The sequence below is a fragment of the Chelonia mydas genome, chromosome 1 (assembly GCF_015237465.2).
Source record: "Chelonia mydas isolate rCheMyd1 chromosome 1, rCheMyd1.pri.v2, whole genome shotgun sequence".
Taxonomy (NCBI): Eukaryota; Metazoa; Chordata; order Testudines; family Cheloniidae; genus Chelonia; species Chelonia mydas.
Genome location: NC_057849.1, coordinates 8029648 through 8171854, shown reverse-complemented (window position 1 = coordinate 8171854; position 142207 = coordinate 8029648). Strand labels below are relative to the sequence as shown.

The 142207-nt window shown below is 49.2% G+C and overlaps 3 protein-coding genes and 1 pseudogene across 6 annotated transcripts; 2 read left to right on the top strand and 2 right to left on the bottom strand.

Moving 5' to 3' along the window:
• Positions 1 to 6134: 6134 nt before the first annotated feature.
• CHRNA10 (cholinergic receptor nicotinic alpha 10 subunit) lies at positions 6135 to 9300 on the bottom strand. The gene is made up of 2 exons (XM_037889823.2): positions 8653 to 9300; positions 6135 to 6984 (listed from the first exon to the last, which is right to left on the bottom strand). Exons 1-2 carry the CDS (start codon positions 9158 to 9160, stop codon positions 6359 to 6361), a joined length of 1134 nt encoding a protein of 377 aa, XP_037745751.2. The 5' UTR covers positions 9161 to 9300; the 3' UTR covers positions 6135 to 6358.
• Positions 9301 to 28915: 19615 nt separating this feature from the next.
• LOC102937525 lies at positions 28916 to 29828 on the top strand (annotated as a pseudogene).
• A 4726-nt stretch (positions 29829 to 34554) lies between these two features.
• On the bottom strand, positions 34555 to 94365 carry NUP98 (nucleoporin 98 and 96 precursor). Of its 3 annotated transcripts, none has more exons than XM_037909839.2 (33): positions 94167 to 94365; positions 84100 to 84203; positions 83108 to 83209; positions 82804 to 82983; positions 81040 to 81179; positions 79724 to 79831; positions 78727 to 78904; positions 76735 to 76901; positions 76368 to 76511; positions 74933 to 75017; positions 71791 to 71883; positions 70995 to 71135; positions 69726 to 69859; positions 68122 to 68309; positions 66794 to 66910; positions 65080 to 65384; positions 64472 to 64585; positions 63255 to 63393; positions 62744 to 62921; positions 62046 to 62210; positions 55382 to 55558; positions 54366 to 54522; positions 53094 to 53517; positions 52107 to 52336; positions 51515 to 51784; positions 50271 to 50428; positions 49376 to 49519; positions 47189 to 47331; positions 46069 to 46290; positions 43323 to 43564; positions 39756 to 39910; positions 39040 to 39151; positions 34555 to 36277 (listed from the first exon to the last, which is right to left on the bottom strand). In XM_037909839.2, the coding sequence occupies exons 2-33, from the start codon at positions 84173 to 84175 to the stop codon at positions 36060 to 36062; spliced, it is 5406 nt and encodes a 1801-aa protein (XP_037765767.1). In that variant the 5' UTR covers positions 84176 to 84203; positions 94167 to 94365; the 3' UTR covers positions 34555 to 36059. The 3 variants fall into 3 exon arrangements, with proteins under 3 accessions (XP_037765767.1, XP_037765718.1, XP_037765840.1); XM_037909790.2 differs by having other exon boundaries at positions 74882 to 75017; positions 94167 to 94334; XM_037909912.2 differs by having other exon boundaries at positions 75008 to 75017; positions 94167 to 94330.
• Positions 94366 to 99160: 4795 nt separating this feature from the next.
• On the top strand, positions 99161 to 139144 carry PGAP2 (post-GPI attachment to proteins 2). Of its 2 annotated transcripts, none has more exons than XM_037909671.2 (6): positions 99161 to 99230; positions 107154 to 107328; positions 107677 to 107929; positions 117775 to 117869; positions 136979 to 137087; positions 137592 to 139144. In XM_037909671.2, the coding sequence occupies exons 2-6, from the start codon at positions 107164 to 107166 to the stop codon at positions 137720 to 137722; spliced, it is 753 nt and encodes a 250-aa protein (XP_037765599.1). In that variant the 5' UTR covers positions 99161 to 99230; positions 107154 to 107163; the 3' UTR covers positions 137723 to 139144. The 2 variants fall into 2 exon arrangements, with proteins under 2 accessions (XP_037765599.1, XP_037765485.1); XM_037909557.2 differs by having other exon boundaries at positions 117775 to 117881.
• The last annotated feature ends 3063 nt before the right edge of the window (positions 139145 to 142207 follow it).

Sequence of the window (142207 nt, the reverse complement as noted above, 5' to 3'; positions counted from 1 at the left end):
CAGATAAATCTGTAAGGCCATCACTTTGTCCTCCTGCAGATCCCCTCTAGCTAGCCTCCGCCATGATGCCCTGCCCATCGAGCGGTGCTAGGTGGGTGGCAAGCTGTGATGGCAGAACTTCCATGCAACGCCTGGTCCTTTCACCATCGCCTCGTCCTCCCCGTCTCCACCTTTTTTGACCATCTGTTGCATCCTGTCAAAAGCAAGATGGTTTGGACATTTCCCCTCCTCACACTGGCCCGCACAATGGGGGCCTGGTCACAGATCGGGGCCTCTAGGCACTATTACGATGGAAATAATAAATTGCAAGGCATGGGAGGGCAATGCAGGGAGAAGTGAGATTTATGCTCAGTAGGAGAAAACTGCATCCACGTCTGAGACTGTGGAAGAGTCTCCTGGGGAAAGAGTAAGCCCTTTTCCTGAGGACATTTAAAATCAAACTGGACGTGCCCTGGAGAATACGCAGAGCAATCCTCCATGGGGCGTGGAATGGATGGAAGCTAACAGCCTTTCCGTCTCTAACGTCGATACCTCTGTGGCACTGATCATAAGAATGGCCAGACTGGGTCAAACCAATGGTCCATCCAGCCCAGTATCCTGTCTTCTGACAGTAGCCAATGCCAGGTGCCCCAGAGGGAATGAACAGAACAGGTCATCATCAAGTGAACCATCCCCTGTCACCCATTCCCAGCTTCTGGCAAACAGAGGCTAGGGACACCATCCCTGTCCGTCCTGGCTAGTAGACATTGATGGATCTATCTGGACTAGAGGTGACTGGAGCAAGAAGACTCAAATACATCCGATTAAGGCCCAAGCTTTACCAACACAGCTATGTCGATTAGGGGTGGGATTTTTTTTGCTGACATAGCTGAGCCAAAGCCCTAGTGTAGGTGCACTTATGCCAGTCTAAAAGGGCTTATGCCTGGGCTGTAACCATACAAGATTACGCATTCTGGGTGTTGGTGTGAAGTTGTCTTGTGAAAATCTGGCCCTTAGTGTTCATGGGGCTCATTGCTGACAGGTCCTGTAGCACATATGCACCAGGCAGATACAATAAGAAGGTGCTTAGGACTTAATCTTATTCAGGTAGGAACATCTGGGACACAGGGTGAGCTGCATCCTTAGAAAACCAGTTTTTAGCTGACTGGGGGGACGGGGGGCAGGAAAGGTGGCAGCAGAGGAAAGGAGGAGAACCAAAAAAGACCAGCTGACCAGGAGGAGTTTAAAATAATGAAACCCACAGGAATGGGCACCAGTCAGGAAGACAAAGGTTACAGAAGCTGGATAAAGGGCACCAGCCGGGGGAGAGGGCAATTAGAATGCAACAGTCTGCATGAGGCCAGATGGATCCCCAAGGACTCCCATTGGAAGGGGGGGGGGGATACTGGCAGGTTGGATGTTTAATGCCGTGTATGGTCTCTACGCACCTGTGCGTTACATGATTAAGTGTAAAAAAGAGCATAAAGGTGTTAGACTGGGGGGGGGGAGGGGGGCAGTACAGCTCCACAACTGCTGGAGTTCTGGGAGAAGGGGGTGGTGTTTAAGTAACTGGGACATCTTGGGGGCTCAGTGCTGGTCCTGGGGCAGGTGGGCTGAGGAGCCCACTTCGGAGAAGGGTAGCAGTCAGTGCCCGGCAAATGTGCCTGAGAGGCCAAGGGGAACCAGTGCTGGAGCCTGCTGAGACTGAAAACTCAACACCCCCCAATCCCACCCGGGGCTCCAGAGCAGTGAGGTTGGGTTCCTTCACAGCCTGCCTAGTGGGTGGCCAGGGCAGGGCACTCACTAGGGTCTGACGCACCCTGGGCAGCCTTCTATACCTGGGGGTGGGGGCATTGCTGCTTTAGTTATGCAGGCATGTTAAACTGACACCACGGCCGTGTGGACAAGGCCCAAGCCCTAGCTCTGGTCACCACGGTTGCCCCTGCTCCGGAAAGCCTGACCCCAAAGGCTCAGCCAAGTGGGTGTGGAGCATTACCGCTGAGCTGTGTTGGGGGAGATCTCTGCTTAGGCTCCCCTTTGCGCTCCTTCACTGGGCTACGCCTGCCGCCCCTGCTAGCGCCCCTGCGTGGGGCAGAGAAAGCATCTAGATGAATCTGCACAGCACAGCAGGCCACGGGCAGCCATGGGAGGCTTCCCTATGGTAGAACAGCTCTCAGGGCTGCTCTGACCTGCACTGGGGGCTGCTCCCGTCCTTTCCTCCTGGGTGCCACCTTCTGCGCCAGGCCTCCCAAGAGGCACAGGATCTGGCCCACCCTACACAGGCGTAGGTGGCCAGGTGTGGCGCAAGGCAGTGGAGAATCGGGCCCACTTGCGCCCCGGCTGTCGTGAGAGTCGGGGTGCTCGGCTCTCCTGACCTACCCATGCTATGCAGGGGCTAGGTAATGGGTGGGGGAGGAACATACCTGTGGCTCTGTGCTATTATAACCTCCCCTCGTGCACGAGGTGCTTCGGGCGTCCTCCTGTGTGCTGGGATCACCGTACAGCCAGGCAGCAAAGCAGAACACCACAGGGGTACAAGTAAGAGGAAGCCAGACAGTCCTGCTGCTAAATTATTTAGGTGTAAACCTGCAGAGCAGGATACAAAGCAAAGCATCCAAGACAGGCACCCCGGGGCCAGGACACACTGGGAATGTCACTCAAGGTTTCCAGGGGGGCGGAGTATGAGACGGAGATGCACATGCAGGCACTACGTGGAGAGGGGAATCGGGAGTGGATCAGGACTGGGTTCTGCTGGTGCAATTCGCCATCAACGCTGCATCCCAGAGAGCGGGCGTGCCAGGGCGTTGGGACACGGGCCCGTTTAAATCACGTCAATTGGTTTAGTCAGTGTTTTCTTCCATCATCGCATCAGTGTGATGGTAGGGCTAGGCTGGTGACTAATTATAGCCTGTGAATGTGCAGGGTATTTTCATTGTTCAGACTGAGGAAACTCAAACACCTACGGCCACGCATTAGCGATCTAGAGAATATTGGTTCCAAAATGTCACCTTCAGAGGAAAGATGCCCTAGGAGCCGGCCTCTCAGTCCAGCGAGCCAACCCAACCCCGTTCCCACAGTGCTCACCACCTGATTCTCCAAGAGCTGCGGAAACCCCCAGGCATAGACCATGAGCGGGCAGATTCAGAGGGACGTGTGGCCCAATGGTCTTCCATCCGGTAACACATGCAGATGCAGAAGGCAGGCCTTAGCACGCTGTGACTGAAGCAGGGCTGGCTGGCTGAACGGCTCACAGGAGGGGTGCACACTTAGTTCCTATTGCTCAAATTGTCAGAGGGAATTTGTCTAGTGGTTACAGCCTGAGGAGGGAATCAAGACACCCAACTTCTACGCCTGGCTCACTGAGCGACCTGGGGCAAGCATGGAATGCAGCTCCATAGTCCAGGGGTCCCTAAACCTCCAACTGTTGTTTCACCTTACCGTGCCTCAGTTGACCCCCCCCCCCGTAACATGGGGACGATAACACCAACCGCAGAGTGGGCTGTGAAGTTTAATCCATTTGCTTCTGCAAAACGTGTTGAGACCTTTCAAAGTCTTTAGGCTCCCATGGATTCCAATGGAAGTTAGAAGATGCTGGGCCTGGGGTACTGCACTGCGGGGGGCATATGAAAACGTAGATAGCCTGTTGGCTAGACGGGGCTAGAGGAGGAGCAAATGTCATTAACAGGGTACTAGCTGGAAGGGCCAATGCCCCAGGACCAGAGCCAGGGGCTCCCTCTGACTCCTGGGCAGCACCGCGGGCTCTCAGCAGTCAATAAAGGCGGCAAAATCATGTTATTTTCCATTTGGTCGCATGAGCTCTATTAATTAATTGAGAGGGAAAGGCTAAGCGGATTAAGCCTCCAAGCAATTGCAGAAATCCCCTCCTGCCTCGAGGGTCCCCTCCCGCGCTGCTCCCCAGAACCCCATGGCTCCGGACCAGCGACTCTTGGTCCCTGGCCCAGCTCAGGCCAGGGGGAGAACAAACAGGGAAGATTGTTACGAAGGGGTCCAGGCGTCAGAGATCCCAGTGTAACTCACGGTGCGTGTTGCTGGAATGGGAATGCTGATTGGCCTTTGGGGAGTTACAGACACATCGATGCTACTGTGACCATCTGTACCCCTACATTCCCCTCTTCGATAAACCTTGGACAAAGTAGGTCTGGTGGGGTATTTGAAAGCTCATGATTGGCTCATTGTTATTGTGTGGCAACCAAGGTTGTATGTAAAGTGAGAAGATTCCACTGTCTGATATTACTGAGGCCTGACCGAGACAAAAGGCTGGCCAATGCCTCAGGCAGGTGTCAACAAGATCAAATGGATGTGTCACCTGATTAAGCGACCACGCTTCGGCAGGAGAGTGTGTGTGAGCAAAAGTCTGTGTTTGGACAAAAACAACATGAGGTTCCCGTCCCCACAGACTTTCTCTTGCACAAGAATCACCTACAGCTGAGGTTGGGGAGACAAAGGACTACAAGAGAAAGAGTGCAGATATCCCAACTAATCTCTCCCTTTCCCTCTGCCCCGGCATCAACAACGCCTGGAGAACAAAGGAGCAACATGTTTCAGAGTAACAGCCGCGTTAGTCTGTATTCGCAAAAAGAAAACGAGAACTTGTGGCACCTTAGAGACTAACCAATTTAAGGAGACAACGTAAGGAGAGTGGTCACTTTAGATAAGCTATTACCAGCAGGAGAGTGGGGTGGGAGGAGGTATTTTTTCATGCTTTGTGTGTATATAATAAGATCTTCTACACTTTCCACAGTATGCATCCGATGAAGTGAGCTGTAGCTCACGAAAGCTTATGCTCAAATAAATTGGTTAGTCTCTAAGGTGCCACAAGTCCTCCTTTTCTTAAAGGAGCGACATGACTCAGTGGAGACCCTGTTTAAAGATTCAGCCAGCAAGACTGTAGGAACAAGGGGTGAGGGAGACTTAGCTGTGAATTCACTGAAAAGATAAAATAGCAACTAACAAGTTATTTCTTTGTAACCAATTCTGACTTTTATGCCTCATTACTTGTAATCACTTAAAATCTCTCTTCCTGTAGTTAATACGTTTGTTTTATTGTTTTCTGTAGACCAGTGTGCTTGGATCAAAGCGTTTGGGGAACTCCCTTTGCGATTACAGGATTTGTGTATATCGTTTTCCATTAATAAGATGATGGACTGGGATTGTCCAGGCAGGTGTGAGGCAGTAAAAGAAGCACATTTCTGGGGAACGTCTGGGACTGGGAGTTGGCTGGTGTAATTCATGAGTGGCTGGGCAGAGCACTCATACTGTGTAACTTACATGCTGGAGGCTGGGTGTGAGCAGACCAGGAGCGGTGGCTCTCCCAGCAGAGCAGTGTAAAAGGCACCCCAGGTTGGAGAACTGCAATAGGAATGGGCCATCCAGCCACAGAATCAGTGACCACATTTGCAGCAGAGAAATAGATAATTAAGCTGACGGGGGTTTTACATGGAACATTCGGCCCAGAGAAGAGTCCGGCGCATGTCTGCCTCTGTCTGAGCATTGCCTGGCACAGGCTCAAAGAAGGTGGAATGAGCTGGGCTGAAGGTCACTCTCCACCTGGAGTCAATGGGTTGGAAGCAGCCACCACTCAGATCCTTTCCTGCATTGCCAGTGGCATTAGCTCTCTCCGCCCAGCTGCACAGACTGACTGCATATGCGACGGTGTCAGGGTCCCTGCAGCAAAGCCCTCGAGTGCACAGGTGCTGCCTGGGGCCACGACACACGGTCCCGGATGGATTTTCTAGCCCAAGAACAATGCACAAGAGATGTTCCAGAGATTTTATTTTGGCCTCTTTATTCCAGGCCACGCTCCCCCACAGAGCTCTTGCCGAGGTGACTGAACATGTTAGAACAATACCCGCTGCCCTGGGGGGCAGGCTACAGCCTGCCACTCCCTTCCAGAGCTGGGGTGGAATCCAGAAGTCCTGGCTCCCAGCCCCTCCCGCACCCTGCTCTGATCCACTAGACCCCAGTCTCTGCCCAGAACTGGGAATAGAACCCAAAAGTCCCAGCTCTCAGTTTTCCGCCCCTGCTCTAACCACTACCCCAAACCTCTTTTCCCCAGAGCCAAGGAACAGTCCCAAGAGTCCTGACTCCCAACCCTCCCTCCCCACCTTTCAAACCAGCTGTGTGGCTGCAGCAGTAACAGGTGCCATCCTCATGGGGGAAGACGGGTTCTAGGATTGCCAAAGAATAGATCGCTATGGAATTAGGAGAATATGCTATTAGTGAGACCTCACGTGCAATGCTTTCCACAGCAGCCCCGGGATGGACCATCCCAGGCCGCCCACGCATGTGCACCCGCAGCTCCGACAGGGCAAGAGGAAAGGTCCTAGCTAACTAGTGGGCATTGCGTGCCGAGGGCTCTTCAGATGGCTTTGCCCATGATGAGCATGCTCATGAAGAAGACCATAACAAAGAAGACCCACATGAAGATGCGATCCATGACCTTGGCCACTTTCTTCCACTCGCCGCTCCGTTTCTGAGCTGCCTTTTGGTCCCGGAAGCAGTTGGCAATGTACTCGACGTTCCTCAGCAGGCTGTTGTGGTGGCAAAGGCACGGGCTCTTCACACAGACTTGGTGCTGCTGCCCCTCCCGGCTGCACTCTAGGTTCTTGCATGTCCCGGTCTCTTTCCAGTCCTGCTGGCCAGAAAGACTGCTGAGCCCCTGCTGCAGCAATTCCTGCTGCAAAGACTCTTCCCGGCACGTCGCATCCGAGTTCTCCTCCCTTGTCTGGGCTTTCTGCTCCTCCTTGGCGGCCCTGCCGCTCACCACCTGGACCGTGGGCCGGTGGCCCAGTTGCCGCTTGGGACTTTTGCAGCTCTCCCCCACCTCGTAGACAAAAAATAGCTGGGCCATGTACTGCAGGATGAACTTCTTGGCCCACCTGGGCACGGGCTTGGCTCCTGGGCCGCAGTGGTGAATGTTCATGATGAATATGGTCAGCGCGGTGGAGGCTGTGATCATGGTCATGGTGGCAATGTAATACTTCCCTAGAAGACAAGGAGGGATGCGCTGTGACTGACCTGGGAAGTGGGGGACTCGTGGCTGCAGGCCCAGACACTGGTGCTCACCTAGGGAAATGGGAGGCGGGGACCTTCAACACCAAAACACAAGCCCCTACCACATAAGCTAAAGAACAACAACTCTAGCTATAAGGAAGAAGCAGGTTGTTATAGTCCCAGGAATGGCCTCTGTCCTCCAGCTGAGTCCCTTCCACCAGCAGTAGACAAGAGGCTGGTGTAGGACCCTCTAGGCCATCAGAGAACCCCTTGCACTGGATGGTCCTTTAACGGCTGGGTACATCAGCTTTAGATCCAGAATCTGGTGTCAGTATGGTGCAAAGCAACCATGCCGCACCTCAGGATCTGGCCTGCAGCCTTCACACTTGGCTTGTTTTTTTTTTTTCTTTTTTTGTGTTTAGTTTTTTAAAAGGTGTTTCTGAAATCTACAGAATACAGCCAAGCTTTAGCAAAGATATGCAGCCCAGCTAAACCAACCTCTACTGAAGCCAGCCCAACTTAATGGAGGCTGCCTATCTGTCTCAAATATGAACCTTTCCTTAAATCTGCAGTTGTCTGGGTCATCCCAATTCAGGATGCACATTCTGGCTGCAAGAGTTTAGTACCTTAAACCCACATTAAACATTTTGCAGATCAGGATTTAAAAAAAAACAAAAACAAAACCCCAATATCCTATAGAAAAGTCACTGCAGAATTTGTACGTCACAAGCATTTCAAAATGGTAAATTCAGCCTGAACTGCAATAACCTTAGCAAAAGCTTTATGCTATCTATCTATATAAATATATGTGAGAGAGAGAGAGAGCGCGCGCGCGAGCGCACTCTCCCAAAATATCAGACCATATTGAAAAATGCTATTTTAGATTAAAGAAATTGTCCACTTTCAAGTAGGCTCAAACAAACGAGCCTCAAACTTGGGTTGAGTCTTTGATCTCAATGAGATCTATCAAACAAGCTAGGTTTGAAGCTTCTAATTTCATTTGGTTTTATTGTAGGTATTCTGAGCACAAGATTTCTAAATGAAGCACGGCGGTGAAAGGGGGACCACCCCTTCTCCACTTGCTCAAATAAAACCCCGAAAAAAAACTAACCTGAACAGATTTGGCTCAGACGTTCAAAATAAAAAAATGTATCTTTGGGGTGAGACCAAGCATGGAAAAGTTACTCTGGAAAGGTATGTGTTTGGTTAGATTCATAGACTGCAAGGCCAGAAGGGACCATTGAGATGATCCGGTCTGATCTGCGGAACAAAGGCCAGAGATCTTACTCAATTTCTGTATCTAGCCCGTAATTTGATGGGGCTACAGCCCATGTGCTAGAGAGACATCTAGTTTTGTCTTTAAGATAGCAAATGATGGAGAGTGCCCCAGGTCCCTAGGTAAGGCAAGAAAGGGGAGCTAGAATGGAAGTTGGAATTCCACCATGGCTGTAGTGTGCCGCTTGCGGACAGTTTTTGCGAAGAGGCTGAGGACCGGAATGGACCATGCCCCTAGAGCTGATCCCTGCATCTTGGGGCTGAAGCACATGAATGGTGACATGGTTTAAAGCATACCCATTCTGCATCGCATGCTGCATCTGCAGAGTGGATAGAGGGCTTCCACAGTTGCCCAGCCAGCTGCAGGAAGAGGCAGATACTCACCAATCAGTGGCACGTTCTCGGAGGGCGGCATGCTCTCTGCCACCAGCAACTGGAAGACGGTGAGTGCCAGCAGGACTGTCACTCCCAAGGAGACCTTCTCCCCAGAGTCGGCTGGGAGGTAGAAACCCAGCGGAGCCAGGAAGGAGATCATGATGCAGGGGAGGAGCAGGTTGAAGATGTAGAAGGAGGCGCGTCGCTTGAGAATCAGCGTGTAGGTGATGTCGGGGTAGGGCTCCGAGCAGCAACCGTAGATGACGACGTTCCTCTTGGCTGGCATGCCTAGCACCTCCCACTCCACGTTCTCCACGAAGTCAGTCAGGTCGGCTGTGTCCAGCCCATTCACGAGGTCGATCTGGTTGCCGTTGTATGTCCACGAGCCAAAGGTCAGTCGGCACTGCTGCCCATCGAAGGGGAAGTGGGAGACGTCCACCTTGCAGGAACTCTTGGTGATGGCGGGGGAGTCCCACATCACCCGCCCGTCGTAGCGGATCACCACGTTGGTCTCCATGGAGCCCGTGAACTGGTTGTCTGCGCTGGAGGGACAGGGAACACAGGCAGGGGCGGGGAGGGGTCCTTACATACATGAGACAAGACTGCACGCTAGCCTAATCCCTCCCCCGCTCTGCTGGGCTTGTTTCTGTAGGGCTGCTCACGAATGAGAGACATAGCTCGCTGGGTTGGTCCAGTAGGGTCCCTCGTGAGCACTCGGTGGCCAACACAGGTGTGTTTTCATAGGGTCGCTTGGTCACTCACTGGCTTGTTGTTATTATAGGGTCACTCACTGTGGGCCTTGATTTTGTTTTTAAACAAATGAGTCATGAAACTTTTGCTCTGAGAAGCCCCCCGCCATCCTCCCCAATAAAAATCACCTGGACTCTGCAAACAGATGCAAGAAAAAGCCAAGTCCAGTTCTGGGCTTCCCAATCATCAGTGCCCAGTCTTTAAACAGCCACACGCCCCCTTCTGACAGCTTCCCTCCTGTCCTCCCCCTCGGGGGCTACAGCGCAGGCTTGGACGCCATGTGCTGCTCTGAGCGGCAGGAGCGGGCTTTACCTGCCTGCGTGCGCAGCCGCTCAGCCGTACCCGGGCACTGTCGGGCCCCAGCAACCCAATCCCTCTGGCCCGGCTGCTCCCAGCGCCGCACCGGGGAAGGTGCGGGATGAGAGCAAAGCCGATGAGGCCAGCGAGCCGCAGAACGTGCCAGGAAGATCTTTGCCCACTACATCTGGGCAGCCTTTGAGGGGGCCACTGCCCAAGGCAGCGGCTGTTACGCTCACTGTGCCGCGGGGGGGTGCCCGTAACAAGGGTGCAATTACACGGTCTCCACATGGGCCCAAGACGCCTACACTCTGCCGCCAGTTAACCTGCCCACGGGAGCCCCTCTTCCGGATGGAGCCTGAGGGTGACGGGCTCACTAGGGGCTGCGGCCTGCAAAAAGGCACTTCAGTAACCTCCCCTCCAGCTAACAGAGCCACCGCTGGCTCAGGGGGCAGGGGCTTGTGTGTATGGAGCTGGAGGGTCCCTGGTTCTATCCCCCCGCCAGGCCGCAGGAGCCCCGTCTCCAGAAGTGGAGTTCAATACCAGGCTGACCTACTTGTTATACAGGACTATGTCCGGTCTCCATACGTAACTACTAGGTATGCGGACGGTGTCGATCCCATCGTAATCGTCCTTATCCCAGCTCAGGTAGGCGTCCACCCACACCTGCCTGATCCACAGATAGGCAGTCAGGACCTGGTTCCTCTCGTCCTGGAACAAGGAGAGATGAGGAGAGGTGCGTGTGAAATGCAGCCACCTCTGGAGAGGGGGGAAAAGATAGGAGCAGCCGCTGGTTTTACACTAACCCCCAGTGTATAGGGCATTTGCCATACGCTTTACCAGCATGAAGCCACCCTCAGAAGGGACTCAGACCCTGGCCTTGCCAATGGTGACTTTGGACTGGATGGGACCAGATCCCACTGCAGTCATGTTACTAATTCATGTTAGCCCTCACTTTGGGGTTAGGACACTGTCACTGGGCTAATGGTGAGGGTCTTTGCGTCCCTGTGTTGGAGCAGAACCAAGGGCTAGATCCTGGGCCAAGGGGTGCACTTGGAAGCTAGCTGCAAAACACCCAGTGACTTTCGGAGTAACCTTCCCAGCCCCCATCAGGGTTGTTTGTCCCGCAACCCGCAGAGCAAGGGTTCCGTCTCCCAGTGGGCGGCATGTCTCGCGTGGCTTGTGCAGTGAAGGAATGGGCTGCATTTCCCAGACGTACCATGTCGATGATCTGGGACAGGGTGATCTGCAGGGTGACGTTCAGCGCCCGGTCCGTGTCCTCCACCGGTCGCAGAGCGTTGGAGTAGTTGGCAAACAAGTCGTGGAGCAGCTTGTAGGCGAATTTTCCCTGAGCCCCCGAGCAGCCTAAATAAATAGATAAGAGACACACAGCAAAGCTGGAGGGGAACTGGGAAGCAAAGGGCAGCGGGGTGCCATAGAACCCAGCCCTGAAAAGCTGTGCACGCAAACCCCTGAGCTAACTGCACAGCTGAGGAACACGCAGAGCTACTGCCAACGAGAGTATATCTGTGGGGCAGAGCAGGGGTCACGATGAGCCTAAGAGCATTGTTGTGCCAGGGGCAAGGGGCTCGTGGGTAACCAGTAGTGAGTTTCAGCTGGTCTGACCAGTTCAGTGCCCCCCAATTCGCTTATAGCTATCTGTATACAACAGTCGTCATGTAAGGAGTCACTGGAAAACCAATACCGCACTGGTCATTACTATTCTGGCGTGGTCTACGTACGGTAAACACCTAGAGGACTGTACAAATGTGAAGGAAATATGGGACTATGATATATTTGAACCAGACAGGTCTGGGGAGTGGGGAAACAGGTTTTTCCAGACAAAGGAAAAGCTGATGGCTCCCTCCAGGTGCAATCAGACCATTGGCAATCACAAGCGAGGCCAGTCGTTGGCTAACAGGGGCTGCAGGGACAGATGAGTTTGCATTGTAGAAAGCACTAGCAGGGAAGAAACTGGCCTGGAATCTTCTCCATCAGATGCCCCGGCACCGTTCCTCACGGCAGGGGTAAGGAACTTTGAGACAGGAACATTTCAGAAGTTCACGGGACTATAGAAGAGGGGCACAGAATTCCAAGGGCTCTTTCACCTAAGACGACAAAGGAACTGAGCACTTTGGACTTCATTGAAGATCCTGACCAAGGGGTTGCCAGCCACCTCGCTGGAAGGTGTGATAGATTCTTACCTCGAAGCCAGACTGTAGTTTTGTGAGGTCTTAGTCACTAGAAAGTGTAGTGATTATTAACTCCAGTCAAAACAATGAGCCACCATTGTCTCTTTGAAGGAGCAATGCACCTTAAATTGAGCCTCTGAGCAATCCAGGAGAGGGCTGGACATTTCAGGGCAGACAGTTTGGGGGAGATTCAGGCCTGTGGTGGTGTTGGGACCACATGGCTAGTAGTGACCAAGGCTGGTGGACACCAGAGCGTGGCTGGGTGGACAAGCAGGCTGCTGCAGTCCGAGTTGCTGAACCGGGGCTGTTCGTCACACAGCGCGGGCTTGTATCCTGGCAGGGAGCGGCGAGCCGGGGCGTTACTGCAGGAGAGCATGTTAAGGTACTCAGGGTCACAGGGCAGGCGGTGACCCAACCTTCCACTGGTCTGGCTTGCAGCCCACTACATGACAATCCCGGAGACGAGAGGAGCGAAAGAGTGTGCCAACCCCGCAGAAAGTAGAACGGAGTGATCTGGTCAATGACCATCGTGTTGATCTAGCTTCTATCCATAGGCGCCAGCTCCGTGGGCGCGCCGGGGCTGGAGCACCCACAGGGGGGAAAAAAATATAAGTGCTCAGCACCCACGCCAGCCCCAATCAGCTCCTCCCCCTCCCTCCCAGCGCCTCCTGCCTGCTGACCTGTTCAGCAGCAGGCAGGAGGCGCTGGGGCAGGAAGAGGCGGGGGGGTGGGGCCTGGGGCCGAGCACCCCCCGGGAACTGGGGAAGTGGGCACCTTTGCTTCGATCCCTAGTAAAATAATGGAAATCTTATCAAGAGGAGAAATCACCAACCGGACAGAAGAGAACAGGCCCTGGAGCAATCAACACTGAGGGTTAATCTTGCCAGACACACGCATGCTTTAGAGAAAACAACTGGATTTAAGGAGCATGGTAGAGAGAATGAGCGATATTCTTCGGCTGGCATAACAAGGTTGAAGTCCTTGGAGCTGCAGGGACCTACCCCAGCCCAATGTATCTGAGTTACAGCAAAGCGCTCGACACAAAGTACTTTCAAATTCCGAATTCCTTTTCATTGATTTTTTTAACAGATGAGAACACCATCAGGGGCACTAAAAACCAGCTAAGGGACCCGAGATGCTACACGGCAATGTATCATGTTGTGGGGAGGTGGCCAGTGGGAATGGCTGGCACCCGGACTGGCTGTAGGTTTGATCGTATTTAATGAGCTGCACGCTAAAGACAGACGCAAAGCCTGGTAAGTTGGTAGGAATTGCCAGCAGCAACGAGGACAGAGAAGTGAAACAGGAATATTTGAAAGAAGGGCAGAAACTGGGAGGTTCTGCTCAAAGGCCTGCAGCTCACAGGTCAACCCCATAAAAGGCACCGGCTGGGAAGCAGGGGGTCAGAGTGACCCCCAGGGGAAAGAGTTTCTGCTGTTCCAGCATGTGACCTTTCCATACTGACTGTTGTTCTCAGGCTCCTGGCCTTGCTTGGTTAAAGTCCAGGAGCCGCATTATGAAACACCTGTGAACCCAGGTATTCACAGCCCTGGACTGGGAGCATGCCTCCCTGTAGCCAGTGTGACTACAGAGCCCAGACCAGCCAACCCAAAGGAACTGCCAGGCCCTAATGCATTGTGCATTGGAACGGGCTCATTTATCTAATGAACTCATGGCTCAGTCCCGCCTGGCCTGTCCTCAACACATCGGTCCGAGAGCCCCATCACCCCTGTGAGGCAGGGAAGTTCTAGGATTCCCCTTTTACAGATGGGAAACTGAGGCAGAGAGCGAGGCCGAGTGACTCACCCAGGAAGTCTGTGGCAGAGCAGGGAATTGAGCCCGGGTCTCCCAAGTCCTAGGCCACCTGGCTGCAAACCCCATCACCTCCTCCACTGCCCGTGTTCTCATCCCGCCCAGCAGCATGGGAAGGGAGTTGGAGCAGGGCACTTTACCCAGATGAAGCCTGTGTGACAACCCCCTTCTCCCCTTTGCTGACTCAGAGCTGCCAGGGCCTTGGGGAGGCAGCCATTTGGATCCCTGACTGGGGGGGCGAAGGGGGAAGAGAATAATGCTCCCCCCACAGAAGAGCTAGATCCCTTCTTCCGGGCAGGTGGGGCCGTGTCAGCAGAAGAGATGCACAGCAGGTTCACAGCAGTGACCTGGGAATGCCGGGGCCAGTGACCACGAATGGCCCGTGGCATTCAGGCCCAGCAAGGCAGCCTGGAGCAGAAGCGAGCCCAGCCTCCCAGCCAGCAGGGCCCCAACCCTGCATGCCGAGAATGAGAGAGGATCGCCGGCCCAAGCACCCGCTCTGTGCGAGCGGGCGCCGTCCTGGCTCTCAGGCAGCCACAGCCCACAGAACCTTGCTTCTGTCCTGAGCCTCCCACTGGGCACATCGGGGAGACCAGAGCCAGCGCCAGCTGCTCTAACCAGCGAGTAGGGCTGAGGCCGGGTCGGGCTCTCGGACCGCTCAGCTTAGACCTAAACCCAACTTTCATTCCAGGGCAAGGCCGGCTCCACTGCCGAAGGCCCACGGCTCGTCCTGGGAGCTCGGCTGCTTTTTCCTCCGTTACGCTTCTGTACAGCACGTTTCACCTGTAGATCTCAAGGCCCTCTGCAAAGGCAGGCAAAGCTCACCAGCCCCCTAGATAAGGGATACAGAGGCCTCCTTTCCCATCGCTAGCAGCCCAATAGGGCCCCCAACTGACTCTGAATGGCAGGTCAGCTGCCACTTCAAAACAGACATATGCCCTGCCCCCAGTCCATTATCTTCCAATTAAACCCAGTGTTTCCAAAGGAATGCGTCACCCCCGCGCCACCCAGAAACAATCCCGAGTGTGCCGTAGCCTTAAAAACAAGGAGGAGTCCGGTGGCACCTTAAAGACTAACAGATTTATTTGGAAACATCCAATCAGCATAGAAGTGGGTTTTTTACTCATGAAAGTTTATGCCCAAATAAATCTGTTAGTCTTTAAAGTGCCATGGGACACCTCCTTGTTTTTGTGGATACAACTAACACGGCTACCCCTCCGATACCTGTAGCCTTCGTTTTCAATGTGGATTTTAGAACACAACCACCAGTCTCCCTACAGTCCTTGGAAGTGGCCACATGGACATAGATTGCCTGCTATTCCGTGGCTTGATCTCATGTTTTTTTGATGCAGGCCTAGCTATGCCTCTCACACGGAGCAGACGAACGCACATTCCAAGATGCCTTCAGCTTGGGCATTAATTTGGGACTTCTCGTTATTCATCACCATTCCCAAGCTCTGTATTTGTCCCATCGGTTAAATAAAGACTCCGAAGATTAAATCCCAAGGCCCCAAACAGACCAAACAAACGCCCCCCACCCCATGCAAAGCATTGCTTCTATGCACTGTGCATCAGTCCAACAACCGAAGAACAGTTACCCACTTCTCCCCTGCCCTGCTGCCTCCCCCCACAATTTAGCTTATCCCCCCCACCACTAAACCCACCTAGAAAAGTTAGGAAACTAAATGCTGTTTGCTGCCATCACATTGTTCCCTCTGCTTATGTGGTCTACCCCCCACCCCTCTGTGTGTCTGGGAAGGGACTACCTCCTACTCTGTACAGAGCCTAGCACAATGGGGCCCCATTCTTGGCTGGTCCCTAGGCACAACCATCATAAACATGATTAACAATAATAATTCGCAGCTCTACTCCACGCTGCATGACATGAGCTCTTTATTCTTGTCAACAGCACTGGACCATACCGTGGCAGAGGGGGGCGATGCAGACAGTGCTGGGCGGACGATACATCAGCATGGCTTCCCACACACATCGTCCCCTTTCCATTGGGAGCAATCCCATGGCCCGAGAATGCATTTGCTGCAGAGATGAGGGCTGGGACGGGCTAGTCCTTTGCATTCGGCCTTTGAGTAGAAACGGTCTCTCAACCCAGCAGAGATGCAGCCTCATTTAGCAAAGACACTGTTGGGTCTTTTTCGATTTACGCAAAAATACGAAGAAAGCGCACAGCTGGGTCCCCAGTAATCATGTTTGCTAACGCTCCCCACCACGTCTGGCCCAGGAATAGCAGAAGGTCCTTAAAAGTGGGGGCCCCCCCCCAGCGGTGCCTGAACCCTGGCTCCTAATCCCCAAGACCCGCCCCTTCTCCCCAAAGCCCCACCCCCTGCTTGCTCCTCTCCTCCCCAAGGCCCCCACCCTCTCACCAGCTCTTCCCCCCAGGCCCCTGCCCCCTGCTTGCTCCTCTCTGCCCCCTCCCTCCTGTCGCTACCCCTTATGGCAGGTAAAAAGTGAAAGGTCATGGCCCTCTGCGCCCCCCTGATCTGGCCTCATTACACACACAGCATTGCTCTGATTGGTCTCTGGTGGCCTCTAAGCTATAGAGCAGGGTGAGCACCACACTGAGAAGGCTCACCCTCTGTTTAAAAGGATACTACCATATTTCTACGCACTTTAGAAACACCTTACATGAAGTGCCACATACAGGAGCTATTTGTCCTTCATTCCTGAAAACTACACCCGGGGGGGGAGGCCGGTCGTGGGGGGTGAATCCTCTGGCCCAGGAGATCTGAGCTGAGTTCCCAGTTCTGCCACAGACTGAGTGCGAGACCTTGGGCAAGGCTTCGGACCTCTGCGCTCCCCACCTACACCATGGGAATAGTAGTACTCCCTCTCCCCTGCCCCTTTGATTGGGAGCGCTACAGGGCAGGGGCCGTGTCTCGGTCCATGCATGCATAGGTGCCGACTTCCCCACTTCCACGTGAGTGCTCGACCCCCACTCTGCCCCTGGCCTTGCCCCCACTCCTTCCATGCAGCCCTGCCCCTGCCCCGCCTCTTCTCACCCCTTCCCCAAAGTCCCAGCCCCAACTCTGCCCCCTCCCTGCCCCTATTCCAACCCCTTCCCCAAATCCCCGCCCCTGCTCTTCAGATTGCATGCGGCCCGTGCCCCTCCCACAATGGGGTACGTCTCCTCTAGCAGGCAGAGGGAGAGGAACGCCGGCAGAAGCATTGTGCCAATCCCACTGTCAGTGGCATGGGGGGGCCTTTAAAGAAAGGAGCCCCCCCCCCCCCTTCAGCATATTGCTGGCCACGAAGAGATCTTAGCAGGGGTGACGCTGCATGGCAGAGGAGCCTGATCCCAGCTAAGTCCATGGGAGGGAAGCTGAATGACAGTATCCAGGGCAAGGTGGTAGGGTCTCACCCCAATTCTCGGTGCCTCGTCCTTCTGCCTCCTGGCTTCAGCTCCCGCATGGAGGATGCTGTGCAGAGCTCCGGCCTTGCTTGTGTTTGAAAGTTTAATGACCAGGATCCCATTTCGCTAACAGGTGCGACTGTTGACATCTCGCAAGGTTCGCTTACAGATCAAGATGCACCCTTTCCAGTTACTAACAGGGTCCCTTTCCAGAAGGGCAGGTGCTTTTCATGCAGCTGATTGAATCGCAATATAGTTGATTGCAATGGCGGGCTTTACAGCTTCACTTTCAAAGATAAGATTCCTCCGGCATCCATTCAGCAGGGTGAATACAGAGCCCAGAACTGCCAGGCCTGAATGCATTGTGCATGGGGCCAATGCATTAGGGCATGCATTTAATTAGATCATTTATGTAATGAAATTATGGCTCAGCCCCGCCTGACCTGTCATCTCTTCACTGTTCTCACCACATCGGTCTGAGAGCCCAACACCCCTGTGAGGCAGGGAAGTTCTATGATTGCCTTTTATAGATGGGAAACTGAGGCAGAGAGCGAGGGCAAGTGACTCGCCAGGTTCACGCAAAGAGTCTGTGGCAGAGCAGGGAATTGAGCCCGGGTCTCCCAAGTCCTGGGGTGCCTGGAGGAGAAAGGCTGCAAACCCCATCACCTCCCTCACGGCCCATGCATTCATCCCGCTCAGCAGCATGGGAAGGGAGCTGGAGCAGAGCAGTTTACCCCGACTCAAGACCATTTGAGGGGCTGCAGTTCCTGGCAAAACCAAGAGTGTAAAACTCACCAAATACTACACTGAAGTGGTACAGGAGAATAAAACCAACCTCACCAGGGAAAGTGCAGAGCGTGGTTTGCTCAGAGGAGCGTAAGCTAGCTGTCGTTAGGATAGGGACTCACACAAAGATAAATTTCCAAAACAGGTTGCAAGTTGCATGGAAATTATTTACTTACGGAGCAGATGCCTCAGACTAGCCTCCCGGCTACTGAGCAGCTGCACTGTGCCAGCTTCCCAGCTGCTGCTATTAAATGCTTGCAAGCAGGACAGAGCCAGCAGCTGGGCTGGGATTTCCTAAAATGAGGATTTTCTTCTAAGAGTGTTTACGAACAAACAAGTTTACGAATTCTCACCTGGTGACACAAAGATCCCCAAGAAGCCCAGAGAGAGCAGGCAGGAATGGAGACCCCTCCTTGGATCCATCCTTGCGTTTCCGCTGCTATCCAAAGCGTGCCTTGGAGAAGAGCCCTTGGAACAGCGGAGCACACAGGTGCAGGGCTCAGGATGACACGTCAGAGGCTGGCTTCATTCAGGACACCACAGGGAAAACCCGATCTGCCAAATTATATTCCAAACAGGAACAAGCGAGCAGCTCAGCTGCGAGAGCCGTGAATGCAGAATCCTTGCAGGTGCTGGCAGCCGGCTGCAAGCTCGGGGGGGTCTGGCTGTAATGCCATCCTCTCTCCTCTTCAAGAATCATGGAGGTATTCTCATGGCCTGGTGTGGGGTTTTTACAAAGAGCTGTGGTTAGTTCGCCTAATGGGTGACGTCAGTGCAGGAGGAAGCTCATTGCCTCTTGATGGAAATTTGGGGAAGCCAAGATGGGGGGAAGCCAACAGGTGCCGAGGAGCACACGGTTTGGACAGAGACATCCCTTAGGGATGAATTTATAAAGAGGGAACTCTATCCTAATAAAGAGGATAGGAAAGAAGCCGGTAAAATACAGGTGAAGAACAGTCACACGTGAAAGAGTTCCAGTTAACGATAACACAGGAAGCGAAGCAGCTGAAAGTTCTCAGAATGAACAAGTCTAAGTACGAAGACAGGTGAACTCAAGCACCAGGCCTTGGAGGAGGATGTTGATATAATAGGAATTGTGGAAACAAGGAGAGTTAATGGGACACAGAAATAGCAGGGTACAAAATATAGATGCAAAGCAGGATCTGAATGAGCTCTCCCCTGAGATCTAGTGATGGGGGGGGGGAGGGAGACTTCAGGAGCAGACTGTTTGCATACACACCTCTACTCTGCCTCGGTATTCAGCAGAGGGAACTGCTTTGCCAAAGTGATCTGTTTTGGCCGGGATTGGGTTGCAGATCACAGGGGTGATGAAATGCTAGCCTTACTGTATGAGAGAAGGGCAGCAGAACTGTGCTTAGCCTGCCCTGATTGAGGGGGTCACCCTCCACAGACCCTCACTCGCTAAGCAGGGGGAGGAGTGCCAAATCCCAAAGACTGGGGGAGGTGGGTAGTACTTCCAACAGAGTGATGTGGACTTTGCCCAAAGAGTCCTAGATACTGTGTGACCTTCCCCACTCCAGTGTTTGAAAGCAGAGCTCTTTTGGACTCAATTGAGAGTTTCTGTTCAGCTATTACCAGGGCTGAATCCCTGATAAATTGGTCTAGGGGCCACACCTAAGGCCTGCTATAGAGACAGTGGTGAAATGAAAGAATGCAGAGGCTGTACTGGCCATGAGGTTCCCTGCTACCTGACGAAATCACCAGGGACCTGAGTTAAGCGGTGGAACCTCAGAAGTGTCCGAGAGTGACCAACAGCCGTGCGCGACCAGTGGCGAACAGCCAGTTGCAGAGGTGCAGAGCAACCAGCAAGACATTGCTCGAAGCACCCTCCCCCCCTTTCTGGGGTGGGAAGTGATCCCCCGCAAACACACCTCTGAACGCTCGGTCTTCACTAACAAAGGACAACTAGCTGTGTGCAGGGTGCAGTGGACGGAGATTGGAGTGGCGGGTTAAAGGGTCATTCGTTCATTGGACTTTCACACAAGGTAGGAAATTGAGACACAGGACACACCCAAGGCACTGTGGGGTGGGTGTTTGCTCATGTGCTTTTGGAATGTGGGTGTGGTGGTGTCCCAAATTAATGCTGGCTTCCCTTTAATAAAAGTTATTTTGTTATGCACTAACTCAATGCTTACGAGTGAGGAAATACTGCTTCTTAGAAGCCCTGGGGGCAGTGTTAAGGATGGGTGGCCAGTGACCCAGCCGTTGGGAGAGGCTAGCCCCCTCCCCTTCTGCCCCCCCCCTTGTCCCTTTCTCTCCCCCCCGCCCTCCCCAGGGAACCACAGAGAGAGGGCCTGGCCTGGGGGCAGAGTGTGGGCAGGGCCATGCTAGGCTGTTCAGAGAGGCACAGCCTCCCCCTGCCTGCGATATCCACTGCTCGTGGTGTTAAATTTTCCCAGATTACGGGGCAGGGGCTAGAGCCAGTTCTGTTTTGTATTGTTAAGAGAAAGCCCTAGATTCTGAACCTGGCCCTTGTTGCTGCCGACTTCACCTGGCAGACGGGTTACATGTAGGAATGACAGAGCAGGTCGTGCTGGTGGGGGAGTGGCAGTGTGTGTGAAAGAGTCAAACAGAGTAAAAATATTAAAAAGAGTCAAACTGTACCATAGAATCTCTATGGATAGAAATGCCAGGCTTGACTAGGAAGTGTATAGCAGTAGGAATATACTACCGACCACCAGAGCAGGACGGTGAAGGGAGAGAAGCTACAAAGGCAGAAAACGCAATAATGACGAGGAATTTCAGCTATTCCCATTTTGACTGGGGACATTATCTCAGCATAGGATGCAGAGATAACAATTCTCAATACCATTAATGGCTGCTTCTTGGAGCAGCTAGTCCTGGGACGCAGACAGGGAGAGGCAATTCTTGATTTAGTCCGAGGTCGAGCACAGGATCTGGTCCAGGAGGGGGACTATAGCCGAACCATTCAGTAAGAGCGACCATAATGCAATTAAATGTAACATCCTTGTAGGGGGCAAAACACCAAAGAAACCCACCACAGCATTTTACTTCAAACTGGGTAAATGGCAATTAAAAGGAACAGGCACAAGGGTGAAATGCCTCAAACACCATAATAGAGGCTCAAACTAAACACATACCCCAGTTAAAAACAAACAAAAAAAAAACAGTGACAGGATCAAAAAAATAAATACCCCCTGGCTAAACTGCAGAGCGAAAGAGGTGGTTAAAGGCAAAAAGGCATCCTTTACAAATTGGAAGTCAAATCCTACTGACGAAAACAGAAAGGAGCATAAACTCTGGCAAGTTAAGTATAATTGGGCCGGCCAAAGAAGAATTTAAAGAGCAACTAGCTAAAGACACAAAAACTAACAACAAATTTATTTTTTTTAAGGCTATCACAAGCAGGAAGCCGGCCAAACAATCAGTGGGGCCAGTGGACAATCGAGACACTAAAGGAGCACTCAAGGAAGACAAGGCCATTTCAGAGCCTCTAAATGAATTCTCTAATCTACATCCGTCTTTACTGCAGAGGAAGTGAGGGAGAATCCCACACCTGAGCCACTCTTTTTAGGTGACAAATCTGAGGAACGCTCCCAGATGGAGGTTTGGGAACAAATTGAGAAATTAAACAGTAATAAGTCACCAGGACCAGGTGGGATTCACCCAAAGGTTCTGAAGGAACTCAGATGTGAAATTGAAGAACTATGAACTGTGGTATGTGACCTATCGCTTAAATCAGCCTCTGTACCAGATGACTGGAGGGTAGCTGGTGCTGAACCAGAGAATTTGCCGGACCATGGGAGGTCAATGCAGAATGACAGTGGGTCTTCATAGGAAGTAGGGATGCGGGGGGTGCTGCAGCACTCCCAGACTTTGCACAAAGCGTGGCCCCTCACCCGGGGTCCCGGCCGTCAGCCCCAGGTCCTCCCCCTCCCTCCTGGAGCTTGAACGCCACGAATCAGCTGTTCGCAATGCTCTGTAAGTGCTGAGAGGGGGGAGTAGGAGGAGGAGGTGGTAAGCACGGGGCTGCCAGCGCACAAGAGGAGAGGGGAGCTTGGCACCAGGGGATGCACCACACCCACTAATTTTTCCCCGTGGGTGCTCCAGCCCGAGCGCCCATGGAATTGGCTCTTTTGCCGGACCATGGAGTGCCGGATTAGAGAGGTTCGACCTGTACTTACATTTCGGTGTATCGTCTATAGAGCAGTAGAAACGAGTCGTCGTATGAAACTTTAGTTTGTACTGATTTTGCTAGTGCATTTTATGTAGTCTGTTCTAAAACTAGGCAAATATCTAAATGAGTTGATGTACCCCCTGGAAGTCCCCTGCGAACCTCCAGGGATATGCATACTCCTGGTTGAGAGCCACCGACATAACATGTGCGGGTTACCTGATTAAATTAATAGACAGCATGGTTAATAATGAAGTACTTCTTCACACAACACAGTTAAACTGTGGAACTCATTGGCAGGGGATGTTGTGAAGGCCAAAACTATCACTGGGTTCAAAAAAGAATGATATAAACTCATGGAGAATAGCTCTAAATTAGGTGTCCCTAAATTTCCAACTGCCAGAAGCTGGGACTGGGCGCCGGGGATTGATCACTGGATGATTGCCATTCCCTCTGAAGCATTTGGCTCTGGCAGGAGGCAGGATACTGGGCTAGATGGACCACTGATCTGACCCAGTATGGCCGTTCCTATGTTTTGTGCTATAATCGGCGAAAAAGAAAGACAGGAACTCTTCAGCATAGAACAGCGGGTGGTGCTATAATACCTTTGCCTGATTTTGCAAACAGCCCATGCTGAATAGCAGAGTTTGGTTATTTAGCAAGGAAATAAAAACTCTTAACACCCTCCCAAGATCAATATCTGAACTGTCCACTCTCACGCTCCCGCACTGCTGCAGAGCATCATCATGGGCTGTTAAGGAGGAAGCTACGCTGGTGGCTAAGGCAGCGGCGAAGGCTTCAGAAGATCTTGGTTCTAATCCCAACTCAACCACAGATTTCGCACAACATTGGTCAAGTCACAATCTCCGAGCCTGTGTGTGAAGTAGGGATAACACCTTCCTTTCCAGTCTTCTCTTTGAGATACGGACTGTCTCTTATTATGTGCTTAAGAACAAAAGAATGGCCATACTAGGTCAGACAAAAAGCCCAGCTAGCCCAGTATCCTGTCTTTGGACAGTGGCCAATGCCAGGTGCCCCAGAGAGAATGAACAGAACAAGTAAATCATCAAGTGATCCGTCCTGTCGCCCATTCCCAGCTTCTGGCAAACAGAGGCTAGGGACACCATCCCTGTCCATCCTGGCTAATAGCCACTGATGGACCTTATCCTCCATGGATTTATCTAGTTCTTCTTTGAACCCTGTTATAGTCTTGGCCTTCACAACATCCTCTGGCAAGGAGTTCCACAGGTTGACTGTGCATTGTGTGAAGAAATACTTCCTCTTGTTTGTTTTAAACCTGCTGCCTGTTAATTTCACCGGATGACACCTAGTTCTTGTGTTATGAGAAGGAGTAAATAACACTTCCTGATTTACTTTCTCCACAACCAGTCATGATTTTATAGACCTCTATCATATCCCCCCCCCCCCCCATAGTCATCTTTTTTCCCAACCTGAAAAGTCCCAGTCATTAATCTCTCCTCATATGGAAGGTGTTCCATACCCCCATATTGTGCCATGTCCAAAGGAGTCTGATCCCATCTGTGGCCTCTAGGTGCTACCATAATATAACAAGAAATATCAGTTAACCACGAGCAGGCACTTCACTGGTACCAGCTGTGTGCCTTGGGATCCTTCAAAGCCAGAAGGCACCGTGTATCAGAAACAATTACTTCTCATCTTTCAAAACCAGGCATGTCTCCAGACATTCCCCTACCTGAAGGCATGATACCTCTGCCCTCTGCTGTTCATGGGACATTTATTTATCCCTGTTTCTTACCACCACCTTTAGGAGGAGTCTTTAACAGAGCAAATGTAACCACCCCCCCGTCCCCCGAGTTTTACAATACTTTAAAAGGACAGACTGTGAAGCTGACTTCAAAGGTTGGCACTTCAAAGGTTGGCACAAGCCCACCACCTAGCATCACAGCTCAAATGGTGGATAAGCTGCTAATAAGGCTGGCTTCTAAAAAACCCTGGGGAATAAATGCTGGATTTCCCAACGGAGATAAATGGTCATAGCAGTGAGAGATTGCTAGATTCCAAGTCCAGAAGGAACCACTGTGATCATCCCACTTGACCACCTGTATAGCACAGGCCACAGACCTGCCCCAGAATAATTCCTAGAGCAGTTTTCAGAAAAAACATCCAATCATGATTTGAAAATGGTCAGTGATGGAGAATCCACCAAGAGCCTCAGAAAATTGTTCTAATGGCTAATTCACGGCTTATTTCCAACCTGAATTTCAACAGCTTCAACTTCCAGCCATCGGATCATGTCAGACCTTTCTCTGCTAGACTGAAGAGCCCGTTAAATATTTGTTCCCCATGCAGGTACTTATACACTGTGATGAAGTCACCCTTTAACCTTCCCTTTGTTAAGATAAATAGATTGTCTCAAGGAGCTCAATCTCTATAAGGCAGGTTCTCTAACCTTTAATCATTCTCATGGCTCTTCTCTGAACCCTCTCCAATTTGTCAGTTGTGGGCACCAGAACTGAACACAGGATTCCAGCAGCAGTCTTACCAGGGTCAAATACAGAGGGGAAAATGACCTCTCTGCTCCTACTTGAGAGTCCCCTGGTGATGCATCCCAGGATCACATTAGCTCTTTCGGCCCCAGCCTCACACTGGGAGCTCACGTTTAGCTGATTATCCACAACCAGCCCCACATCTTTTTTCAGTCGCAGCTTCCCAGGATAGTCCCCCATTATATATAAATGGCCTGCATGCTTTGTTCCCAGATGTAGACATTTACATTTAGCCATATTAAAATGCATATTGTTTGCTTGCACCTGGTTTACTAATAGATATAGATTGCTCTGAATCAGCAGCCTGTTCTCTTCATTGTTTAGCACTCTCTCAATTTTTGCATCATCTGCAAACTTTATCAGTGATGATTTTACACCTTCTTTCAGCTCATTGATAAAGATGTTAATGGCTTAGGGCCAAGAACTGATCCCTGCAGGACTCCACTAGAAACAGACCTGTTCAGGGATGATTTCCTGTTTACAATTACAGTGAGACCTATCAGTCAGTCAGCTTTTAATCCATTTAACATGTGCCATGCTCATTTTGTATCCATCTAGTTTTTTTTTAAAATCAGAAATGGCATGCAGTACCAAGTGAAAGGCTTTACAGAAGTCCAAGTATACAACATCAACACTAACACTTGAATCAAACTTGTAATCTCATCAAAAAAGGGTATCCGGTTAGGTTGACAGGATCTGTTTATCATAAAGCCATGTTTATTTGTATTAGCTACATTATCCTCCTTTAAATCTTGATCAGTCAAGTCCCTTATCAGCTGCTCCATTACCTTGCCCGGGACAGATGTCAGGCTGACAGACATAATTACCCACGTCATTCCATTCACCCTTTTAAAAAACTGACCCAACCTTAGCATTATTTCAGTCTTCTGAAACTTCCCCAGTGCTCCAAGACTTATTGAAAATCAGAGCAAGTGGGCCAGCAAGCTCCTCAGCCAGCTCTTTTAAAACTCTTGGGTGCAAGTCAAAGACTCATGGATTTAAAAAATGTCTAGGGATCAGGGGCTATTATCCGACCAGCATCTCTTCTGGGGTGGTCCGATATTGGAGCCCCACTGTGCTAGGTGCTGTACACCCACACAGCCCCACATAGCTTAGACTTAAGATGGAATAAAGCGATAGACAAATAGCATTGCCCTGTCAGCTGAGGCCCAGAGAGATGAAGTGACTTGCCCTCAGAGATACAGAGGGTGTGTGGCAGAGCCAGAAATTGAAGCCACATCTCCAGGATCCCATGCCACTGCCTCCGCCACAAGGTGACCTCTCTTCTCTGCACCACATTTGCAGTAGCCGGTGTACATAACCTCAGTGCCAAAATGGTGCTCTGCCCTGTACATGTCAGCGTCTGCCTCTAAAAGTTAACTGTCCAAGAGAAACAGACTGGGGAAGCTAAGGGGAAGGAGCAATTTGGAGTGAACTTCTTCTGCTGTCCACCAGCAGCAGAGAGAAGCAGCAATCCCTAATGGGCTAAAAACAGAGGATGGAGGCTTAGAGAACAGTCAAAGGGACACTGTGTGACATTAGGCACTTCCACCTTCTCACCGGATGTAGCAGAGAGCCCCTGCACTTTGCAGGCCTAGGAAGTTAGAGCTGTTGGAAGAGGCTCTTCGTGAGGTTGCGAGTGGGCTCATGATGCTCCAGCTCAAATAGATCCTCCTCCCGGAACACAGGTGCAGCTCCCGGCCTCACCCAGGGGGCCATTTCAAAGTGTCCCTAGCAGCTGCCTTGACATCTCCTTGGCTTCATTTATATGCTAATCCCAGGCAGCAGCAGATGAGCACGAGGGATGATCAGTTTTAAGGCAGGATACGGTTTTATTTACAGGTGGTGAATTATTAATCCCTGAGCCTGAAGTCCCTGCCACTTTTCTCCTTTGCGCCACTACACAGGAGCCAGAGCAGCAGATGGATTTGCATGAAGTCAATTAAGATAATGAAAAAAAAAAGGCTAAGTCACTAAGTGACCTAACTTTCTTGTTGCCTTTGGAACAGTTACAGGTGTCACATTTAATTATCCATTACATAAACCAAGCTCTGCTCTCCTGGGGAGCGAATGGGATACAAGCACAGCGCTGCAAGGTTTCCTCTTTCCAAAGGAAAGAAACTCAAAGGACCTTCCCTTTCAAGTAGTTAATGCTTCTAATAGATGGCCCTGAGACCACAGTCCTGGCTAGTCACATAAATAGGACAAGGGTGGGTACGAGCTGTGCAAAACTTCCCCAGACTGCCCTACCAGCAGATGGCGGCACCCCTTTGGGAGACTGTAGTTCATCTTCCGTGGTCCATGCAAGCTTGGCCACTACTGAGATTGTTGGTTCTGGCAATAGTGACCTTGATTTTCTGCACCCATCACCTGCCCTACAGGTATTAAGGAAACAGCAGCAGTCTTCCTCACCTCCAACCTCCCTCCAGTTGGAAGGAGTTTGGGTTTTGAACTAGGTTCACACTCTTCTCAGATTGATCACTTACCCATGGCTGCAGATGCTCTCATCCGGATCCAGCTGCTGAGAAAGTTCTGTCCTTGCACTCGCGACTGCTAGCGTCCGATGGTTCCATAGTTCCAGCAGAACCTAGCAGGGGCGGGAAGTCACTGTCATGGAGTGACTAGGTAGCTGGAATGCAGAGACAGAATTTGGCTCACAGCCCTCAAGCGAGATAGGGATTGAGGCACAGCAAGGCTAAATGATTTACCCAATGTCACACAGCTGCGGCAAAGCTGAGATATTAACCCTGGTCTCAAGTCCCAAGCTCGCCCCTTAAACACCAGACCATCCTTCCTCTCTAGGAAGGGAAGCTACTCTGTACATCTCTCCGAGCGTCTGGAGAGAAACAGTCAGCTAGATTCTCATGGGTCACTGAAGAGTCACCACCAAAGCTTGGAAACATGTCACTGCATCGGTTACACTCAGGCCATCTGCCTGAGGATGCAAAGAGCCTGAAACAAGAGTTCTGAGAGGTGCACAAATTGACTCATGCATCTCAATAGAGTGTTAACTCCAAGGCCCACTGCACATGGGGCTCCCTGCCAACATCATCGCAGCAGATGTGCAGCACGTTCAAGCCCCTCCAAGCAAACCTTTGTGGCTAGGATAAGTACTGGATGGGGACCCTGGCTGCTATCCCTGCCTCTCTGGGAAGCAGAAAAGACCCCTGATGTTGCCCTCTGCCTTGGAGTGGCAGGGACACAGTGACATGCAGGCTTCAGTCACAGGAGCAGGTTTAGAGAGCCTTACGTCATCTGCCTAGGCCCCAGATTGCCTTAATCCTGCCCCGTCTTTGAGCAGTCTCCAGGACAAGGATGGACGGCAGCATTATAGACAAACCCTAAAGCTATATGGGGGTGGAGTAGGGGGATAATCCAGAGCTTTTTGCGGTGCATCAGGTAATGCACAGAATGCAAGCTTCAGCAACAGGGTGCACACAGGACAGTGCGCCCTCCGTCAATGCACATAGGGTACGTATGGCAGCAGTGTGCGGAGAACTGAAAGTGAGGCATCCTTGGAGGGCACCCCATGCACCTTTGCTTTGTTGCTGAGCAGCGTACATTCTGGGATTTCCTTGCAGTGCATTGCGGGACGCTTAGCAGAAGCCAGGCTAGTTCCAATTTCTTTTAAAAGAAAAATCCCATGATTCATTTGTCTCCACCTCATACTCCCTGGCTGGGTGTGTTAGCGCCATTTCTGAACTATCATTGGCCAGCATGGATCCCACAGTGCTCCCTGCGGCTATGCTGACAACTTCAAAGACACAGAAGCCGCTCGGGTGTATTTCAGCCCCGAATTTGGATAAAATTTGGCTTGCGACTTCACCCGCCACACCCTCCAGCGGGCGTAGCAGCAGCAGCTCCTCCAGCAGCAAGTAGGCCGGCCAATTTTCCAGGTTTAAGCCAGTCCGGTTTTTTTCCTAAGATTTGTCTCCTGTCCAGTACTGAGACAAAACCAGGCATGGTTTTGTCTGGTATTACAAAGGACTCTATTTTGAAGAGCGCACCACTCTGTCCTCATTAGTGCAAACTTAATTATTTTCTGTGCAAAATGAACAGTTGCCTCCTCCCCACAGAAACTTAAGGTTATTATTCAACAAACTATTATGTAACAAGTGAACCTTCAACTGAAGAGAAAATGCAACAACTTTTCATAAAACACATTTTAAAAAAACGTTATTTATCCGCAAAGAAGCCTTTCATGAAAACAGCAAAGTGCAACAGGGCAGTACAGGCATGACAAGGAGTGTCAGTGCTTAAAGTCACAGGTCAGTATAGATCTCTGTTCTGCCCCTGGAATTCTGCAGGGGCCAGTCCTGGTTCTGGCACTACTCAATATTTTCATTAACGACTTAGAGACCAGCAACCAATCAGCGAAGCCGGAGGGCGGGGAGGGAAGCTGCGCTCACAGCGTGGGCAGGGCAGAGGCGGTGAGCTCCCCAGTCAGAGAGCACCATGGCCGGCTATCCGTACAGGCAGGGTTACCCTGGATCAGCAGGGCCAGCCCCAGGTGCCCCGCAGGGTGGTGACTATTCCAGAGGCCAGTATGGAGGTGGGTTGCCTCCTGGTGGTCCCTATGGCAGCTCAGCACCTAGAGGCCCCTCTGGACCACCATCTGGTGGAGGGGCTTATGGGCATCCCACCTCAGGGGGAGCATTATCTGGAGCTCCTGGGGGACCTTATGCAGGAGGCCCAGCCCCAGGAGGGCCTTATGGGCAACTATCTACCAATCCCTATGGTGCCCTTCAGCCAGGACCCTATGGAGCCCCCGGAGCTCCTGCTGGTAACATGCCACCCGGCGTGGACCCGGCAGCTTTTTCTTGGTACCAGACAATGGATGCCGATTGCGGTGGCTACATCTCCATCAAAGAACTCAAGCAGGCCCTGGTCAACTCCAACTGGCCGGCATTTAATGATGAGACCTGCCTTATGATGATTAACATGTTCGATAAAACGAAGTCAGGACGGATCGATATCTTTGCGTTCTCAACCTTGTGGTGCTTCATCCAACAGTGGAAGAACCTCTTTCAGCAGTATGATGGAGACCGGTCAGGTTCCACCAACCTCAGTGAGCTGCAGCAGATGGATATAACTTGAGCCCCCAGTTCATCCTGTTGCTGCTGTCCCGTTACTCTCAGAGGGCTTCCAACTCCACCATCCAGCTGGATAGCTTCATTCAGCTCTGCACCCACCTCCAGAGTACGACCAAAGCTTTCCAGAAGAATACTGGCAGGGTAGGCAGCGTGCGGCTCAGCTATGAAGACTTCCTCACTCTGGCCGTGACTCGCATGTTGTGACACGTTGGGATGTTTCTTTGCCTGAGGGTAGCGAGGGAAGGTCGATAGGCTGGAAATGAGTCACCAGGAGTGATCAATCAGCCCCTCTCGCCTGGATATGTATGTTCTCCAACAGGAGGGATAAACCCATTCCATTTCCTCTCCCAGCTTTGTAACCAACATGAATAATGGAGCAGAGAATTTGCTTATAGAATAGGAGGATGACACCAAGATGGGAGGGGTTGCAAGTGCTTTGAAGGACAGGATTAGAATGCAAAACAAATTGGAGAATTGGTCTGAAATGAACAAGATGAAATTTAGTAAGGACAAGTGCAAACTATTACACTTAGGAAGGAAAAATCAAACGGGGAATAACTGGCTAAGCAGCAGTACTGCTGAAGAGGATTGGGAGGTTATAGTGGATCACAAATTGAGTAAAAAGAAAAGGAAACCTGTCACAAATTGAGTATGAGTCAACAACCTGAAGTAGCAAAAATGGTGAACATTATGGGTGCATTAACAGAGTGTTGTATGTAAGATGCAGGAGGCAATTGTCCTGGTCTACTCAGGACCGGTGAGGCCTCAGCCGCTGTATTGTGTCCAGTTTGGGTGCCTCGCTTTAGGAAAGATGTGGACAAATTGGAGAGAGTCCAGAGAAAAGCAACAACGGTCAGGTTTTCTACACGATGAGGAAACCTGTTAAAAATGAGGAAAACGTTAAAAAACTGAACATGTTTAGTCTTGAGAAAAGAAGATGAGAAGGGACCTGATAATCGTCAAATATGTTAAGGGCTGTTATGAAGTGTAACATGATCAGTTGTTCTCCATGTTCACTGAAAGTAGGACAAGTAGTAACAGGCTTAATCTGCAGCAAGGGAGATTTGGTTAGTTTCATCTTCTAAATATTAACTAGGAGAATAGTTAAACACGGGAACAGGCTTCCACAGGAGGTTATGGAATCCCCGTCACTGGAGATTTTTAAGACCAGGCTGGACAAACACCTGCCAGGGCTGGTCTAGGTTTACTTGGCCCTGCCTCAATGTAGGGGGCTGGACTAGATGACCTCTCAAGGTACCTTGCAGCCCTACATCTCTGATTCTTCTAGTTCATGGGACTTCTAGTGGTGAGTGCCAAGGCTTGAAGTTACTATGGGTGATAGAGGGCTCAAAAGGGCTAGGGACACAGGCACCACTGTCCTCAGGACCCTGAGAGCACTGTTGCAAGGGGTAGGGTGGGGAGCATCTGCTGTTGTTCCCAGTACAGGTTTACAATGGCACAAATGATGCCCTGGCACCCGGACCGTGGCCCCAGGATCCTGCTCTGCCTGCGCTCCGCCCCAAGGCCCTGCTCTCATTTGGCCTCTTCCCCCCTCGCCCCGCCGAGGCCTAGCCCGCTCCCCTCTGCCCCCTCCCCCTCTTGCAAGTGGAGCCTTGGGGAAGAAGCAGAGGGGGCAGGGCCTCAGTGCGGTGTGCAGACAGAGCAGGTGGTGGGGCCACAGTCCAGGGCCCACAAGAGATTAACCCGGCCCTGGTTGTTCTGAGTAGCCTGTACTGTCCAGGGGCTGCAGTACATGGCTGGGTGCTGGTTTGCAGTACTGCATTGCCCACTGCCCTCATTAGTAACACACTGCAATGTGGCACTAGACTTTGCATTGCCTCCAGGAGTTGGCTCTGCATTTCCCCTGTTCCACACTGTGGCCATTGTCAGGGAAAGCATGGTCATGGCCAAACTCTCATTTGCCACTTCAACAATCTCACTGGAAAGCTCCCTGTCTGATCCCCACTGCCTCCACCTCTCTGCATTTTTGGGGTGGATGGTTTGGGACTAATGATGTTCGTGAACAATTAATTCATCAGGAGCTTGCCGATTTTCTCCCCCTTAGTTTTCCTAGCCACTCAGCTGTTGAGGAAGGTCTAAGCCAGTGCATGTTCTGTAGCTAAAGGGGACATTAAAACACTGAAAAATGTTCATATTAGAGCGAGGCTGGGACAGGAATTTCTTTTTTAAGATGCATTTCTGGCTCTACTTCCTTGAGATACTTCTCAGTCTAGGGGGAACCTGGGAGATGGTTAAATGGTGCATGCATTGTTGGCTTTTGCAGTTGTGCCTTGGAAGGATGGGGTGTGTATGAAATATGTTCTCATTCTGGGGAGTGGAATTAGGATCCTGGTCTGGCTTTGCAGTTTTGCTGTGCCTTGGAGGGGATTGTAGTGTCAGAGGGCTTACAGGGATAAATCAGGGGGGCAAGACAGAGTAATCCCTTCTACATCCCCTTAAGGCTGTCCTGATTCTGAATGACATTACACTGAGGTGGGTGACTACCAGGCAGAGAATGATCTTATTCAAAAAGCGAGACACACTCCAAAACTTAGTCACCAAAAGGGTCACTCCAGAAATGCTGCAGGAGTGGGAGTCAAGAGCAATCCCGGGGGGAGATGGCCATGCAGCCAGCCCTCATGCTCGCCAAACAAAAACTGAGCCATTTTTCTCGCCTTAGATTTTAATCTTATCTCCCCAGCGAATACGCTAAAAACTTATAGGAAAATGGACAGGACTTTGCAATGATTATGTGAAGCACACATTGTGACCAGTCTAAGTGCGTGTGCTACAGGGCATTTATTCCCCAGTGGAAGTTGTACTCTTCATAGCTTTACGGACATTCAGTGTCCATGTCTACTGCCTGTTAAGCGAGAACACCAAACTTCTTTTCCTGTAAACAAACTTTTGCACTTCACACAAGAATGCTTTCCTTATTTGAACCTGCCACGGGGGGGGGGGGTGGATGGGGCACCGAATAGACAGCATAGGCTAAGGGTGGGAGGAAGATCGGGACCTCGGACTCTGAAAGGTTTCTAGATCACATCCTCCTACAGTGGCTGTGGCCATGGGGCAGCTGAAACAGAAGCTACCACAGCAGCGTAGCATCATTAAAACACTAATATTAAATTTTAAAAAATTCTAGAGACTTACATGTTGCAGTTCTCTCCATAAGACCATCCTCCTCAGACCCATTCTGGCTTGCTGCAGGGTAAGAAACAGGCTCGCTTACTACCTAGCTGGTGTCAGGGTCCAAAGTCAGAAGAGATCCTGGCTTCCCAGGGAGCTCTTTTGGCCTCCTGGTGTTCATCCTCCCATGAGTCTTGCTGCCCATCCTTGGGGGAGGCCCCACAAGCTGCCTGGGATAGGTGGTCGTGTAGTTATGTAAAATACTGCCCAGCTCCTCAAAAAATGGACTGGCTACATGTCCCCCACTGGATTTTTTCCTGTTATCCAGCACTTTCACGGAGGTGCTCCTGAGCTGTGTGCTCTTTATCCAGCACTGTTTGGCATCTCAGTCATAAGCCCCTCGCAAACATTTAAACTAGCAATGTCCACAATAAGGCCCTTATTCCGGTGGCTGGCCACCAGCGCTTCCTGCACCGATGCGTCTCCCAAGATGGCAACGAAATCGAGTCCAAGTGGCTGCTTGAGGCATGTAGAACAATGCCAAAGTAGTTTGCAACAGCATTGCACGCATACGAATACACTGGAATAACCAGACTCTCAGCAAAGTTAGCTCACTTTGAAAAGGACTCCAGAATTCACAATAAATGCAGAGTCAGCGCACTACAATGATTTGCGTCATATGTACCCATTTTCAAACCACATTCTCGACTTAATCGAGTTTAAACTCCCCATCTGACAAGTCCTTTGTCTGCAGTAATGTGCTATACTTAGAACACAAGAACATAGGAAAGCCATACTGGGTCAGACCAAAGGTCCATCTAGCCCAATATCCTGTCTTCTGACAGTGGCCAATGCCAGTGCCCCAGAGGGAATGAACAGAACAGGGAATCATCAAGTGAACCATCCCCCGTCACCCATTCCCAGCTTCTGGCAAGCAGGCTAGTGACAACTCAAATATTAAATGATGCACCACTCACACCCTGTTCTCCCCCAGCTCCATGGGAGTGCTGGTGCTGAATATAAAAACCAGACATCACACTCCTGAAATTAATATAGGAGTCAAGACCGAAAGAGATAAGGGAGTAGGTAAATAACCAAAAATTTTAATAGAACCCAGCTCAGTGAGCAGGTATTTTGAAAACTGAGACCCCACCCCGTCCACTGATTGTGGCTAGTGAGGGACAACTGGTTCTCTCAAGTCCGTACTCATTAATATACCAAGTAAGATCTGGCCTAAATTTGCATACCAAGACAAAGCCCATGAGGAACTGAGCAACTAAGTTACACACCTCAGATTCAAAGGAAACACGCAAAATGCCAAGTGGAAAATATGTCTATAAATCAATAGCATTCCATACTTTGACTACTGTGTCATTTTCTAGAGGATATAGAACAGAGAAAGTCCAGAGGAAAACGAGAGACAGTCTTTTACAGAGAAATTAGAAATCAGAATAGTCAGGAGGGTGCTAAACTAATAACAAAAGAGAAAAGATATAAGGACTCGGCACAAAATTGAGATGTTGACAACAAAATTAAACAAGGAACCTAAGGACATGAGAAGAAATTTTTTAATTACCTACACACCAGTACTTAGTAAATGCTCTGAATCACACCAGAAAGGAGGTCAGTTTGGCTCCATCAGTCTGCCTTTAGATTGCTACCACTAAATACTTCCTATGAACCCATCGGAGTTGGGAACTTTCCTCACAGGACTTGTACGGGAAGTCACATGTGTTAACTAGAGGCACTGGAAACGGCCTGGAAATCAATCCATTTTTAAAAAACAAAGAAAACTTTGGAATGCTATAAACATTTTATTTTTTTAGAAAGTATTTTCAGAAAAACAGACAGGAAAATAATCTAGATCATTTATTTATAATTTTAATAAAAACCTTTACATAATCCACATGCATAAAGACCCTTGATGAGCCAATCTGTAGAAGCACCTAACAGGTTAAACCTCATTGTCTGCCACCATTATCAATGATTGGCTGGCTGTGGGCAGACAGCAGTATTACAGAGTAGACCAATAGACAAGCTTTATTTTTCCCCAAAATAATCAGTTTCTAAACACAGTAAAAGTGAAGACTGTACAAACTACAGTAAATTGGATGTTACCAGCTGTTCACTTGCAAGATGTTCTTATGCTTGATGACAGTTCTGTTCAATGATGTAATCCAGCTACACAGCAAACACAAACAAAACAGCATGTTCTGGGCTAAAAACCTTTTGTCACATGGACTGATTTGAGCAGCTGCTTCCTTTAGTGCAAAACAGGGTCTCCCACCATGCCTAGTGCAATGTGTGAGAGTGCAGTAAATGCTGCAAACCTGTATCTACACAGGGAGCCACCTCACACGCAGCTGCTTTTAAAAAAAACTTGAGCCAATTTAAAATGCCAAAGCCTTCGATAACCAGGCTATCTGCTTTTCAGGCGAGCCAACCTCCTTGATGGAGTTCTAATTCTAGCACAGAGTTTGCTCTCAATTAGAAGCACCTAGCCTGGAATCATGAACCCCAGCATTTCAAGACAAGGTTCCTTTGTTTTACTGAAGGCTTGCAATAAACTACACACAGAAACTCACATTGGGCCCATTTCCTTCAGAGGCCAGAACAGACCATAAGGCACATGCACTCCTGTGTCAGCTCCCTCTGGCCTGACTCAGAGAAGCTTCCTTTCTTGCCTTTTAAAACAAGGGGGTTTACACATTTACAGGTTTCCATCCTCCCTACTAAAACAGAGGGAGACCACCACTCTCTATACCCTGGCTTTACAGAAGTTACAATCCTCTACTCTCCCCCACCCACAGAACAAACCCATTAAACAAAGCTCAGTTTAAAAAGCCATCCAGTTGGTTCAGACACCAACAGTTCATCTGCTTAACTGGTACAGCACCGCTAGATTGAGTCTGTCCACTCCAAATCATTGTCCTGAAGCGTGCTTCACTGTCCTCTGTGCTGTAGCTAAGGAGATTAGTAAATATCTGCCAAGAAACCAAACGTACGAACTATCACTTCTCCTCCACAGGTACGATCTGGCTTGCAGACAGGCACTGCAAGAAGTGCTTTATTAGCTCTAAAAAAGCTGTCACATCGTTGAGGATCCCCACAAAGAGGTCCAAGTCTTACTCTGCTCCCCCAGGTTACTCAAATTCCTCATTAGCCCACACGTGGAGCCACTTTGCACCTCTACGGAAAAGCTCTATGTGGCTAGAGACTGCTGCCAAGGGGAGGTTTACCCCTAAAACAAGGGTAAAGGTTAACAAAATGATAAAAAAAAAGTCCGTCTGTAGAAGCAAGTAGGCCTCACTGAGTCACCACAGTCAGTTCTCGTAGATACGACTGTGTGAGACTGCGCAGCTCCTCCAAGGCATAGTCCTCCGGCATGGGAAGCCGGCCAATGTGGGGAGCAAGCAGACGAAGGGGGACACGCTGCACGTCAGGCGTGGAGTCAGAGGCAGGTTCAGGAGAATGCTGTAGGCTCAGGACCACCCGCAGCAGGTTAGCAACACGTTTGGCCATATCTGCAAGTGAGCAGAAAATCAGTGAGTATTTAGCCACCTTCCACACAGAATCCTGTAGATTGAAGGCAGCAGAGATCTAACAAGGTATTTGAAAACCTCCTCTCCACCAGGAGTGAATGTAAACAGCAGTGCAAAGGCCAAATCTGGAGTCAGGCAGCTTCTGTCTCCAATCAAATACCTCCTTTAGCCTTCCACTCCTCTGATCACTGATCTCTTCAACACTGCCTGCTCCCACCAGTGTACCTAGGCTTTGTCTTCACCGACACAAAAGTGTTCGGGGGGGGGGGGGGGGGGGGTTCATCTTTTTACAGCAAGGTAACTACTGCTGGATAATTACCTTGCTGTAAAATCTGGAGTGGAGAAACAAGGCACTTGTAGCGTTTACCCGCAAGGTAGCCAGGCGAGGTCAGCCCTATACCCCAGGCTGTAGGGGACCTCTACTACTTGGTCTCATGGTAAAACTAAAGTGCTCTGCCTGCTTTATGATTTTACAGTGGGAGAGCTAACATGCACTAGTTATCCCAGAGTATATACCCTTCTTCAGTGAAGAAGCAGCCTTAATCTATTCTTGGATGCTTGGGGCACTTCTGGGGAGCTTTGGACAGAGTGGTGGCATTCAACTTAAGTGGCTCTACAATTAGAATATTTTAGGAATCACGCACTGGTGCATCTAGGTCCCTCTTATTCTCTCTCTGTGGCCCATAACAGTCTGTTCTCCTGGGGGCTGTACAATCATTTCAGTTGAGTTTAGCGTACAGGTGCTGGGTGGGGCTGGTGGCCAGAGAAGGTCAGACTAGATCTGGTTGTCCCCTTCTGGCCTTAAATTCTGTGACTAATTCTTATGTCTCTAGGTGGCTGCTTGAACTAGACTGCAAGTGAGTAGACTCCAAGCCTGGAGAAACCTACCACGGACAGCTAGTTGCTAATGGCCCTTGTTAGGATATAGATATTCAGGCCTGTCTGTAAAGGCCTATACTCTAAGAATTTTGGTGTATTCTTATCACTTGGCTAGTTATAGAGGTATAAAAGAGAATCAAAATCACTGTCTGCCGGTGTAAGGGCCCTTTCTTACTGTGACAGTCTGAGGCCCTGTGCTTAAGCTAAGGCCTTTGGCTAAGCAGCAGAGGCAGCCATAAGCTAGGAAGCGACAGGTCACATCCTCACATTCCAAACTAGTCACATTGAAAGAAGGTGCTATTGGGCTGTTAGGAATACAATCCTGTCCTGATAATGCCTATCACCTCCAGAGAAAGGGAAGTGCCTAGAAAATGTAAAAGGAAACAGCATCCTGTCTGGCACGAACTCACTTATCAATACTGGGATGTGAAATCCTCACTTCTGTATTGTTTTGTCATTATAGTTCCCACTTTGCTATTGTTTGTCTGTATAATCTCTGTCTGGTTCTGTGATTGTTCCTGTCTGCTGTATAATTAATTTTGCTGGGTGTAAACTAATGAAGGTGGTGGGATATAATTGGTTACATAATCATGTTACAATATGTTAAGATTGGTTAGTTAAATTTCAGGAAAATGATTGGTTAAGGTATAGCTAAGCAGAACTCAAGTTTTACTATATAATCTGTAGTCAATGAGGAAGTGAGTGGGCGTGGGTGGGAGGGGGTGGCCGTGGGTGGGAGATGGGAACAGGGAATGGGGGTAAGGAAATTGGAATCATGTTTTGTGTGGGAGAGATGGGAACAGGGAATGGGGGTGGAGAAATTGGAATCATGTTTTGCTAAAGGGGGAAATGGGAACAGGGAATGGGAGTAAGGAAATTGGAATCCTGTTTGGCTAAGGGCAGGGATGGGAACAGGGACACAGGTGTAAGGCTCTGTGGTGTCAGAGCTGGGAAGGAGGATACTAAGGAAGGAAACTGGAATCATGCTTGCTGGAAGTTCACCCCAATAAACATCGAATTGTTTGCACCTTTGGACTTCGGGTATTGTTGCTCTCTGTTCATGCGAGAAGGACCAGGGAAGTGAGTGGGTGAAGGAATAAGCCCCCTAACAGCCCTAGTTAAATGGGTGCAAAGACAAATCACCAAAGGAAGCAGGACAGAAGTGGCAAGTAGTATGCAGGGTCCTGCAGCGATTTTGTGGCTATGACTAAAGACACAGAAGGTAGTCAGTCATTTACTGCAATCTGGCAGCTGAGTGGTTACATTCACAGTGTTACTGAGAATCATCAATTCATTTTGTACAAGTATTAGTAGCTTCATATGCAGGTTGTTTTTGAGTCTGTGTCTAGAGCCCTAGAGAGACTTAATACTGACAGGCCATTGGGACAGCACATCTATCAAATTAACCACAGACAAACAGTAAACTAAAAGAGTAAATAAAATGCCAGATACATGTAAAGCAGCCACGACAGCAACATTTATCACCTGCACCAGCCAAGGCTGCGTGCCCTACAGCAGGAAATGCAAGCCAAGGCAAAGTACAGCCATAAATGCTTGCATTATGGTGTGAAGGCCCGTATTAGTCAAGTTAGGTTGTAAGTAGAGATGCGAATACTATTTAAAAAGTTAACTGTTTAAACAATTAAAAACATGTTGTTTAAACGATTAACCATTTAAGGGGCTGGGGCCGCTCCTGCTTGGGCACCACCCTCCGACTGGCACGGGGGTTAACGGTTAAGGCAGTTAACCAATAAGACTATGCTTACCAGTTAATCTTTTGCATCTCTAGTTGTAAGATCCCTGCCTTGAGAAGCGTGGCTATCTCCCTGTGTGCACTGCCTATGACACTGTACAAACAGCCTTACCAGACTGAGCCAATCGGTCCTTGGCATTGTGGCACTGTATCTGTTCTATCCTGTTGCATAGCGATGTCACTTTGGTATGTAACCTCTCCAACTCATATGCAGAACAATCCAGCTGAAAGCAAACCCAAGAGTCAGTCAGTCAATTACACAGTAGAATGGCTTCAATTAACAAGAACAATTTGTGGGCTCTTTGAGGCCTCCTGTACCAGGCTACCATGCCAATAAGAGTTAGAACAAATATCTTAGCAGAAAATTTGAAGTCTGAAGTTCTTGACTGTGGCAATCCAAGCCAAAGAACCCATCAACACCAAATACTTTTAGTTTTGCAGCATGTTTGTAAGGAGCAGATGAAAACTAACTTCTGTAGTCTAGCTTGCAAAAAACAGAAGTAGGAAAAGGTAAAGCAGCAGCAGCAGCGACGTGTGGGGGTGCCTCCTTGGTAAACACATGGTTTTGTCATTACCCTTTCTCCCTTTCCTTCTCCTCACCTGATTCGGTCATGTTGAATTAAGACTTCTTCAGGGCAGAGACCACTTATTCTGTGAAACTCCTAGTATATTTCTAAGTGTCCAAACATATGCAAGAGACAACTGACACACCCATGTCTGTGAGGGAGTATCTAAGGGTTTACTAAACAGTGAACATACAGCTATTTTAAAAATAATAAAACTCTGTTCATACGAACACTGAAAGAACCAGAATTTCTACACAGTTACCTGCTGAATCCTGTCGAGCATCTCGATGACGCGGATGTAGTCCAAATAAACCAGCCCCGCCATGTCCCAGTCCTGGATGAGTGTACTTCGCTCTGGAGGGGACAAATCTTCTAGGAATCCTTTTAGGTAGTTGTAGTTTTCATTAATAATAGCATCTGAAGAAGACAACTGGATAAGAAACCTCTTGCCCTGAACTGGTACCCATCAGTATAGCTGATGGATACTTGGATGAATATAGGCAGATTGAGGGCTGATAAGTGTCTATCAAAGCTAACAGCTAAATAACATTAGAAAGTCAATGGGGGAGTAGCTTAAGGACTAGTAATGGCAAATTCAATCTTATGCCTTGTTTCCAGGTTCAAATCTGGCCAGGAACAGTAATGATCAGAAATTTTTACTGAATTTGTGTCCTATGAGGAAAAAAACCTGTTACTACCTCTTCTATAGCTGTTGTTCTTTGAGATGTGTTGCACAGGTCCATTCCACTTCAGGTGTATGTATGCCTAGTGCATCAGAGCCAGAGATGTTTCTCCCTTGAGAGTACTGCTTGGTGCGGCTCATGTGCCTTTAGCACGCTTAGAGGGGAAGGTAGATGGGTCATGGAATGGACATCTTGAAGAACGGTTAAAGAAGTTAGTTACAGTTTTTTCTTCAAGTGATTGAAGATGTTCATTCCATTTCAGGTGATAAACTGCTGAGACTTGAAGAGGGTTTCAGTGTCTACCTGAAAAATTGAACTACTCACCCAAATTTCGCATCATTCCTGGATTGCTGGGATATAGCACAATGTCTTGTAAAAGCATACGATGATCGTGTTGCAGCATTACAAATGTCGTATAGATACCAGAGCCAAAAAAGCACAGGGAGCCGCTTGGGCTCTTGTGGAGTGAGCTACCACCCTTCCTAGTGGGGATACTTTGGCACTGTCATAGCACAGACATATGCAAGATGAAATCCACAATTAAATCAGTTGCGAAGAAACTGGGAAGCCTTTAATTATGCCCACAACTGAAAACAGCTGTGTAGACCTAATAGACCTACTTCTGTCCAAGTAAAACACCAATGCCCTTCTGACATCTGAAGTATAAAGCCTCTCTTCATTCTTACGAGAATGTGGCTTAGGAAAAAAGGATGGTAAGTATATGGCTTCATTAAAGTGAAATTGGGGTGGCGGGGTGGGGTGGGGGACACATTAGCAAGGAACTTGGGATGAGGATGTAAGTACACTTTTGTCCTTATAAAAAAGGACACATGGAGGGTCAGCAACCAGGACACAGAAATCCCTCATCCTCCCCATGGAGAAAATGCCCACTAAGAATGCAACCTTCATAAACAGATGTAAGAAAGAACTGGTGGCCACCGACTCAAAAGGTAGCCCACAAGCACAGCTAGTACCAAATTCAAGACCCATGGACAGATAGGATCCTTTATGTGGGGGGTACAGACTCTCCACACCATTTAAGAATCTGATGGTCATCGGGTTAGAAATCTCTGATCTGCCCTCTATTGGTGGGTGGAATGTGGGGATAGCTGCCAGGTGAACTCTAAGGGAACACAGAGGCCTTAATGCTCTGTGAAGCAAATCCAGGATATGCTGGATAGCCAGGATCAGCAAAATACCCATCTGCCAAGACTAACTGGAGAAATCCTTCCACTTCATCAGGTAAGCAAATCTGATGAACAGTTTCCTGATGTTTAGAAGACTGTTTTCTATGTCCACAAAACATTCAAACTCTTGAGTTAACCACAGGGTATCCATGCTGCAAAATGAAGGGTGCATGGGTTGGGATCTAACATCTGACCATGGTTCTGGGATATTATGCCAGGTTTCTGAGGTAGTGGCACTGGACTCCTGACAGACATTTAGCAGACTGGAAAACCAATGCTGACAAGGCCAGGCTGGTACCATATGAATTATGCAAGCTTGGTCCTGTTGGAGCTTGCGCAGTATTTTGAGGAGCGGAGGAATAGGACAAGCAAACAGCAGCTTACCTTTCCATGAGACGTGACATACTAGGTTTACCCCTGGACTGGACTGGACAGGACAGGACAAGAAAGTTGCAATGCTCTGAGGACTTGATCATCCATACTACTGCAAACTGCTGCTCCTACCTGGAAATAACATGGGACCCTTCTGCTGTAGCAAGTGTGCCGGAGCCTGGGGAGGGACTAGTACCAGTAGGCCTACCTTCTGCATGACTGGGGAATCCCCTACCAGGAGCATAAGCAAGTCTCTTTCTGCCACATTACCCTGAGACCTTGGTTTGACTGATGCTGCCCTGAGAATGTTGGCACCGCAGTAAAAGTCCACATCAATGGCCTGGAAACCAGTGCTGGAGTCAACAACTTTTCCAGGGGTGAGGCAGATGCCAGTACCAGGGAGAGTCACATACCCCAGTGCTCTGCTGGTAAGTGACAGGAGATCAAGATCCCGGGTGTCAAGATCTGATTGACCCAACTTAGAGGAACAGTGCTACCCAGATTTCAATCTTCTCGGGGGGGAGGGGGAGGGCAATATCCAGAGAGGCACTCCTAGCTGAGATGGAAGTACAGTATTTTGCACCCAGAGAGGGAAGGCTCAGAAGGTGGACATAAGCCAGCTTCCAATAAGCATGTGGCGCAGTCTCACCTCCCCATCCTTTTCTGTACACAGCTTGAAGTCTATACAGGTCTGGCAGCAGTCTCAAACACTGCCATCACCCAGACATTTCAGGCACCTGAAGTGAGATTCACCCACTTGCACAGACTTCTTGCAACCCACACAAGACTTAAAACCTGGGAAATGAGGCACGCCTCAGTACCGAGTGTCAACACCTGGGCTAAGAGGTACTCGATGCCAGAAAACCAAGACAAGAAAGAAAACCTAGACTATGTATAAGAACAAAGTATCTGTAAACCAGAAAACACACTAGTTAACTGTACAGAAATACACAGAAAACCACTGTAGGGGAAAGCATGGCTAAACAAATCGACATGGTCCAGCTACCGACCACAGGCAGTAAGAAGAAACCAAAGGCAGATCTGGGGAAGCGCTCCCTTTTGCGCCTTAAGTCAGTAGCACAAGAGTGCTGGAGACCCATGTGTCGCTCCGATGGGTACCACAAATTAGAAACATCTCTGGCTCTGGTGCACTGGGCATGCACACACTTGAAGTGGAATGGACATGTGCAATCACTCGAAAAAGTGAATTTGTTGTACCAGCTCAATTCCTAGAAAAAGGAGCGTCCAGAGGGACCAAGAGCCCAATGGGAATGGGGACCACTATCTTCACCCTAGAAGTGATCCCTGGAAGTCAAGGCTGGGGCACATTAGGTTAAGAATGCATCACCCCATGCTCTGTTTTATATGGAGGACTTCCATATCAGGGTATCAAGCAATAGATTTACTAATAGACCCAATTAATGTCACTGACAGCCACTGCCCAGGCATACTGCTGCTAGTTATAAGCCCCTTTACAAGGAATGAGCTGTCCCAGACCCTCATCTTGCAGAGCATTCAATGACATTGGTCAGCATCTTTCAGTGTTCAGAAGCCCGCATGACAAACCTAGGAGACAAATAATCTCACCTGAGGCTAAGTGCCTGATGACCAGTTTGTGACACTGGTTCCAGTGTCCAGCTTTGAACAAGTAGAGGGCCTCTTTATGCTTATCTCCCTCCATTCTTGCCCGAACTGCCTTAGCTTCATGAATCCATTCTGGTGGAATGCAGAGCTTTTGTATCAGGAAAGTCTCCTTTGTCCAGGATTCTGGCGTTTCCGACAGCACGCAGTGGCGGTTTAAGAATTCACGCACTGCTTTCTCACGTGTGCTAATGGGAACAGACAGCAACTAGCTATTCAAACAGGTCATCATTTTATGTTTCACCCTCAAAAATCAGAGCTCTAGGAATGGGCATATTTTGTGAGCAGTCACTTGTAATATCTGGTTAGCATTAAAAGGTCTATAGCAGTGAAGCAAGGAATGACTCCCAAATTCATAAGAAGCAATCCATGTTAGCCATAATTTTCCCTTGCATATCAGTTCTTAGCACTGAAACCTTTTGAGGAGAATGATCCTACTCTGTGGTCTAACCAAAGTCAAGAAGTGGTAAGCGAGTGGGCAGAGTTATCTGGAGTAGAGTTCTGGCAGAAAGCAGTTATTTTAAAAGGCATTTTTTTAGACCGGGGTCCCCAAACTGTGGGGCACCCCTAGGGAGGTGCAGAGGAACATTCAGGAGTGGGGAGGGAACACCACTCAACCCCGGCCCCTGGGGCTCCAGCAGTGGCCCTAGCCTCAGCCCCCTTACCGCTGTCCATGCGCCCCTCTCCCGGAGCCGCAGCCCACTCCGGCCCCCTGGGGTGTTGGGGGGCAAGAAAACACGGACAGGGATAAGGAGAGGCATGATGTAAAAAAGTTTGGGGGCCACTGTTTTAGACAGATTAATCTATTTATGGTTAGTATGATACATAAGTTAGTTAGATGCTGCCAGACAATTTTGAAAGTTCAGTATTCCTAACAGCTACAAGCAAAAGTGATAAAGGATCAAGGTGACACCATAAGTGTGTGACCCTAAGAAATGCCAACAAGCCTAGATTCCAGCATAAAAGAAGTGAGAGATGAGACCCCATTGAAGAGTGTCAAGCTGTGGCTCTGCAACAGTGATACTCAGACTGTGGCTCAGGAGCCGCAAGTGGCTCTTTACTGCGTCTCCTGTGGCTCTTTGCAGCACGATATTAAAACGCTATGTGATTTAATTATTAACCAATCAGGATCTTTTTACTATGTTATTAACCAATTGTAAAATATTTGGTCAGTCATTTTGCTCTGAGAATATATGTACAAATATAAAATAGTCAATGATACAAGGAATTCACACAACTGTGGCTCTTTTGGGTAATGCTGATCTCTAATGTGGCTCCTGAACCACTGGAGGTCTGACTGCTACCCAGTATCATTGCTCTGCAGTATTAAGAGTAGTTATGTAACAGTCACAGAAGTTAGACAATTTGGACACAGGGTAAACTAATGAGTAAGTATTTTGTCACTGACTCCACCTACATTTTAGGACTCAAATATTAGAGGATTCAGGCTCTTGAAGTGCAAATTATTATTTTCTTTTTAAGTGGTCAGTATGAAAAGAATAAACTTGAAAGAGCACCCTCAAAATATTATCATTTTTAAAACTTGTGTTCAATTTTATTTTACTTCTAAAGTGTGCCTTCTCTTGCTGATGTTTGTAGGGTTTTTCCCCACCACAGTCAAAACTAACTATACACTAATAAAGTGAAAACAATTCTTGGCTAACTTATGAATTACAGTAATGTTAGATGTTACAAACTTACTCAGACCTGAAAAGCTAAGGTCAAAAACTTGTCTTTCACCAACAGAAGTTGGTCCAATAAAAAGATATTACCACCTTGTCCGCTTTCTAGCAAGATACACATTTCAGACATATGATTTTCAAATTGACTATGTCCCTTTAAACACCCCACTCAATTCTATTCTGTACAACTGTTCTGAAATCACTAGTCCTCGCAACCTGCCAAAATTTAATCCAATTCTTTTCACTCCTTAAACAAGGAAAATATTGGCACTACCTACTTTGCTCATGAACAAAAACTACACCCACAAAAAATGTCTTTTTAATGACAACATCTGTGTATTCTTAACTCCTTATCCTTTCAGATAAGTCAGAGATCTAAGAGTATTAGCATTCTACAAAGCAGTGGTGTAGTTCATTTTTATAGTCCATGCCCATCAGAAGACTGGTTTCAACCCACACAGGAGCAATCACTATTTAGCTCCAACAATGTTCTCAGCACTATATAAAATAAAGTAACCCCTGCTGTAAAGAACTTACACTCTAAAAGAAAAAGACAGGCTGCACTGGGAAAGCTAGGTGAGTGAGCCTAGCCTTGTATTTTGTTAACTTGTGGGCACCATAATTGTACTTGTATGTGCATCATATGGAATTGTAAATGCCATGCTGCTAAGCACTTTCTAGCAGTGGCCTGCTAAACCTAGAGTTGTGAGTTCAATCCTTGAGGGGGCCATTTAGGGATCTGGGTCCTGCTTTGAGCAGGGGGTGGGACTAGATGACCTCCTGAGGTCCCTTCCATCCCTGGTAGTCTATGATTCTGTGACATTCTAGACTAGGAAATTGTGGCCCTTTTTGCAATCCTCACATATTTTGAAAACTGATGCACTACGATCAATCATTTTGGAGTACCTCAAGAGAAGCCACTAGTGTCCATAGATAATTGCTCCACCCTGTCTACAACTACAAATACTCCTTCCAAGGCACATAGCAAGAGAAGTCTGCCTTGTACTTACTGTGTATTGGATGTATGCAGCAGTACAAAAATGGCCCATTCCCAAAGTCCTTCACTTTCAAGCTGGGCAGCATAGCTGGCATTCAGGACTCCTTGACACTGCTCTGATAGATGAGTGTAATTCAAGGCTCTGAGTACTTCCCACAGGTGCCAACTAAGACGGTAGTCCAAGGGGTCGGAAGTTATACTTCTGGGGTCAAGCAGCTGATTGAGATCATAGCATCTGTAGGGAGATGGATTTAAAACATAAGTAACATGAAGCGGACAAGCAGTTCATTGGGCCCACATAATGAATCCAAGTAGTGGTGATCCTTAGTTCCTGACAATTTCTTTGTTTTCTTTACTGAATGCCTTTGGAAGCAAGTTAGTGTCCTATTTAAACACAAGCTCAATAGTTAATATTCTATCAAGCTTCTCTGAGCTTGCATCCAGAGCGTCATGTTTCCTCTGAGGAATATGCACCTGCTGCGTTATTTTATCAGCAGCTTAAAAAAAAGGCAACTGCACATCAGAAGATAAGAACACTTTACCCTCATTCAGAACACAAGCTGAAGTTACGAGAGAACATGTATAGTTACAGACAAGACTTCTATACTGGGCTGCTAGTTTCTGATCAAAAAAATGTCCTTTCCAAAACTGTCAAAGGCCACATAAAAGCGGTCTTACTAGAGTTAAGAGAGATGCTAAATTGATGCCTCATTTCTTTTCAGGACCAACTTCTCCCTCATATACAAATGGGCTGTACCACTCTTTCTGCAAATACCAGTAACTTAGCGGCTGTCCCATTTGGGGCACAAAGTCCTGGAAATTTGGGTCTGGGAGAATTTTGCTTGCTGCTTTTCCCCAAAAAGCTTTATATGTTAGGCTCGTAACTGGGTAAGGTGGGAGTACTGAACTACTTCTGTTTGCACTGCAGGCAGCAGGGAATTTGGTGCAAAGGAGAGTAGCCAAACCCCAGAGACTGTGGGGAAGTCTTTACTCCCAGTGGTGTTTCCTCCAGCATCGTGGATTTAGGAACAGATCGTATGAGAGGAGACATCTATGACTAATTCTATATTTGCAGAACAGCAAGAGGGAGGGACCAAATAAATGGCTCCTTAGGTGTTCAGATTCCCATTTACCTGTCGCTGTAGAGCTTTAACAAGTGAAAGCAGACATCTCTCAGGGGTCTCTTTGCACTGTCATCTTCCTCAAGCACACAGCCAGAATCCTCTAGGTAGGGAGGCAGGGGACAGCAGGCATATTTCTCACACTCCGTGGTGTTCTGTAGAGTATTGTACCACAGACTACACTTAGTGACAGCAAACCAAATAGAACAGCACTGCTACATACACAGCACACATTCAGAACCTCACAACTCCTGTGAATTAGGAGTCTGAAATGCTTTCTGCTTCAGCAAAGTACACCCACATGTGAGACTGCCAGTGTAGTGGTAATTAGCTTGCCTTTAGTAGCCACCTCTGGGAGCTATATTCTACCTATTTAAAATACTTTTGCAGTGTCACCTGGCTCTTTTAAATTGTAATGGAATGTTTTTTTCAGTTTGCTGTTTTAAAAAGCTAGGAAGTTTTACACACACAAGATACATTTTTTTAAAAGGCTGCAGAGTCATGCACACCAAAGTTAGGAAGTGCCAGAATTAAGGCTGCACCGCAACCTTCATTTGGCCCCCTTGTGAAGATGCATTAGGATACAAAAATTACATGATCACATTCTCTCTCTCACAGGACCACTGCCTCAGTCAGTAAACAAGCTGGATAATGCTCACTGAGTAGCAGTCCCTATTTTGTTTTATCTTCATCGTTCAATGTGTTGCTCAAAGCCTTATTAGCTGAACGCTACTGAAACCCATTCTCTGAATAGAGAGGATTTCCTCAAGAGTTTTTCTATGGCACTTATTACAGCATCCAAGTGCTTCACAAACATTGATGAATTTATCTTCACAACATCCCTTTGAGATGAGGTATATTATCCCCACTTTACAGATGAGGAAACAAGGCAGGTGCATTATTAAACTGAGGAACACACATAGTGGCTACCTGTGAAAAGTCTGGTTTAAGTGGCTTGCTCAGCATCATATATGAACCCTGTGGCAGAGGAAGGGACAAGACAGTTCTCCGTGGCAGTATTTGACTGTCTAAATCACAAAGAAACCCCAAACGGTTACTTACCTGTACAGAAACTGTTTGAGGTGTACTGTGCACATATATTCCACTCTAGGTGCAAGCACACCCCACGCACAAAAGTCAGAGACTTTTGCCAACGGTATCACGAGGTGGTGCATGCACCCCAGTTTTCTCATGCTCAGAGCTGAGGGCATAAAAGGGGCATGGCTGCCGCCTCCTTCACCAATCCTTTGCACTGTTAAATAATACCCAAAGTAGCAGTGAAGGTGGGAGTGTCATGTATGTGCGCATCTTAAAGAACGGTTACTGTACAAGTAAATTTTTTCTGAGTGATTGTGCATATAGACATTCCACTGTAAATGACTCACCATCTGTACCCTTGCAGGTGATCAGATTTGGGATTATTTGAAGAGACTGACTTGCCAAAACTGGCATCAGCTGGAAACGTTTACTTTTTTAGACACTCTGCCATCAGTATGTATTGATGACCACATGGAAGCTTTGTAAATATCCATCAATACATTACTTAGGAAGGCTGACACAGTGGAATGAGCTCTAGTGGAATGGGATGTTATTCTCACAGAAAGAGAACCTTTATTAAATTGCAGCAGATTTTAATACAGTCAGAAATCCAGTGAGATCTATGCTGAGCTACAGCCAGTTGCCCTTTAATCCCCTCTGCAAAGGCCATAAAGTTTAGGAGACAATCTAAAGGGGTTTGTACAATTCAGGTAAAAGGACTTATAATGGAAAGGGTTGGGCAGACTCCAAACATTGCTACAAGCACTGCATATAATTAAGTACAAATATTCAAAATGCAACAAGAGTTTGTTGTGGGTTTGCAAGGCTTGCACCAACTGTTCAGATGGCAATTTGTGAAGTTCGGTTTAGATATTTGTTCAAAGCAGCAGCAGCAGCCTTTGTGTAAAAAGTGATGAAATAGGACTTTCAGTTTTCTTGGAATTAGTTGTAACTGCTAATCCATTTCTGTTCAAGATAGGATTGAAACACCAAAGTTTGCCGATTAATCCTGAATCAAGCCTCATGAGAAACGGAAGCTGTCCTTTAAACAATAAGCCACATTCTTAAGAGCACACAGGACACTTACTTTGCTGTAGTGCCTGGACAAGAACGCAAGGAAGAGACGTGTTTCCCTTTTTTAAAAGGCGTGTGATGACATACCTGGAATGCTGCCTCGTACATGTTGAGTGCCTTTGAAATAGAAGCCGTTGGTGGAAGCAGATACCAGAGGTGGATAGCAATAGCACGCTTCCAGTCCAGCTGTGAGCACACATTAATGCTTTTTCTTTCAGACAACTGCCACACCTGAACAACAGATTGCAAGGTTTAAAGCAGGTTTGCAGTGAAGGTTACACTGAGAAATAGCAATACCTAGTTTTGTAGCCTCTGACTAGTTTATATGAGTAACATTTACCACTGAAAGGATGCATTAGGAAGAGACCAAATGAATCCTTTTGTATTTAATAGTGAGAGACTGGACACAAGCCATTGGACTGCATGTGTTGGGAAGTCAGTATAATACTCCTTTTAACAGCGACTCTAGGACGTATATGCTCCGCACTTGGCAAAAGCTAGTCTACAACAGCAGTTCTCAACCAAGGGTCCAAGGCCCCCGGGGTGGGCTCCCCCAAGCAGGTTCATGGGGTCTGCCAAAATATACCGGAGAGCAGGGCCAGCGTTAAGAGTCGCTGGGGCCAAGGGCAGAAAGTCAAAGCCCGAGCACCGCCACACGAGGCTGAAGTTGAAACCGAAACCCTGCTGCATGGGTCTGAAGCCAAAGCTTGAGCAACTTAGGTTCACGGCGTCCCCTGTGGCCTAGGGCCTCCTGGCAATTGCCCTGCTTGTTACTCCCTAACACCAGCCCTTGCTTTTAATCTACTGGATATGCAGAAAAACAGCTGTGGCACAGGAAGGCCATGGAGCTTTTATAGCATGTTGGGGTGGGCCTCCGAAAGAAAAAGACCCCTGGTCTACAAGACATACTCGTTTATTTTTCCTATCTAGCAGTAGCTAACTTGCAATTATACAGACACAACAGACTGTCAGCAAGACTTACAGGCTTCCCAGCCAGCAGAGCAAAGATGCGCAACCTCTCCTCCTGGATGAAGCAGTCTGCCTGCAATCCATGCCAGTCCACTAATTGCATTGTGAGGAGCTCCCGAACCTGCTGGCTGCCTACCAACTGGGAGAGGAGTAGGGCAAGCCTGTGATCTCCTAAAGGAAATAAAACAGCATGTCAGCAGAGTTTTCTGGGACGTAACGGACCACAATCCTACAACGTGCAGTTTGGTTGGATTGGAAAGTCAGGCTGTTTTCTAGTTCCTTATGCAATAACAGTTTTTCCTACCATCCCACTGTGCTCACAACAGCCAGCCACAAAGAACAAGGGGATGTTTTAAAAAATGGCGGTAACTCATACTCTAAAGTCAGAGGTATGGAAATTAGACTAATTGGGTTTCCTTCAGAATCAACCACAAGAGCAAGAAAGAAGCAGGAAGACAAGAAAAAGTTCAGTATTGTTAAAATCTGAAGTAGTCACTTAAGCCAAACAAGTATGCTTCAAAAACCAATACCCAGCCCTAGAAGCTTAAATTATAGCTTGTAAAAACAAAGACTGTAATCAGTTCTATTAGTGGTCATTGCTATTTGCACTCATCAAGGAGAGAGTAAGTTTCTGGTATACACTTCACACAGATTACAGCACTTAGAGAATGGTGGAAGTAAAGCAGCTTCTAGAGCATGAGCTCTTCCCACCTACAAACAGTTGGAACACAGAGTTAAGAACTGGCCCAATTACAGTTTCTTTGCTACAGCAACTTTCAAGGCAGATTTACTGAGCTAGAAAGCAAGCTCTGAACACAGCAGATTTACATTATAACACTGGAATATGAGTTACAACTAACAGCTGTAAGGTTCCCCAGATAGATATATCAGCAGAAAGTGGCTAAGCTATTCCTCTCACTGTCTTAAGCTAGTAAAAAAGTCAATACACTGAGTAGTCAGTTCCTTTGAGTAGGAAATCACTAAAGCCTCAGCCTAGGTATTAGAGTTTGAAGTGTAAAATGCCTTGTATCAGAGTCCATCCTGAAGGAGACCAAGGTTTCTTCTCCTGTCCACCAAAAACTATTTGAAGTAGAAACATCTGACTTGTCCCTCTTGTACACTTTCCTCAATAACCATGCAATTTCTGCAGTAAGGCTGAACCTAATATTGATCTTGGTAACAATGGGGGGTAGGGGGGGGCGAAATGCTGCAGTTCCTGTATATCCCAAAGTCAGCTGTGAGTTGTAAGCTTCTTACCTGATTGCTGTGCCACCCTACAAGCCTCACTGATCCTCTTCCCAGTAAGGTAGCTAAACACAGCCTCTATGTGATTCTCGTACTGAGACAGTGAGACTTCCTCTTCAATTCGTGCTGCTGCAGTCTGCGATAACCAGCGGGAGAAGGCTTTCCTGCGCTCCAGGGCTACAATGTACTCACTGGGCTCCTCCAAGCTGGCTTCCAACTCCTTCAGGTGGCCCCAGATTGCCTCACACAACATCCATGTCAAACACCAGTACTTCACCACAGCTGGAGAACAAAAAATTAAGTGGTCACAAAGGAGAGCGACACACGTACTAGGAATCTGGAACAATGCTGTAGAGGGGGCTGTGTCAGTCCTATATTTGTCCTACATTCATACGGGATTAGACTACTTTAAAATTTAAATCAACTGGTTAGCACCCCACAATGCATCAGCCCAGCGTGCATCTGATCCAGCCATTTTAAAGTCAATAAAACCAAAAGAGGTGGCCATAACCAGTCGAAGTTATTTGAAGTGAAGTGAACTTGTGCTAAACTGCTCTATCACTTAGATTCTATGCTCCCCCAAAGTATAACTCTTGATACTCACGTTCTATTTCCCCTGAGTCTCCACAAAAGTCTTTAACCCAGTCAGCATAGTCATGGATGGCAGACACTCCTGGGTTGGCTGCTAAGAGAGGACAACATTCGTCTACATGGACAGTACTGTTTTTGAGCTTTATCTCCAGAGGGATGAGGTACAACTGCTGGTCTCCATCTGTCTTCCTTCGTTCTAAGGTCAGCTTCTCTATATGAACCTTGAAGGGAGATTCTAAAAGTCTGGGGAAGATAACAGTAGTATTGGAAAGATATAGATACTTACAAATTATTTTACACATCTGTTAGTCTTGTTATGTAGAGAGAGACACCTCTCCTGTTCCTGATCATCAGGTGGATAATAAATCCAGAACCCATTTCTCTACCGGAATGGGATGTCAATATATTCAATAGGTACCCAATCCAAGGAACAGCTAAGGGCCAAATTGTGGATGCTGTGGTTACAGAATGAACGGCAAACATCCTGAAACTGACAGCGTGCTTCAATCATGGGACATGAAGAAACTTGATCCTAGGATTTCATCCCTTATTTGGAACACAACTATCCAACCTATGGCAGTACTATAAAAACATTTCTATAGTTACGGACACATCTTCAGGAAGCATTAGCCTAAAGTCTCTGCGTACTCCATTGCAAGCTTGGCCTACATTCGGCAGCTCGCTGGAACACCAGACAGGAAGTTCTTTGAAAGTTTCATTTAAAGGGGAGATGCTCCAGTATTCCCACCACTACATGTCAACCCATATTAGCAGCACTCAGTGCGGAAGATATGGGCCCATATTTATTCACAGATTCATAGTGCTTAAGGCCAGAAGGGACCATTAGACTATCTAGTCTGACCTCCTGTATATCACAGGCCCATAAATTTTTACCCAATTCAAGATTCAAAAAAGTTCACTTTAAAGGCAACGATGGATGGCTCTCTATATACTCCAGTATATCTGCAAGGGAGAACTAGTCCTATGGATCACCACTCACGATTTAGGAGCAACAGGAGTTGGCAAGAATCCATATTCCATAGAGTCATTGCGAAGATCCTCGGGCTCACTTGATCCACTCAGTTTATCTCCACTATTTACAAGAGTCCAATTGGGTCCCCAACCAACGCGAAATGAGCGTCCCATAAAGAGTGCCATATCCATTAGGAGTTTTCCTTTTCCGTAAGTGACAGATTTTTCCAGAGGTATTAGCCCCTGCTGCCGACAGGCACCCACTGTTTTCAGCTGCACCTCTGGAGCTGCGCTGGGCATGGAGAACGCAGAGGGTAAGGTGGAAAGCCCCGACCAAGAGGCTGCAGATGGAGGATTGCCTAAAGAGGAAGTTCTTGGTCCACGAAAATCTTGCAGAGAACCACTCGGGAGGAAAGACACACTTGCAAATTTTGATTGCAGCAGCCCTCCAACTGAAAGGAAGATTGGGGAACTTAAGAAAACAAGGTCTCTGCATTTAACAGGTCATTTAAGATCCTCTGAAATTCCACCAAAACTATTCAGAACAGCTAGTAGTTAATAAATAGCATTTACTATACAGTTAAGCATGCCTGGTTTTAACACAGCTGACTGTAGCATGAATGGGACAACATGTATGGTCATGAACAGTCACATACTAGGCTATAGCACAATTGTCCAAGCCATGGTACAAACTAAGCACTACACCAACAAGGGCCGTTAAGTACCTCAGAGAAAGAACAGATGCCCCTCTGTGCCAGACATATGTGCGTGGCCTTAGATTTAGAACAGACATGGCTTTAGTCACCTGAAGGTGTCCTCAGGAAACAATAAGCATTACTAAGTAACCACTGGACTTAAACTGGCTCCTTATGGAGACACCCCAGTTAAGTACACTTCACTTTAGTGGACCATGTAGTGCTAATGTTGGCAACATTGCAACTTCCTTAAATATACAAGCTACGTTTTCTCTTGTGATCATAGTTGTCAGTTATGCGCACACAATTCCTAGCTGCATATGTAATTAGTGGCAGAATACGTTAGCAGTTAATTAGTATTAAACCCAATCTCTTTATACCATCCTAATGCTCTCAAATGCGTATTTAAATAATGACCCAGTTTGATCACTGTTAGAGATCAGACTTGAAAGAGAGCCAGTGTCTAGAAGGTTAGGATAATTCACAAGACACACCAGCTGCCCAAAACAAGTTTTTAAAATGTTGGCTTTTCCCCAGATTAAAACTATTTTAAAGTGAACACCCGTGGGTATCTCCTGGTGCAGAAATATGGATCCTTACAGTACCTGAGGAGTGTCTTTTCTGTCCTTGCAATGCTGAAATTGGAAGCCTGGGAGAGCAGATCTCTTGAGAAGTATCCATTTTTGTAGGCTGTTTGCCAAAGTGATGATCCAGGATCAAGTCTACATCCTCTTCATCAGCAAGCAAGGAAGCTTTCATGATCTAAAATTATCACAGAACAAGACTGCATGCTAGCACAACCCTCAACACTTGACACAAATTAGCAGTGGCTAGCAGGTCTAACTAGTGTCTCCCAAAAAACCAAGCCACCTTTAAAAGTTACATATGAACCACCACTGATCCATTCATACTGAAACTTACATTTCAAATTAGATCATGAGTGATCTGATGGGATGGTTATAAAATGAGAACTAAAAGCAATTTATTATGAGGAACCAGTGATTTAAGTCGACATAAGTCACCTGCTAAACTACAATGGTGGCGTCCTATTTAATATCCAATACTGATCACTACGACCTGAGGAGCTGATACTGTGTTATCTCAGACCTTGCTTAAGTTGTCAGTACTCAAATGGAAAACCAAGTAGTAACTGGGTACTGCAAGTGGGGGAGTTTTCCTTTGACCCAATATTAAAATGCTAAAATAGTCACCCATATATAGCACTTTGAGCACTATTTTTCAGCTGAGACAGAAAACAGTAGTCCTGTGTACTTGTGGTCACATTATCCAGATTTTCATAGGAGCAGGTGTGATAGCCTGTCCTGGGCTGGACACCAATGCAGGCCATCACAGTACTTACTTGAATTCTTCTGTTTTAATCAGGAGAGCGCTATTTTAACCTCCTCCCATAAAGCACTTTACCAATGATTAATACAGTAAAGCTTTTTGAGATTCCTAGGTATGGTAGATATAATATATATAATAAATGTTCGAAGTTGTATATAAATAATATGCTCAATTCTGAAGACAAGTCCCAGTGATGTGTCAGAAATTGGGCAGATGGATAAAGCAAGAGCAGGGCTTACCACTTAGATATCTATAGAAACAGCAAGTGGCTCACCTGTAAGACATGGGGGTTTATACCAAGTGAAGATGCAATGTGTGTCGAAGCAGGCACCAGTTCCGGCTCTTCTGTAATGCTATCTTCTAGTATTGAATCCTGAGCTGGTTCCTGGGTGATGTCGGCCATATCACTGTCCAGTTCCACAACCCTTCCCAGCTGCTCCACTTCTGGGCTCTACAGACACCAAAGACATGGAAACCATGTTAGAGAATAGCAGATTCTGGGTCAGTTTAGAGAGAAACCAAGAATATTCAATGGCTTCAACAATCACCTGCAAGTGAAGTATTCACTGGTCATTTCTGGGTTCCAAGTTAGACTCTACATTTACGGATGGTCATACTACCTAGTCCCGTTTTCCCTTAGAGTTGCAATAATGCAGTGACCAGCTATTTTCAACATCATGGGCTAATGAAAGTTAACTTTCCCCTTCACTTTAAATAGCAAACATTCTCTGGGTATGTTCCTTTAAGTCTGCAAAGTCCCTCCCACCCGTGACCAGATCAGTTCTTCCTCCTTTTCCAAGTAAATGTGATCTAAAGGAAAAGTGGATTTATGTCCCAAGTTTTTCTCCAGAAGAGTTCTGATAGTTGTAAATTGGAAAGTCAAGGCTGTTTTATTCTAGAACTCTGGGATGATTGAAACTGTGGTCCCCTGGAGGTCTGTAGATGACTGACTTGTCACATAGTACTGGCTCCTTTTTCCTGGCTGTTAAGAAACAAGACAGCTAAAAATACCTCATTGCTACTCCACATAAAGAATTGTGATAGTAGCCACAGGGATTTTATGCATTTTATGGATTTCTGCTGTAGAATAAGAGGTGCTCTGGTTTAGGGCAGAGAAATCATGCAAATGAAACCTGATCAAAAGAACAATTGTTTTTATTCACGTGGCTGTTTGATGTGTCAGAGCAGCTGGAATAAAAGCCATTCGTAACACAACACACAGCAAACCTTTAATTTAGAGATAAAAAAGTTCCCAATCCTTCTGCCCGAGAACAGCAAGAGGGAAGACAAGAATTCATATTCCTGACTTTTCTAAGATAAAACAAGCGAACCCCACAAAACAAACTATCAAGCCAACAAAGCAACATAAACCCCATTTCTCTTCCTGTGCAAGTCACCTTTTAAGATTATAGACTCCCTGAGATAGGTCGAAGAGCCATGCACAACTCTGACAACTTAGATTTTAGGTTTTTTGTAGCAGGGAATGTGTTCGCACAGACCTGACTCCCTGATTAGGGCCTCTAGGTGCTACTGCAATAAACTGTAACAAAACTAAAGTTGTAACAGCAGGCAGACAGGTATTTTGTTTATTAAGAAGTTCATGACCAGGTATTTATAGTGTGCTAATAAGATTTGCAAAACTAAGTATGTTTATGATCAAAAGCACAATTTTCACTGACCCATGCAAAAGCTGGGGATTTTAGTAAAGTAAGTTACCTTGCACCATTCATAGCACCTTCCATATGTGGACCTTAAAGCACTTTACAAATATTGAAGAATTACACTTCAACATCCCTGCGAAGGAGCCACTATACCAGGCACACAAGATGCCATCAGAATTAGCCAGTTACTAAGACTCACATATTCTTACTCTGTGTATTTCAAGTCATAGCAGCTGACCTGACATGATTTTACTCCTTTACTGCGTTCACATTGTTGAACCAATGCATTAATGAAAGGGAGAGTTTGATTCTGCTCCTTCATGTGCATCAGATGAAGTTTATTTCAGGTGCAGAATCTATTAGTTGTGATGATGCACAAGCCAGAAAGAACACAGCTTAACTGTTGCAAACCAGAACCTGAAAATCAGGCCATCACACTGAGCAACTTTACTCAAGGCCAATGAACAGATATAAACTCATTTCTGAAATCATTTTTAGAATATAACCACAAAGACTGGGACAGCACTAGGAGGAGAACCTAGATCTAGATCCTAAATCTTTGCCTTAACCATAAATACATTGTATTTCCTGGCTCTCTACACCAACAATTTGATGAGTTTTAAACCCATACAATATAGTCTCCTGATGTTTCTGTATTAAGTCTGGGCAACTTTTTGCCCCTTACAACAACCTCTAAACCTACAGCAATGACACAAAATACAGAAGAGGTACACCGTATCTTGGCTTCTAACAGAAAAGGGCATCCCATTGTAGCTTCTTGCTAAGGGGCTCATTCTGTTCTTCACTGGGCTGTGCACGATTACTGCCTCTCCTTACCCACAAAATCACAGCAGGCGAACCAGCAGCAAAGAGACATGGTAAGCAGTCCTGTCTAAAAGCTTGATCATCCTGATGTGTACAAAGACTAGTAAATATGGCAAGCGGCCAGCTTGTCTTAAGTGAAATCCTTGCTGATCTTAAACACAAAAAAGAAGCTTACAAGAAGTGGAAGATTGGACAAATGACCAAAGAGGAGTATAAAAATATTGCTCAGGCACGCAGGAGTGAAATCAGGAAGGTCAAATCACACCTGGAGTTGCAGCTAGCAAGAGATATTAAGAGTAACAAGAAGGGTTTCTTCTTCTTGTTGCTAACATACCTGAAAGTCAAGGAAAGTGTGGGCCCCTTACTGAATAAGGGAGGCAACCTAGTGACAGAGGATGTGGAAAAAGCTAATGTACTCAATGTTTTTTTTTGCCTCTGTCTTCAAGAACAAGGCCAGCTCCCAGACTACTGCACTGGGCAGCACAGCATGGGGAGGAGGTGACCAGCCCTCTGTGGAGAAAAGTGGTTCAGAACTATTTAGAAAAGCTGGACGAGCACAAGTCCACGGGGCCGGATGCATTGCATCCAAGAGTGCTGAAGGAGTTGGTGGATGTGATTGCAGAGCCATTGGCCATTATCTTTGAAAACTCATGGCGATCGGGGGAAGTCCCAGACGACTGGAAAAAGGCTAATGTAGTGCCCATCTTTAAAAAAGGGAAGGAGGAGGATCTGGGGAACTACAGGCCAGTCAGCCTCACCTCAGTCCCTGGAAAAATCATGGAGCCTCATGGAATCCTCAAGGAATCAATTCTGAAGCACTTAGAGGAGGGGAAAGTGATCAGGAACAGTCAGCATGGATTCACCAAGGGCAAGTCATACCTGACTAACCTAATTGCCTTCTATGATGAGATAACTGACTCTGTGGATGAGGGGAAAGAAGTGGACGTGTTATTCCTTGACTTTAGCAAAGCTTTTGACATGGTCTCCCACAGTATTCTTGCCAGCAAATTAAAGAAGTATGGGCTGGATGAATGGACTATAAGGTGGATAGAAAGCTGGCTAGATCGTCAGGCTCAACGGGTAATCATCAATGGCTCCATGTCTAGTTGGCAGCCGGTATCAAGCAAAGTGCCCCAAGGGTCGGTCCTGGGGCCGGTTTTGTTCAATATCTTCATTAACGATCTGGAGGATAGTGTGGATTGCACCCTCAGCACATTTGAAGAGGACACTAAATTGGGAGGCGTGGTAGATACGCTGGATGATAAGGATAGGATACAGAAAGACCTAGACAAATTGGACGATTGGGCCAAAAGAAATCTGATGAGGTTCAACAAGGACAAGTGCAGAGTCCTGCACTTAGGACGGAAGAATTCTATGCACCGCTACAGACTAGGGACCCAGCGGCTAGGCAGCAGTTCTGCAGAAAAGGACCTAGGAGTTACGGTGGACAAGAAGCTGGATATGAGTCAGCAGCGTGCCCTTGTTGCCAAGAAGGCTAACGGCATTTTGGGCTGTATAAGTAGGGGCATTGCCAGCAGATCCAGGGACGTGATCATTCCCCTCTATTTGGCATTGGTGAGGCCTCATCTGGAGTACTGTGTCCAGTTTTGCGACCCACACTACAAGAAGGATGTGGAAAAATTTGAAAGAGTCCAGCGGAGGGCAGCAAAAATTATCAGGGGGCTGGAGCATGACTTATGAGCAGTGATGAGCTGCCAAAATCTGATGAGCTGCTGGGGGACGTGGCCTGCTCCTGCCCCCCAGGACTCCTGCCCCATCCAACCCCGTGTTCTTTGATGCGCCCCCCTCCTCCCCCGGGACCCCTGGCCCATCCAACCCCATCCCGACTGCCCCCAGAACCGGGCAGGAGGGTCTCATGGGCCACCCTAGTGGGTGCCCATCCTGCCTCTAAGAGCCAGAGGGACTTGTCGGGGGGCGAGTCCAAGTGGTGCTTACCTGGGGCAGCTCCCGGCAGGTCCCTCTGGCTCCTAGAGGTGCGGTAGCTTAGCTGCGGGGGGGGGGGGGGGGGAGGGAGCGGCTGCTCCCCCCACTGATCACATCAAAAGTGGCGCTTAGGCACCAACTCCATGGGTGATCTGGGGCTGGTGCCCCCACGGGGAAAATGTGGTGGGTGCAGAGTCCCCACCGACAGCTCCCTGCCCCATGCCCAGCCCCAGTTCACCTCCACTCTGCTCCCTCCCCTGAATGTGCCCCCCCCCACCAGCTTCCTGCGAATCAGCTGTTGGCGCAGAAAGCCGGGGAGGGCTGAGAAGCAGGCAGCAGCTTCACGCTCAGGCCCTGTGCGCCCTCCCCCCACCCCCCCCGGGGTTACCTGCTGCGGTGCGGGCAGCCCTCCTCAGGCCCCCCTGCCCCAGCTCACCTCTGCTCTGCCTCCGCCACCCTGGGCCTGAGCATGAAGCCACCGCTTGCTGCTCAGCCCCCCGACTTCCCACACGAACAGCTGATTCGCGGGAAGCCGGGGGGGGGGGGGGGGGGGCAGAGAAGAAGAGCGGGCAGCGTGTTCAGGGGAGGAGGAGGAGCGGAGGTGAGCTGGGGCCGGGCAGGGAGCTCTGCACCCACCAAATTTTCCCCGTGGGTGCTCCAGCCCCAGAGCACCCACGGAGTCGGTGCCTAAGGTGCCACTTTTGGCCTCAGGGGACAACCGGTTCTAAAAGGGCTTCTAAATTTAACTGGTTCCCCCGAACCGGTGCGAACCGGCTCCAGCTCACCACTGCTTATGAGGAGAGGCTGAGGGAACTGGGATTGTTTAGTCTGCGGAAGAGAAGAATGAGGGGGCATTTGATAGCTGCTTTCAACTATCTGAAAGGGGGTCCAAAGAGGATGGTTCTAGACTGTTCTCAGTGATAGCAGATGACAGAACGAGAAGTAATGGTGTCAAGTTGCAGTGGGGGAGATTTAGGTTGGATATCAGGAAAAACTTTTTCACTAGGAGGGCGGTGAAGCACGGGAATGGGTTCCCTAGGGAGGTGGTGGAATCTTCTTCCTTCGAGGTTTTTAAGGCCTGGCTTGACAAAGCCGTGGCTGGGATGATTTAGTTGGGGATTGGTCCTGCTTTGAGCAGGGGGTTGGACGAGATGACCTTCTGAGGTCCCTTCCAACCCTGATATTCTATGACCACTGGCCAAAGCTAACAATTCCTCCATTTCCTACAGAAAAACATACCACGCATACTGGCTTCATGCCAAGCAGAAGCTCACTGTTCATGCCTGAATGAACTGCAAGCCTGGAGATCTGCCTTTACTAATGAGCAGAATATCGAAATTGCTTATGACCGGAAACAAAAGCCTTTCCCTTAAAAATGCAGCTCAGCTGCTAGGGACTGGCACCCTTTTATTCTGCTCTCCTGCACACGACACCCACAAATAGCAACAGGGTTGGACATCAAGGACTGTATTGCAGGGTTGGACACCAAGAAGCATCACACCCAAGTCCTTTACATTCTGCATTCAACTTAAGCTCTACTTTGTACTGACAAATTTACTTCCTGGGACACAGGTGATCATCATTTGACATAAGGGCTTTGTTGCATAATCACCAGGAACACCTCCATTATAAAATGCTTTTTTACTGCATTAACACCAAGACCTAGTTTAGTTTACTGTCAGCAGTGTTTTTTCCAATGTTAGATAAGAAAAGTATTCCATTTTCATTTAAATCTGACAATTGTTTGTAACCATTCAGCATTTAGGATATTGCTACATAGGTTGATGCCAGGGATTGGATAAAACGCCACCTTCCTATAAGGCAAGTGTATACATATACTGAATAATGAATTGGGACAAAAAACTTCAGAATGCAACAACTGCACCGCACCCCACCCATGATCCAATACCTTTTAAGAAATTAGTTGTATAGCCAAACTTGTAAAAACTTTAGATCTTATTTTAATAAAGTCGAGTACATTCTTAAAATACCAGAATACAAGTTTGCATGCAGAATGAGGTTTGACGATACAATCTAAAAACCTAGTTTTGAGGTACAATCTAAAAACCTAATGCACAAAGCAATTTGTTTTCAGGTGCTGGAGGCGGCATGACTGGCATGGGTAATATTGCACATATTTGAGAATATTAACAAAGCCATGTTTTCTTCCAGTTAGTGCAAGTACACCATATCCTACAACCCTGGGATCTAAACAAGAAGTGATCAGGTTACAAACCCTCCCCCCCCCCCAAGATTCAACCAACAAAAACGCTAATTCCAAACAAAGGATGCAAGGACGGGGAGAGCATGTGAAGTATACAAAGATCTTGCAACTATCCTGTAAGAGACCAGAAGTACCACCCCAGTTTGAGTAAGGTCGGTTCTAAAAATGCTTTGCGTTCTTCTGTCTCCAAGACATTTGCAATAGTAACGGCTCTGTCTTAGGGCAAATGGCTATTCCTCAAACTTCATTTTATGGATAACTTCATGTCACTGTTTTTTTTCTACCTGAGCTGGAGGCGTTGGCTTGCCATTTAGAGCCATTTGTTGGGGCACCAGCTGCCCCTGGGATGGCACTTGGGCAGTTTTTAACTTCTTTGCGTCCACTTTTGAAGGATGCTCCTCCTCTTCCTCATCAGAATCTTGCAAGCCATATTTAGAGAAGTGAGCCACCTGTACAATGATAAAAGCCAAAGTGTTGGTAATAGGAATACAGACATGGGGAAGATTTTCAAAAGCACAGATGGGAGTTGGGGCACAACCACCACTGACTTCACACAGAGCTGGGTGTTTAGCTGCCCCTTGGGTCTGAAAGTCACTCATTAGAATACTTAAGGGGAAACTGCATACTGAAGCATACATGAACTCTGAGGGAGTTCAATCTTTGTATAAGACACCGCATATATGCAGGATCAGTTCTTAACAAATCACCTGGGAGTATTTTGGACAGTTTGCACTTTGACTATTACAATCGGAATGATCTGTATATTACTTGAAAAACTTTAGTACTACAATTCATGAGTTAAATGGATCACAAAGAGCACTTTAAAACCTTAAACAAGTATAAAAACAGTTGAATAAAGGCACTGGAATTACAGCATTGTCAGCTACTGGTTTATCAGGGAAATTCTGACTTCTGTTCCACCCAGATCTCTTTGTAATACACAGTTTATGAGCAGTCAGCGATGAGCAACCGTGATTACTACCTTGAACACCCAAGAACCGGTCTCTGGACGGTACTCTTTGAACTGGGCTCCCTGCTTCCGAGATACGGCCTCCAGTCTGCCTTCATAATTGATATCTGCTAGTCGTTCTGGGCTCTTTATCAAGCAGCGAGATGTTTTATCCGTTGGCCAAACTCCATCCAATGTAACTTCAGCTCGTCTGTTAAAATGTAGACAATGGAAGGAAATGAGATCACTGAGCTTTGAAACGAGGCATTCAAAAAAAATTTACATCAAGTTTGGAACAAACCACAAGCATTGGCTCAAACACGCTTTGGTTCAGAAACACAACTGTCACTGACCAGTAGATTTTGTCCAAGATTAATAACCTGAATGTATGCCTGAAAAAAGGAGTTGATTTGCAGGCTGCTGGGATAGCTAAAATAGAAAGAGGCCCTTATGGATGACAAGAAGGGTGATAGCTTTACCAAAATCCATTTACCAGGCTACCCCCACCCCCTCCCAAAAAGAACACATGAAAAGTTTGAATTACCTATTTAAACCTTCACCAATAGGTGGCTTCTGATCATCATCAGGATAGACAATAACTTCTTTCCTGCGGACGTGCACAATCTCATCCAGATTTAAGTTAGTTAGATTCACCTCTCCTTCAAAGTAAATTGATCCGTAACCTGGAATGTAAACAAACCCAACTTGTACTTCTGCTCCAACAGCAAATGCTGTAATACCACCCCAGAGAAGTGCATTGGCAAACTCTCCAATGTAAGTATTCACATTTTGTTCCTCTTACCTGAACTATCCTTAAATTGCCATTCAAACTCCTGTTATTCTATTCAACTGACAAGTAACTGAGCAGTTTTATGATTATCTTTTTCCATTCTAAAAGGTGATAGTTTCAGTCTGTTGGCGATTGCTCCCTCTCAGTAATAAATTTGAGCCCTTAAGTATCTTTTCTAGACAACTTAAGTTGGTCGCTCCTCCTGGGTGGTCCTATCCTCTATTTTTAATTATTTGTCTCCTTGTTGAATTCAAAGTACTAGAACTGCACACAATATCCTACATGCATATACAACAGCAAGACTGACCCCAAGTAGCTGTATATCCAAACTAATTTTACATTCAATTCCTTTATGTAGTCATAAGGTTTTTGATAGTAGTACTAACCTGGCAGCTCATACTGCATCTGTGATCAGCACCTATCTTTTCCCAAATACTCATTGAGAATTAAAAAGTTATGATTTCATCCAGAATTCAAGCACTAAACTGCTTGAAAGGGACAGTGTCAGACTGTAAGGATTCAAATCTTTCCATTTTCCAATCATCATGGTATAATAATTGGATTTGTAAAAATCCATTTTGAAGCTCAAGAAGTGAATAAGTAATGAATAGCACTCAGCTTGGCCAGTAAAGCTGAGCTTGACAGTTTTATGTAAATTTTGAGTCCAAGTTTTGGACCTAAGCTACCCTCAACTATCTGGAGAACTACTGAAAATGTTGTTCTTTTCATACAGGAGGTGTTGGAATTTTACAAGCTATGATTTTAGTTTCACTGGGTAGCCTAATTCACAGAGCTTGAGTGTGCAGCCAATGTGAAGAGTATTTAAAGCTTTTGTCACCTAGGGATGATAAATATCCCAAGCAAGGTAACTATTTTACATTCATGCTGAAGAAATACAAAGCCCAGGCTTTAAAAGCTCTAAAAAGAGTTAGTGGCAGGAGAACACGTATCCAAAATGATTCTATACTCACCTTTACGACCTATAGTGAAATCAGTCACAATACATTCTCCTCTGTCAGTGGTAAGTTTAGCTAGATCCTCCATAGACGGGATGGTATAGTAGCCAGCTTTTGTTAGAACAATTCCTACAGCAGAAAATAATTGAGCACATAGATGAGGACAAGACTAACTCCAGAAATTTTCTTAATCTTTGCTAAGAAAGCTGAAGGACAGCTGAGGGGCCCTAAAAAGAAGTTGAGAATCAGTACAATGTAAGCAAACAATAAAGTAACAGAAGCCAGAGTACAGATGAGACTATCCAGACATCTTATTAACAGTGTCAAGTTTATATTACTTTACAGTGAGAAATTCCATGCACTGAGTATTTTATCTAAGGTAAGATGAAAACATAAAACATCTTGGGTAAGAGGGAGAGGAGAAGGTAGGAAGATTTTTATTTATTTTTTTTTTTTTGAGGAATGGCATTTGGTGGAGAGAATGCTGGAAACTACTTACTTAAAGGTAAAGCAAATAAATAAATAAATAAAGCAAAGGATGGGGTAAAATGACAAGGAAGAGGAGGATCAGGAAGGAGTAAGACTAAAGATAGAGCAGCACCACACAGCAGTGCGAATCTGACCTGCTGGGTGCAGACTATATACATTCTCATTCTCCTCTTCACGGTCATCCTGCAGTGACTCATCATGAAATGAAGCATCTTCACTGCTGCCTTCCAGGCCATTCCGCAAGGCAACCCGCATATTCAGAGCCACAATGGTATCATCCACATTATTCTGTTTGTGCACTGCATTCTCTGGGGTCTGTGGGATGGGTTTGGCAATGGGGTTAGTGTAAAATCTAGTCACTTCATGGTGATCGTCTTCTTCCTCTCGCTCACTCTCCTGTCTGTGATTCTCATCAACAGATCTGGATAGAAAGTTGAACCTAAAGAAAGAATGAAGCCATTCAAACACATTCATTGCTAAAGAAATCTTGTGTCAGTGTTACAACACATTTGTTTCTCATCTCATAATATGGCACACCAGATTCTTCCTGTTGTGTGGAGGTACACTACCACATGTAACACTAGACATTAGCGCCTGGAACATATATTACATTGTTTTGGGAAAAGGGGTTTACAGTTGATTATGTCTTGCTGCCCAGAGGATCAAGCTAACCTTAGGGTGGAGATGCCTAGTTCACAACTGGCAGCCTCAGCAATACAGATCGAGTGGGCACATGGCTAATGTATTTCCCTAATCCTTACTAGGTGGTGACTCCAGGTCAGAACTGAGACTAGAGCTGATCAGGAATTTAACAAGATGTTTGGCATTTTCTAATGAATAATTGTTGAACCTGAAACTAATTGTGGAAATGGGTCAGTTTTGACAAGTTTGTTTCAAAAGGTTTGGAAAAAAGCATTTTGAAATTGTTGAAATGGGATATTTAGACCTGACTTGAACCCAAAACTTTTGACTGTCTGTTTGCAAGTTTGGATGGGAATTTTTCCCCCAAAAGGTTGGAAGTTTTCCAGGGATGGGAAACAACAGTTTCTTGCCCATCTCTAATTGATACACTGGTGAGGGAGCCTGTACTGTTCATAAGAAAGGCCATACTGAGTCAGACGAGTGGTCCATCGAGAGAATCTTGGCTAATAGCCATTGATAGACCTAGTCTCCGTGACCTTATCTAGTTTTTTTTAATCCAGTTATACTTTTGGCCATCACATCATCCTGTGGCAATATACTCCACAGGACAACTGCAGGATGTGTGAAAAAGTATTTCCTGTATTAAACATGCTGCCTATTAATTTCAATGGGCGACCCGTGGTTTTTGTATTGAGGCAAAGAGTAAACAACACTTTAAAATCATGAATGGTGTGGAAAATGTGAATATAGACCTCTCTAGTACAGAAGCTGTTCCACAAACTTGATGATCTTTGTTGCTTAAACATCTTTGTTAACCTCCTAGAAACTGAAGTCCCTCTATAAACACAGCCTGTTTTACAATTAAGAATTTTAGTCTCAACTAGACGGAAAAATCAGTCATACAAAAATCTGTGTGTTATCAGTCCATATTCTTATTTGGATATTTAAAACATACCTACATGACATCAGCATTGCCATGACATCAGCATTGCAAAGATGTCTATCAATAGTTCTCGTAGTAATGTAAGCTACTGAAAGCTATTTGTGTGATCCAATAAGTTATGAGCTTATTTCTACGCAAGAGGGTTATGTACTGTATAGATTTAGATTCTAGAGAGCTTTTTTCAGAGATTTATTTGTTTATGAGAAAGTATTAACTAAATCAGTTTCTAGAGGCATAATCAGCTGTGTCATGTAGAAACATACCGCTCTCCATTCTCTGGATACTCTGATGGAGGTTCCAGATCTTCAGCTTCACGACTGACAGGAGAAAACAAGTTGCTGCTGTTGAGGTTTTTCAAAACCAGCTTCTTGATGCTCTTCCTAAAATATACCAAAGCAGCAGTTCTCAGTGATCTGCAGCACGAGCGCCACACGTTTGATCCAAGAGTTCCAGGGATGGGAGAATATTTAAGCCAACTTTAAACCACATTAGCTCGCATTCTGTCATGACAATGCCATAACTACTGCCAAGTCCTGTTAGTCTTTCCCAGCAGATGGTAGCAAGAGGGGTATGAGGTATCAGTTTGTTATTCCAATTGACAGGGGCAGTTGGGGGAATGTTTAAGAACACTGAGTGGGCCTCACCACCACAGCACTTCAGAGGAGAGATGAAGTGACTGCCAGGGCTAATATGAAATAGAAAGGCCAACCTCATACAATAGGAAGCTTTCTAAAGCCTATTTTTTATTACTGAATACAGGCCATTTCTAAAGTCCTTCAATACCTTTAACCAAACCCTTTTTCCCTGCTATGCCACTCAAGTTGAAGGTAAATTGGAGGATTCAAACTGCAATTTTCTACTACAACCCCAGAAGAGCACAGTCTAGGGCTGACTGAGATAAGAAGTTTATCTGACAACGATTCTACATGACAGTTTTTAAATACATGCAATAGGCTGGGAAGATACCTGTAGGAATCTGAGGGAAATTGCTTGTAAAAGAGAATAGATTTATTAATGCAAGACAAAACTTATGTTTTGGTCAGAGATGAGGTGTTGCATTGTAAATTAATTGAAGCAAGCAACACTTTTATAGTCACAAGTAACAGATTAGAATCTACTTGCCCATACAGTAACATTTAAGTCACAGGATCATTTTGTTTGACAAACTACTCTAAAAGTACTTGACAATTACTTAAGTTAGACCACTTTTGTCTAGTACAGTAAGTATATTTTCTGCCAGACTTATATGCAAGTCTTTGATCTTTGCTATCCATGTCAACAAAGCTACAGAGCCTGCATGGTTACCAAATATGAAGGCACTACACAAAGGATAATTTACTGACCTAAGTAGAGAGTTTGGGTGCTACATTAGATATGTTGGCAAGCATCTACACATGAAATAGGAAGCATTATCTGTACCAAAGTAGTAACCTTTCTTCATTAAAAGCCAGAAGACGCACACAACTGCTAGGAGAGCAAGTGCACTCACATATTTGATTTATGAGTGCTCGAGCCACAGGGAAAGAGGTGGAAGATTAAACAAACATTTTTCTGAATAAAACTGATCTCCAAAGGAGAAAAGAAAACTAACTTGGGCATGAATGCACCGTTAGATAAAGATGGCTCATCATCATCCAGCCCATCAAAGAGGTGAGATTTGGAAGATCCTGCTGTCTGCAAAGCTTTTGGTCGCACTCTGGTCGCTGGTCGCGGGGTCAGTTTGTAATGGGTTGGCGTAGTCAAAGCCTTCTGGGCTGCTGGATTAGTTGGTTTCAGTCTCTGAGAAAGAAACACTCATGTAACCAAAAAAACAGATTTTCAAACTACTTAAGTCTAAACAGGATTAATGTTTTCTTGTTTATTTTCACAGAAGTTAGACCAGTATTGTTGTCAGGACAAAAAACCTATGCCCTGAGTAAACAAGTTAACTATAGACATTCACCCTTTATTCTCTGTTTGGCTACTGATTTGGCAGCAACAGTGCTAGCTCAGTTTGAGGTCTGATTAGTGCTTTTGGCGGGTGACTTGCTTAAACTATTACCATTTGTTTAAGAAATAAAATCAAACCTACTTAGTAAGATATATCAGCAATACTGCAGCGTCTTTAGAGTGAGTTTTCCCCACACTAGTAAAGAAAGTGTCAGAATCTTACATAACGTTTGTTTGAGAAAAAAACTGCAATGAGATCACACACATGGATTTATAATCTATCACTGTGAATTGTCTAAGTGCCTGATTTTGAGAGCTTCTGAGCATCTACTACCACAGAGCTCACTGGGAATGCCAGATGCTTGGCATCTCTGAAAACAGAAGTCTAATATATGACCACAGTATATGCAGTTAGGTATCCCAAGTGGCTGTCTGATACAGATAAAATAGTGAGAATGTATTTGTTATATAAAAGGCTACATTTTAGTCATGGGTATTTTTAATAAGAAGTCATGAACACGTCACAGGCAGTAAACAAAAATTCACAGGCCTGTGACCTGTTCATGACTTTTACTAAAAATACCCCTGACTAAAACCAGGGGGGGGGGGGGGGCCAGGGGAGGGCGGAGGGGGAGAAAGGGAGGGAGACAGAGACAGAGACAAGAGAGCACCGCAGGTGCTGGGAAGGGGGGGCATGGGTGCTGGGGCAGGCTCCTTACCCAGCTCCTGGGAAGCAGCAGCCCCAGCTCCCGAGAGCTCCACATGCTGCCTCTGCTCCGTCCCAAGCCCCAGTTCTACAGCTCCCATTGGCTGGGAACTGTGGCCAATGGGAGCTGCGGGGGCATTGCCTGGCTGCTGGCAGAGGCAGCATGTGGAGCTGAGCCCCCTGCAGGTGAACAGTGGCCCCAACCCCAAGCCCCCCTACACCCAAACTCCTGCTGCTCTGGTTGGGGGCCCTGAGACTGTCCCAGCAGCAGTCAGTGCAACTGACCCAGGGACTACCCGAGTTACTCTGGCAGCTCCTGGGCCAGCTGCAGAAGTCATTGTGATCATGGAAAGTCATGGAATCTGTGACAAACATGGAGCCTTAGTTATATATCGTTTAGTTTCTCAACACCCCAGGCTATAGACTATGATATTAGGAAAATGGGCCCCTAAATGTTCATATCTTCATTTTTTAAACTAATCCATATAGAGAAGATAGAAAAGTTACAACAAACACAATCTTATCCATAAGAATGTGTTCTGAAGTATTTGAGTCCTCACCTCTTCTTTCTTCTTTGGGTCTGACATAGGGTTTCTGAAAAGAGGAGAATCTCCAAAGGGCGAGTAGGTCAAGCTGTTGAAGTGCTGCTGGAGGGCTGCTTGTTGGGCAGCTGAAACATTTGGGTCCGTCAATGCTAGATAAAGTTGGAGAGGTTAATCTTTTCTAACCATGTATTTAGCACTCAGACTCATCTCAGGACATTTAGGGCATTTAGAAGTGGCCCCTTCTTTATCAGATCTGTTCCCTGTGGGAATTCACAGTTGTATCTGCTGACTTCAGTGACCATACTTTTTACCACTGTCAGCCCTGTAAAGCCAGCTGAATTCTATTCCTTCTTGTATATCAGAATTATTTACCAAGTTCAAATCCATTTCACCTGTGCAAAGCTAAAATGAAGGGAGCTGTGCAGATTAGCCAGAAGCCGAATTTGGCCTGGCAGAACCTTTTAATGGTTATCTCCACTTGTTAGTTTCAACACCAGCGTGCAGTGTCCCTTCAAAGTCTGATTAATGTTAGTGCAAGACCCTTCTCTGAAGGTTCAACTACCTTGAAATTCACTTGTTCAGTTGATTATCCCAGGAAGCAGGGACTCTGAAAAATTTAGGGGTCATGGTGGATAGAGTCACCCTAAGTATGACCTACATTATTTGTTCCTAGATGTATACATTTACGCACATTATAATGCACAGTTTGCTTGCTCCTAGCTTACCAAGCAATCCAGATTGCTCTGTATCAGTGACGTCTTCATTATTTACCACTTCCCCAATTTAGGCCATCTGCAAACTTTATCAGTGATGATCTTCCAGGCCATTGATATTTAAAAAGTTAAACACAATAGGGCCAAGGACCAATCACTGCAGGACCCCACTAAAAATACACCCACTCAGTGATTCCCCATTTACAATTACATTTTGAGACTTCTCAGGTGGCAGTTTTTAATCCACTTATGTCTGCCATGTTAATTTCCTATTGTTCTTGGGTTTTGTTTTGTTTTTTTAAATGTCATGCAATACGAAATCAAAGTATATTCCACCAAACACTATTACTTTTATCAACCAAACTTGTCATCTCATTAAAAAAAAGTTAATTTGACAGGATCTATCTTCCCTAAACCCACGTTGATTGGCATTAATTATATTACCCTCTTTGAATTCTTTACTAAATAGAGTCCTGTATCAGCCACTCCATTCTCTTGCCCAGGATCTGCAACAGATACTGTTTCACTACCTTGGATTCAAGTAACTAAACTTGGTAAATTGCACTCTTACCCACAGCAGGCTGGGGAGCTCCAAAGCCCAGGGTGGCTGTTGATGTATTGAATCCAGGTGCTCCAAACGCTCCTGTTCCCAGTGTTCCACCTAATTTAGGCTGGGTGTTTCCGAATAGTGAAGTCTGCCCTGCACTAAGAGCTACACAGAGGACAGCAACAGTTTAGAGAAGGTTCCATCACGTGCTTGCAGACAAATTACGTTTATCCACACATTTAAGAATTCCCTCAACTATCATTTGTTGAACTGCAAAAAGAAGTTTTACCGCACCCATTGTAAGTTATCTGTGGATTCTTACAAATCAAAGGAATACATTCCTGTTCTGATCACATTAGAGTAAATTATTAATCTAATCCTATACATTCTCTGAGCCACAGAGTTAACTATTAACCCTTGGTGGGCTCCATTCAAACACATTACATTAGGAAGACTTGATTCCAATACAGATTGGGTTTAAGCAGAATAAACAAACGCTCACTAACCAGAGAGTTGAAAGTTGTTACAGGACTAGGTACCACAATGTATTGTAAATTTCTTAAACTTGTAGCTAACTAGAGGGCATAACATTCCTGTGTGAACCCTCAATACCAATATCTTCTATTGTACAAGGTCTTGTATGAATTGGGGAGGGGAAGGGATTTTTCACAGAGTGCAGACTCAATTTCATTCTGCTCTGAGACAGTCCAGTCTCTGGATTTCCCCAATACCTGCCACTACAGATCCTGAGCTGTTACTACAGTTAGAAAGAAATCCCAATTATGGATGCCATCCCCTAGAGGCTTTTTTTTTTTTAAACCTGTTCCAAATCCTGTTCCAAGTCCGGCGCCCAGAGTTCCAGCTGCAGGCTTATTTCCGAAGATACTATTCCCAGCAGTGCTCGCACCAAAACCTAGGAGTACAAAAGAATTAGTGTGCTACTTTTAAGGTAACATTTAACTTCCTCCGTAAAGGATTGTAAGTGAACAAGCATCACCTGGCTAAGGCCAACTTTGCCATCATTGGTATATCCAATAAACTTCACATGCTGTTTCTGGAGCTCAAATAGAATTTAAGGCCTTCGGATGGTGATAAGGTGTTTTTAAGCCACATTAGAGTTTTTAAAAGCATCTCTGTGACATCTAGATAGGGTCTAAGTTTGGTCTGAGAGAAGAGTGGTCGGATTATCATTACAGACACCAATGAAAAAGCAGCCTTGACAGCACATCAGCAAGACAGACCTCAATGAGCAAAGAATCAAACTAGGCCACAGTAGGAAGACAAGCGTGCTCCCAAGTGAGAACACGTCTTCATAATTAGATACCTTCAAGCAGCCATTAAAAAAATTGAGTTCTTACTGAAAAGTAAATAGGGACAAATAGCCAAAAGCTAATGGGTATTCTGGAAGAGCTCCACAACAAGGTGACTTTTCTGTATTAGTACTCCTCTCTACAAAAGATGGGATGGTGGAAGACTAACCAAACACTGCACAAAATCCTGCCTACCTGAAGAGGAGAGGGAAATCTAGGATTTAAAAACCAGCTGATGACTCAGCCATTTGAATATTTAGAGTTCTGCACATAGGTGTTTATATTTCCCTTGCTGCCTCATCCCACTCCCCTAAAAAACATCAACTGCATAAAAGTTTGTGAGCAATTCCATTTGCTTATTTTCCACCTGTAGTCTAAGATGATAATCAGCCCCACAGATTGGCAGTAGTTGTTCATACATCATCGGGTAGGGAATATGCAGCTGCAAATTAACTTCCATGAAAAGATCCTGTTGTCTATATAAAAAGAAAAGGAGTACTTGTGGCACCTTAGAGACTAACCGATTTGAGCATAATCTTTCGTGAGCTACAGCTCACTTCATCGGATGCATAAAGTGGAAAATACAGTGAGGAGATTTATATACACGCGGACCATGAAAAAAATGGATGTTTATCATACACATTGTAAGGAGAGTGATCACTTAAGATGAGCTATTACCAGCAGGAGAGTGGGGGTGCACCCCCACTCTCCTGCTGGTAATAGCTCATCTTAAGTGATCACTCTCCTTACAATGTGTATGATAAACATCCATTTTTTTCATGGTCCGCGTGTATATAAATCTCCTCACTGTATTTTCCACTTTATGCATCCGATGAAGTGAGCTGTAGCTCACGAAAGCTTATGCTCAAATAAATAGGTTAGTCTCTAAGGTGCCACAAGTACTCCTGTTCTTTTTGCGAATACAGACTAACACGGCTGCTACTCTGAAACCTGTTGTCTATATATTTAATATTGAACATGAGAAAAAACTTAAAGGAAGGCCTATGAAATCTATTTTGTCTCGTTTCAGAAAATAAATTTAGAGTGAGCAGGTCTGACATTTGCCACTTCAAATTTTCTCAGAAGAGGATAGCAATGGCAAAGGATTTTAACAGTACTATGACAGATGTTCACCAATCAAGCACAACACTATTACAGAACAGTATTGCCTTCCAAGGTATGTTTCAATTACAGATAGAGATTTCAGATTTTACTGAAAACCAGAAAAAGATCTAGATGTGGCAGCAGAACAATATGTTTTAAAGTTTCTTCAACCCCACTGGACAAAACAAGTCCCATTTTACACTGTTTATACCACACACACACACCCCTCTGATTCTTACTGAGAAAGCAGTTCACAACTCAAGTACATAGGAGTGCACAGTTCAATGCCATTTCTTTAATTTAAGTCAAATGCAATCCAAATCTAACAATAGGCAGATTAGTGGTTAATTGAAGATTGTGAAGCCATCCAATTAAAAAGGTGGTGGTTAGTCCATGCAAGGGCAACAGAGTCAGAGTAACACCACTAACATCGGAAATACAATACCAAACTACCATCCTCTTACAAGTTGCATCCATGCAAGTATCACAGATTAGTTAAGAATGAAGCTTGCTACAGCCAACATTGTTTGCTACTGAAAGCATACACTTCAGAGAACACAAGTGCTTCAACATCAAGATTATTAGCAGCCCAGAAACAGAATGATAGCCAATTACTCTTCTACAAAAGCTGGAACACAGGACTTAAAATTGACCTTTTCTCAAAACAAAGAGCCCTCCTTTAAGCCTGACCAGAACAAATCCATCCCATGCCTGCTGGACTGCACAGCCAAAGCTCATTTGACAGTGGCCTGAACCTGTCTTCTGGGAGAGGATTACATTTCACACTTTGATTTTATGCCAACATAAATCAACATTTCAGTATTCTAAAGCCACTATTTCTCTCAATTTTAGCATGCAGCTTCTTTGGTCTCAGCTCTGTAAAACCAAAAGATAACAGATTTCTTGGGACTTATTAAAAAGAGAGACCACCACTACTGACTTGGTATCTTACACAATAACCCTCTTTTCACTCAACTGTACCTACTTTTGGACCCAACGTTAATGAAATGCCCAATATTTAACAAGTGACTAATTCAGCTATAAATGAAGTAGTTAGATACTGCAACAAAAAATAAGTTTTACCCGGACCCTTACAACATCTTGGAGAATTTGTATATTGTATTACCATTCATACCTATAAGTTTTATGTTGTTACGCACCACCTGGTATTTGCTACTAAGTAATGGTGCATTTTTTTAAAACTTAATCATCTCTCTTAACTGATTCAGAGAGTACTGCCTAGAAAAAGTCTGCAAGAAGACAGAAGCATACTGAACCTCAAACTCCCATACAAACAGAATGCAAAATCAGTTTACAAACAAAAGAGGAGCAAGTCCATGTCCAAGACTTCAAGCTTTCCCCTTCAGCAATATGCATCAAGCACAGCTTACCTGAGAATTTTAAGATTCACAATCATTTAGTATAAGATTCAGTAGCCTGGTGTGTGGTATATTCAGTGTAACTTTAAGAGACTGAATCCCACTTTCTTATATGTACCAAAATTGGAAGTGTTTGTATTGGTTCCTAAAGTCAGGGTTGGTTTGTTACCAAAGAGCCCGCTGCCAGAAGTTGTACCAAACGAAGGAGCACTGGTCGTGGTGGTTCCGAATCCAGCAGGCTTACCAAACAGCGTCTGAAAGGAGAGCAACATGCTTTTAAAACTGACATACATGTTACTATGAAATGCTGTTGTAATCTACCTTTGTACAAGGTAGATTTAAGGCTGCCAAGGAAACTAGCTCCAGATCCAAAATTAGCAGTGGTCCATTATCTCTTGTGTATAAAACTTGGGCACTGGTTTGGCAGGCTGTCAGGAAAACACTAAAACAGCTACAGTGAGATGGAATTAAAAGTCCATTCCATTGCTGAATTAATTGAACAAGTCTATTACAAAAAAGTCAGCATCAATGTGTTCAATATCCAACCCACCAACAGAAAGCCAAATTCTGCTGAATTCGTTTTTATTTTAAATAATGTGCCCATCACAGTACTATGAGCACCTACAAATGCTCTGAAGAAGCGTAGAACTAAGGCACTCAAGATTCTGTATTACTCCTGCTACAGTTTGGTTCATTTAGCAACCCAAGAGCCTGAAGTCAAGTGTTAGGACGTAAATGTTAGAGCAAAGTTCACTACCAATATATTAAAGTGTGTAAAATTAAATTCATATGTGAACTAGTGATATCAGACATTTAGGATATTTTATAAGAGTAGTTTTTCCACACATGTATAGGATTTTTATTCCTTGTGTCATATGTAGTACAAAGATACCCAGACGCAAAGTGGTTTGGTTCTGCTAACAACTTTAGTCTTGTGTAAGGGCTTGTCTTCACTACCGGGGTAAATCGCCTAAGTTACACTACTCCAGCTATGTGAATAACGTGGCTGGAGTTGACGAAGCTTAGGTTGACTTACCCCGGTGTCTTCAATGCACTGCGTCAACGGGAGATGCTCTCCAGTCAACTTTCGACTGCAGAGTGCTCTGCCACCGATTTAGTGGGTCTAGTGAAGACCCACTAAATCGACACCCGCTGTATCGATTGCAGTAGCGCTGATCTCCCCAGTAGTGAAGACGAGCCCTAAGTGTACACTCAGTAGCAATTTTATAGGTCAATTACTCAGGCACCTTTGTCATTGGTGCTTTTGGACACTATACTCCAGCATCTTGAGCGTGTCTAGACAGTACCAGCCATTTGCCAGTCAGTTCCTATAACAGATGCTCAGCACCTCCATGGGACTTGTGTTCATTCTATATATTTTATATTGTACCCTTAGTATAACAGTTAAGGCTCTAGTTCCCTGGGATTACAGTGAAATTATAAAAGCAATGTGGTTTTATGAAGTCACTAGAAATACCCTGAAGGTTCAGACCACACTACTTTGCAGGGGGACATTAATGCACAGAAACCTGCTGCCGGCCTCTAAAAATAACAATGAAGTTTTTACATCCTTAATCAATTTCATTACAAAGGTACAGACATACCGAACCGCCAACACCAAATCCTGTGTTGGCTTGTCCAAAGAGACCAGTTCCAGTTCCTGTTCCAAATCCAGTGGCAGCATTTGTGTTGGCAGCTGTTCCAAAAAGGCTTCCGGACTGCGAGGCTTGGGTTGCCCCAAATAAACCCTGCAAACATAAATCTTGTTTGAAAAAAAGACTAGTATCTACTCTACCAAAGAGCAGTTATAGCACTTTTGTTGGACTGTTGCAAAGATAAGTAGCTCTGAAGATCAGAGTTAATAATCAGAAGCCATGATAAACCCTTTGATACTGAATGGAATATGTTTTCACCAACCTATATTACAGAAGAACTTACAGCTTTAAATACAACTAGCTCTCACTCTCTTACCATCGTGTTTGTATTTGGTTGTCCAAGAGTACTGGCGTTCCCAAAAGAAAAGCCAGTGTTCTGCGTTGTGGTGGCCTGGCCAAATGGTTTGCTGAACAGACTGGTAGTCTGCTGAGGCTGCTGACCAAAAAGGCTCCCTGCTGTTCCTGTTCCAAAGCCAGTTGTACCTATGATGGTCAAGGAAATGAGAGTACAGATTACAGAATGCGAGCCCGGAGTCAAATTCATGCATTGAGTCGAGCAAAATAAATGCACAAACCAGTAATCTAACACAGATGGTTGAAATCAAAATCAAGTAGCAGTGTCATGTGGGAAGTCATGAATACTGTATCCAAAATTTAAAAAGTTAATGGCTTCATGTACCCTGTTAGATGTCTTTTTTTTTTTTTTTTTTTTAACCTGCCTGTGATCATCAGTGCTGGTATTAAACAAATACTGGGATTTATTCTAGAGTGACAGCTTGCAAGTGTGATAAATGTTCTCTTAGAGATCTGACTGACCAATGACACGTTTTACATGGTTAGCTGGACCTGTATTGTACCAATTGGATTGTGGTGTCAACATCTAGACTAGCCTGATTGTGTAGGGGGAGGGAAAGCAACCCAACCAACAAAGGTTAGCAAAAGGAACAATTCTTATAGATGACACCCAACATCAAAGTTCTAAGTCTACTATTATCTAGCAACTTCTACAGCTGCCAATACATAGAACTGTCTGAATTCCTCCCAAATACTAATTTTTTACTGTTTTTCAGCCTCTAGGAGAAACAATTTGACTAGTTCTGCTTGCGTGTGACTGACAGGAAGCGCTGAAAGTACACACAAACACAAACTTATCAAGCCACATCCAAAGAAATGAGTTTTGCGCTTTGTTTGGAAAGTGATAAAGTTCAAGGTTATTGTTATTTCCAATGATTTCTATAGTCTAGCTCCAACCCCTATAAAAGTTTGTCTCTTGTGTCACAACCCCAGCTTTCCCGATATGTTCCTTCTGGACCAACCAGTCATAGGACATCATGGCCACAGAAAAAATAATGTGAGGCTGTGAATTGTGTACGAAAACCATACCCTAGGATGGCTGACTTAACCCAATCCACAAGAACCTTAAAATGTGCCCAAGGCAAGATCCTACTCCTTGATGGGATAGGTATTCACTGGTGTTTATACAGTAGTTTCTGTCTTCAGTTTATGGTCACTGATTTTATAGTTATACAAGTCTGTCCTAATATTGCACATCTGAATGTAGGGAAATGTTAGCAGAAGTTCTATATTGCAACTTAGTTAGCAATCTAATCTATTTTTGAGCTGTTCTTCGCACTAACGCATTTCAGTTTGGGGCTAGCACTGACTTTTGAACAAGCCTGTTTACTCCACAGGGCGAATTAAATCATGGAAGTAACACCGCAGAAGTGAATTACATTCACTTGGTTTTCAGTTATTTTCTTTGATCAAGAGACCCCTGCAATGGAGGTACACACATGCGGCTTGTGCCAAGAGGGCAGCAGGAGGCTAGGGTTTTTCATGTAACGAAGTTGAAATTATCCTGATTCTGCTCTAATGAAGGAAGCAAGTTCCTGCAAGCGTTAAGTACATTTTCTATTGGGGTTTTGTCCTGCTTTAGTTGGCAGAACTGGGCTAGACTTCACTTCCATGTGTTTGATTGATTACGCTACCAATATCATGAATGAGTTCTATTTATCAGTGACTTTTTTTTTGTTAATGGCACACAAGGACTGTAAGCTTTCTTGTAATGCCAGATCCCCTCTCAATATTTGTCAAAAGACATTACACTGGTGTAGAAACTGATGCAAGGTTTGTGTAACACAAGTGTTTAACAACCAAAGCCTGATAACAGTCATAATGTAGTTGTATAAAGTGAGTTTACTAATGTAAATTGTCCTAAGAGCAAAGTGTGAAAAAGGCAAGTTGCCTTGAATTCTTAAGTACCAAGGTCTATGGTGACAGTAAAGCTAGCAGCGATGTCAACACTTACTGGTTCCAAAAGCCGTTTTATTCTGTCCATATGAAAAACCTGCATTAGTGGTGGAGGAGCCAAAGAGTCCAGTAGCTGCGCTGGATGTAGCTGTGGAGGATCCAAATAACCCCGCAGCTGCTACTGCTGGATTTGAGGGCCCTTTCCTGTTTGCCTGGTAATCTTCCAAACGGAGTTCCTAACCAAAAAAAATAAAAGTTTTCTTTACACAGTCATTCCATGTGGGACAAACTAAGTTTGAGCAATTGCGTTGTAGCTCTGAGATGTACTAAACTCAGAAATTGGACACCCACTGCCCCCTCAAAAAAACCCAACATATACAGAGGGTACATTCAAAATTTATTGCCGCTTTAGAGCGGTTACAGGTTTCCATGATATTCTATGCTAAGTTAATTCCAGTTCTGACAGTACGTTTCCTTAAGTGTATCCACTAGTTCATGTTAAGCTTGTGTAAGTTTTTTTTTTTAAATAAACAATGACCCACCTTGTAAAGTTAACAGGGACTTTGACTAGGAGAATTGTTTAAGTCTTACAAACAAACAACTTGCCTTTCAAGTGAAGAGCTTTCAGAGTTAAGACCCCAAAGAAAAGAATACTGGAGAGCTCCACGGCCCTTAACTGCTAATCATCCTCTCATTCCCTCTACAATGAAGAATTGTTCTTTACAATATGTTTCTCCCTTTCATCCCAAGATAGTCTAAAAGTTATTTTCAGATCTGTAGAGGATGCCATGTTGAGCATTTAAAAGCCCAGCTGATGCAAATGAATAGCAAATTCCTCTACTGATGACAAGTTAGCCTGCCACAGGTATATATCACTTTAGAACATTAACAGCTTTCAAAGAACAACATCATTAAAATTATGCAGGTGCTGAAGATTAAATATTTTAGTGTATTGTATGGACCTAATGTCAGGATGTTCATATACCATATAAGTCATAAGACAAAAGCTTAGTGAGGGAGGCAGCAAGAAAGTTTAAATCTTCGATTTGACTGACCTCTAGGGATTTGCTTTCATACTCCTTCATAGCAGTAATACACTGGTGCTTAGTGCTGATGTTAGTGCTAACTCCAGATTTTACCATAGTATCTGTGCCGGTTGGTGGCTGCAAGAAAAGAGTTAGATACTCAATTTGTTTCATGTCCACCTATGTTTTTATAAGTGTAAATTTCTACTGTCCAGATACATACTGCCTAAATACAAAGCCTAAATTTAGTACAGGAACTGGAATGGTGCAGCACGGTGCTATATGTAGCTGTGGCCTTCAACAGCAATCAGCACAGTAAATTCCCCAAAGGAATTCTCAGAACTCAGTGCAATTTTCCCTTTTAGTTTGCAATTTTTAAAGGCAACATGTGCCCAGACTTCTGACATAGTTCTCTAAACCCTTTGAAAGTTATCCCCAACAACCTTTCTCCCTATCCTAGGGAGGATCACATATGCTCAAGTTTGTCTTCACTATTCTGTCCATTCTTTTGAAGTTCATCATTTCCTGAAAGACGGTTTCAGTGAAAAGTCTCCATTTCTATTAGGATGCTGCAGTACGTTGTGTGCACTCTCAACCCTCTTTAAATTTGTAAAGATCAGTCACAGGGGCGTTTGGCAGGATGCTCCGCATCCTCAGCTGCCCTCCAGGGCAGACACAGAGGTTGAAACCTTTCATTATTACCCCATTTTTGCAGTTTCTCCTCTTTCGGACCATCATTCACTTCTCAACTGCCACAGAATCTTCAGGATCATTTATTCCAGACACCTCTTAAAGGGGCCTCATCCAAAGAGTAATCTAGAAAGAGTCTTACTGTTTCAACTACTCTTTCTAGAGCTGTGCTGACTCTAAAGGGGACAACATACCACTAACACATACCAAGAAAGCTTAGTCTCCACTGCTATTAGTCAGAATTTAGTCCTGATTATACAAGAGTTGCAATAGAATTTTAACATTTGTCAGCCCTCTGAAAATTCTATTTTAAATGACACCTAGTAATAAAGTCTGTTAGGCAAGAATTCAGACAAGCTCTAGGTCTATGCAGCTCTAACAAGTCTAGATGAGAGTTAATCCATGTTTCCCATACAATAATTCAAGATTTTTCCATACCAAAGTAAGCTGGTGAATTATTTCTGGACAACTGCTTGCACAAGCTGCCTCCACTGCAATAGTTCTACTGAAGCGCACATGCCTTCTACATCTGCCTATAAATCAGTTATTTTATTCCACAGGTCCTAGCAAGCCAACATTTTAAGTAAAGAATAGCAGAATGTACAGTTCCCTACAGTAAGCAGAAGTTAGGCCTTCAGAAAATAAACAGCACTTACATTAAATTTAATGGTAGTCCCAGTTGGAGCAGCAGTAAAGCTAGTTGGCCCAAAGAGAGAGCCAGATGTACCCCCAAAAGGATTGGAGGCAGTGTTAGTGGTTCCAAAGAGACCTCCACTGCTGGTACTCGTTCCAAAGTCTGTAAATAAGAAAAAAAATCCATACTAAAATAAAAGTCATTTGAGATTTTGCAAGTGTGTTTTTTTAAGAACTACAACCCAATTATTTTATTCAGACCACACTAGAGTACTGAGATTTGACAGAGTTAAGTTTCAGAACCATCCATTTAAGCGTAAAGGCTTTTATTCCGTCTCCTCCTATCATATACCACTTAGATGCCTTTGAAATAGCTCACAACTTCATTGGTTGAAGACAAACTTGGGATAGGTTTCGTGAGACAGTCATGTATATAACCTATAGATCAACAGTGGTTAAATATGTAAGAACAGACCACGACAACCACATGACCTTGTCTAGCTATTTAGATTGCACCCCCCGCCCCCCAAACCCCAACCATTATGGTGCTACTATTTGTTTACATTACATCCTAACTTAGGCTAGCCTCTTTGGGGAAGAGACTATATTGTCCGTCAAACAGAATGCGTATTTGTGGGCGACTGTGATACAGCTGCCTTAAGTTATATGCAAACAATGCTCTTACAGTGGCAAAAACCAGCCAGAATCAGGTGGGATCAAGTATCTGTCACAAACTAATCCAAGATAACGTAGAACTACCTACCACCATGATATTAAGAAAACAGGTCTCAAGTTTAATCTTGTCTGGCACAGATGTCATCCTGCTTCTCTGATGACCATCTCCTGTTTGGAAAACTCCTCAAGTTCCTGATTTAACACTCCCTGTATTACCTACATGCTTCTTGATCCTCTAGAAGCTTTCAAGAGATTCTCTGAAAGCTTTTCATAAGGCACTAAAGGAGCATCAGTGGAATAAGTAAAAACATTGCTATTGGGGATTTATACCAATGCAGGAACCCTACATTTACATTCCCCTGAAGCAGTATTCTATAGCAGAAGATCAAGCCTGTGCTCAGTACATTCCACCTACTGAGCAATGGAGAACATAAAAAAGAGTAACAATCCTAGCCAGTTTCACTCTGCTCCTGGCACCACAAACAGGGAAGTTGTGCGCTATGTGCACAGAACTTGTGCAAGAAGATTAATTCAAGAGGCAATGGAAGTGACTCATGCAGTTCAGGAATTAGCTTGGTCCCTTGGGGAAGCAGGGGCAAGGAGTAACTCCTCTGGCTCAGAAGAGTTTGTGGTAGCAACTGCAAGGGCTGTGTTGTGCTTTAAAGGGAGCCTTTTGCTATACGTTTCATAACAGGAGTTTCTAACATGCTAGAGCCAGAGGATTAAATGGTGATTTTATTCCTGTACTAGAAAGAACAGTGGTGCAAGGATTAAAAACTAAAATGAAATTAATCCAATAGGAAGATCAAGTCTTATAACTGGACAAGCTGCAAACAGTAATATCAGCCAATGTATTTGAGATCCATGTCCCAGAGTCCTAGCACCAGATTTTATTATATAAACAGCAGACCAGTTCACCTAGGAGTACTGTGGATCTCAGTAAATGCTATTGTTGGCAAAGCTTCAGGGAAAAGGTAGCGAAGGCACAGTTGTCATGATTAATCGGCACCATTTGTTCAACCATGTGTTTCATGCTAGTTTAACCTTTGTCCTTCAATGTTTACTTAAAGCAAGAAACCAGAGCTGGAAAACATGCAGTAGTTTCTACTCACTTCCAAATCCAGCCGGTTTATTCTGAGCAAAGGCATTATTCTGGGATGAAAAGAGACCTCCACCAGTGCTGGCAGTCCCAAACAGGCTGTTGGAAGTTCCAGTTGATGTTCCAAACCCAAAGCCAGTGCTTGTGGAGGAGGTGGCTGGTTGGCTAAACGTACTTGAACCAAACAATCCTCCTGAAACCAGGATACACAACAGGATTAAAGTTAAAACAGCTATTTTCAACAACACTGTGTGAATAAGTTAGAGTGATGAATTCTGGTTACTGAGAACTCAGTTATACAGCAACTTCAGCTATACCTGGTTTAGTCTGTGTGTTCCCAAAGAGGCTTCCTGTGTTATTGTTTGACCCAAAGGCTGATGTTCCGAACGCTCCTCCACTGGTAGTACCAAAGCCCGCATCTACACAACAACAGAACTTGTGTAATGAGAAGGGCACATACACACAGGAACCACATACTCCTGCTGTACTCTCAGCTTCCCCTAGTTATTTGCTCCATGACCATGAACAAATCACAGTCTCCGTTTTCCACCTGAGTCATGCAATTTAATATTTTTACAGCACTCTGGAAAAAATGAAGTACTACAAGACTGTTTAGTGTCAGTCATTTATGTTGGAATACAAAGGTTCCTGTTCCGTACTGAAATGTAGAGATTTTCATTGTTTACTTTAACATTTGGCATTACTTTCACTCCTTAACTGAATAACTAGATTTGACAGGCAGCAATACATAAAGCTTATTAATGAAAATCTAGAAACATTGCAATGCATTTTATCAGCCATTAAGCCAGTACAAGAACATTAGAAATCCGTAAGGGATAAGCATGTCTTGTTTAATAGGACTATTTTGCATCCTGGTTGGTAGGCTCAACAGATTCACCACCATGCACAGCAACAGTGTGCCCTTCTCCCTCATTGTCTTTCTAATGTACCTCAACCCCAATATGATGGAACTGCCTTTGAAGTTTGGACTTACCCCACCATTAGAATCACTACTGTAGCTACCCAGTGATCACTTTGCTGAGTACACATGGAATTACAGAACTATTACATCATCCACTTAATTTGTTTGCAGGGCATGAAAACCAACTTTTGAATCCAGTTCAGTTTAATGTGTCAGTTAAAGAATACAAAATTCTATCATGTCCAACTAATTCCCGTCCCCATTAATTTCTCTTTATCTGTAGTTTACAGTTCCAATTTGCAGATTACTTCCAATTACCATTTCCACTACTGGTATTTTTTTTTTAAATGAAGAAAAACAACACACAATGGTAGCTCTATTACTTACTTTGTCCAAATGTTGAAGTAGTCCCAAAGCCACCAGCGCTGCCTCCAAACGGAGTTCCAAATGATTTGTTAAACATTTTCAAGATGTATCAGGTTTTCATAAACCTGGAAAGAAATCATAATTCAGTGATTCATCCAAACCCAATTTTGAGAAGTAACTTCTCAGCTTCTTTACATCCAAAGTCAGTGACACTAAAGTTCAGAACACTTGAATACCTAAGTCACAAAATACATCAACCCAAGATGAAATCCTGCATTATGCAAGAATCATTCTTCAGGACAGTCAGAAATTCAGTTACGAGGTAGGAATCCGAGAAAGGTCACATAACCTGAGCAACATCATGGGAAGTATCAGTCTTTGAAAAGTCACTGAAGAAGCTAATTGGGTTAAAATGTTACCAGCTTGTCATGCAAGACCGATATAAAGTTTCACTTAAAGCCTTTACAGACCCTGCTCCTGTCCATTATACTTGCAACCTGCAATGAGCCAAGCAGCTTCATCCAGGAGTCTAAAATATCAGTTTCTGTAGAATTTAAGCTTTCGTCAAGACAGCTTTAGTCTAATTATGGTTACCAAGAACCCTCTACATGTGAGACAAGAATAACCAATACAACATTCTCATTGGTCCAAAGACAAAAATCTCTAGTACCTCAGTTGCTGTTCACAGCTTTACAGAACAGTGAATTAATGACACCCTGGGCAGTTTTGCTGGTGCTATTTAGATCACTATGGGCAGCAGTAACTGTAAAATCATGATAATTTCAGACTATTTCTTGAGCAAATCATCAGCAACAGAGGCAGGCACTGTAATTATTCACAAGATAGGAGGAACCTCCCTCCCCAAAAAAACAAAAAAGGCTATGGAGGGAGAAGAACAAAGATCACTCCCCTTAGAGCTGCCAGGAGGCTTTGAGAATGAAGAGGGACCTCACTCTCCTTTCAAGCAGTTGGGGGGAGAGGGGAATGTTCAAATTTCAGACCCTTACTAGCTAGAAGCAACCAAAGCCCTCCAAGAACTATGGCAGAAATTCCAGAAGTACCCCCAACACCTACAGCATCTGAGGACAGCAGGGGACAGAACTTTACCAGGACATTGCTGTCCTTGGACTTCAGTGGTGATGCCTGGCCCCATTCATAAGTTTCTTACTTAGGATCGGTAGATGTCTGCTAAGTTTTCTGTTTGTTTTTTTACATTCTGTACACCGTGATAACCAAGGAGTAAGCTATATTTTTTCACCTCTTCTGACAATTTCACCTGCATTCTGACATCCAAACTATTTCCACCAGGACATTTTGAACACCACCTGCTCCACCGCATTTCCCCAGGTGCGAGGTCCAGAACTTGCAACATTCAAATATACCTCTGTGATGATATACATAACTTGACTGAAGTGGGTATCTTAAACATACCAATAAAAAAAAGCTTTCTATAATGAGAATTGACACACTCTCTATTCTTACTCCAAGTATTCTATTTGTTGAATACCTCAAACAAGACGCAGGAAATGGAAAGGCAGTGTACTCACATTACGTTTGTGACAGACCAGGATGCAGGTGTTTTTACCACTGTCATAAAAAATGCCTAAGCCCTGTCTGTGCTACTATTTCCAACACTGGTTAAGTGTACAATGGTGCAGAAGACTGCTTATCTTTCCTAGTCTGTATGCAATGTTATTGTAGCCATGTTGGTTGCAGGATATCAAGAGAGACATGGTAAGCAAGGTGATTATCTTTTATTGGACCAACTTCTGTTACACACAAGCTTTTGCGCTTACACAAAGCTTGACTTGAAGAAGAGTTCTGTGTAAGCTCAAAAGCTTGTTTCTCACTCCAACAAAAGTTGATCCAATAAAAGATATTACTTCACCTACCTTGTCTCTTATGTTTCCTAGTGAAGAGACACCTCAAAGATGCCTATTATCTCAGGTGTCTTCTAAAGAACAATTCACAGTCAGCATGTTGATAGAGCACCAAATGTATGGTATAATTTAATGATAAACTGTTAGCAGTTCAACAACTTTTTCTTCCTTAGTTTCTTCAAAGTTCTTCCCTGAGGAACATCCAGTCACAGCAATTTATTGCCAGCCAAGCTCTTAAGTTGCTCCCCAACATTAAAAAAAACAAAAACAAAAAAAAACTCTGAAAAATCTCACCTTTACCTATCCCCTGGTTACTCTTTGCAGATGACATGCTTTCCCCCACTCCTCCTATTATCCTGCATGAAGACGACATACATAGCAATATTAGCTTTTCTGTAGTCTCCTTAACCTCTGCTTGTCTCCTTTACACCCTTGTGACAAAAGGCCATACCTACACTAAAGAACTGAACTGTTCTGACACAGCTATGATGACGTTACAAAAAAAAAAAAAAAGGCTAGGCCTGAGGCCTGAACTAAAGTCAAGCCTTGCTGAGAGAAAGCAGAGTGAGCAAGAGTCAGGCCAAGTCAGGCCCTGCCCAGTTACAAAGCAGATGCCTGACTGAAGGTTCACTGTCCAACACATGAACTTGGAACAACAGGTCTGACACTGCGAAAACACAAGCACTCTTAGGCACTGAGTCTTCAAGTAAGCACACTCCAGAAGGATTGGACCAGAACACCCTGAAACAAAGTTATGGTGTAAACACACTCCCTGAAGATGATACAGGAACACACTGGCCCCTCTTAAAGATAAGGTTAGGATGACAGGGTGATGGATAGAGATGTTTTGATCAAACCAACATGTACAAGGTAAAGGGGCAATACATAACTTATTTGTAACAGTGTATAAAAAGGGGGTCGCAGAGGGTGTGTCTTTGTCCAACCGAAGGGGGAACGGGAAGTCCTACCACTCACTGAGCCACGTACACTGTCACAGGCATACATGTGCTAGTGCAAATGCAGACATTGATCCGGGGAGTTAGGACCATGCTTCGTTGACAATAAACTTGGCCGAGTGCCTTCACTACGGAACCAAGTCTGTGGTCTTTTTGGGAAGTTCGACTGAGGTCTGCTGGGTCAGCTATCTGTACAGAACCAGCATAGTACATAGGAAGCGCGCGCACACACACACACACACACCCCCAACAGACTACAGGAAGTAAGTGTCCAACTCTATTCAGCACTGTGAGGCCACAGCTGGAGTTCTGTGTCCAGTTTCGGGCACCACACTTTAAGAAAGGTGTGGATAAACTGGAGAAAGTCCAGAGGAAAGCAATAAAAAGAATAAAAGGTTTAAAGAAACCTAACCAATGAAGAAAGGCTTAAAAAACGGGCATATCTGGTCCTGAGAAATGGAGAGGGGGCCTGATAACGGTTCTAAAATATGTTAAGGATGGCTATCAATCATTTTCTATGCCCACTAAAAGTAGGACAAGTAGTAATGGACTTAATGTACAAGAAAGGAAATTTAGGTTAGATATTAGAAAAAAGCTAACTGTGAGAATAATTAAGCTGCTGAATAGGCTTCTAAGGGAGGTTTTGGAATCCCCATCATTGGAGGCTTTTAAGAAACAGACTGGACTAATACCTATCAGGGATGGTCTAGGTATACTTGGTTCCACCTCGGAGCAGGTAGATGGGCTAGACGACTTTTTGAGGTCACTTAAAATCCTACATTTCTATTATTCTGATTCTATAATGGTATCAGTTTGAATAGTTCAGTGTGTCCGCTCTAGCCATGCGGACTTCATGTTCAGAAGCATTGCAATTGTTACATACTCCTACTACTGCCATTTTAAACTGTCTCAACTGCAGTGCTTTCTGGCTACCTAACCCAGAGTTTCTAGAACCAATGCATTCTAGATTTCAGACAGCCACCAGTACGCTTTAGTAGAATAGTGGGAAACGTTATCCAGAACTGGTGCAGACTGAAAGTTCAAACTAAACTGATATTAGGCTCTGCTGGAAGCAAGTGTAATCCAAATAACAGGTTTCAGATGCTCAAATAAATTGGTTTCAGAGTAACAGCCGTGTTAGTCTGTATTCGCAAAAAGAAAAGGAGTACTTGTGGCACCTTAGAGACTAACCAATTTATTTGAGCATGAGCTTTCATGAGCTTTTCCACAGTATGCATCCGATGAAGTGAGCTGTAGCTCACGAAAGCTCATGCTCAAATAAACTGGTTAGTCTCTAAGGTGCCACAAGTACTCCTTTTCAAATAAATTGGTTAGTCTCTAAGGAGTACTTGTGGCACCTTTTCTTTTTGTAATCCAAACGGTATTTGGCACATCAAAACAAATCACATCCCCACAAGCACAGGAAACAAGTTCTTAGCACAGTAGACTTCTCTTGTGTAGACAAGGAATGATTCACTGAGTTCTACAGGCTTCTTATGGCTTGTTGTTCAAAAATAAGGCAGGATGTTCATTTAAACCATAACAGCTATTCCAGAGTAACTCCATGTGCGGACCCTCTGATTCCAGAATAAGTGTGTCTTTTTTCTGGTTTAGCTTAATTTACTTCACGGATGTTAGGATATAGATATTCAGGCCTGTCTGCAAAGGCCTGTACTTTAAGAATTTAGGTGTATTCTTATCACTTGGCTAGTTAGAGATATAAAAGAAAGAATCAAAATCACTGTCTGCCAGTGTAAGGTCCTTCTCTTACTGGGACAGTCTGAGGCCCTGTTCTTAGGCTAAGGCCCTTGGCTAAGCGACAGAGGCAGCCATAAGCTGGGAAGCGACCGGTCACATCCTCACATTCCAAAGCAGTCACATTGAAAGAAGGTGCTATTGGGCTGTTAGGAATACAATCCTGTCCTGATAGTGCCTATCACCTCCAGAGAAAGGGAAGTGCCTAGAAGATGTAAGAGGAAATTGAGGTTGATAGTTTTCTGTCTGGTAAGAACTCACTTATCAATAGACACAGCTGGGAAACTCTTATGTCTTTATAGATGTAGTTGTGAAATCCTCACTTCTGTATTGTTTTGTCATTATAGTTCCCACCTTGGCTATTGTTTATTGGCATGGTCTCTGTCTGGTTCTGTGATTGTTTCGGTCTGCTGTATAATTAATTTTGCTGGGTGTAAACTAATTAATATGGTGGGATATAATTGGTTAGCTAATCATGTTACATACAATATGTTAGGATTGGTTAGTTAAATTTCAGTAGAATGATTGGTTAAGGTATAGCTAAGAATATTACTATATAAATTAGGGGCAAACAGGAAGTAAGCTGGGATTCGAAAATAAGGAAAAAGGAACTTTTATTTAAGTTTGCTGGAAGTTCACCCCAATAAATATCGAATTGTTTGCACCTTCGGACTTTGGGTATTGTTGCTCTCTGTTCATGCGAGAAGGACCAGGGAAGTGGGAGAGTGAAGGAATAAGCTCTCTAACAATGGATGTTTCTTCATTTAGGCCAAACTTTTATACCTTCCCGTATATACTAATTTCTATGTCACCTTTACTTCCTAGCTCTGAAGTTCCCGAGATTCCTTCTTTGGTTACATTGCTCCTGAGCAACCTAAATGGCAATTCAATTTTAACTTCCTAACTTTTCCCTTTAGGCTTATAGCTTCCTCACTTTCCTGAAACAGCTCTCTCTGAAGCTTAGTGTGCCAGTAGTATTGCTTGGTATGATCCCACAAGAATGATAATTAGGGTTACTAAGGCCATGTCTCCACTAGGAAAATTTTCTTCATATGGCTAACTCCTGCATCAGCAACTCAGTATAGAAGATAACCCACTGGCTCATACCACTGTTTTAAGCACGGTCCCAAACTGACCTGCTCCGAGTAGCTTGATGCAAAGTACTTGAGTGTGGCAGCAGTCAGTAGCTTATCTACACTGGGGTGTTAAAATAAAAGGCTGATGGAGCTGAACTGAAGTTAGTAGGGGGTGTATATCAAAAAAATTCTCCTTACATAGACGGGGCCCTCAAACCAAGATCTAAGTGAGTAACAGCCATTCCTTTGCTCCAGAACAATCTGTACCAATCATCTTTTATAGCTTAAAAAAAAAAAACCCAGGCGGCTTCCAACCACGTTTCTAAGTGATGGTCAACCAATTTCTCTGAACTTAGTTGAAGTCAATCACTGTTAACAGATTTTTGCCCCTGTTCCAACTTATCCATCAGGGTCTAGCTCCAAAGGCTAGTAGTACACCCACACTACATTATTTTCTATGTATAGTGATAAAAATATGCTTACATTCCATTGACCTGAGATGTCTAGTTTTACCCTAGTTCCTGCCACCCAGACATTGACAATCAATAGTGCTGCATCCACTTCTATAACCTAACTTCTCTTTCCTACAGTAAACCATTGACAATTGAGTCTCTTGACACTCGCCTTTCCGATTCTCCCTGGCCCCTAACTCACATACCATTACAGCAACTTCCTCTACTACTAATATCACTAGAGTTTATCTAATCTAAGGGCTTCTCAGCTCCTGCTAGTTCCCTTCCCCACCCACAACTGGTTTAACATACAACCAACCTCAATTTTCTTTTTTAAACCAGGCTCCCTTCTGGATGAGTTGGAGATGACAGACTCTCCCATCCTCCCGTAAAAGTACTCTTGTGCCTAAACTGAACCAAATCCTCTCTTACATGCACAAGATTAAGCCACCCGATCCAGGTAACCATTCTTACTAATTAAAAAACTGGTGCCATTTATAACTAGTGAGTAGCTAATGTTAAGAAAAAGTTGTATCCCTTCTCTATCTCCCACTGCATCCCATCTGTAGCTTTATGCTACAAGTTACTAAGCACTAGACATTTTTATTTTTGTACCTTGTACAGCACCAAACAAATCAAGGCTTAAGTGATTACCAGGACCCTACCCGAAGTCCCCCACATTACTTGTGATATATGTAATTACGGTTACTCTCATCTCTAGAAAAAGAAAAGGAGTACTTGTGGCCCCTTAAAGACTAACAAATTTATTTGAGCATAAGCTTTTGTGAGCTACAGCTTACTTCATTGGATGCATTCAGTGGAAAATACAGTAGGGAGATTTTATATACACAGAGAACATGAAACAATGGGTGTTACCATACACACTGTAACAGAATGATCAGGTAAGGTGAATTATTACCAGCAGGAGAGAAAAAAAACCTCTTATAGTGATAATCAAGGTGGGCCATTTCCAGCAGTTGACAAGAACATGTGAGGAACAGTAGGGGTGAAAAACAAACATGGGGAAATAGTTTTACTTTGTGTAATGACCCATCCACTCCCAGTCTTTATTCAAGCCTAGAGTTAATGGTGTCCAGTTTGCAAATTAATTCCAATTCAGAAGTCTCTCGTTGGAGTCTGTTTTTGAAGTTATTTTGTTGAAGAATTGCCACTTTTACGTCTGTAATCAAGTGACCAGAGAGATTGAAGTGTTCTCCAACTGGTTTTTGAATATTATGATTCTTGACATCTGACCTGTGTCCATTTATTCTTTTACGTAGAGGCTGTCCGGTTTGGACAATGTACATGGCAGAGGGGCACTGCTGGCACATGATGGCATATATCACATTGATAGATGTGCAGGTGAACGAGCCTCTGATAGTGTGACTGATGTGATTAGGCCCTATGACGGTGTCCCCTGAATAGATATGTGGACACAGTTGGCAATGGGTTTTGTTGCAAGGATAGGTTCCTGGGTTAGTGGTTCTGTTGTGTGGTTGCTGCTATTTGCTTCAGGTTGGGGGGCTGTCTGTAAGCAAGGACTGGCCTATCTCCCAAGATCTGTGAGTGATGGGTCATCTGCCTGAGGGATTGGAGCAAATGCGGTTGTATCGCAGAGCTTGGCTGTAGACAATGGATCATGCGGTGTGGTCTGGATGAAAGCTGGAGGCATGTAAGTAAGTATAGTGGTCAGTAGGTTTCTGGTATAGGGTGGTGTTTATGTGACCATTGCTTATTAGCACTGTAGTGTCCAGGAAGTGGATCTCTTGTGTGGACTGGTCCAGGCTGAGGTTGATGGTGGGATGGAAATTGTTGAGATCATGGTGGAATTCCTCAAGGGCTTCTTTTCCGTGGGACCAGATGATGAAGATGTCATCAATGTAGCACAAGTAGAGTAGGAGCATAAGGAGACGAGAGCCGAGAAAGAGTTGTTCTAAGTCAGCCATAAAAATGTTGACATACTGTGGAGCCATGCAGGTACCCATAGCTGTGCCGCTGATTTGAAGGTATACATTGTCCCCAAATGTGAAATAGGTATGGGTGAGGACAAAGTCACAAAGTTCAGCCACCAGGTATGCCGTGACATTATCGGGGATACTGTTCCTGACAGCTTGTAGTCCATCTTTGTGGGGAATGTTGGTGTAGAGGGCTTCTACATCCATAGTGGCCAGGATGGTGTTTTCAGGAAGATCACTGATGGATTGTAGTTTCCTCAGGAAGTCAGTGATGTCTTGAAGATAGCTAGGAGTGCTGGTAGCGTAGGACCTGAGGAGGGAGTCTACGTAGCCAGACAATCCTGATGTCAGGGTGCCAATGCCTGAGATGATGGGGCGTCCAGGATTTCCAGGTTTATGGATCTTGGGTAGCAGATAGAATACCTCTGCTCCGTGATCTGGGGTGTGTCTGTGCGGATTTGCTCTTGTGCTTTTTCAGGGAGTTTCTTGAACAGATGGTGTACCTTCTTTTCCCCCCCTACTGTTCCTCACATGTTCTCATCAACTGCTGGAAATGGCCCACCTTGATTATCACTACAAAAGGTTTTTTTTCTCTCTGCTGCTGTTTATAGCTCACCTAAGCTGATCACTCTTGTTACAGTGTGTATGGTAACAACCATTGTTTCATGTTCTCTGTGTATATAAAATCTCCCTACTGTATTTTCCACTGCATGCATACGATGAAGTGAGCTACAAGCTTTTGCTCCAATAAATTTGTTAGTCCCTAAGGTGCCACAAGTCCTCCTTTTCTTTTTGCAGATACAGACTAACACGGCTGCTACTCTGAAACCTCTCATCTCTAGAACATCCATAATCACTGTAGCATCTGAAATATGAGACCAGTCCCCCCACCAGAACCAAACACCTCCCCCCAAACAGATCTTAATACTCGCTAAACCGCCCTCATTGATTTGGGGAGGGGGGCGGGGAAAACCAGCAACAAGTTCAGGGATGAGCCCTATAGCTACCATCCCATTACCATTTCAGCAGCCAGGATGGGGGAAACTCAAGCTGCTTTCACCCGACACAGGTTACGGGTAAAAAACTAGCAATAACCACAGCACAATACACAGATGCCTTCTGAAGAGACATCCCACCACCACCCGCAAACTATACACCCCCCCCTCCACTCTGGCGACACAGCCCAACGCCCCCCGCCCCCAAGATCTACACCCCCCCCCCACTCTGGCGACACAGCCCAAACCCCCCCCCCTCTGGCGACACAGCCCAAACCCCCCCCCCCAAGATCTACACCCCCCCCACTCTGGCGACACAGCCCAAACCCCCCCCCCAGATCTACACCCCCCCCCACTCTGGCGACACAGCCCAAACCCCCCCCCCCAAGATCTACACCCCCCCCCCACTCTGGCGACACAGCCCAACCCCCCCCCCCCCCAAGATCTACACCCCCCCCCCACTCTGGCGACACAGCCCAACCCCCCCCCCCAAGATCTACACCCCCCCCCACTCTGGCGACACAGCCCAAACCCCCCCCCCCCAAGATCTACACCCCCCCCCACTCTGGCGACACAGCCCAACCCCCCCCCCAAGATCTACACCCCCCAGACCCCTTCTGCAGAACACCCCACCCCGTTCTGGGGGAAGACACACCCCCCCCCCACTGCTCTGTCCTCTCCCTGGGAGAGTCATGACCCGCCCCGCCTCGCGCCCACCCTCAGAGGCAGCCACCCCCCGCCCGTTGGGGACGGAGCAGCCTAGGCCGCCTCTGCGGGGAGAACCGCCCCACGCGCCAAAGTACCCGGGAGGCCCCCGGAAGCCGGCGCCCCCCCCGGAGCCCAGCCCCGGGCAGAAGCCGCCGCTCCCGCCGGCAGGAGGAAGAGGCCCGAGGGCCGCGCTCGGCCGGCGAGTCAGGGGCGCGGCGGCCTGGTCCGAGGCGCAGCCGGGAGAAGGGCGCCGGGCTCCGCTCCAGACCCTCCCGCGCTCCGCGGCCCCGGAGTCCGCCCCGGCCCCTTACCGAGGACCCGGCCCCGCTGAGGGAGCGACTCGACCGCGCCGAGACCGAGCGGCACCGCCACGACGCCCGCCGTCGCCTCACAGGGGGGGAAACTGCGTCACACTCCGCTCGCGCTCCCGCCGCGCGCGCCGCCTCCCCGCGCGCCCCCCATGGGCCCGCCTCGCCCCCGATCCGGCAGCCTATTGGCTGCCGCCGTTTGAAAGCGAGGCAGGTCCCGCCCCCCGGGCAGGCTCCTCCTGCTGATTGGCGAGAGGGTGTTTCGAACGTCATGAGCGACCCGAGTTCTCATTGGTCAACCCTAGAGCGGTTGCTGCGAGATGAAGCACCAGAATCCGTCCTCTTCCAGCGATTTCTGGGGCTTCCCTACATCCGGGTCCTTGAGTCACCCCTGAAGGGCGGGGAGAAAGGCGGGGCTTAACCCGCCTCCCACCAATCAGAAGGCATCCCGGCGTTCCCATGGCAACAGCATGGGCTGGCCTGGGGCGGAGGCCACCTGCTTCCCCCGAGCCACGTGGGTGACCCCCCAAAGTAACGCAGCCAGCAGCTCCCCCTCGATGCCCCAGAGTAAACCCAGGGCCCCCCCCATCGCAAACCTGGCCTGGCCTTCACCCTGCCCCACAGCGAGCGCCCCCTGCCCCAGCCAACCCCACAGCACAGGCAGCCCCGCAACCTCAGCAGCGGGCAGCCTAGCCACCGGGCCGCGCTGCCTTCGGGTGACCAGACCGCAAGTGTGAAAAACCGGGATGGGGGTGGCGGGTAATAGGCGCCTATATGAGAAAAAGCCCCCAAAAGCGGGACTGTTCCTGTAAAATCGGGACAGCTGGTCTCCCTACCCGGCGTCCCCCGCGGCAGCCCTGCAAGGCAGCGCCCCTGCCAGCGCCTGATCTGCCCCATGCCCCGCTTTGCCAAAGACAAGCTTCAGCGGACGAGCACCCTCGGTGCCCTCCTCCCGCACCTCCGCAGCCTCGCCTGTTCCACGTGCGCCTTCAAGCCTCCTGTGAGGAACGTGTGTTATTATCGCCCCAGAGAGGCGTGGTAGACGAGGGAATATCTTTATCCCACTGAGTTGGTCTCACCTTGTCTCTCTAATATCCTGGGACCGACAGGGCTACAACACTCGCATCGTTTCGCAAGCACCATCAGTCTGCTCAGTGCGCTACGAAAAGCCGATGGGGCCCCTGTTCCGAGGAGCTGAGAATCTGAAGAACCCCATCCTGCAAGTTATTAATGCCATTTAACTTTAACAGGAGTGATCCCATTGAAATCAGACTAGACTGGCCTTCTAGATTAGAAAATGTGATTGGCCGCATAAATATAATATACCAGATGAAGGTTAGATGAAGCAGTACACAGCTTTTTTCTCTCTCTATTTTACACTGCTTTCTCTGATATGACTAAGCTTATTTCTTAGATGGGGAACTGAGACAGAGTTGCCTGCTCAAGCTGTCACATAGTGAGCCCGTGGTACAGCCTGGGAACAGGCGCCAGCCCCAACACTCAGTCTTCTGTTTGAACTATTACTTGCACGGAACTTGGAGGGAGGATCACAGGTTGCAAGAGGAACGAGTTTGGAGGGGACACCAAGAATTCAGTTGGGCATAAGCTTTCCTGGCTAAAAACCCACTTCTTCAGGTTTTTTTACCCAGGAAAGCTTATGCCCAAATAAATCTGTTAGTCTTTGAGGTGCCACCGGACTCCTTGTTGTTTTTGTGGCTACAAACTAACACGGCTACCCCCCCGATACAAGAATTCAGTGTGTGTCTACCTGGCTAGAAATGTCACTAAAGTCAGAGAGTAACAAATTTATTTGAGCATAAGCTTTCGTGCTTATGCTCAAATAAATGTGTTAGTCTCTAAGGTGCCACAAGTCCTCCTTTTTTTTTTTTTTTTGGGGATACAGACTAACACGGCTGCTACTCTGAAACTAAAGTCAGAGTATCTGTAAGCAGTTCAATTCCTGGGTTCAATTCCTGGCTTCTCCGCTGGCCTGCTGGGTGACCTTGGACAAATTACTTCTCTCTCTATGCCTCAATTTTCCCATCTGTAAAATGGGGATAATGATACCAACCTCCTTTGTAAAGCAGTTTGAAAAGCACTACATAAGAGCTAGGTATTATCATTATGTGATGGGTTGCTGGGTGGGAGGGGTCACATTGTGCATTATGTCCGGTCTACTCTGAAAGATTATGAGCACCATACAGGTAATACACAACAGATTTGTTTGTGTATTTCCTTCCAGGAATAAGCTGTTCTTGTATAAGGCACCCTCAAACCAGCATAACCGCAATGTAACTCTTTTGCTAGAAAATTACCTCCTTCCCCCACCACACACACACACACTTTGAAATCAGTGCAAAACTTGTGCATGGACCAGGCCTTAAACCAAACTCAGCACGTCCACATTGCCATTTGTGCCCGTCTAAAGGAATCCATTTTAAAATCAGCTTAAGTCCAAGGAAGGCAAATGGTTAGGGCCCGACCAAATTCATGGTCATAGGATTTTAAAAATCGTAAATTTCATGATTTTAGCTATTACATCTGAAATTCTACAGTGTTGTAATTGTAGGGGTCCTGACCCAAAAAGGAGTTGTGAAGGGGTTGCAAGGTTATTGTAGAACTAGATAAGTTCATGGAGCATAGGTCCATCAATGTCTATTAGCCAGGATGGACAGGGATGGTGTCCCTAGCCTCTGTTTGCCAGAAGCTGGGAATGGGCGACAGGGGATGGATCACTTAATGATTCCCTGTTCTGTTCATTCCCTCTGGGGGAACCTGGCATTGACCATTGTCAGACGACAGGATACTGGGCTAGATGGACCTTTGGTCTGACCCAGTCTGGCCGCTATTATGTTCTTATGGGCTGCAGTTCTGCTACCCTTACTTCTGCACTGCTGCTGGCAGGGCACTGCCTTCACAGCTGAGGCCCATCCAACAGCCGCCACTATCTGCCTGCCCAGCTCTGAAGGCAGCACAGAAGTGAGTGTGGCAATAACTGCCCTAAAATAACCTTGCGACCCCTGCAACTTCCTTTTGGATAAGGACCCCCAATTTGAGAAACGCTGGTCTTCCCTGTGAAATCTGTACAGCATAGGGTAAAAGCACACAAAAGACCGGATTTCACGGTCCATGACGTGTTTTTCAACGCCATGAATTTGGCAGGACCCTACAAAGGAAAAGCACAAGGTGGTGGAAGGGGGGAACAGACGAGGGAGGGAAGAGCGAGGGAGGCAGAAGGCCAAATTCTTTGCTAGTGAAAAGAAGCCACAGTGTAGCCAGAAGGGCTCCCATCCCACATCACTTCCTGCCAGGCCAGGACCCAAGCAGGAGGGGGCATTCCTGTCCCGCCTCCCCTACCCCCGCGACTCTGCCCTCAAGGGCCACAGCTACCCGCAGGGCCACTGTGGCTTGCAGCGCCATGGGGCAGGCCAGCCCAGGGCTGCAGGGGCAGGGGCAGCATGGGGCAGGCTTGGGCAGCGTGGGCAGGAAGACAGGGGCTGCGGGGGCAGGGGCAGCATGGGGCAGGCCCAGGGCTGTGGATGCAAGGGCAGGAAGGCAGGGGCAGCAGAGGCAGCATGGCAGGGGCGGCGTGGGGCAGGCCCGGGGCTGCGGGGACCAGGGGCACCGTGGGGCAGGCGGGCAGGGGCAGCATGGACAGGAGGGCAGGGGCTGCGGGTGTAGGGGCAGTAGGGCAGGGCACCGTGGGGCAGGCTCGGGGCAGGCCCAGGGGCAGGGGCAGGCAGAGGCAGCAGGGGGCAGGCTCAGGGGCAGTGTGCGGTAGGCTCAGGGCTATGGGTGTAGGGGCAGGAGCGCAGGGCAGCGGGGGGCAGGCTCAGGGGCAGCGGGGGGCAGGCCCAGGGGCAGGGGCGGGCTGCGGGTATAGGGGCAGGAGGGCAGGGCAGCGGGGGGCAGGCTCAGGGGCACCGTGGGGCAGTAGGGCAGGGTACCGTGCGGCAGGCTCAGGGACAGCGTGGGGCAGGAGCGCAGGGCAGCGGGGTGCAAGCAGGAGCAGTGTGGGGCAGGCTCGGGGGCGCCGTGGGGCAGGAGCACAGGGCAGCAGGGGGCAGGCTCAGGGGCACCGTGGGGCAGTAGGGCAGGGCAGCGGGGGGCAGACTCGGGGGCACCGTGGGGCAGAAGCGCAGGGGCACCGTGGGGCAGGCTCGGGAGCAGCGGGGGGCAGGCAGGGGCATCGGGGGGCAGGGACAGGCTCGGGGGCAGCGGGGGGCAGGGGCAGGCTCAGGGGCACCGTGGGGCAGGCAGGGGCAGCGTGGGGCAGGCTCGGGGGCGGCGGGGGGCAGGAGCGCAGGGCAGCGTGGGGCAGGGGCAGGCTCGGGGGCAGCATGGGGCAGGAGCGCAGGGCAGCGTGGGGCAGGGGCAGGCTCGGGGGCAGCATGGGGCAGGAGCGCAGGGCAGCGTGGGGCAGGGGCAGGCTCGGGGGCGGTGGGGGGCAGGGGTGCAGAGCACCGTGGGGCAGGCTCGGGTCCATGGGGGGCAGGGGCAGGCTCAGGGGTACCGTGGGGCAGGCTCGGGGGCGGCGGGGGGCAGGAGCGCAGGGCAGCGTGGGGCAGGGGCAGGCTCGGGGGCAGCATGGGGCAGGAGCGCAGGGCAGCGTGGGGCAGGGGCAGGAGCGCAGGGCAGCGTGGGGGGCAGGGGCGCAGAGCACCGTGGGGCAGGCTCGGGTCCATGGGGGGCAGGGGCAGGCTCAGGGGTACCGTGGGGCAGGCTCGGGGGCGGCGGGGGGCAGGAGCGCAGGGCAGCGTGGGGCAGGGGCAGGCTCGGGGGCAGCGTGGGGCAGGAGCGCAGGCCAGCGGGGGGCAGGGGCAGGCTCGGGGGCACCGTGGGGCAGGCAGGGGCACCGTGGGGTAGGCTCGGGGCCGCGGGGGGCAGGCTCGGGGGCACCGTGGGGCAGGCTCGGGGGCAGCGGGGGGCAGGGGCAGGCTCAGAGGCACCGTGGGGCGGGCTCGGGGCAGGCGGGCAGGGAGCCGGCGCCGGGCGGAGCGGGCGGCCCGGGGGGCGGAGCGCGGGGCGGTCCCGCAGCCGGCCGGAGAAGGGCGGAAGGGGAAGCAGGTGAGCGGAGGCTCGGCGCAGCCCGCGGCGGGCCGGGGAATGAGGCCGCGCCGGTCGGGCCAGCGGGGGGGGGCCGGGGCGGGAGCCGCGGCGGCCGGGCCCAGGCCCAGGCCCTGGCCCTGGCCCTGGCCCTGCATGAGCTGAGCCGGCCGGGTCTCAGCCTGCGGGGGCCGCTGCACCCCTGGGCGCGGGGGAAGGAGGGGAGCCCCCGCGGGTGCGGATCCGGGGCGGCGTGGGGCAGGATCTGGGGGGTGTTGCGGGGCAGGAGCCGGGGGAGGAGTTGGGGGATAAGAGTTGGGGTGTGGCGGGGGAGCTGGGGAAGGGGTTGGGGGCAGGAGCTGGGGCAGGCAGTGGGGAGGAGTTGTGGGGGTAGGCGTGGGGGAGGGGGGGGCAGGAGCTGGGGGACGGGTTATGGGGCAGGCGTGGGGGGGAGGGGCAGGAGCCTGGGGAGGGGAAGGAGGACAGGCATGTGGGAGGGCAGGATATGGGGGAGGGGTTGAGGGGTAGGAACCAGGGGAGGGGTTGGGGGAGGAGCTGGGGCAGGCAGTGGGGAGGGGGTGGGGGCAGGAGTAGGGTTGGAGGGAGGAGCCGGTGTCTTAGAAGGAGGGTCACTGAGGTTTCTGTTTTGCCACCCCCCACGCTGGCTGAGGTGGGAGAACCTGGGCAGCAGCTTTGGGGGCATCTTTTGGGAGAGCGCAGCCTGGGGGCTTGGGGACGCCACCTTCCTCCCCAAAGGTGCTGGCTGCATGGTTGTGGCTGTGATCGAACTCGGCGGGTGTGTGGCTGAGTTTCGCTCTGAGTTTCGGGGCAAACTTGCCTAAGGCCCAGGCAAAGACTGTCTCTCCCAGCTCTGGCGGCCAATCCCACACCGCAGGAGCTCAGAGGAAGGCGCTTCCACAGAGGGGGGTGTTCATGTGTGTCCTTCCTTCCCTCCCAGTAACTGGGGATGTTTGCTTAAAATGCAAACTGCCCTGGTCTTTTACCAGAAGGGGTTGACAAAGGCGGTGACCACCCCAGTGGCTTCGGTCTGTGTGCGCAGGGACCACTTGCCTGTCTCTGGGTTACAGGCCAGGATGACTGTGTCACCTCTGGCCTCCCTGCCTGAGTAGGAAAGGGATGCTCTGTGTTTAAAGACGCTTTCCCTCACCTGCAGGTCTAGTGGCTTTGGTCAGTGATTTCCAGGCTGGACAAAGCCATGGATAGAATAGACTGGGGAGAACAATCCTGCATTGGCTGGGGAGACTAGAATAGACTAAATTAGTTTCTATTCTGTGACTGTGTTGTTACGTTCGAGTTGCTTCCCTCTAAGGGAGGTCTACACTTAGGATGGCGTGTAGAGTACAGACACCGCATGCCCAGCTAACATGGTGTCACGGAGTCCCCGGGCGATGCTCTGGAATTGCTCCCCATGAAGCCAGTCAGGACTCTGGGGAAGTCTCCTTTCTGTGAGCAGACTGTCTGCAGGACACACAGCTCACACAGCTTCCACCTTCCTGGGTCTGACCTTGGAGCATTCAGCATCCTCTGCCCCTCCGTGCGCTTCCCACAGGGAGTCCGCTCAGGCGGAGCTCCTGGGGAAGCCAGAGGGCCCTGCACCCCAACTTCACAGTCAGATGTGACTATCAGCCAGCCAGTAAAACAGAAGGTTTATTAGACGACAGGAACATGGTCTAAAACAGAGCTTGCAGGTGCAGAGAACAGGACCCCTCAGCTGGGTCCATTTTGGGGGGCAGTGAGCCAGACAACCACGTCTGCCCTTCACTCCATGTCCCAGCCAGCCCCAAACTGAAAACTCCCTCCAGCCCCTCCTCCTCTGGGCTTTGTTCCTTTCCCCGGGCCAGGAGGTCACCTGATTCCTTTGTTCTCCAACCCTTTAGCTCTCACCTTGCAGGGGGGAAGGGCCCAGACCATCAGTGGCCAGGAAACAGGGTGTCGGCCATTCTCTGTGTCCAGACCCCTGCACATACCTGCCCTCTAGGGCTCTGCAATGATCATACACCCTTACCCCACCACCTAGATACTTAAGAACTGCATAGGGGAAACTGAGGCACCCCCACACTATTCAGAGGAAACATTAAGAACAGTCCCACTTCGTCACACTCTTCTGTGACTGTGTTGTTACATTCAAGTTGCTTCCCTCTAAGAGTAGGTCTACACTTAGGATGGCGTGTAGAGTACAGACACCGCATGCCCAGCTAACATGGGTATGAATAGCAGTGTAGCCGGTGAGGCATGGCTTAGGCAAGTGTAGACAAGGCCTTAGTGCAGGGGTGGGCAAACTTTTGGCCCGAGGGCCACATCTGGGTATGGAAATTGTATGGCAGGCCATGAATGCTCATGAAATTGGGGGTTGGGATGTGACAGGGGGTGCGGGCTCTGGGGTGGGGGTGCGGGCTCTGGGGTGGGGTTGGGGGTGCAGGACGGTGCTCCAGGATGTGACCAAGGGGTTTGGAGGGTGGGAGGAGGATCAGGGCTGGGAGGGGGGGCAGGGGTGCAGGCTCCAGGCAGCGCTTACCTCAAGCAGCTCCCAGAAGCAGCAGCATGTCCCCCCTCCGGCTCCAATGTGGAGGCATGGCCAGGCAGCTCTGTGCACTGCCCTGTCTGCAGGCGCCGCCCTTGTAGCTCCCATTGGCTGCAGTTCCCGGCCAATGGGAGCTGCGGGGGCAGCGCTTGGGGTGGGGGCAGTGTCCGGAGCCCCGTGGCTGCTCTTACGGGTAGGAGCTGGAGGGGGGACATGCCACTGCTTCCAGGAGCTGTGTGGAGCAGGGCAAGCCCCAGACCCTGCTCCCCGGCGGGAGCTCGAGGGCAGGATTAAAATGTCTGGAGGGCCGGATGCGGCCCCTAGGCCGTAGTTTGCCCACCCCTGCCTTAGTGGCCCAAACTAACCATTGCCCCATTGTTTTTGATGCTGTAACCCTATTGCCTCTGACGTGATGAAGGCTGATCTATAGAACTGTAATTCTTAGAATGCAGATGCGACTCCCATAAGATTATTGCACAGATAAATAACAATGTTTCCTTAATAGAGCCACAGCTGTGTGCTTAGTGCAGACAAATGAGGAGACGCTGTCCCTGACTCCAGGAGCTCATAACCTAAAGCAGACACTAGCAGGGAAAAAACGCAGTTCAGATGCCAACTATTAAATCCGGTCCTGACTTACACCCTGTGTGGTAATTGGCTTCATGGCAGGTTTGTCCCGGTTGTACAAGGTGTGAGGTAGGGACAGCCTGACTATTTTCAGGGCCCCTCCTCAGCAATCTCAGGCCCGGATCCAGAGAGTAGCTGAGCATTTGTAACTCCCATTGTCTTCGGTGGGAACGGTGGGTGCACAGCACTGGGGTTTAGGCCATAGGCTTGCATGACCCATTTGCAATCCCTTCCTGGCGCTGGCCCTAGAAGGGGGAACGGGTACCTGAATCAGTTTAGGTGTAGCTTTCTCACCCCACCTGCCATAGGGGAGCCTTAAACAATGAGTAGCTGAGTGTGAGTATGGAGATCCAAGCAGTTGTTCATATTGTTTGTATTTAAGGACCAGCCCTGGGTATATGTAGATTCGAACGCAGGATTCCAGGGGTGAAAGGCTCTTGCAGTACAGTATAGCAGTACAGTATAGGAAAGAAAGAATTAATACCACACCAGTCCTTCCCAGGAAGCAAATCCTCACAGCATGTTCAGTTCGACTTATACAGACGGTGTGCTTCCCAAATTCCCCCTTAAACTAGCCATCTTTGATAGCATGGCTGTTTACAAGTCCCAGCACTGTTCACGTCACTTCAAGTTTAATTAGTCAGCTTCATCTTTGGTGCCTCCCTGTACTTTCCCATCTTTGGTTTTGAATGTTAAATTCCAAACATAAAGAGGCATGAAGATACACCTATGCAAAGCATTCACATTTCTTAAGTTATTTCCTTCCATCACATTGCTGATTTGGTTCATAACACTTGTACGTCGAGCTTTTGGCAGTTTTTGTATTTGTCGAAGCCCAGTGCCATGCTATATTTGTCCTGGGGCATTGTGAGATATATGCCTCAGCATGTGCGAGCAAGAATAAGCATAGTACAATTTAGCATGATTACCCCACCCAATACTCAACATATTAGATTAATACCACACATATAATACCTATTAATATGGGATGGGGGGAGTGTGCGTATATGTGACCATAATGCCTAGATAGGCCTCACTGAGAGTGCTTAATCAGGCAAACTGCAAAGAATGGGGTAGGCATTCCCCAAAAGTGGTGGTCCTTCCTAAATAATTAGATTTACCCAGCCAGTAACAAAACAGTTTCTATATTACCTTACTGGTTACCAAGAAGCCCAAAAATACAGTTTCCCTTAAGTAATTCAGCCCTGGGCTTCCACCCGGACAGCCAAGTCAAATGTGGTGAGGATTACTTAAAATCTTTTTCACCATATATAAAGTTTTACCAATCCCAAGAGATCGGAAACATTACCCAGCAGGTCAGTGAATATTTCAGATCTTACCCAAATACATGCTTCCAGCCAATTTTATTAACTAAACTAAGATTTATTAAAAAGGAAAAGAAAGAGTTATTGTGGTTAAAGATCATTATGCATACAGATATAAGTATGCCAACATTTTTATGGCTGACTTACAACAACTCTTCCTCAGCTCTCGTCCCCTAATGCCCTACTCTACTTGTGCTACATTGATGACATCTTCATCATCTGGACCCATGGAAAAGAAGCCCTTGAGGAATTCCACCATGATTTCAACAATTTCCATCCCACCATCAACCTCATCCTGGACCAGTCCACACAAGAGATCCACTTCCTGAACACTACAATGCTAATAAGCGATGATCACATAAACACCACCCTATACTGGAAACCTACTGACCGCTATTCCTACCTACATGCCTCCAGCTTTCATCCAGACCACAGCAGACGATCCATTTTCTACAGCCAAGCTCTACAATACAACTGTATTTGCTCCAACCCCTCAGACAGAGACAAACACCTACAAGAGCTCTATCAAGCATTCTTACAACTACAATACCCACCTGCTGAAGTGAAGAAACAGATTGACAGAGCCAGAAGAGTACCCAGAAGTTACCTACTACAGGACAGGCCCAACAAAGAAAATAACAGAATGCCACTAGCCGTCACCTTCAACCCCCAACTAAAACCTCTCCAATGCATCATCAAGGATCTACAACCTATCCTGAAGGACGACCCATCATTCTCACAGATCTTGGGAGACAGGCCAGTCCTTGCTTACAGACAGCCCCCGAACCTGAAGCAAATACTCACCAGCAACCACACAACAGAACCACTAACCCAGGAACCTATCCTTGCAACAAAGCCCGTTGCCAACTGTGTCCACATATCTATTCAGGGGACACCACCATAGGGCCTAATCACATCAGCCACACTATCAGAGGCTTGTTCACCTGCACATCTACCAATGTGATATGTGCCAGCAATGCCCCTCTGACATGTACATTGTCCAAACCGGACAGTCTCTATGTAAAAGAATAAATGGACACAAATCAGATGTCAAGAATTATAATATTCAAAAACCAGTCGGAGAACACTTCAATCTCTTTGGTCACTCTATTACAGACCTAAAAGTGGCAATTCTTCAACAAAATAACTTCAAAAACAGACTCCAACGAGAGACTGCTGAATTGGAGTTAATTTGCAAACTGGATACAATTAACTTAGGCTTGAATAAAGACTGGAAGTGGATGGGTCATTACACAAAGTAAAACTATTTCCCCATGTTTACCTCCCCCCCGCCCCACTGTTCCTCAGACGTTCTTGTCAATTGGTGGAAATGGCCCACCTTGATTATCACTACAAAAGGTGTCCCCCGGCCCCCGCTCTCCTGCTGGTAATAGCTCACCTTACCTGATCACTCTCATTACAGTGTGTATGGTAACACCCATTGTTTCATGTTCTCTGTGTATATAAATCTCCCCACTGTATTTTCCACTGAATGCATCCAATGAAGTGAGCTGTACAGCTCACGGAAGCTTATGCTCAAATAAATTTGTTAGTCTCTAAGGTGCCACAAGTCCTCGTTTTCTTTTTGTGGATACAGACTAACACGGCTGCTACTCTGAAACAGATATGAGTGTAGTTCTTAAGTCAGTTTCATAGCAGAGATGGTGGGCTGCCTGTAGAGCCTGGCAGCTGCGCCACAATGCTATCCAGAACCACCTGGCTAAAGCCATCGCACCGTGCTTGGGGGAGGTCGCCGTGAACTGTGCCATCCCCAGTACTGACAGCCAGTTGCGACCTGACGTGGTAGTCACCGACAAGACCCAGAAAAAGATCATCCTCGTTGACATCACGGTCTCCTTCGAGAACAGGACCCTGGCCTTCCGCGAAGCCCAAGCCCAAGCCCAAGCTGGAAAAATACGCCCCCCTGGCCGACACCCTGAGAGCGAAGGGCTACGAGGTGCAGATGGATGCCCTGGTCGTCGGAGCCCTGGGCGCTTGGGACCCCTGCAACAAGCGTGTGCTGCGGACCTGTGGGATCGGTCGACGCTACACATGGCTCATGTGGCACTTCATGGTCTCGGACACCATCCGAAGGTCCAGGGACATCTACATCAAACACATCACCGGCCACCGACAGTATCAGGAGGTGTGAGCCGGTACGACATTGTGCATCAACTATGGGAAAGGGACTGAGAGACTTTCTCCATTGGACCGTATGAACTGGAACCATAAACTCACTGAACATTAAATCCCACCAAATGAGGGTAGATCCATCCTCATCATCGTATCCACTCATTATACTCCACGCCTGAACATAGCCATTATATGGACAACAAACCCCCGTATCTCAATGTCTGTACTTTGACCCATTAAACTTTTACCCCCAATCGGGGAGATTGCAGATTATGTATTCCTTATGCCACCCGTTCCTAAACCGAATTTCGCAACCCTTGATAATCTGTACCTTATTCCCTGATAACCAGAAACTTCTATGCTTAAACTCTGTACCGTTTTCTTTTTACTTCAACATTATCTTAATAAAATTATTAAATCTGTTCTTATCAGTTCTTCCAGAATTAATTCCATAGTCTATAGACCAATAGGCAGTCCGTGTATAGAATTGGTTCAAATCCTTCCATAAGAATTTGCAGGGACATCCCAGGGTACCTGAAGACCTCAGTCTTGCAGCTTGCTTCCCTTGACAAAGTTTAAGCAGATGTGAGATGACAGGATCCTTGAGTTCTTTTATAGATCTCTGGCAGGTTACGATAGCCTCTTGATAGCAGATAATACAGTGGACCTTCCTTGGATGAAGAATAGATAATACACATTGTTGCTTTGAAGTCAATTCCTATTTGCTATGTATAGACAGGTAATTAGTTGCATTGATTAGCATAATGCAATTGACCATTCAGACGTTCACAGGTAGTTTGCTACAAACTTCAAAGAGAAATAAAGACAATGATATTACACCACGTTTCATCTAATTGCTAATATTCCCTTTTGCTCTCTGTATCAATAGAATATTAGTAACAAAAGGTTGCAGACAGAAACTGATGTTTAGCGTCTACATGCTAATTAGATCACACTGTTAAACTCCTAACAGTTTAACTCTGACAAAGACAGTTAGTATTTACTTCTAATTCTGTGACAATATTGGTTTGCGTTTCAGAGGATTTAGTCCACTTACATGGCTTTGATAATTATCTACAAGAAATGGCCCTGTTTACCATTTCAGTACTTCTCTAATATGTTCTTAAAAGTTGATCTGGGTCACTTTAGCCTGCTGGTTGCTTAACCCTTTCTGGCTCAGTGTCACAGTACATAATCTGTATGTATTGGCTAACAGCCGATTACAGTTGTATGCATTTTACCCGCTGAAGTGCTCTTGGAGATGATTGTTGCAGTAGTAGAAAGGACATTCTTCAAATAGTTGCTTCTTGCTTTCAGGTCCAGCAACATGTTTCAGGTGCCGCTGCCTCTGGATCGAGATGGGATCCTCTTCCGGCTCCGCTTTACCACCCTGGCTGTCGGGACCGTGTGTTGCCCGCTGTTTGGATTCCTTTTCTGCGTGATCTGGTCTCTGCTGTTCCACTTTCAGGAAACGACAGCTACTCACTGCGGTGTATGTGCCTTCAGCTTGGTAGAGAACTTAAAGGGACCCACTAGACCCTGAGAGCAAAATCTGTTAAAGATGTGATTTCTCAAAGAATGGCAGTGTTGTCTAGTGAATAGAGTAGGAGACCTGGGCATCAGGAGTCCTGTGTTTTATTCCTGGCTTCCCTGGAGCTCAATAGGTGCTGTGTGAACTTGAGCAAGTTACTTTCTTTCTCTGTGCCTCAATTTCCTGATGTGGGAGCTAGGGATATAACTTGCCCTTGTTAAGCACTCCGACATCTTAGAGAGCTGTAAATTGACCTATTCTCCTACAAAATCCCAATGCCTCTTCAACAAACTCTCCTTTTTCTCCCAGGTCCCCAATTACCTCCCCTCTATCAGTGCCGCGATTGGCGGCGAGACCCCTCAGCGCTACGTGTGGCGTTTCTGCATTGGCCTCCACTCGGCGCCCCGCTTCCTGGTGGCCATCGCGTACCGGAACCATTACCACAGCTGTCACTGCGCGCACCCTCGCTACCCACGGCTGTGCCGCATCAACTTCGCCCTCAACGTGCTCGAAAACCTCGCTCTCCTTTTGCTGACGTACGTGTCTTCCTCGGAAAACTATGGTAGGTTTCTACAGCGTGCTGTGCTGATTCTCTGGGTCGTAACAATTGGGGTTCTGCACAGTCGTGAGTCACTTAATTACAGTTGGTTTTTTTAATTTTTTTATTAGTGCTTATTTTTGGGATCATCGGTTCAGGAAAAAAGTCAATAAAAATGCACACGTTCCATTAAAATCCATGGGCCCTGTATTAATAAAAATACCTGGGACTTGTATGTAGCAAGTGTTAACTAATTGATCCTCATGGTAGGGACGCGACATGGCCAAGATCATAGAGGAAGTCAGCGTTAGAGCTGGGATTGGAATTTAGGACTTCTTTGCTCAAAGTTGTGCACTCAGGCTGTGTCCCCCACTCTGCCACTTTGCCCCATTGCAATAAGAAACACTACAGTCCGGGTTGAGTCTGGCTTGCATTCTAACTGCTTCTTTAGTTGCTTATAACTTTATCTCCGATAATTTCCTGTGTTTGGTCTCAAGGAAGGTGCTCTCATGGACTGGTAACTGGTTAAAAGGCAGGAAACAAAGGGTAGGAATAAATGGTTAGTTTTCAGAACGGAGAGAGGTAAATAGTGGGGTCCCCCAGGGGTCTGTACTGGGACAAGTCCTGTTCAACATATTCATAAATGATCTGGAAAAAGGCATAAACAGTGAGGTGGCAAAATTTGCAGATGATACAAAACTACTCAAGATAGTTACGTCCCAGGCAGATGGTGAAGAGCTACAAAAGGATCCCGCAAAACTGGGTGACTGGCCAACAGAATGGCAGATGACATTCAATGTTGATAAATGCAAAGTAATGCACATTGGAAAACATAATCCCAACTATACATATACAACGATGGGGTCTAAATTGGCTGTTACCACTCAAGAAAGAGATCTTGGCGTCACTGTGGATGGTTCTCTGAAAACATCCACTCCATGTGCAGCAGCAGTCAAAAAAACTAACAGAATGTTGGGAATCTTTAAGAAAGGGATAGACAGTAAGGCAGAAAATATCATATTGCCTCTGTATAAATCCATGGTACGCCCACCTCTTGAATACTGTGTGCAGATGTGGTCCTCCCATCTCAAAAAAGATATATTGGAATTGGAAAAGGTTCAGAAAAGGGCAACAAAAATTATTAGACATATGCAACAGCTTCTGTATGAGGAGTGATTAATAAGACTTGGACTTTTCAGCTTGGAAAAGAGACGACTGGGGGGGATATGATAGAGGTCTATAAAATCATGAGTGGTGTGGAGAAAGTAAATCAGGAAGTGTTATTTACTCCTCCTCATAGCACAAGAACTAGGGGTCACCAAATGAAATTAATAGGCAGCAGGTTTAAAACAAACAAAAGGAAGTATTTTTTCACGCAACGCACAGTCGACCTGCGGAACTCTTTGCCGGAGGATGTTGTGAAGGCCAAGACAATAACAGGGTTCAAAAAAGAACTAGATAAGTTCATGGAGGATAGGTCCATCAATGGCTATTAGCCAGGATGGGCAGGGATGGTGTCCCTAGCCTCTGTTTGCCAGAAGCCGAGAATGGGCAACGGGATGGATCACTTGATGATTCCCTGTTCTGTTCGTTTCCTCTGGGGCACCTGGCTTTGGCCACTGTCTGAAGACAGAATACTGGGCTAGATGGATCTTTAGTCTGACCCAGTTTGGCCTTTCTTATGGAAGGTGAAGTTCTTGATTTTAAGTTAAAGCAAACTGTGCGGCCATTTTGTGTGTGGGGGGTATCTGTGCATGGTGGGCTAGGAGATGCGCTTCTCCCATCTGTTTGCAACTGGGTAAAAATGTGTGCAGTTGGGTAACTCGGTTTAGTTAGCGTGGTTTAATTTTCAGGTGTAGAGACAGACTGGTGCAGTTGTAGTCTGAATGACAACCCTGTAAGAATGGCACGATGGGCCTTTGTGTGTCTAGCATTTGTGTCAGGTTTTCGAGCTGTCACCCTGGGATCTCAAAGACAAGCTGAGTTCTTTCTGACTTGCATGTTCGCCCCAGTAACGAAGATTCTGCAAGTCAATTTCAGGCCTCAGTTACACCTGTGATAACCCCGTGAGCCCAGTTCATCCCTGGTGACTTCAGTGGAGTTCCGCCAGTGAAACCAGCCCATTGCTTTCAACTGAATCAAATACGTGGAGGTGGCCGGCTGTTGGAAGGTAGTTGTGACGGTGCGTGACCCAGACTGGAACGGGACAGACCGTGGCATCGCTGCCTGCAGATGGCAGTGGAAGCAGGAGGGCGGAAAGCGGGTTTCACTGAGTGCATGTGGGAAGAAGGTGCCATTTCTGTACAGGCAACTTTCTGAGTAGAAGCCCTGGTATGAGGCAGCGGCCCCCAGCAAGCCGGGCTCTAAGGCACAACAGCAGGGCCAGGGAGGCAGAGAGCAGCTGTCCTGCTGGGAGTCAGATCGGGGTGGAGCTGTCTCTGGTGCCTTGACTTGGTGGTGATGAGGTCCCGGCCTCAGTTTGCTGGGGACTGGTGATATTGCCAGGAAGGATCAGTGGCCAGTTGGCACTTGGCCGTAGACATCCGGTGTAGTGGGGAGGGAAACGGTGATGATTACACGTCAGGGAGGCAACCCCCAGCCCACTGAACTCAATGGGTCGTTTCCTATTGATTTCAAAGGCGCCAGGATTTCCCAGCAGGTACCGGTGGTAGAACGGGGCAACCTGTGCCCTGGCTTGGTGTCGAGTGGGTGTGTGAAAAGACAGGGTCTTGCTATGCCGCCCCTGTCGGTGTGCAGGGCAAACAGCTCAGGAGGGTGGGAGATGCAGCACCTTTTGAGCTCTCAATGTCTCGCAGGCTCCTGCTAGTCACTTGTCTTTCTACACATGCCCTCTGCCAGTTTGCCAGATACTCTGGTTCTGCTCACCCACTCGTTGCTGGGTTGGTGCTGTTTACAGGACCTTGTCCCGTGCTGCACTAGCCTGGAACCCCTGTTCACCTCCTCATTGAGTCAGGTCCAGACGCGTCCGTTCTAGTCACTGGGCATTGTTAATGCCAGCTGTCATGGTTCACCTGTATTTCCCCCTCCGTGATCCAGCACAGGCATCCCCTCTCAGGTTTCCAGCTCCCCAGCCATCACCTCTCTGAGGTGGAGACCTGCGTCTCTCTCCCTCCTGACCAGGGCATTTCCAGGCTGCACAGCTCCCTGGCCAGGCTGTGAATACCCCAGCGAGGCAGACCGCCTCAGCAGGCCTGCTTTGCCTTCTCCTCAGAGGCTGTGAACAGTGAAGTTCCCACGCAGCTCTTGGGAAGCAAATTCATTGATGCCTAAGGTGGAGGCTCTACAGAGAAAAAGTTAAAAGCAAGCGACGAGCCTACCCCGGGGTGGGCAAACTTTTTGGCCCGATGGCCACATCTGCATGGGGAAATTGCATGCAGGGCCATGAATGTAGGGCTGGAACGGGGGTTGGGGTGCGGGGTGTGAGAGGGGGTGTGGGGTGCAGGAAGGTGCTTAGGGCAAGGGGTTGGGGCAGAGGAGGGGTGTGGGGTGTACGAGGGGACTCAGGGCAGGGGGTTGGGGTGCAGGAGGGGTGCGGGGTGCGGCAGGGGGCTCAGGGCAGGGAGTTGGGGTGTGGCAGGGGGTTGGGGTGCAGGAGGGGTGCGGTGTGCGGCAGAGGGCTCAGGGCAGGGAGTTGGGGTGTGGCAGGGGGTTGGGATGCAGGAAGGGTGCGGGGTGCGGCAGGGGGCTCAGGACAGGGAGTTAGGGTGTGGCGGGGGTTGGGGTGCAGGAGAAGTGCGGGGTGCGGCGGGGGCTCAGGGCAGGGAGTTGGGGTGTGGCAGGGGGTTGGGGTGCAGGAGGGGTGCGGGGTGCGGCAGGGGGCTTAGGGCAGGGTGTTGGGGTGTGGCAGGGGGTTGGGGTGCAGGAAGGGTGTGGGGTGCGGCAGGGGGCTCAGGGCAGGGAGTTGGGGTGTGGCAGGGGTTTGGGGTGCAGGAGGGGTGCGGGGTGCGGCGGGGGCTCAGGGCAGGGAGTTGGGGTGCGGCAGGGGGTTGGGGTGCAGGAAGGGTGCGGGGTGCGGTAGGGGGCTCAGGACAGGGAGTTAGGGTGTGGGGGGGGTTGGGGTGCAGGGAGGGTGCGGGGTGCGGTAGGGGGCTCAGGACAGGGAGTTGGGGTGTGGCAGGGGGTTGGGGTGCAGGAGGGGTGGGGGGTGCGGCAGGGGGCTCAGGGCAGGGAGTTGGGGTGTGGCAGGGGGTTGGGATGCAGGAAGGGTGCGGGGTGCGGCAGGGGGCTCAGGGCAGGGAGTTGGGGTGCGGCGGGGGTTGGGATGCAGGAAGGGTGCGGGGTGCGGCAGGGGGCTCAGGGCAGGGAGTTGGGGTGTGGCAGGGGGTTGGGGTGCAGGAGGGGTGGGGGGTGCGGCAGGGGGCTCAGGGCAGGGAGTTGGGGTGTGGCAGGGGGTTGGGGTGCAGGAGGGGTGCGGTGTGCGGCAGAGGGCTCAGGGCAGGGAGTTGGGGTGTGGCAGGGGGTTGGGATGCAGGAAGGGTGCGGGGTGCGGCAGGGGGCTCAGGACAGGGAGTTAGGGTGTGGCGGGGGTTGGGGTGCAGGAGAAGTGCGGGGTGCGGCGGGGGCTCAGGGCAGGGAGTTGGGGTGTGGCAGGGGGTTGGGGTGCAGGAGGGGTGCGGGGTGCGGCAGGGGGCTCAGGGCAGGGAGTTGGGGTGCGGCGGGGGTTGGGATGCAGGAAGGGTGCGGGGTGCGGCAGGGGGCTCAGGGCAGGGAGTTGGGGTGTGGCAGGGGGTTGGGGTGCAGGAGGGGTGGGGGGTGCGGCAGGGGGCTCAGGGCAGGGAGTTGGGGTGCGGCAGGGGGTTGGGGTGCAGGAGGGGTGCGGGGTGCGGCAGGGGGCTCAGGACAGGGAGTTAGGGTGTGGGGGGGGTTGGGGTGCAGGGAGGGTGCGGGGTGCGGTAGGGGGCTCAGGACAGGGAGTTGGGGTGTGGCAGGGGGTTGGGGTGCAGGAGGGGTGGGGGGTGCGGCAGGGGGCTCAGGGCAGGGAGTTGGGGTGTGGCAGGGGGTTGGGATGCAGGAGGGGTGCGGGGTGTTGCAGGGGGCTCAGGGCAGGGAGTTGGGGTGTGGCAGGGGGTTGGGATGCAGGAAGGGTGCGGGGTGCGGCAGGGGGCTCAGGGCAGGGAGTTGGGGTGTGGCAGGGGGTTGGGGTGCAGGAGGGGTGCGGGGTGTTGCAGGGGGCTCAGGGCAGGGAGTTGGGGTGTGGCAGGGGGTTGGGATGCAGGAAGGGTGCGGGGTGCGGCAGGGGGCTCAGGACAGGGAGTTAGGGTGTGGCGGGGGTTGGGGTGCAGGAAGGGTGCGGGGTGCGGCAGGGGGCTCAGGACAGGGAGTTAGGGTGTGGCGGGGGTTGGGGTGCAGGAGAAGTGCGGGGTGCGGCGGGGGCTCAGGGCAGGGAGTTGGGGTGTGGCAGGGGGTTGGGGTGCAGGCTCCGGCTCAGCACCGCTTACCTGGGGTGGCTCCGGGGTGGCAGCGGCACCACGTCCCTGTGGCCCCTGGGGGAGAGGAGGGCAGAGGGCTCTGCACGCTGCCCCTGCCTGTGGTTACCTCCCCTGAAGTTCCCATTGGCCGTGGTTCCCCGTTCCTGGCCAGTGGGAGCTGCAGGGGGGCAGTGCCTGGAGGCGAGGGCCGCACACAGAGCCCTCTGCCCCAGGGACCGCAGGGACGTGGTGCTGGCCGCTCCCGGGAGTGGCGCAGTACCCGCGGCGCCACGGGGGTGGCAATCCCGCGGGCCGGATCCAGCCCGCGGGCCGTAGTTTGCCCACCCCTGACCTACACGCTTGCTAATAAGCTCTCCCCAGCTCCAGCCAGGGCTCTGGCAGGTAGTCAGTCCTTCAAAGCATCAAGACGGTTTTCTGTGCTCACAAGTTCATTACAGCTGTTAGCTCAGAACAAGCACCCCCCAGAATCTGAGTCACTTCTTCATACCCTTTGGGTCTTTGATGTGTCCTCATGGACCAGGCGCTGCTTCAGCACCAGAGGGAGTACGTTTGCAGACACCTCCCCCTAGAGAGTTCCTGGGAAACCCACGTAGCTTTCAAACTTCACAGCGTTTTCAATTAGTCCCTTGAAGCTCATAGCACTTCTCAGGGTTTACATTAGTCAAGTCTGCTCCCGAGAGACATTACACATAATCTCACAATAAGACATAAACATTTGCCATTTTTAATACAGTGAACTCCTAAGATATTTAAACTTAATTTGCTACGACTTGTCCAGAATATTGCAGGAAATCACCGTCTGTCGCATCAATGTATTCGTTTGAAGTGTTGTAGCCAGGTTAGTCCCAGGATACGAAAGAGACAGAGTAGTTGCGGTAATAGATTTTACTGTTCCAGCTTCACACAATGCACAGTCTACCTGTGGATCTCTTTGCTGGAGGATGCTGTAAAGGCCAAGACTATAACAGAGTTCAAAAAAGACCTAGATCTGTTTATGGAGGATAGGTCCGTCAATAGCTGTTATCCAGGATGGACAGGGATGGTGTCCCTAACCTCTGTTTGCCAGACGCTGGGAATGGGTGACAGGGGATGGGTCACTTGATGATTCCCTGTTCTGTTCATTCCCTCTGGGGCACCTGGCATTGGCCACTGTCAGAAGACAGGACACTGGGCTAGATGGACCTTTGGTCTGACCCAGTCTGGCCGTTCTAATGTTCTGTTGGTGGAAGATACAAGCTTTTGAGCTACACAGAGGTCTTTTCCAGGTCTGGGGAAGGAAATCGGAGTGTGTGAGCTAAATATGAGTTGGGATAGATTGTTCAGCGTAAGGGGTAACAAGTTGGCATTTGCAAACCAACTGCTGAAATATTGCAATGAGCCTGTTTATGTCATCCCTAGGTCAGAAGTCTGAATCTAGCCCCAGGTGGCAGTGACAGAAAGTCCTTACCTCCTGATGGCTGTTAGGTGGCCTATCTGAAATGGGTTGGTTGGATCTCAGTGCAGTGCATTGTGGGCAAGGACCCAGGTAACAAACACCTCCAAAATGAGGCGTTAATTGGCCCTCTTGCTGGAAGCCTCTGCAGAGGGCCAAGGCCTGAATGGGCCCTGGAAACTGAACGCCCCTCTCAACCCTGCAGGCGCCCTGCCCAGGCCAGGTTTGATGTGCATTACGTGGATGATGAATAGGAAGCTCGCATTGCTGCAGCTCCTGGTCTCTGGATACAGGGCTTGTCACTCTAGCCCTGTTCGCTGTGCTCCTCTTCCAAGGACGGGAGGAAGCTATTTAGATTTAGACGTTCAAAGCTGGCGAGTTCCTGAAATGGGGAGCAGGGGATTTGCCAAGTTTGGGGAAAAGTGGTTGAGGAAGAAGGTATAAAGGCGTGAGAATGGGTCTGAATGTTCCCCTCTCTGATCTTCACTGATGCGCGGTTATCCTGGGGCAAGCAGGAGCAAAACTGCCACCCTGATGTAAACTGTGCTATTCCCTAGAACCCCCTCCTCAACTTACCAACACAGTGTCTGGTCCTCAAGGCACTGGGACTGGCGAATGCCCCAAAGAGTTCAGTGACTCATAGATGGATTCTGGTGCCCCAAAGGGCATTGATGCCTTTGCTTCCTTGAGGCCTCCGTGCGGCTGGACTTGCCACCAGTAACCTTCTGAACAGGCTCGCCCACCACATTAAAAGATTCCCTTGAGGGCTCAGTCAGTCTCCATCCGCTGCAGAACCCCTGAGACAGACATTCCCCCCAAATCTTACGTCCTCTGTGGCTTGCCCAGAGCGCATTGTGAGTATTGGACTGGAAGTCCTGGGAGCGTATTGGCATATGTGAGCCAGGTTTGGGGTACAGGCTAAAGTTCATACCAGTTTTCCCAGCCCCGTTGTTATGGGCTGACGACCTTAGCATTGACCAACTCCCTTGTTTCCACTGAAACGAGAACAGGCTTCATTCGACAGTCCCTGGCAAGGGATCTCCAAGGTTATTCTTCACGATGAATTCGCTGTTTATTACCACCCCCTGCCAGACTTCTTTTACCCTGAAATAAGACACCTACGTTCTTTTGTTATTGTAGGGTTGCTTGTAAGTACAAGGCTGCGGAAGCTGCTTGGTGGATGAGTTTGTGGGGAAAGGGTTGTGATCTTTTTTCTTAATTTGAACCATTTATTTTACCCAGAATCACACGGGCTTCTCTAATGGGGGTGAGAACACCTTTAGTTTCTTTGCCCGGATTGGCAACGTTCCTCTAAAGAGGTCAGAGGTTACGTCTCTGTCCTGACTCGGAATCTATGTGCAGTCAGTGACCCAGAGGGAGTCTCGCTATTATTAACAAGAATAATAACTGCTCATTGTCTGTCTGGTGGTTAGATCAAGGGGCTGGGAGCCCGGAGACCAGGCTTCTCTTCCTAGTTCTGCCACTGACTCACTGTGGAAGTGACCTAACGTCTCTGTGCCTCAGTTTCCCCATCTGTAGAATGGAGATAATGACACTGACCTGTTTTCCAGGATTGCATGTCTGTAAAGCATGTCAGGCTAAATGCAAAGGTGCAGGGCAGTCATCCGGTAATGACCCTTTGGCCTCGTGTGGCCCCTTCCAGTTCGGGCTGTGAACGGGCTTTATGCACATGAGAGAATATGGCCTCCCATTCCCCCTGTGAGGAGGGGAGTGACGTTGTCCCTGCTGTATAGATGGGGACAATGACGCCACCAAGCAGCCTCGTTGTCAAACCTCCCCCTCCCACCCCAGCCCCTTTGCATAGGAATTGGTGTCACTCAGCTGTGCTGTCACAGATTCCTGTGCTCAGATTACACCCTGCCCCAAAGCCACATTATAAGCCGGGGCGGGCAAACTTTTTGGCCCGAGGGCCACATCTTGGTATGAAAATTATATGGTGGGCCGTGAATGCTCACGAAACTGGGGTTGGGGTACAGGAGGCGTGAGGGCTCTGGCTGGGGCCAGAAATGAGGAGTTCAGGGTGCAGGAGGGGGCTCCGGGCTGGGGCAGAGGGTTGGGATGCGGGGGGGGGAACGGGAGGGGCGGGAAGGGAAAGGCTCTGGCCGGAGGAGCGGGCTCTGGGGTGAGGCTGGGGGTGAGGGATTTAGGATGTAGGAGGGTGCTCCAGGCTGGGACCAAGGGGTTCAGAGGGCGGGAGGGGGATCAGGGCTGGCGCAGGGGGTTGGGGCATGGGGGGTGAGGGCTCTGGGGTGGGGCCAGAAATGAGGTGTTCAGCGTGCGGGAGGGGACTCCGAGCTGGGGGAGGGGTTTGGGTGCGGGAGAGGGGTCAGGGCTGGGGCAGGGGTGGAGGCTCCAGGTGGCGCTTACCTGAAGCAGCTCCTGGAAGCAGCAGCATTTCCCCCCTCCGGCTCCTATGCGGAGGTGCGGCCAGCTGACTCTGCATGCTGCCCTGTCTGCAGGCACCGCCCCTACAGCTCCCATTAGCCACAGTTCCCGACCAACAGGAGATGCAGGGGTGGCGCTTGGGGCAGGGGCAGCACACGCAGCCCCCTGGCTGCCCCAACACGTAGGAGCCGGAGGGGGGACATTCTGCTGTTTCCGGGAAACTTGGCATACGTGCCCGGAGCGCCCTCCAACCCCGCTCCCTGGCTGGAGCGCAGGAGCAGGGCAAGCCCTAGATGCTGCTCCCCAGCAAGAGCTCGAGGGCCGGTTTAAACCGTCTGAAGGGCCGGATGTGGCCCCCAGGCCGTAGTTTGCCCACCACTGTTCTAAGCCCTGGGGGGTGCTCTCTTTCTAGTACTCTTTCTAGGCAGTACTGACCCAGCTCCTCCAAGTCTCCCAGCAGGGGCCTTGTAATGCACGCAGCCTTCTCCCTGTTGTGGCCTCCCCAGCATTCCTCAGGCAGCTCCCTTTGGCTCATTTCCATGCTCCGCATTAACGGGAAACCTGTTTTCTTGTCGATGCAGCAATCCACGAAAACGCCTTCATCCTCTTTATCACCTCGGCCCTGGGCCACATGCTCCTGACTTGCATTCTGTGGCGGATGACTAAGAAAAACACAGTAAGTCCCGAGGTACAGTAACCTTCCCTTTTCTACTGTCACTGCTCTTCTCTTGGGTGGGCTGGGGGCGCACAGCTGGGGGCGGAGGGCTTCGTGTCTGTCTCTCGTGAGCATGAAAGCGCCCCAACGGGGCAGGATGTTGGAGCAACTTTAGGGGGTGAAACAGACCAAGGGGAAAGGTGATGACTGAAAAACATGTGATGGGCCAGTTAACCAAAAGGAATTGAGCGTTTATCGGCACACGGGCAGCTCTGAAGGCTTTGATTTCCTACTTGCTTCTCCGAAACCGTGTGCCGGGGTTAGAGTTGGAACCAAAACCAGTAGCTGGTTAAGGCCTCTTCTGTGACCCTGCTTTCCCTGACCCGGTACGCTTGGTTGATAGAGCGCCTGCATTGGAATCGGGACTCTGGTTGCTTGGTTGCCTTGCGGGCTGGGAGCTCATGTTTTGTGGAAGAGTGAAGACATCTGGTCTTGCAAGCAAACTGGAAAGGAATTCATTTCATTATTAATACACACCAGCAGAGGGCGGTATTAGCCACACTAGTTTTTCTACATTAAAATATTTCGCACAGCTGTAAGCCTTCCCTCCAAGATCTCCAAGCTATTTACTGTCCCTCTGTAATCCTCTCAGCGCCCTGCAAAGGGGGGTTAGTCCCATTTTTCTCGGCTGGTAAACTGTGGCACGCAGGGGTTAAGTGACTCCTCTGTCATATAGCAAGTCAGAAATCGAACACAGGAGTCCTGACTCTCAGGCCACTGCTCCAAGCACTGGACAGGCTCCTACTTTCACTCCCTGCTCTGGAGAGAGTCGGGCTGCTGGTTTCCAGCATGCTGATAGTTTAACCTGCGTTGGGTTGTTTGAGCAGTGGGATGGCAAATGCTGGTTCGGGAGCACTAGAGGAGCTTTGTTCGCTAGCCTGTGGGCTCCAGCTTTTAGGCTCTTTATTTTTTAGGCTAAGCCTTTGCACGTTTCCAGATCTTTCTGGATCTCAGTGCTCCCTAACTCCCCAGCTCCTGCTGGCATCTTCCTGTTTCCCTTCTCCCTCTGGTGCCCACTGGACAGATGCCCCATGTGACAATGGGAGCCAGCTGAGGTCACTCAATTAGGGTGAGCTGCAAACAGAACGGGGCAGACAAATCCCAAACGGTGGTGGATATTCCAGTACTTAGATTTACCAAGCCAGCACAAAACTGCTTCTATAGTACCTCACTGGTTACTCAGAAGTCCAAATAATGCAGTTCCCTTAAAGCGCCCAGCCTCAGGCCTCCCTCCAGACACACACGTCAGATATGATGATAATTACTAAAAAGAAAAGGAGTACTTGTGGCACCTTAGAGACTAACCAATTTATTTGAGCATAAGCTTTCATGAGCTACAGTTCACTTCATCGGATGCATGCAGTGGAAAATACAGTGGGGAGATTTTATATACACAGAGAACATGAAACAGTGGGTGTTACCATACACACTGTAACGAGAGTGATCAGGTAAGGTGAGCTATTACCAGCAGGAGAGGAAAAAAAACCTTTTGTAGTGATAATCAAGGTGGGCCATTTCCAGCAGTTGACAAGAACGTCTGAAGAACAGTGGGGGGGGATAAACATGGGGAAATAGTTTTACTTTGTGTAATGACACATCCACTCCCAGTCTCTATTCAAGCCTAATTTAATGGTGTCCAGTTTGCAAATTAATTCCAATTCAGCAATCTCTCCTTGGAGTCTGTTTCTGAAGTTTTTTTGTTGAAGAATTGCAACTTTTAGGTCTGTAATCGAGTGACCAGAGAGATTGAAGTGAACTTCAATCTCTCTGGTCACTCGATTACAGACCTAAAAGTTGCAATTCTTCAACAAAAAAACTTCAGAAACAGACTCCAAGGAGAGACTGAATTGGAATTAATTTGCAAACTGGACACCATTAAATTAGGCTTGAATAGAGACTGGGAGTGGATGTGTCATTACACAAAGTAAAACTATTTCCCCATGTTTATCCCCCCCCACTGTTCTTCAGACGTTCTTGTCAACTGCTGGAAATGGCCCACCTTGATTATCACTACAAAAGTTTTTTTTTCCTCTCCTGCTGGTAATAGCTCACCTTACCTGATCACTCTCATTACAGTGTGTATGGTAACACCCACTGTTTCATGTTCTCTGTGTATATAAAATCTCCCCACTGTATTTTCCACTGCATGCATCCGATGAAGTGAACTGTAGCTCACGAAAGCTTATGCTCAGATAAATTGGTTAGTCTCTAAGGTGCCACAAGTACTCCTTTTCTTTTTGCGAATACAGACTAACACGGCTGTTACTCTGAAACATGATAATTACTGAAAATCTTATCTCGTCCTATAAAAGGAAAGGTTCTTCCAGCCCCAAAAGAGAGCGTGTGTTGGTTAAAAGATCAGTACACATACAGACTTGAATTCAATTCTTAAGGTTCAGATACATAGCAGAGATGAGCTTGTAGTTGCCAAAAGTCCTTTTAGAAGTAGTCCATAGGTTATAGTCCAATGTCCATATTCAGGGTGACTCCAGCCAGTGACGGGGGATCTCAATTCTTGTGGCTTAAGGTTTCCCCCTCTTGAAACCCCAAGCAGATCTGAGATAAAATAGGATCGTGTCCCCGGGTTTTTATACATTTTCCAGCAGCCTCTTGGTCTGAGAGAATAAGCTTAATCTTCTGTCTCCCAAACACCCTGGCATTTAGCATAGTGTAATTTATCCATTAAACAGTTCCTTTACAGTTTATCACAACCTTCAAAGCGACATATAGACAATAATGCTATTTCACTCAAGTGTCATCATAAATGTTAATAATCCTTTTTTGATCTTTGAATCAAAGCTATAGTAACAGACAAGACTTGTTTGCTTACCTCACAAGACCTGAGCAAACAGCTACCCTTCTATCTCTAACAATGCCGGCTTGCATTTCAAAGCTCTGTTCATTTACATATCTTCCTAGCCAGTCTTTAAGGTTCGGCCATGGGTCAGGTCAGTCTGTGAGTTAATTAACTCTTTCTGGCCCTGTGTCACCTTCCAATGAGGTATTATAGTACACTCCTAACGTCACACCCCATCCCAGAAATCCTGCTCACAGATTGCCCTGTCGTTGGCAGCCTCAGCTGCAGGGCAGGGAGACCTGGAGATATGCCCAGGAATTCAGCCCCCTCCCCCGGGTCCCGGTCCCGGCTGAGGCATGCTGACCGCAGGAGAAGCTTGCGCCTTCGGGATCCGGGGCTGTCAGCCTGACCCCTTTCACCCAGCAAGGAAATCGACAAAGGCTTAGGCCGGGTCTGCACTAAAAAATTATGTCGACTTACCGTACATCAGCGCAGAGCCACCACGCTTACTAAATCGCGCGTGTGTGTGCGTGCTTGGCGTCTTGTGTCAACGGTGCGCGTCCTCACCAGTCACGCTGGTATCGGTTGTACTGTCAGGGTGAGGCTCCTGAAAGCCAGTAACAGTCGCTGTAAGCAACGCAGCATCTGCACTGACACTGCGTCGACCTGATGACATATCCACCATGACTCTGTGCTGCTCGGGGAGGTGGTGGTATTAAGTCGGCATAGAGAGACATTTACATCAGCGGGAGAGATTAATAAGACCGGGACTTTTCAGCTTGTAAAAGAGACGACTAAGGGGGGATAAAAATGTTGTCTATAAAATCATGACAGGTGTGGAGAAAGTAAATCAGGAAGTGTGATTTACTCCTCACAACACAAGAACTAGGGGTCACCCAATGAAATGAATAGACGGCAGGTTTAAAACAAATAAAAGGAAGTATTTCTTCACACAACGCACAGTCAACCTGTGGAACTCCTTGCCAGAGGATGTTGTGAAGACCAAGACTATAACAGAGTTCAAAAAAGAACTAGATAAGTTCATGGAGGATAGGTCCATCAATGGCTATTAACCAGGATGGGCAAGGAAGGTATCTCTAGTCTCTGTTTGCCAGAAGCTGGGAATGGGTGACAGGGGATGGATCACTTGATGATTACCTGTTCATTCCCTCTGGGACACCTGGCATTGGCCACCGTCAGAGACAGGATGCTGGGCTAGATGGACCTTTGGTCTGACCCAGTATGGCTGTTCTTAAGTGAAGACGCTTCCACAGTTAGGTTAATGCAAGGCAGCTTACATCAACCTCACCGCATAGTGTAGACCAGGCCTTAGAAACCAGCATCTGCCTGTGGTGGGAAATGGTGCCTTGAGTCCATGGAGAGTTGACAAGTCACATGGTCTTTGGGTGGCCACTTGTCACATGGTACGCAGGCCCCCGTAAGGCCATTGCGCACAGCTTCAGCAGATCTTGGACTCGCAACCCCCTACCAGGGAGGTGGGCTCACTGCGCACAGGTGAAATAATCCCATCTAACACCCTGAACGGGCCACCTCCTCCTGCAACACCCCTCTCAGACTCTCACCTGCCTATTGGCAGAGGTTTTCCAAATGACGCGACTGTTTTAGCTGACTCATTTCAAGCGAGTGCTTGAAGAACAAAGCTCCAGCTAGTGAGGACTAAAGCTCCCGTCGGTTGGGGTTGGCTGCAGGTTGCCTGATGGTACCGGCTGTCAGGGATGCTCTAGATATACTTAATCCCACCTCGGCGCGGGGGGATGGACTAGATCAGGGTTTCTCAACCTCTGGGTCGCAACTTAAAACTGGGTCACCATGGTGCGTCAAAGGGTTACGTGGGAGGCCCTGGGGGTGTTGCAGAGCCCCCCTGCCCCACAGCAGCGGCTCCTGCATCTCTGGCCCGTCAGGGCTCAGCTCCCCGCTCTGGGCATTGCGACCTGGGGCACTGGGTCCTGGCACCGCTCAGGTTTGGCCCAGCCACCCCTCCATCGTCATGGCGCAGGGCCAAATGGGCCAAATATGAATGAGTGGCACTGTCAGGGGGGCCGGGCCAAAGCTGAGTGGCACGGCAACCCGAGAGGTCACGAGGCCCAGAGCGGGGAGCACAGCCCCGCGGGACAGGAGCTGCAGTACGCACAGTGTATGTATCTAGTACGTGTTACGTTAATGTGTACGTTCTATATCGTGGGTAAGAAATACTTAGTAAGCCAGATACTTTTTGCACTGTGGCTATTGAGTGGGTGGCGACAGGCCATTTTACAGATGGGTCCTGAGCCCACAAAGGTTGCGAATCACTGGACTAGATGACCTCTGGAATCCCTGGCAGCCCTATGTTTCTCTGATTCAGTGGTTGGGAGTCCCTGAACATTGGGAGTGTTGGTCTATAGAGCATGTTATAACTTTTAACCATAATAGAAAACACGTGCATCGAGGTAAAGGCATCAGATTGTAATGTGATGACAAATCAGCCCCGGCATAAACACCACTTCTCGCTTCTGGGGTGAAAAAAACGAGAGAGAGAGAGAGAGAGATCCTTGTAGCCTTGGGGGAAATTCCCTAAGCTGGGAAGGAGACCAGGAATTCAGATCTGTCCGGGGTTTGCGTGAGAGTGTACGGTTGCTGAAGCTGGGGAACATCCTGGTTTTTTTCTGCTCGAGATGGCAGCAGAAGTCTTACAAAGCATTGAAGTGTGTTATGGACGGTTTTGTTCCATTATAATGGGGGAAAGGAATGCACGGGGCGTCCAGCCGCAGCCTTCATTGCCACCGAACATCGCTTTTGTTGGCCGATAGTCTGTGAATTCAACCCAGGTTTTCAGCGTCCCCAGGTAACATCTCATCCGGGCGCTACCCTGGAATAACCAGGGTGTTGCCCAGTGTTAACCCTGCCTGCAGGTGGCTGTGCCCACCTGGCAGGGCTGCTCCTCCAGAGCGCACGTTGTGAAACCTGAATCTGCCAAGTCACCCAATCGGCCGTTTCATTAGGTCCTTCCGAGAAGATTAGGAAACTCGGTGGGAGGTGGCTTATGCTGCTCTCCCCGTGTATGTGCGTGGTGGGGATGATGGCATTCCTTACACCACTCCTGTTCCTTCTCCCTTGCCCCTCATCTACCCCTCTCTTTTACACCCCTCATTCCCTCCTAGGGGGAAGAACTCAGGACCAAAGGAGTTCAGAATCGTGTCTCCTTATTCCTGAGAGCCCAGCGGTGTCTTAGTCATTGTCCATCTCCAGTCCTCGTAACCAGAGCTTCTGCCATGACCTCTGGCAACACCCAAGTGGCCGTACCCTCGGGGACACGCTAGGGCTGCCTACATGCCTCTGGTTGGCAGAGCAGGTTGCTTATTCTCTGTGCGCACATGTAGGTGTGATGTGCCGTGCAACCCTCTGGGGACACCCCAAGCCACAGCGAGGCCAGGCCTGCACAGATCTTTCCACAAACGTAACCTTACAAAGAAATGCTCTTGGCCTGCATTCGGGCCCCAGCTGTGCTCATGGTCCATGACCGTCGTTGTCCTGTCGTGCCCATCACTGTAGTATCTAGCAGCAGCCTCTGAAGGGTGCGCTTGAGGCCTGCCGCAAAGACCTAAGGCTTTTGGCTTCAGTTCCTCCAGTTAGAGAGGTCTAGAGATCTGCTCCTAAGGTCTGCAGGACTGCAGCCCTGCTGGCAGGATGCTCCGAGCTCCGGTGGGCGCTCAATCAGACCCAGGGGATGTGCGTTACTCCGGGCTCAACACCAAGCGGCATTGTCCTCTGGGCTGGCTGTGGAATGTGTTCCCTGTGGGTGCCACGGCTGAGCGTGCTGACAGCAGGGACCTCGCTCTCACCAGCGCCACTTCCTCTCCCTTTCCGGGCAGCGGTTCTGCGGACAGGGGGAAGCTGGAGTCGCACCTCGGGGCCAGATAGGATGCATGGGGGGCAGCTGCTCAGTTGGCTTAAAGGTCTCTCCTGCCCTTCTCCGCCCCCCTCCCACCTGAGCATCTCAAGGCATTTTGCAGACGCTGATGCTTCAGCCTTGCAGCTTCCTTCCGAGGTCGAACGGCCTCGTTACCCCTGCTCAGCAGATAGGGACGCTGCGGCTCAGGGAGGTTAAGCATCTTGCCCAAGGTCCCCCAGAGCCAGAGTCTGAATCCAGATCTCCAGACCGCCGGTCTCCCGCGCTAGCCCCCGGACACGCGCTTCCTTCTCTGCCACGCCCTCTTCCAGTGACGCTCGCCCGGGGCTAGCTGGCTGCCGTTAACGCTGGGCGCCAGGAGGTGGCGCTGTGACACGGGGAGAGGGGCAGCTGGCTAAGTCACAGGTCGCAGATTAAAAGTATCTGAAATAAATGGGTCAGGGTTTCCGTTCGTCCCGGAGCGCGTAGCGGTGGGAACTGCTGGAGCCTGTGCAGGACCTTCCCGTACTGGGCGTCATTGTCACTACACTGATCTGTTTGTGCAGCAGAGAGCCCTGGCTGGGAGACGGTCTCGGTCGCAGGCTGGCCGGCCCTTGGAGGAAAGTGGGGCTCAGCCCTGCCCGTGGCCGCCGACCTAGGGCTGAAAGGGTCGGGCAGCTTTAATGCTCGTCACTGACCCCAGCTCGGGGGCGAGTTAGGAAACAGAGCTGAGAACTCAGCAGGGCAGTGAGGGCCAGGAGCCTGGGCTAGCTGGCTGGGCTCCGAGAGAAGGAGGCTGGTAAGCCTTCAAGGAGCAGCCTGGAAGTTTAGAGGGGGCGGAGGGGGGCTGGGTAACCTCCAGTTCTAAAGGGGAGAGAGCCGGGGGACAGCCTAGGGGTTCTGTTGAGCTGGGGACCTCCTGAAGGAGAAGCTGTGCCCCCAGCGAGGGTCTGGGCAGAGAGCCTGGTTTTCAGTTGCAGGATGGTAACAATGCAGTCCCCGAGACAGGATGCTGTTCGGTGACAGGCCTTCCTCGTGTATTGAGGAGCTTGTGGGAGGAGGGAAACTGAGGACAGGCACTGCAGAACCACCCGAGACCAGCAGGGGGCGTTGCAACACTGGAAAGCCCATCCACAGTCTCACAGGCCCTGTCTGGCCTGAGCAATGCGAATCTCCTGGGGTTTCTGTTCTGTTGCTTGGTGTATTTTCCTGGGATGACCTTGATTTTGATGGGAGGAACCTCCTCCCCCTTCCCCCCCACCCACCTCCCAGCCTGCAGGCTTAGCTAACAGGATCCCAGAAAACCTCCCAGGCCTACAGATCTCCCCAGCCAGAACTGGATCGAACTCATGCTCTTACACGTACTACGAGTTCGTCAGCAGGTGGCATCTTATCCTTGGGCGCCTGCGGGGGCCGGTGCGCTGCCTGATGTCCTGGGGCAGGGGTCTGTCCCGGGGGCCGTGCTGGAATGAGAGGCCATCGGGCACTTCCTTTGGCTGGCTCCCAGGAGCAGGGCGTTCAGTTCAGCACGCAGCCTAGACCGAGCTGCGCCTGGCACTGCCATGCCCGGGGGAGGCGGGCCACGCTGGAATCTTTCTCCCAATCTCGGCTGGCCTCTCCGAGCCAGCGCCAGCCAAAGGCTTGGAACCTGGGGCTTGGGCGGCTCTTGCGACATGCAGGATATTTTGCAGGGGGCAGGAGGGCTCGGCTCAGCTGGAGAGCCCATCGGTGGTGGGGCCACATCCTCCTCCCTTCCCGGCTGTGCCTTTCGCGCCGGGGCTGGAACTGCCAGTCTCAGCACTGATTAGAGAGAAGTTGGGGCGGCAGCTGCTGACCTGGTAGGAAATTCTGACCGTGGGAGATTCTAGGGGAAAAACCCAGACGGTCTCCTTGTGCCAGGAAAGTGGCCCCACATCCTGACGGCAGCGCTGCTTTCCCGGCTGCAAACTCGGGGCCACCATCGGGCTCTCTTCTTCTCTTCCCCCACCCCAAAGGGCTGCAGAGGCGGGTTTCTGCCCTGGCTTCTGGCCTCCACCAGCAATCTGGGCAGGAGCAGCAGGCTGGGCGTCAGGAGGGCCTGCTGGGGGGGACAGAGCTCCGGGGCGATGCAGGGAGGCAGAACCAGCTAGTAGCAACGGTTGAAGGGGGGAGGTGCTGAGCTCCCCGCAGGAGGGAAGGGCTGGATGTGCCCACAGCAAGCCCATTTGGGACTCCAAGGAAGTATTCGAACCCAGCCCCACCCCCTCGCACTTAGAAATCCTCCTCCTGGGCCCAGCGGCCCCAGGCCGTTCCAGTTATGAGCCAGTTCCTAGGCACCATTTGCTTGGGAATCCGCTGGGCCCCCGTCTGACCCCGCCCTTGGCCATAGACTCTCCGCCAGTTACCCCAGCCTTGCGCCCAGTGGCTCGGGTGTGGCTCGTGCAACTTCCAGAGACAGGCGTGAGATGGAGACTTCGCCCCTTCCCGGGCGACTTTGGTCCCAGGGTGAATTGCCCTGACTATGAAAAGTCGGGGCCTTATTTCTCGTTTGACGTTGCCTGACATTAATGTCCAGCCATTGGTTCTTGGGGCACTTCTCTCCGCTGCCTTCGGGAGCCCCGACTGGGATGTTAACATAAACCACCTCCCGGCGCAGGGGAGGCTGTGACTGGTCAGGGCTGAGGCTTTTTGCACCGCTTCTCCTTCAAGAGAACTGAGCAGGGAACTACAGAATGGCAGCGAAGGCCCCAGAAAGCACCGAGGTTCTGGGGTCAGATTCCCGGGGCAGCGCCTGGAACCTGCCCCCTTTGCCAAGCATCACGCAGTGGGCACCGTGCTGCCCAGGGATGGCAGACCAGCGGCAATCCTCCCCCATGCAGCTGGAAGGCACAAGAGAGAGACTTGGCACTGAATAAAGGCATTTTCTTGGTGTTGTACGTGGACGCTTGGGGTGGGGGACAGGTACACGAGACCTGGAAGGGTGGAGCAGGGTTAGGAATGGCCATTAGGGTCTACTCCAGGTCCCGTATCCCATGTGCTGGGGGCCAATTTCAGTGCTGCTGTAAGAGGGTACAACACCACTGGTGATGCAGGGATTTGTACTGGGGGGGGGCGAGGTACACCACCACTGTTTTTGAAGGGGTTTGCACTCGGGGGGTGAGGGGGAGGGACACAATACCACTAGTTATGCAGAGGTTTGCACTCAGGATACAAGACCACTGGTGATGCCAGAGTTTGCACTGGCGGGGGGGAGGGGGGGTACAACACCACTGGTTATGCAGGGGTTTGCACTGTGTATGTCGGGGGGCAAGATATAACATCCCTGGTTATGCTGGGGTTTGCACTCTGGGGGGTACAACGCTGGTTCTGCAGGGGTTTGCACTTGGGGGGTACAACGCCCCTAGTTCTGCAGGGGTTTGCACCGTGTGTGGGTGCTTCTGTGTATGCATGTGTGGCCCCGACAGGAATCTGAAGTCTTGCAAAAGCATTGCGCTGATCACTGCTCGTGTTGCAACCGTCTTTGAGCAAGGGCAGGAAGGCGCTGGGGAGAGACTTTGTAATGGGGAAGTAGAAACTCCAACCACCAGAGTTCAGTTTCCAGTTACGAGGCTGCCAGTAATGAGCGAACTAGCAAGGAAAGCTCCACTGTGGGGAGGAGAAGAGAGAGCAGGCCAGGTGTGGGGCGGTGCAGAGAGAACGAGGGAGGCAGAGAATGGGCTGAATAAAGGAGAGACCAGGGCAGGGAGCGGACCGGTTTGGAGCCATCCATCCCCCTCTGTCCCCTGCCCCGGGTTCTAGGCCAGCATCTGCATTTTCCCAAGTCTTTCCCGAGTTTCACGGCGTGTGTCCTCTGCAGCCTGGCTTTCCCCTACGGCGCGAACTGGCAGTACAGTCAGACGCGCTCGATCCAGTTTGCGTGTGGCGCTGCCCATGGAGACACATTTCCCCTCTTCCCGAGCAGCTGGCCTCTCCGCGCTCTGCACTTCCTGCTGCGAAACCTCCCACCGGCTTCTGGCTAATGAGCCTCTGATTCCAGCTCCGTTAGCAGGACTCTGCGCCAAGGCCTACGGCAGCGTCAAGGGGAGCTGAAGGACCACTCTGCTCTTCGGCATTCCCCGGGCTGCAGCCACGCCCTCTGGGCGCTGATTCCAGCTGATCCCCCTGACCGGGAGCCCCCCAAATTGTATCTAGCGCATCAGTGTGATGGGGGTGGTGCCTTGTGTCAGAGAGAGACCAAACCAAGACACGAGAGTTGCTGCGTGTTAACCCTGGTGTCCTGGCCAAACTGCAGTGCCATCCGGCTAGCTAAACTGACTCCTGCTTTCCCCGTTCGTCGTCTTATTCCCTTACGGTTCTGCGATGTGACTGTGGAGCTCTTCGACAGCGACCAAGCTCGGCCCCAGAGGTGGCTGCATTTCTGTGGTGGATGAAGCAGTTCCTAAACGCTCTGGTTGAGTTTGCAAAGGGCTTTGATGAAAGCTGCACTGTACGTCCAAATCTATAGGTAGAGAAATGTGTGTGAGATGAATTATTTATAGTCTTTAAAATGCATTTCTGGGGGGCCCTGAGCTCAGCAGAAAGGGGCATGATACAAAGGATCAATCTTCCACGGGCATTTTTATAGTACTTGTCACATAAGAGCGAGCAAACAGAGGGTCGCTCTGTTCACACCCGTATGGCCTATGGGAGCTGTGAATCTGTATCAGAACCATGGACGAGGTCACCCAAACTCGGGGGTGTGCTAACACTTCAGCCAGCACACAGCAAGTGCAGCCCACAGCGTTGCTGCTGGTCACTGAGATGAGCCAGCTATAAATATCCCCCCCCGAAATTCTCAGCACAGGAGCTGTATTTGTCCTCACGTTCACCACATGGGAACCAGTGCAGAAAGCGCAGACACAAACCGAGCTGGAGACAGAGCTGAAGCGTGTAGCGCTCAGCCAAATGCCTCTAGGATCCTGAAGTTCCCGCCAGAGGAATGTTTCCAGGCGGAAATCTAGGGGTAGGAACTCCAAAGAAGGTCCCTGGAAGAGTTTGGCTGGAGAGAGAGAGCTGAGGAGCTCTGGGATGGCTCAGGGGTGAAACGGGAGCAGTCCACACTGGGGTGCACTGTCTCTGCAGGTTTAAAGGCCCAAGGGTTTGATGGGGATTGAGATGACACTGGGGCCGCCAGGGGTCGGCGCGACACGGCACTGGGCTTCCCGTTGTCCTGTCCAGCCTGGTGCAGAGGGGCAGGTAGCCCGGGGGCTTTGCGCTCGCTGGAGGGGAGCCACGTGGCTGAGGGGCTGTGGTTTTGTGGGCTGGGGGAGGAAGCTGTCTGCTCTCTTGCTGCTGACTAACTCCTGAGTGCATGGGAATCACGCCTCAGCTCGAGGTGTGCAAACAGCTGGACTAAATATACTTGGCCGTGGTTTCCTGGGCCAGAGACACGTGTGGTACCTACAGCCGCTGCACGAGGGCAGCTGCCTGGGACAGTGATCTGGCCCGGTGGGGGCCAGTGCCCGGCGCCGCTCCCTGCCGTCTGGCCAGGGGGAAAGTGGGAAGCTGAAATGACTGACTGAGCGAGTTTGACTTCCTGCAGTTTCCAGCTGCAGCGTCCGGAGCAGCCAGCACTGTGGGCCGAGCCTTCAGCAGAGGCTGAAGCCAGCTGGGCTCCGGGCTCTGTGATCACCAGGAGCATCGGAGTCCTCCGGGAAACGAGGAGAGCATGCTGCTGATGCCACCCGTGCCAGTGGAGGGTTCAGCCCCTGTGCGCCTCCCTGGAAGTGGCTGCTGATCCACCCAGCAGCCCTGACCCCGCCACTGTCCGCATTCTGGCCCTCACTCTTCCAGACCGTGCTCTCAGCCAGGGCCTTTCTGACAGGCAGCTCCCCAAGCGAAGTCCCCAGGGGAGCAGTTCCCCCAAGGTGACGGGATCAGAGCTGCCCCCTTGGCCCGGTCTCCGTGGAGCAGGGAGAGTGTGATTGGTGATCCAAGCTCTCATCTCAGACGATAACAAACCATCCCTCAGGGGGCTGAGCGCCTTGTGCCGCGTGGTTATTTTACAAAGCGCGGCCAGGGCAGGATCTTACGCTGCTCGTCAGCAAACGCTTTGGCCTTCTGCAGTGAACATGGGTACAGGAGGTCAGGCAAACAGGATCCAAAGACCCAGACTCCTCCAGGGCTGTATCGCACCGTCCATGTGTTGTCTGCACCCTTCACTGGCATTAAAAAACGTGTCCTCCCAACGCCTGGGATGCTGGCGCTATCCTCGCGATTTCCAGTGTACCGATGGGGACGGGAGGCCAAGACAGACTGAGCATGCCTGCACTCCACACTAAGCCTGGCTCTGACTCAGGTTTGAGCCCAAGCCCCACTTCCGTCCACACATACTTCAGTCTGACTCAGGTCAGCAAGCACTCGGGACACGAGTTACTCCTGAGGGCATTCTCCGCCAAAACATTAAAAATTCTGCGCACAGTATTTTAATATTCTGCAAATTTTATTTGCAAATAAATGTGAAGGCTCCAGCATGGCACTGGGGAGCACAGGCCACTGGCTGCACAGAGGTGGGAGATCACACTGCAGCTCCCCACCGGGACACAGACTCAGTAGTGAGGCTGCACCCAACCCTGACACAGCGCAAGGACCGGGCCTACCCCAGAAACACTCCAGAGCCCTGCCCCTCCATGCCAGGTGCAGGCAGGCAGGCAGGCTTAGCAAGGCAGGATCCAAGTGTGAAGGGGCTTAGTGCGGGGGGGATCCAGGTGAGGGTTGAGAGGGTTCTGTGTGGGGCAGTCTGGGTGCGGGCAGCTCAGTGGGGGATTGAGGTGCGGGGGAGGGGCGGATCTGGATGCACAGGGGCTTGTTGGGGAGTTCTGGGTGCAACAGTAATGGGACTCTGCAGGGGAGTCCAGGTGAAGGTGGTTGGGGTTCAGCTGGGGGCGGGGGGAGGTTCCAGATGCTGGAGGAGTGGGGCTCAGTAGGGTGGGGAGCCGGATGCGTGTGGCTTGGGGTGGTCCAGGTGCAGGGGGAATGGGGCTCGTCGGGGGGGGTTCTGGGTGTGGAAGGGTGAAGCTTGGCAGGAGGATCTGAGTATGAGGGGGTCTGGATGCACAGGGGTTGGGTGGATGGGGCAGCAGCTCCCTGTACAGGGACCGCTCCCCCTACAACTGAGGAGCGATAAGTGCAGGAAGCACAAGGGGTGGGGATGTGAGTTTGCAGAGCTTCCTACAGCCGGGGGAGAAATCAGGGTGGGTCTGACATGGCCCCAGATGCTGTGCAGGGTAAGAGGAAGTCCCGTCCTCTCCAGCCCAGCCGGGACTAGCTGCTGAGCCTGGCGCAGGGTGAGAGCCACCAGCCGGGTCTTCTCTAGTCCCACCCTGTACACCACAGTGATTTACCTCTCTACCAACTGCCCTGGGCACCTAAAACATACTGCTGGCGATGATCGTATGACCGCTCTTGTGGCTTCCCTTTGCTTCCCCATCAGAAAGTCATTTTTCTGCGGGGAAGCAAAGAAATCTGCAAGGGAAATAAATTCTGCACATGCGCAGTAGCGCAGAATTCCCCCAGGAGTAATGAGTCCTAGGACCCTACTCGTGGGTGGATCAAAGCCTGAGTCCTGCTCTCACTCGGGTGCAAGCCCTGGCACTTTGCAGTGTGGACACAACCTGAGCTGCAGACCGACTCCGAGGGTCTATGTAGTGCGGTATGGACGTTAGCACGACTGTGAGACCCGGGTTTACAGTGCAGTGTGGATGCTCAAGCACAGGCTTGGACACACCTAGTCCACAAGACTAGGTCCCACAGACCTGGGTGTACGATGCAGTGTAGACAGACCCTTAGGAACTTGTCCAGAGTCTCCCAGGGAGACTGAAGCAGAGCCAGGACTTGAATCTAGATCTTATGATAACCAAAAGGCCATTGATCCTTCCCAAATTGCTCCTATGCATCTCGCGCCACCCAGCTGCACTACAATGGCCCTGTCCCAGGGATCTGAGTCAGATTCCACGCTCCCCGCTCCGGAAACGTGAGTCTCGGAGCTGGGCCCAGTCCGACCCAGGGTCCCAGAGATGAGCAGATAATTACAAAGGCTCTGCCCGAGGCAGAGTTATTTGGTAACGCCGCGGCCGGTGCGGACCAGCCCAAAGCCATTTGTCAGCCTGGTGCCCCATGCTGGCTGTCCAGGATGGGGGGCCCTCAGGAGCGTAAGCTGGCTGAGCTCCCCAGCCCTGGGGTTCAGGAGCCCGTGTGTGATGTTGTTACAGTCCATAGCGGCTCTCCTGAGAGTACTAAAATGGCTGGATGCTGTGAGATCTCTACAAGGTCTGGGCCACTGAGGAAGAAGCTTGTACCTCCTGTCGGAGTAAAAGCACCTGTTGTCGGGAAAGATCCTTAAATGCTTCCCAGACTGTGTAAGCAGGGATTGGCCCCTCCACACACACACACACTAGGATGCAGCGGCTTCTGGGGTGGGCCGTGGCAATGCTACACGGCAGGTTATAGGACGGGAACTGCAGGCTGACTCGTCTAATTGAAACGACAGAGGAAATGTCGGGAGGCGGAACGGAATCGCCGGAGCTGCCGTCGGACCAGGACGCTGGAGCTAGGCTGCCAGCTCTAAGGGGAAGTGCACTGGGAGCTTGAGTGGCGGCAGGGTTTCAGGGTTCTGGTTGTATATCTCCTCTGGGAAAACGGCATCTCCAGCCAGCCTGGGTCTTTCCTCCCCTCTGCTGGGGGCTGATTTGCTACTTGGAGACCCCTTGACTCAGAGTCACCATTTCCTGCTGCTCCTGGGCTTTTCTTGGGGGCCCCCCTCGTCCAAGTACTGGCCAGACTGGATCTGACATGGCTGCAGAGCTAGTAAAGTCACCTGGCTAAAGCCCCAGTGACGGAAACGTCTGCTGGCTAGAGAAACTTCCCAGCTGGTGCTTCTTTCCCTGGCTGTTGTGAGATCCAGAGTTAAAGCATCCCTGATGCTTGGTATAGACCAAGTGGCCTTTTAGATCGAAGCTCTGGCCTTTGGATCTTAGCCGTGTCGTGCCTTGAGAAGCAGAAGTCCCCAAGGAGGAGAGTAAAGCACCTGAAATCTTTTAAAAAGCAGCGCGTGGCCTTTGGAAAGTTTCGGGTTCTGCTGGTCGGAAGGGTGAAGCCACAGTCCCTGTGCAGCACAGAGGCTGCCAGGCTTGGGATCAAAGAGCTAAGAGCTGCGCACCAGTGAGCCATCACTTGTTTGTTCTTGCTGCTAGCCTACAGAAAAGTCATGTTTCCGCTGCCAGAGGGGCCTGTATGAAAACAAGGTGGCTTGTGACCTGCTTTTTCCTGTGTGAAGTTTTACATAATAGATTGCTGCTTGGATTGCTCACCGGTATTTCACATGTGGCCCTAGCACTCAGAGGATCTGGCCCCACCCACCCTGTTCTGTGACAGTTCATTTCAAATGAAATAGTCCATCCTCCTCCCCAGCCCTGCTGCTAGGGGAATGTGTCCTCGGGCAGTAGGCCCGGATTTGGGGGATCTTTGTAATTCCTCGGGGGCGGGGGGAAGCGCTCTCATTCCCAATGGTGGGGAGCAGCCTGAGCCCAATTTTATAGCATCTTCCACCCCCCACCTCCCCCCGAGTAGCAGGCTCGGGTGTGGGTGGTGGGGGGGAACCTAGCAGATGTGAGTGTGGGGGTGGGAAGTAGTGCGGCCTACAGGTTAGGGATGGGCACCAGCCAGAGTGGGGCAACCTGGATTTCTGCCGTCCACCTTAGGTAAGCTACGGAACTTCTCCCCTATTTCCTTCTTTTCTTGGAAGGACTCACGGGAGGGCCAAAGAAGTAGTGAGGCCGGTTCTAGCAGCGCTTATATTTGGCCCAGTAGCTTTCCCGTGATTCTTTTGCCTAGCAAAACCAGCACAGTGCATTGCGGAGGTGATGCAGGAATTAGTGACATCTTAGCCTCCCCTGGAGCTATGGGGAACCTGTTGCCCTGGGTGCTGTATGGACAGTTAGAGACAGCCCCAGAAGTCTGAATCATTAAGGAAAGATCATTAAGGAGCTGGGTCACTGAGAGAGAATGTGACAGGCCAAAGGTCACACAGGGAGTCTGTGCCAGACCAGGGTGTTGAACCTAGGTCCCTGGAGTCCCCAGCCAGTGCATTAACCACAAGCCCAACCTTCCTCCGGGGGTTTTCCTCCCCAGCGTCACCTGTTTGTGTGTTGAGAGCGGCTGGCAGCACCTACCACGCTTTCGGTGGGGTCATGGAAACTCTGATGCTGTGATTTGAATGTTCCTACTTCTCAGCAGGCCCCATGACTTGGAGTTTCTGCCCTGCTGGAAACCTCAGAAAGGAGGAAAATCCCCTCCCACTGCTGAGAAGCAGGAATAAAACACATCTGTGGCTCCGGTGTGTGTCCCCTTTCCGACTGCCCTGACCCAGGCTTCCTGACCGGCCAGTGTCCAGCCCCCCCGCAGTGACGGCTGTCCAGAAGCAGGTTCTGAAAGGTGCAAGCAGCCCCCTCCTCAGCGCCCCGTCTGACTCCATCCCCCGCCCCGCCACGTGCCTTCATCCATCAGCAAGGCTGAGCCAGGAAAGCCGTGCTGGGGGGGCGGGGGGCTGAAGTGTTTCCTGTTTCCTTTGCCTAGTGTCTTGGGTCTGGGTCCCCCCGGGCAGCGTGAGAGGGAGGAGAGAGCTGCTGCTGGATCTCAGGGGGCAGGGAGCAGTGAGGGGAGGAAGATGGGAAATGTGGCGGGGGGGCGGGGGGGCGGGAGTTCTCACTGCCCAAGGAGAGGCAGCGTCCCCCCACCTGCCTGACCTGGCTGCTTCAGGCATAAGCTCACCTCCACCTCACCTCTTGGGGATTGGGAGGTGCCCTGCAGACAAGCGGGTCCATGGCTCTCTGATGAGTCTGGAGCTGCCACTGAGGGAGCCAGGAGGCCGGGATGGACCTTGGGGCTGCTCCAGCTTGCCCACGTTTCCCGTGGCTGCGCCTTTCACAGCCTGGCAGGCTGGACCCCTGTGTTCTGGGGAACGTGGCCAGTTACTTGGGTCTGCAGGCTACCAGTGGAGCTAGAGGGTCCCGGAGCAGTCAGGCTGCCACCCCCCCGGAGATTCTGCCTGTGTGGGTCAGGGGGACGCAGACCCCCTATGGAGCAGCCGTGGCCCCAGCCCTTCCTCAGGGGCTCTCCCCCGTTTGCCCAGTAGCTCAGCCAGGCTGGCTCGGTGGGGCCACGCTCCGGGGTGGAGGAGGAGCCCGCCCCAGCACTTTGTGCTGCTTGCGAAATGCCTTCGGTTCTGCACCCGCCCCAGCTCTGCTCCTTGGTGTGGTTTCCTCCTCCTCCTCCCCGCCCCAGCGGCAAGCGAGCGGGGCACAGCTCCGGGGGAGGCGCAGCGGCGGCTGCCTGCTTTGTTCTGGTGAACCCCCTGCACCTTGGCTGGTGCTCAACGCAGAGGGAGCCAAGCCGGGAGGGGTAGGATCCGGCAGCGGGGGCGCCAATAGCCAAATGGGAGCAGGGGGGTGAGCATTGTAACATCCATGGGCACGTCCAGCAGGATTTCCGCTCCTCACTGTGAGGCGTGCTGTGGTCACTCGACTTTGCGGGGGCACGCGAACTCTCGCTCCAAAAGCGCAGACACCAACCCTTGGAGTTAATGGAGAGTCTATTTTACCTGTTGGTAGTATAGGGCCTATGACACATGGTTGAGCAGCCTGATTCCTTCCTGCAGAAGCCAATGACCTGCACATAGACACGCACCCGCCCATTGATTAAATTAGTATTATATCCACTTCACAGGGAGGTTAAATGACTTCCCCGAGGCTACACGATGTGCCAGTGTCAGAGCTGAGGTTAACCTTAGGAATGCCTAGCTCGCTGCGAGAGCACCCCTCTTTCTGGATCAGCGATCACAGGTGAAACAGAGCCCCGAGCTCCAGCTCCCGGCACAGCAGCAAAGGAAAAATTGTTCTTCACCTATTTGAAAATTGTATTCATTGTACATTGTAAGGCAGCAGGATAATTGGTCGGTGGCGTTGGATTCATCCTTCCCCAGAAGGATGGTGACTGTTACAGGAGTCTAGGGATGCACAGCTGGAGAAGATGGCAGAGAATTAGCAGGGACACAGCGCCGAGGGAGATGGCTCTTCTTGTTTGTGTGGGTAGCTTTCTGTGCCATTTATGGGAGCTTAGTTGCCACCACTTGGGGGCGCTGTTCTAATGGGTGCCAGCTGCACTGTCATGCCTGGGCTCTGCCGAGAGGTGATGGGGGGGTTGCCGTGTGAACCGTGCAGTTCGGACCATTTCCAGGGGCTAAGGACCTCACCTCTGCAGGCTCGGGCTGGGAGGTCCAGGCCATGGCCTCTTGGAAGGGTACGGGAAGGGGAGGGGGTTACTCCTCTAACCCAGCTTCTGGGGGTCAGACCTTGTCCTGTCGGTCTCTTTCAGGAGTGCAAGTCCTACAAGTGGAAGCTGCTGCTCTTCCTCTTTAACCTCGTCACGTTCTCCTTGGCCGTGTGCGTCTACTTCCACCACAATTGGTACTGCGAGGCCGGAGGTAAGGTCCCTGAGGACCCAACCGCTGGGCCCCATATCACAACCTTCTCCTGAATCAATCAAAGAGCAGACGCGGCAGGGGCCGGTTTCCCTTTGCTTCCCTGCTAGCGTGCGTCTGCCACCGCCTGCTGACCCCTTCTGGATACCATCAGTCTCCTCCAGCTCCCACTCAGGCCTTGGCTTTCTGGGAAGGCTGCCAGCATTGCTGGGTTTTGCAGTGGGTGTGGTGCTGGAGACACATGCCTGCTAGATTATGGACAGAGATCCTCCGTTCCCCGAATGGCCATCAGAAAGTAACAGCTTCCTGTCCCACCCCGCTGGGCTGGGCGGGAACGGGCTTCTCGAGAAAGGAGAACGTCTTGCTACCAAGCTTCAGCCCCCGTAGTGCCAGAGGCTCGGTTAACACATTGAGAGAGACGTGGTCTCGCTCGCGTTCATAGTTCTTCCCTTTCCTCTGCCCCATTTCCTCCGTTAACCTGATGGGTTCCCTCCCTTCCTCTCCTAGCCTATACCATCTTTGCTTTCCTGGAGTACCTGGTCGTCCTTTCCAACATGGCTTTCCACATGACCGCCTGGTGGGACTTCGGCAACAAAGAGCTGGTGGTCAGCTCCCAGCCAGAAGACAAACGTTTCTAGGGCGGCCTCGCGCCAGACAAGCGTGTTACCAGTGCTGCCGACGGCCTCTGGAGTCCCGCCGTTGGTGCGAGTCTTGGGGCCAGATGAGCTACCGGCTCCTGGGAGCGACGCTGGGCAGGGAGGCCTGTGATGTGCCTCGAGAGGAAACCAACAGCGTCCTTCGCTGAGACATCGCCAGGACCTCCCTGTGCTTACGCTGCTGCGGCCAGGACCCTGGCCTCCAAAAATACAGGAGGGTGGGGATTGTAGGGGAGTGGGATGGTTATGCACAAATCACACAGCAGCCTCTCCATGGATCTGTCATTCCTATCAAGTGCCAGGACAGGAGCGGGTAGTGGGAGCCGAGGGGGCAGGACCCAGGGGAGTCGACGGGGTAAGATGTTGGTCCGTGTGGCTAGGAATCCTTGTTCTGCAAGGCCGACTGATGCAGCGATGGGATCTTCTTTCCCGCCCCGCCCGGCTCAGCACAGCTCCTTTCCCGCACCTGCTGCCTCACCAGAGCTCTGGCCGCTGGCCCAGACTCTCGGCAGGAACCACCACGGGTAACAGTCGTGTGCTGATTGACAGTGGAGATTCCTTGCTGTGGCCCTGGGATTGGAACAGGAGTTCTCCAGAGGGAGGGTCTCCAGTGAGCTCCTGACTCCCACTTCCACTTCCCGGCATTCCCTTTCAAGGGAACGAGATGGAAGGAAAGGGTGAGAATACTGGAGGAAGACCCCTCGCAAGGCATTCAGTGTCGCTCATTCTCAGCACCTTGACAGCAGAGGCGAGGGCATAACTTCCAGTTCCCCTTCACTCAGACATCTCCTTGAGGGGTCGCTGAATCATGACCTGGCCCCTTTTTCTGCACTGTCTTGAGCTGGCTATTCCTCCGTGTGTTTTCTCCCCCCTCCAGTCCAATAGGTCGGCTTTGTTCCCCCTGCAGAATCCTTGGCCAAGGCCTCCCTAGGTGCTGTGACAGAGTGCTGAGGCCCAACAGACTGGCCAGCACTCTGATCGTTTCCCGTGTGACGGCTTATTGGGGGGGTAGGGAGCAATTAGCTAATCAAGTGGGGAGGCGGGGTGAGTTAGGGAATTACTTGGATGAAAGGCGGGGAGGCCATTTTGGGGTGGCAGGAGACGGGGCTAACTGTGCCTAGATTGAAGGAGATCCCAAGGAAGAGAGATCTGGTTTCCTCCCGGGGCCCTGCTGATCAGGAGCTGAAGGCAAGAGTCGTAGAGCGTAGGCAGGGCGTGTGGCATTGTCCAGGTGTCGGTGGAGGGGACTTGAATAAATTATACAGAGTGGACACTAAGAGAGTCTGAGGAGTTCCTGGGGCGGCCCAGGATGCAGGGGATACGCCCCCATCACAAGTGACTCGTGATTGGCGGGGGGGAGGGGGCTCAAATTAAGGTGTCCTCCCCCAATCACTAGTTCTTCTTGGAAGTCTTGACCCTTGACTCCTAGGAACGGTCAGCGTGAGCGCGTGCTTGAGACAGGTCTGAGCTGCAGAGATTGGGTCTGTATCCAAACTCCACCACAGCGTGTGCTGTTGGGATGTGGGGCTCCAGGTCAGGCCCCTCTCTCGGGGACGTGGTGCCTCCAGCTGACCAGGCACGACTGCAGAGGGTGAAGCCAGGAGGTAGGGAGCAAAGCCCAGCCCGGCCAGGCGGGTGTCTCTTGGGCCATGCCTTCCTGCTTCCTCGACCACTCTACCAGGGCCGTCGCTGGTCTCCTTGTGAACAGCTGTGTCCCATCCTCGCCTGGGTCACTGCAGCTCGGCCGGCTGCTTGGAAGAGGAGTTGTAATCCCAGGATATACAGGGCTGTAGTCTCCCTGCTACACTGGGGGAGCTGCACTGGCTTTGGTGGAGTGGCTCCAGATTTACACAGTATCCGGCCAGCGAGAGGGAGCTGGAAGGGCACCGCTGTAGCTTCCTGGATTTCAAGGAGGAGAAGGTCTTATTTTGGAGGGTTGGAAGCACAGCGCATCACCCCTGTGGCACCTACGAGAGACCACCCTCTGTGGGCAAGCCCCTGTCTTATGAGGCTGCCCCAAAGTCTCTCCAGGTGGGTTGAGCAGAGCTGTGCACCGCCTCCATTAGAGCGCCCGCCTCCAGGCATTGGTGGCTTTTCGTGGGGCTGTTGAGTGAGGCTACCAGGCTGGTTTCCACGTGGTTTGGGGAGAGGGGGCAGTGCCAGATCCCTTGTCGTGTCCATTTCAGTGCAGCTGCCTGGCTGCCTCACGTCCAGGCAAGCTCCAGCTGGGAGATTTTGGTGGTTCCATCTCCCCAGCTGCATCGGACCCAGGCTCCGTGCCGGCAGCAAAGGCTGCGGGTAGCGTCTCCTCTGGCATGTGTGAATTTAGTGCCGCTGGAGTGAGAGCCCCAGAGACCAGACGCTTCTGCTCGCCCGAGCCAGGGTCCCAGCCAAGCAGTGCCAGGGCCTGCTCCCTCCCTCGCTCTGCCAACGTGCCTCGGCCCTGACCTGCAGGTGACCCCTCTGAGGAAGTTTGGGCTCTGTGCCTAGTCTGCTGTCTCCGAACAAGGGCGCGTTGTGTGGTGGATTTTGTGGTGTGGATACCTGCCCTTGGAGATCTGCACTGAGCCCCACCAAAGAGCCATTGGCTACCGGTGATGTTCAGTCCCAACCAACCTGGGCCAGACCCAGACCAGGGACCGTAGGATATAGGTACTCCCACCAATCTCATCACTGCAGTGTCTGAGCACCTAAAGGCCCTGTGTCCCATAGCCTGGCCCTTTCTGAGCTGGAGTAGAGTCCCCGATTGGCTTCTTGGGTGACGATGGCCTGGTGCTGTCCAAAACGTAAGGACTCTGCATCCAACCTGAAGAGACCCTGTGCTTCGGATACAGAGCACCGGATGGCCGTGCCGTCCCGCAGCGGCAAAGCAGAAGGTTAATCACCTGGTGAATTAACACCAATGACCTTGGTGGCAGCAATGTATTGGGAGCAGGGGAGGTGGAGGGCTGGCACGTGGAGGGACTCCCAGGCCTGAGAGGGCCAGCCTGGGAAAGGCACTGGAATACCCGGGAGAAGGATTCAAAGGGAGCAGGCCGGGCTCAGAGGGTAGGTTTAGGCCTCGTGAGGATCGAAGGGCGGGGCAGGAAGCCTGCCTGTGGAGCAGAAGGGGAGAGGAAGCCAGTCCCGGCAGCAGAAGCGGGAGTGGCAAGGGATAGAAGGGCTGCCAAGTCATTGACACGGCAGCGTGTGGGGTGGGCGAGGGGTGAGCCCGGTGGGCTGACTCGCAGAGATGGCAGGATCCTGCCCCAAGGGGGTTCACCATGGAGGTGGATAAACCCATCCCAGGATGTCTGGCTGAGCAGAGCTAGCAGGGTGCTGCATCAGGCACCACGTTCTTCTTGGTCCTACGTGCCAAAGCCCTTTGGCCAAAGCCAGAACAGAACACCCCCAGCCATTCAATCATCCAGCAATGGCTGCCTCGTTGGAGATCAGGGAGGTGACACAGCTGATAAGCAATGGCAGATGGGAAACTCTACCTAGAAACACTCCCCTTGTTTGTTAATTCTTTTTCTTTGGCGTGGTGTTGCGGGGAGTGGAGTATGGAGAACAGTCCCCGTGGCAGGGTTACAGGCGTCCAAAATAGGGAAGGAACCTGTGTGATGTGTCTGAAACCAGGCAGAGGCCATCACAGACCCTCGCCCAGCAGAACATGCTGGATGGTCTAGGAGCCCCCTGGGAAGGTCAGGAGATGCTGGGTACCTTCAGCTGGTGTTTTTTCTGCTCTTAGCACTGGTGGAACGCAGCTCTGGTCCGTCAGACAGCTGTTACTGGTCTGCGCCGAAAGGCCAGGTTACCCTCTCGCCGGTCTGAGGGGGCACCTACCTCTACTCTCTGAGCTGCCAAGCGCCCTTTCAGAGCCCTGCTGGGGAGATCAGCTGCAACCTATGGGGTGACTCCCGGTCACTCATGGGGAGAAATCAGGGGCCCCCCGACCAGGGCAGTGTTGGAGAGCGGCAAGCACAAGAATGTCCAAGCAACGTTCCCAGGAGTGAACCTGGCCTTGGGCTGTGAGGGCTCGTTGGGGTTGGGATAAAGTCCTGCTCAGTTCTTCGGCTTTAATCGTCACACTCTCTCTTCCTGATTTTCCTGGGCATTTTGAAGCTGCCGGTGCGGCCCTCTCTTGCCAACCGCTGCTGCTTGCAAGTGGGATCTGCCGTGCGCATCATCCGTTACTGTGTGCAGTCACACTGTATTCTGCTGGCGTGGGACTGGCATGCACTCTGTGCCTTTGGTACTGCCGGATGTCTATTTTCATTGGTTTGGAGGATGCAATAAAATGCTGAGTATTTTCGTCAATTTATTTCAATGTTATTGGCTCCCCCGACTCTCCCAGTCCTGCCCCTGGGCTCATGTTCCCATCTTCCTCTGGGGGCATGCGGGGACCTTTCCCCTGATGGATCTGTTATCTCCAAGTGCTTTACAAACATGAATAATTACGCCTGCTAAATCTCTCGGTGAGGCAAC

Excerpts from the sequence above, each read along its gene's own strand:
- CHRNA10 (XM_037889823.2), bottom strand. The coding sequence starts at position 9,160 with ATGGAGACCAACGTGGTGATCCGCTACGACGGGCGGGTGATGTGGGAC. Across the intron at positions 6,985-8,652 it reads CGAGAACGTGCCACTGATTG|GGAAGTATTACATTGCCACC; the intron begins GTGAGTATCTGC and ends CTTGTCTTCTAG.
- NUP98 (XM_037909790.2), bottom strand. The coding sequence starts at position 84,175 with ATGTTTAACAAATCATTTGGAACTCCGTTTGGAGGCAGCGCTGGTGGC. Across the intron at positions 81,180-82,803 it reads TAAACCGGCTGGATTTGGAA|ACTTTGGAACGAGTACCAGC; the intron begins GTGAGTAGAAAC and ends TCTTATTTACAG. Across the intron at positions 68,310-69,725 it reads ACCCAAAGAAGAAAGAAGAG|AGACTGAAACCAACTAATCC; the intron begins GTGAGGACTCAA and ends TTTCTTTCTCAG.
- PGAP2 (XM_037909557.2), top strand. The coding sequence starts at position 107,164 with ATGTTTCAGGTGCCGCTGCCTCTGGATCGAGATGGGATCCTCTTCCGG. Across the intron at positions 107,329-107,676 it reads CGACAGCTACTCACTGCGGT|GTCCCCAATTACCTCCCCTC; the intron begins GTATGTGCCTTC and ends TTTTTCTCCCAG. Across the intron at positions 107,930-117,774 it reads GTCTTCCTCGGAAAACTATG|CAATCCACGAAAACGCCTTC; the intron begins GTAGGTTTCTAC and ends TTGTCGATGCAG.